The following is a 144179-nucleotide window of genomic DNA, read 5'->3' as shown; positions in this document are numbered from 1 at the left end:
TTTTCAAAATTCATCTGAGTTCATATGGTATTAGAGAAGCTGGACAAAGCTAAAGAAATAATCACAAAGGGACACAAATTAACTGAAAGAAGTAAATACGAGAAGAAATGAAAAATATACACATGAAAACACAGAGTCTGACTGTGGCATCCCAAGTAAATACTCAGATGAGCACAGAACACAAATCCTCTTTAGCCTGAAGGACTTGAGTCTAACCATTCTTGGAGCACTTGTCATACATACAATATATGGTTTGTTAAATGGAAACAAGCACAGGAAGCTAATTTGTTCTGTAAACAGTCAGGCCCCAAGAGAGAAACTGCCTATTGAAACACTTTTATGATACTTTAGCTTACTCCTCCTTCCGAATAAGCACACACACGCTACTTAAATAGTTCAGCTAGTCCAACTATCACACTGTTGTGCCATACCCCACAAGTGTAACTGTGGGAGATGACACAGGAGGTGCTGAAGCTGCCAGTAACACATCCAGACTGAAAATCATACTCCTTTACACTCACTGGATCTTTCAGGATGCATCCCAACAGCCCTAGCCTAGGCCCTTGTTAAATGCAGCTGCAAGGTTTCTCATAAAAAGCCCCCATAGAAGAAAGGTGTGCAGTGGGTTAATTTGGAAATTTAATTGAGTTAAGACCCAGGAAAATCCAACAGCCCTCCTCCAAACCCACCACTCCCCACCCCTTCGAAAAACCCCACAGCAACACGCAGAGGCATGGGCCGCAGCTTCGGAAGCGCTGAAAAACGCGGCTCAGCCTGCGGCAGAGCTCAGAAACAAGCCCAGTCTCAGCTTAACATCTTACTGCACGTTGGCAGAGCTGGTGATGGTGTGCCAGCCCTAGCTTGAAAAAGCGAAGTGAAACAGCACAAAAATCACACCGAAAGTGTTCTGAGTACCTGGCACGCTCCCTGTTCTCCAAACGGTAAGGTTCATTTGGCTTCTGCTCTTCTTGCAATCACAACAGAAATACGGCGTTCCAAGTCCTCAGAGCTCTTGGAAGCTCTCTCCATCACCACCATCTATGAGCCCAAATAGAACTGTGTCTTTATAGTACAAAAGGAGGAAAGCAAAATACAGAGAAATAAACCTGAGCATGGGCCATCCGAGGGAAATACCAGACAGCACCCTAGCCACCAGGCTGACATTGGCACTCCTTGGCATTGCCATGGCACCTGTACTTGCCGTGAGGGAGAAAGGGCAACCAGTTTGGTAAGGGGGTCATGTCCTACTAGCAATTGCAAAATCATACCTGAATTCTCCGTGACCTACTAGTATTCTGGATTTACTGGCTTCTTGAAGGGCAGAGTGACCTCCCAGCAACGTTCTGTTCTGGGAGAGCAGAAGGAACTACCTGAGTCAAACTGCTTTCTCAGCCTGGCGTTCCCCTGAAACCTGCAAAGGCATCAACTCCTGTACAACTCCTCAGGAGAGCAGACACAAGGACACACACTGTTGTAGCTAGACACAGCCTGGGGAACTGGGTCCCATAGAGAGGCTTCACTAAAAAAAATCAGGGGGAAAAAATAATCAGCAATTTGCACAGCATTCTGTAATAGGGAGTTTAACGGCATCATTTTCTAGGGGAGGCAGAATAATTTTGGAGTGGAGGACATTCCTTTACTGGCAACCAGTTACCAGTTCCAGCTCTACCCACACACTCCAGCACTACAAGAAATCCATAAACCTTTACATAGAAAAAACCTCAGGCAACTAACTCTACAGTTCCATTTCAAATGATTGTTTAAGATAGGAGGGGCGGAAGGGGAACACTGTAGTTAAAGGAATGGTACAAATCAGGGTAATATAAAGCATCCTCTTGAGCAGCTCTGCTGCATGTGGGTACAATTCCTTGTTAATAAAGGAAAGAGAGAAAGAGAGATTTGTGAAGGGAGCTGTAGGTCCAATTGCTAAAGTGAAGAGACTCAAAACTTCTACAGAATCTGATAGGCATCATTACTAGGAAATATACCTAAAAACTGTTTACACAAAAGCATATAATTTCAGTTAAAGAACCAGATAAAATTGGCAATGCTCATTAGTTAGATCTGAATGCAGACTGATTAAATTTGATCTGGCATTACAAGAGATAATGGAAGCACTGATGTTCCATCTACATAAAAATTGCTTCTGGCCAAACTTTCTTTTGTTTCCTTTAAAATACATAAAACATCAAAGAGAACAGCTAAATCTGATGACACAGCAGGACTATTTTTTACTACAGTAAACTGCCTTAACCTTAAATATTTTAATTAAGAAGTTGCTGTCTTGGTTGGCTCCTATTTTAATACTTTTTCATTTAAGTTTTGTCACCTTCTTCCTGCGAATCGTATCTGTTCTTTGGCTCTTCAAACTTTCTCACCATTATTTCTCTTCTACCTCAGCTACAAAGACTTAAAGCCTACTCCATACATTTGCACATAAATGCAACCATCCTGACTCTGTTAATACCTCCTTCTATGAAGTACAGCCTCCTCAATTCCAGCAACAAGTATAATGCTTCTGTGTTGTCATTCTTGCAGAATAATTCAAGAAGGCACCATTTACCTCACTCTTCAGGCTTCTGTGCTACTTGCTTCCTACCACTCCAAAACCGAAATCATCTAGGAACTCTGCTCATCCACCATTCACTTTCTTCATTAAACCATGCTCCTCCTATCATCACAGTTTCATAAGCATTGTCACAAACGACAACTTTCTGCCCTGATTCCTCACGTGAAACATTTATCCCATATCTTTTTACCTGTTTGGGACCCACATGGTCCTGTGCAACAAGGACAGCACAGCCTATGCAATCAAGGAACACTGGCCGAGAAGAGCTTCTGGCTCCTTCAATCTTCAGCTACCCAGGGAGGGTACTGATGAGGTCTGTACAAACTAGACAGTAGAAGCAACTCTGTCCTGAACATTGCAGGACATGCTGCAAGACTTCAGTTTCTTTTTGTTCACTTTTTCCTCCATCCTCATACTGAATACCGTTGCTTACCTGTCAAAGTATTTTTCATGTAGTTTGTAAAGCAGCATTATGTTTAGATTGAAAACGAAACCACAATAACATATGATAAAAGAGGCAGCAATCCCAACCCCCGCTCCATAAAAAAAACCACCAAAACATTCAAGATTTCAAATTGATTTACAATTTTGGCCAGTATTGCCTGGATTATCTTTATTCAATGCTGTACATACTTAGAATACAAAACATCATGTTTTTTCTATTGAATTTCATCGCTTTACATTTCTGCCAGCAGTACTTTGATTATACTGACCCGTATTCAATAGCACCTTAGAAATGGTGGAATTTCAAGTTTAAAAAAGAGGAAAAGCTGATGATTGTCAAAACCAGGAAAATACTAAGAACGTGTATCAAATCTTCTGAATTGCATGTTAAAAAAATTACTAAAAGTGAGAAATTCATTATTCAGTATCAGTTGAGACGCTTGCTAATGTACTTTTTACAATCAAGTACTTAGATGAAGTGTTTCACTGCCAACTACAAAAATATGAAAATCACCATATTAATGCTTGTGCAGTTGCTCAGAGCAGTTGAGAGGCAATTCACTAGAACAAGGCTTACTTACCTAAGAAAAATTGTTATCTGGTTATTCACAAAAGATAGGTCAAGTATAATCAGTACAAAACATCAATATTTCTACCCTATATGGAATCTATAACTAGATGATTAAAAAAATAATAATAATAATCACATGTTACCAGGCAAGAGATCCCTGTGCATAGAACCCCATGTAAACAAAGCCGATGACAGTAAAATGTCTCCATAGTACAAAGCGAATGCTGATTCCAAAAGGATAAATAACTAAAATTCACATCTTATATTTTTCAATATATACCCTGTTAAATCATTTCCATCCTCAGTTTAGCTGGCTAGCTGCTTCATCCTTTAACTGGAAATGTGGCACAATCTCATCCACTTCAATTGCAATACCCTTTCAGATCTTGCCTTGAGAAAACGAAGGCTCAAGATGTTCCCCTTAATAGGAATAGCTTATATGTGTTACAATGTGCTTTACCTCAAGGTTAGAAGCACGAAGGTTCTTACTGCCAGTGGGAAGCACTGCTGCTGTAAACTGAACAGCTACTTGATTTGTTTTGAACATCAAGCACGAAGATAGCTAGTTGCATTTTTCAAATGAATGATGTCCCTGATTCTTTCCATTGTGTACTAAAGGAAAATCTTTGCATCACAGTAAAAAAAACCCACTTTTTTTTGCATCTGTACAGTTGTGTTCGTGGCTAGAGAGCATTTCGCCATCAGCCTTAGCCCAAGATACAATTTCAAAGTATTATATTCCTCTTATTTCTTCACTGCCATTAACTTCAACTACTTTGAATAAATCTTAATATAATTTCCTTACAAAACTTAAAGCAACACACTTAAGATGCAAATAGAAACTTGATTATAATAATGCTTACTAAAAACAAGATTAAATGCAAGTTCATTTGAAAAAACATGCATAAATGTACATACACATGAAAACATCATGAATTCAACAATGAAATATAATTCACAGCTTAACGAGTTCACACAAACATTTAGCAGAATTTTTTCTCCAGCTTAAAAAAATTAATTATCTTTTAAGCTGTTCAGCACATTAATCATAACCTCTGTAATACATAAAGAATGCCAAGATTATCTACAGTCACATACACTTTGAAATTAGGAGATACATGTATTGACTTGAGGTTTGTTCCGTTTGTGTAGAAGGTTTGTAAGGACTCTCCAGTAGTTACATTCCACCACTATAAAAAATAACACACTTTCAGTTAGTTGAGGGAAGCTTAGGATACATTCTATAAACAGGCTTAGCATGACAAGCCCAGTTGACGGCCTTCCCAAAGAGAATTAAAAATACAAGCAATCTTAAGTAGAAAATGTTTAGGACCAGTTACCAGAGGTGTAAGATTCCCAGATAAAAACAAACTTCAAAAAGATTGAAGCTGTTCAATTTCAAGATAGCATACAAAATAGTAAATTCAGGTACTGTCCCTTACCGCATTACAAAGTGCAATCAATAGACGTAAACTGTAACATGTCCAAAATTGAAAAGACTATGTATTTTTATATAACCAAATGAACACATGAAACACATAGCCAATTGAAACTATACCTGGATCAAGAAAAACTTAGCTGGACTCACAAGATCAGTCACATATTTGAAACCATTTGCCGTTTTTTTAGCAGGACACTTTTTTTTCAGTGAGATTAGATTTTTTTTTAATTTTTTTTTTTAGAAAATACAGTAAGTACTAATAACAAAGATATGAAGAAACCTTTGACCATCAGTTTACTCCATGAACACAGACTGAAATTTCTCATTTATCAGAAAAACTGTAAGCCAATGCAAAACTGAACGAAACGCAATCCAGCACAAAGCTGTTACCTGATTATTCCAACATGAAGTCTGCCCTCTATTCTTGCAACATTTAAGTGCAGTAGCAAAATATCAAAACAGATTACCTTCAGCTTTGATCATCTATAAAAGCAGGTAGTGTTACTGCTTTTTAGCTTACTCATCTCATGAAATATGTAACATTACAGGTAATGTCTGCATAATACATGTTTGCAACTACACAGCTACAATGTTCATATTAAAAACACCTTTCCTAAAGTGTCTGTTATTTGATGAAGACCTGGGGGGGGGGAAGTGGGGCTGGGACACAATGCCAAAATCAAAAAAAACCCACATCACAAAATCCAAAAACTGATCTTAACTAACTCTTGAATCTTTGTTGTTGGATACGTGATCAGGTGCTGGGCCAGTGGATACCACTCACACAGCAAGTTGAACAGTACATAGCCAGATGCACCCCATCTATGAATGACTCATTTGTTTAAAGGTAACTTCCATGTAACTCTACAATCCAAACTGCGTACAGTTTTTAGAGGTCCACTTCCGAAATGTTTTACATTTTCACTGACTGGCATGTCCCTACAAAAAGGGTACATGTCTGTGTTTTCATCCACATCATACAAATGTAGATCTTGCAAGAAAAGCAGAAGTACAACACTTCGAGAAGACATGGTGATTGAATCTATTCCCAATAACTGGAAAAAGGCAAACACCATACCCATTTTCACAAAGGGCAAAGATGATGCTGGGAACTACAGGACAGTAATTTTCACTCCACTGTCCGGGATTATTACAGAACAATTCTTCTGGAAGCCATTTCAAGTCATGTGACAGACAAGAAGGTGATCGTGAACAACTAGCACATATTTACCAAAGGTAAATCATGTTGAACCACACAGCTGACTTCCACTGGCAATAATGGTGGCTCTGCAAACAGCATGGCAGAAGCAGTGAGTGTGATTAACTCTGACTTTAGCCAAGCCTTCAACACATTCTCTTATACTGTTCCTGTAGTCAAATCGGAGAGATAAAGACCGGATAGGTGGAATACAAGGTAGATGACAGAGTGAACTGCTAGATTCAAAAACTAGCAGTCAGCAGTCCAGGCACTGTGTTGAGCCCTACCCTAGTACAAGAAATACACTGAGAAACTGAAGCAAGTCCAGCATATGGTCATTGAGATGGCTGGACACCTAAAACAGATGTCACAGAAGAAAGAGAGAGCAATGAATTTGTTTAGCCTTTAGAAGAGAAGGCGGCTAAATGCTGCTCAACTACCAAAAAGAGGGTTACAGACGACAGTCAGACTCTCCTCTCAAGGCCCTGAGGCACCCCTGTTGGAGCAGGGGACAAAACTTGATGGGGGACAGCCCTAAACAGTTTTACCTAACCGTGCAAACTACTTCTAGCAAGGGGCTGGACTAGATGAGTTCCAGAATCTGCCAACATCCTAAACCATTCTATGACTCTAAGAAGCATCACAACACCATACTGCATAACCACAAGACAAAATGGGAAGGAAGCTAGAAACAAGATGCATGTCTTGTTCTTTAATATGAAAAGAAAGATGTTTTTGATCTCCTATGTCAGAAGATGTTTTCAATGCTAAATCAGAAAATTCAACAATCTTTGTTAAATGGTTACTAACTGACTTCAAAGGATTCGTCTGGTAGCACATTCAACGGCTGAACACTGACCAACGATCACCTAGCCTACAGTACTCTGTGAGATGAGAAGTCCACAACCTGTCATTTCACATACAAAGTTTCTAACAGGTATTAGCTATTACACGAGGGAAAAAAATAAACTCCTGAAATTTACAATTATGAAGAACCCATCCACAGGCTGAAAGACCAACAACCTCTTCCCCTTCCCCAAAAATATATCTGCCCAGTAGATATATGAACCAATGAGATTGATGAAAAGACTGATTTCCTCAGTTTCAACATGCCCTCTTCCAAAGATTACTTATATAATGTCTTTCAGGGTAGAAAATTATCACCTGGAATTCCTTCCGAATCTCTCTTTACAAAAAAATTTAACACTTAGTATCTTTAAAAAAAAAAAAAAAAAAGAAAAGAAAAAAAAGAAAGCCTGACAGATCATTTTTCTGCTCATTATAAAGAACACAACTGCTGCTGAAATTCAGTGGATATTAAGGCAGACAAAAATTATTGGGATCTTTCATATTAAAGTTGTTAATGAAAGACATTGCTAATAAAAATGGAATATAAGGAGTTCAAAAACAAACTCCAAGTCTGAAGCCTGAATTCTTAAGAAACCTTTTTCAGGGGGCTTTCAGATTTGAGAAGAAAGAAGTGAAAAGTGCTAGACATCCATGAAAATGGAGCAGCTTTGTGTTACGTAAAATGTTTCAGGTCTTTCTTTGAATTGGTCTGCATTTTCCTTTAGAATTATGAGAGTATTGCCATTTAATTAGGTATGTTAGGATATTTTATTATTTCAAGGCTTACCTTAAGATAGCCTCCAGATGAAACAAGCATTTTACTGTCAGGAGAAAATGAGAGGTCTGTTACCCAACCACCATGTGTTGGTTCTCCCTCATCCACAGTAACAGGGGAGCATAAGTGAAGTAATGCACCTGTTAAAATGTCCCAAATCTAAAAAGAGAGGGAAGATTATTATATAAGTAAACTTAAAGGGGGAAAAAAAACCACTCTCAAGTAAGGAAGGCTCAAATATATTTTTCTATATTAGAGAAAAAAAACATTGTAAATAAGCATTCTACTTGAAGTGACAGAATAATACAAAAAATTAATTCTCCTCTTAGAACTGTATCATACAAGGAGAATTTAATCACACATGCAATTCACAGTAGAATTACTAGTAAATCATGTGAATCAGTTCTGCAGCATTCATGGAACATAAATCTATCAATACGGTTACTAACTACTGTCTCATGTGGCAAACTGCTATTTTCAACTTCCCGATGTTCACTACAACGCTAAGAAATTAGACATGCAGAACACAAAATATGAGACTTTTTCTCTCTGTGAACTATCAATTGAATTATAAAATAAACAGCAAAGTAAAAGCAGTACCCTTATTTCTCCTTTGTCATCTCCAGTGGCCAATAATTTGCTATTAGGAGAGAAAGTACAGCACCGCACACAGGCTTCGTGACCTTTCAGCTCATGAAGAACAGATGAACTTTCAAAGCTCCATATCTAAATGTAAAACATTACAGAAGAGTGAAAGATAAGTTCAAAAACTATTATGACTTCTTTCTAAAAAGGCACCAGCACGCGTGCACATTTATAGACGTATTATACTGTAGTCTGTTTTTCTTTTCATCTGAGTCACACAGGAATGCATTTGCTACAAGTTACTGAACCAACTGCAAGTATATATTTTTTTTCCTTAGGAGATACTCTTTAATGAAACCAATTCATTTACAAGGAAGTTTAAAACTGTTCATAGAAATATGATTCAATCAATTAATTTAAAGCTATTTTTAAAAAAATCTAATGGGATGCTTTAAAAATCTAATGGGGCAGCACCAAAATATTAAACAGTTCACTTCTTTTTGCACCTTGCTTCTGAACAGGAATACCAGAACCTCTGGACAGCACTTTCACCAGAAGTTTCAGAAATTTTTCTTAGCTTAGGTTTCCAAGTTAAGATTGTTAGGCTATTAACAAATCAATACAGACAACTAAACAAAGTGTTCTGCACAAACTTGTGCATTAAATGTGTATTTTATTTATACAGTCACCAGGACAGTCTCCAGTTATATCCAAAAATCAATGGTGAATGACTTTAACAGCTTTAGAAACATGTTCACAGATGCAGGAAATTTAATACTAGAAATACAACATGATAATACACATAATCACTAGTTAACTCAGAATAAAAAAAAATAGCATACATTCCAGGACAAATAAGGCATTGTTTTTATCTTTGCACAAAACGTAACCTACCTTTGCAGTTTTGTCAGCAGAAGTAGATGAAAATTTACTACCATCAGGTGAAACAGCACAGGAAAGAACAGTACCTTCATGGCAAGCAAAATCTTTTTCTGTGTTTCCAGTGGTGATACTCCAAACCTACCAAATACACAGGAAAAACAGGTTACTTTTGTAACACTGTGAATAAAACTGTGAAAAGGTTAAAACACCCGTGTCTTACACAACAATATATAAAACTCAGCTACATAGTTCTAATATGGCCAACATTTTGTTATACTTAGTCATACAGTTAAAATACAACAAGAGTGTAAAACTTACTAGGAACAGAATAATCAAATGTGACTTAAAAGTCAGCTTATGCTTTAGGATCAATTCAATAAAATGTGCGCCAACAAAAAGTGCAGGAAATAGCAAATGTTAGAAGAGACAGTAAAATGTATTTTATGCGATTTATCAATTCACAGCCTTTTATTTACCTTAACGGTTCCATCAAATGACCAAGAAAGAAGTTTTGAATTTTCCAGAATTCTGAAATCCTTGATTGCTTCCTTGTGCCCTCTTAGAAACACACATTCATTCAACTGCCAATTCCATACCTAATCATAAAGTTGGAATACTTTTAAAGAAAAGAATTTAATGGCAAACACAAGAAGAATAAATTAACTGGTTGATTTTTAAATCACAGGAGTAGTAAAAAGTTCTTATGGAGGTGTCAACTAATTAAAAGGTTAAATATTGAAGATATCCATAGTAGAGATACTGGAGATTGAGGATGTCATAGTATTTAATAGTCAACCTATGACAGAGTTCCCTATAATACACACATTATCTGATTTTCAAAGTGAATGTGATGCTTAAAATTCACTGGTAATTTGAAAAGAAAACCAGTAATTTTCTAGGCATCCCAGAAGTTTTGGGTTTTAAACCTTTGATTATTGCAACAAATAGACTTCCGTCATCTGATAGACCTCATGTTTTCCATAGTTAAATTAACTTTCTTTTATATTTTGAAGCATATTTTTAATCAAATGCCATTTTGCTTTGGATTTTTATAACAAAATTACACTTCTATTATTAATTCAACCATTCCCTGAAAACTGAAGTAGTGTCATTTCATTTTACAGAAGCTATTAAGCATCGATTTAAATGACAATAACTTAATAGTTTTCAAATTAATAGATTTTCAGCATCAAAGAAAGAACAGAAAGTGAGGTGTTCAGATGAGAATCCTGGAGCTTTAACTGAGGCGCTGTCCACTAGAGGGAGCCGAGGACCCAGAAAAGCTACCCACTTTAGACCTGAAGGAAGGATCCAAAAGCCCATAAACTTGTGACTTGTCTAGACTGCTTACTTGACCACAGAGACAGCACTCACCCTGGTTTCAGACCGAAACAAACACCAAAGTGGGATGCTGCATAGGTTACGTGTGTATCAGCAGGTAGGTAGAACACTGATGCTGGAACAGATTTGCTGAGCAAAACTGGGCTGAAGACCAGCACCCATACGTGTTTTGGAGGTTTTATTTCAAACCAGTTCAAGTTTGGTTGTGTGGACTGAATGCTCATTAGTAGCTGGAGCATGTGCTCTCCTTAGCCATCCTGTCAGCATGCCTGCAACTGCTCTGTAGTGCAAACTAAAGCACAGTAAGCATAAATGACCAGGACGTTCACTTGAAAAGAGCATCCCTGAGGTGAGCTAAAATGTTAATACAGACACACCTGAATCCTTCCCCAGAGCCAGTCTTCCTTGCTGAGAGGCAGAACTTACTAATTTGAGACTACATTAGTGCAGCCATTCTGTTTTCAGCTAGCATCTGTATTCAGCACTGTACTGGACTAGTTGGACACATCAGGCTGCTCAGAGATTGGTCTTTTTACCTCATTTCAGACAATTTACTTACATTTCAGACAATGTAAGCAAGCCCACCTACCACATATTGCCAGTTCTGGGTCACATCTTGAACCTTCCCTTATGCAATCAGAACTGTTATCTTCTTTGAAAATTAATGTTCCTTTCACCCATCTTTAAGGACTTGTTGCTTTTCTATCATCCACAGTATTAAAAACAGAAATTGTGTAATATTCATTATCATGTAAGTTATACATAGAGTCTACACCTCCTACAGTCCCTTGGCCCAAGATGGAGCAATAGAGAATACAGTAGTCATTTACTGAGTTTATGCTATCCATAGTATAAAAGATTATTTAGAATAAATCCTATCTTACAACGTAGTATTTTTCAATATCTTCCAAACCTGTATAACTGAATCATGAGCACTTGAAATGAGAGTCTGACAATCAGATGTAAATCGACAATGCTGCACACATGTCCTGTAGGTCTTCTGCGACTTCAGGACTTTCCCATCCAACAACTGTAATACCTTTAAAACAAAGAATCAAATAATATTTTTTTTTACATAATTGAGAAAAAGGAAGAAAAGAACGCGCAAATTCTTTTTGAAATAACACAAGATTGTAAATACATAACTCTCAGTCAACGGACTGGAAAAACCAAAAATTCGTATGAACTTAGTCCTTGGTAAAATGAAATTCAGAGATACATTATTTGCTCTACCCTTAAATTACTGTCATTTAGGCATCCCTAACAAATGTAAAAACTTTAAAGTACTATGTTGAAGTATATTATTGTAAAAAGTCATTCAAATGACAGGGTGTTTAAGATTTAATAATTTAATTTAGGATTAATAATTTAATTTAGAATTTAATACCTTTATTGTTCCATTCTCCTGTCCAAAAGCTGCAAATTTAAGATCTTCACTTAAGCAACAGCAGGAAATGGGGGATTCTTGAGCCGCTGTCTGCATAATAACACTGTCTGTATTTCCACTGATAAGCTGCAAGATAGTAAATTAATGAAGTTATTACTACATTTTAAAATTTAAACTTAAATTACAATACCTAATTTTATTTTATTTATTTATTTATTGTAAAAATGCAATACCTAATAAAGCTAAGAATGTTAAAGAGAAGACTGTACAAGTTTCAAACTTCAAATGGTAAAGATCAGTTATTTTCATAAACCAATTACTTTGAAGGTCAGTATAATGACCTTCATTGAATGCTCCCTGAACAGGACAGGTTTGCAGAAGGAAACTAATCTTGGTGTTAGAAGGCTTTTTACAGTTTGTCTGACTACAGGAAACAGTAATTCAAAATGCTGCTACCAAATTTCAAAAGCCACAGAGTGAGCTCCATGTTCAAATTTACCTTGCTCGCTAGATTATACAGCTCATACCAAATGGAGCACAAAATATTTTAAGTGCATCCTCTAAGCATGATCTTAAACTTATTAGCACACAGAATATACCAAATCTCAACTCAGTATCACCCTCAAATCAATTCCTCAGGGGAAAAACTAAAATCTCTAGAACAAAATTATTTACAAAGTTTAAGTTTAGAAAGATACAGTGTGAAGTGTTTAAAAATTAACATAGTGCACATCAAAAGGTGACCAGGACCCCAATTCTGAGATACTACAAATTAGAAAGGGTATAACAGCACAGCTGCAAGAAAAACTACATTTAGAGATGTGATAGCAGAGATATACTGTTAAATTACAGTACACATGCGTAATTACAATTTGTCTTTTCAGTCAATTTCTCTTCTTGCTTTCTAAGTCTTTGATTACTACCAGAGAGTCTTTTCACATGACTGCACATCTACAGGATGTCAGAGTATTGTATTTACAACAAAAAATCTAAGCACTAGGAAATGGTTCAAGTAAAGTTACCACAGAAATAGCAATCACAGATAAATAGATCAGGTCTACTGATTCAAATGAGAACCAGGCTACACCATTACACAGTAGTCACTACAGATTTTACAACTCAGGAAGATTTAAGAGTAGCTGTTACTCTAAACTGCTCCCCACACATAAACAGGCATAACTCCATTTGCTGTGGTTTCTCTCCTCTCCTCACTACAACAGATGCAGCTTATTTTTTCTCACATATTTGTTCACATAGATTTTATTTCAACAATGACCACTTTCTGTTGGCTCAAAGTCTGAAATCTTTTTATCGCCAAGGCCCCACTGAAGACACTTCAGCTATTACCACATCCACATTCACCACTATTCAAATACCACCACTATTCCACTTAAGGTTTTTTAATAGGACTTTTAGGTAAGGTAAGAAATGGCTAACTTGTTGACAGGACAGATAAAAGAAGTAGCAGCCTAGGAAAAGCTGAGCATCTCTAGGACTAGAAATAAAGGCAATGGCCACGCTGATTAGCCAGGATTACATAATTTATGTGTTTGCCTTTGGCCACATCAGGAGAAAGGACATGACCCTACATAAAAAGATTATCTGCACAGTGTCCTTCAGTGCAGGGCAGCAGAATCTATTGCAACACTCATCTACCTATACATCCAGGAATAAGAATTCACTGTTTTCACAGCCCAGAACAAAGTCATTCCTATTCGGATGCTGCTTTAGGCTGAATTAGGCTGAACACCTGAAATCGCTACCTCACGCCCAGAGATATGGCACTGCCTGTTTTGTGGGTTAACATGCAACGGGTTTGTGTAAGGAGCATGCTGCAACAAATAGGAAAGTGTTTCCACTTTTAAACAGTTACAGTCAAGTAGAAGCATAATCTGAATGATTTTGCTATCATGAAACAGAAACATATTCTGGCTATTGGGGTACTTACTATTTGGTGGAGGGGTCCAGAGTAATAAGTGTATCCACTATCAGTATTTTCTTTCTATAAAAGACCCCACGCTCTCCTAAGGCTATAGACAAACCTAGGTTCACACCTTTCATTCCCCCAGTTTGAGATGATTCCTTTAGTTATTACACAGGAGTTCCAATGCATTATGTACATGCGCTGTGTAACACCTGGTCTATACACGCTGCACACACTACACATTGTTGTGCACATCTAAGCCACCGAGAGCCCACAGACTCCCCAGTCATGAAGAGAAAGCAGTTTTGTTCCTCTATCCAGCTTCACTTTTAACATACGTGGAAATTTCCCAAAAAAATTGACGGTTTGCTTACTAGGCAGAGTTTCTAGATATAAACATGTTATCATACATTAAGAGTCATCTGCTACACATTTGACTGTCGAAAACCATGGATAAGCAGCTCTTTCAGTGCTTCCTCTGCTTCCTACTGAGATTTGTTGATAACATTCAAAAGTACTAACAGATTGACAAATACAGCTTACTTGTAAATGCTTCTGATTGTAAATTGCTAAAATCATCACTTCAGCATTGTGAAATACAACATCTAGTTCACTTTTTAGTACAGCATCAGAAGACTTGCACACCTTCTTTGTTTCCCAAATCTGTTGAAAAACACAGTATTTAATTAGTTTTATTAAAGGACATGATATAAAATTTGCTGAGTATGAGTACCTGTAAACCAAAGTCTTACAAACTTGCAAGTAACACTGGTTTTTTTAAAATCAGTGAAAATTATGCTTCTGCTATTTTTATTTACTAGGGAAGATTGTACAATTACTACAGTGATTCCATCAGATGAAACAGAACTAACTTCTTCCAGGCTGCCTAGTAGACTCCCCTGTGTTTAGAGTTGTAGCTATAAAATCCAGAATTTTCTAATCCAAAGAAAAGTGTTAAAATTGAATTACAAAAAATAACAAGTACAGATTTCTATACTTCAATTGCTTTCAATATTTCAAGAATATGTTAACTTGGGAGAAAAAGAAAGGTTACTTTGGTAAACTATAGTTTTACTTTCACAGGTTTTAATGAGGCAGTACAATTATAGAAATCTATCCGAAGTACTGACACACAAATATCTCTAAAAATGAAATTAATATCAAGCCCGCTAGAATCCACGAATAACTTCACAATTCCTGATTCAGAAAAAATCTAAAACAAAATAGAAGGTTACAATTACTCTTTAACAGCTACCAGACTTTAAAAAATCACATACGGTACAACTAGATAAACAGTAAATAAAGTCAAAAAATCCAGGTCATTTTACTGTATACCTGAATAATTTTACAATTTTATAACAACTTTTTAAATTTATATTGGCTATAAATATATGTAACTACTAGATACATAATATAGCTATATTATATATATAATTTTAGAATAAGGAGTTCCTTAAATGAGTAATTTCATATTATATATATATACATACAATTTTTTTAAAAAAGAAAGATGTCACCTTACACGTACTGTCTGGTCATCAGACGATGTCAGAAATAAAGATCCATCCGGCGAAAATGTCACACAGTGGACCCAGCTCATGTGTCCCCTGCAATATGCCACTTTTGATAAAGAATTAATATTCCATAACTACAACAAAAATTCCAAAGAAAAACTCAAATGGATTTTGATTGCATTTACAGGGAAAATAGTACAAAACAAAAAAAGCAGTATACTTAAATTATTATTTCTTCTAGTATTTTCTTACTTCTCATTCTGAAAACTGATGTAACAAGAACTGTGCCTGCTTATCACATTTCGATGGTCAGGGAAAGTGAATCAGCAGCCTCTTTGACTGCTACAATTTTAAAAGACAAAGGGGAGGGGGGGAAATATCACTCACAGTATAAAAAAAAACAAAACAGAGTTCTTCCATCAATAGTTGCAAAACCAAAAAAAACCCACCACCAAAAAAAAAAAAAACCCACAACCAAACCACTCCCAAACTGATACTTTACAGGCTTACTCTATCCATGCTAGTCCCAAAGTTATTCTAGCAGTTTCATGCCTTTTTAGTGAGTTGCCACATTCTGCAGCAGCATATAGAAGGAAGAGAGGGTTTGGTTTGTTTGGAGTTAAGCAATGCTCCTGAGAATAACAAAAGTAACTTTAAATAAATTTAATAGAATAGTCTCTTTATATAAATGTGAGTTCTGTTGACCAAAATAAATATGTAACTTTAAAATGTTATTCCCAAATGGTATTTTACATTTCAGAAGCAAACGAAAATTAAACAGAATGAAGCACATTGAAAGCCTGCTAAAATAGCTACATTTGTTTTACCTCTGCACACAAGAAACTATTAAGACAAATGTTATATTTTATATTGCAAGTAGTCTTCCCTGGTATACTGTAGCAAAAACAATCACTTACTTCAACAGAACAGTGAGACAACGCGACTGCTACTAACTCATCACCAGGACAAAAGTCACAGTATTGGATGGTACTGTGATGACTTACGATGACTTGTGTTAACAAATCACATGTTTTAACATCAAAAAGCTGTGAACACATAATTTACCATAGTTAGCACCCAGTTTGAATGACCTCACTATAGACATATAGCTTATATGCTCAACAATGCACATTCTTGAATTCTGAAAGCACTTCCCTCAGTCAAGAAGTTTGTCACCCACATATTTTTACTTTACACACACTTGAAACCATGCATCTTTTATCTGAAACACCTTAATGTCCTCAAATTTTAATCATAATTTCTACCTACATTTTAATATGCTACCCCCAGAAAATTACTGAAGTGAGGTACTTACCAGAAGTTTATTTTTAGCTACCACCAAAATCATGTCACCATTCCTGGACCAAGAACAACATTTTACCAAAACCTCCACATCATCTGCTTGCTCATCTGCATTTTTGAAGAAATCTTTTACGTCAATACTTTTCACTTCATTTCCTGAGCGTGTTTCCCAAAGCTGCAATAGAAAGTAAAGGAAATACACAAAACCTCTTTTTACTAAGTGGATACAGAATACAACAGGAGAGTCCTAATTCCAAATTACTTCTAGGAAAGACAACAGGTCAAGGGTACAATACCAAAAAGCCTTTGCTACTTTCCCTGCTCAAGAAATAGCATCAGAATATTCACAAGCCTGGATGGCTTAGACAAAAAGAAAAAAAAAAAGAAAAAAAAACAGCCACCCAAACTAAAAAAAAAAAAAAACCAACAAAAATAAAAGATTAAGCTATAGCAGAACCCTTTCCCTGGGTTTTTCCCTCATATCATTGCTGTCTTAACTTCTATTTAACAGAAGTATAAAATCAAAAATAATATCTGCTCTTCAACTTTATTAAAAGTACACTCACCATGAGAAATCTGGTATACATCTGCTTTGCACCTTAATTCACTGAGGGACCTGTCAAAAATCTATGGAATATCTCTGTTCCCTCCACCAGTTTTCCTTCTGAACTTGCATAGTTCTATTGCAATCAAAGGCAATAAGAATAATGCATTCTGAGGAAGAACATAAACCTCTCAATTCTCTTCTAGTGCATACAGGAAAAACAGCACATAGAAACCGCTTTTAATTTTTATGTCTAGTGATGATTCATTTTCAGAGATGACAGAACTTTAATTAACCTAAAAACTTACTACTCTTTTCTTAAACAAGTTTCACCACCTCTCCTCAGGTTTTTTTAACATTAGTGGGAGGAAAAAAAAAAGATGGTGAAAAGGACTCAAAATGAGGCTAGCTAGAATTAATTTGCAACTACAGGCATCCAAGGTGTTTTTTTTTCCTGGTACTAGACAAGCCATTTCAAAACCTTGCATTAAAAACTGGACCAATAATCAACTGCTTCGGGACTTAATCCATTAAAGTTGATCATGCAGACACAAAGTCTTCTTATACATATTTTAAATTATACTTAAAAAAAATAATCATTATCATCATCAAAACAAACAGTCGATTTAAAAATACACTGTGTACCTTTACTGTTCCATCTGTTGAGCAGCTAGCAACATATTCATCCTTTGGTGAAAATCTACAGTGACTGACGGAATTTTCATGACCTATCATCGTATTTCTACAATACTCTTTGTTCAAATCCCAAAGCTGCATGAGAAATAAATATGTAAGTACCATCATATTAATGAACTATTCTAAGACAGATTGTTCATGATCTTTCAAAATCATGCACTGGCAACCACAATCTCAAATTTCTTTTTCTTAGTTTTACCCACATGCTCAGGGACTTGATGCTATGCCCCAAGCTACACCACAATTTACCTCCATCTGCCAATGTGCATGAAAACTATTAACATCAGAATTACACAGAACTACTTAAACTTTCTGTACAGTGCAGACAAGGCCCTTGGTTACTGAAAGTTACTGTTTCCTCAGACTGAGGAAGAAACTTCCTCTTGCTTTTTTCCCTTCCAACTCTGAAGTTCAGAATTATGTAGCTTGCACATAATAACAAAAACAAAATCTCAGGTTAACCTTGGACAGCCTAAACATCATCCTTGCCACATCCATACTAACAAAGTTAAAAGAACATTCCATATGGTTTTTTGTTTAGGGCTCCCCCTCCCCACCCCTCTCATCACACACAGTTTTCCAGGCCTACAGCCCACACTTCCTTTCTCTGTTTCCCAATTTCTTCCCTTTCTCCTACATACATATATTTAAAAAAAAAAAACAAAACACCACCATCTATTTGACTGTTCAAGTGAGAGCTCAAAACAAGAACAGTCACTTGGACAGTGTCCTCAGGGGGGAAAAAAAAAAAAAATCAAGCCCTTTTGATTACTGTGCATACTTCAGCTCTGTTATTCATTACTCATGAAAGTGTTCAACTGTCTTAGGTCTTGATCACTTCTTTTACTGTAAATGTGGGTATTTTAAACAAGTCCCTTCTAAATCTACCTGTTCCAAGGTGTCAGTTTCAGACAGCAAATACGTCTCCTGAGACATCCAGGAGGTCAGCACAAAAACCTTTTCTTTCCACCTTGACGTCAGGTTGTATCTGTATTTTACCTTCAATTTACACAAACTGAAGCTCTTGCAAGAACTCTTCCAATGAGACTTCATGTTGCAATTAAAACACCTCACATCGTACTAGCTACAGCTGGAATTGATAGTTGTCCCTCCCACTAACAATTTCACTCCTTGCTGTCTACTCCCAACAGTTCTCTTGCACTAGAACTGGGCAACTGAGTCACTACAGGGAACTGAACAAGCAGAAAACCAATCCCACCAAACAGAAATTTTTGCAGTTGACTCCTTGAATGATACCACTGCAGAGTAAGATCAGCACATACACTGCAACAAAAACAAGAACATACAGCCAGGGCATCTTCAGTGCCAGTTAACTATATGATTTACCTAGCTGCACTGTGCAATTGCACTCTTATTTGCCACAGTCTAGGTCTTACTTGATCTGGTTTCCCCCCTCCCTCAAGATGCAGACTTCAGTTGCCCAGTTTCTGCTCTTTCTGTGTATACATACCGCCGCCCAGTCTGAACAGTGCCAGCGGGTTAACCTGACAAACCTCTTGCTTTGATTACTGTTCCTATGTTGGCTTCCACCTTCGTTTCTTTACTATGCCTGAACAATTTAATCAAAAAATGCATCTGCTACACTTCCATAATGCTACCCTTTTTCCCCCCAATCTTTCAGCATCCAGTTTTTTACATTATTAACGTTTTCAATCCTAAATTTCTGCCTTAATTTTTCTTATGCTGTTCCCCTCCCAACCTCTGAAAGTCTTGCCAAAGCCCTCATTTTCATGCCCTACCAATAGAGGACTTGCCCATTCTCCTTTGCTGAGCATAAACACTCATGTACTGCCTTGATGAAATCTGATTACAGAAATGTAGTTGGTACTCTTAATTTGTTGCCGTCTCTCTTATACCAGGCCCAATAAAAACCCTGTAATTTGTGCTGTTTAAATACATTTATACATCAACAATTATTCTGTTATGACAAGCAGCATGAGAATAATCTCAACCTTTTCCACTTACTTTGATGAAACTGTCATTTGAGCAGGTAGCTAAAAGATACTGACCACTTCTGTTATTGAACTGGCAGCAGTTGACCTGCTCTGAGTGTTCTTCGTATACACGCCTACACTGGCCTGTTCTTGAGTTCCAGATCTAGAGAGAATTGAAGGATGAAAACTTTTAAATATATTTAAAGCAATTCATTTAAAAAAAAATATCTGTAAACTATGCTGAAATACAGATAAAGTCCTAAAACACTCTTAATAACACCTCTATGATTCAGATTAGAATCTGATAAATACTGGAATTTCACCAAGGTTTTGCTACAATACTGAGGAATTAAAAATTCCAAGTCAGTCACATGTAACAGAAAAATAACATGAAAAAAAGAATTACGGATACACTCATGGAGAAGTGTATTATGGAGAAGACTGGACTCACACGTTACATTCTACTTAAAAAGAATCATCTCACATTACAAGTAAAATAAGTGGTAATTCTGTAATCATGATGTTAACATTAAGCATCTTTTATGTTATATAACAAGTGGGGCTCTTCTGTTTGTTAAGTAGTGAATTATCCACACAAGATTTACAACAGTTCAAGAAAATTTAGTCTTAACAATCTGCTCTGCCTGAGTTGGTTGAAACTGAAATTAGAATCATAAATTTGAAAAAAAAATTGTCTACTTTCCATTTCCTTACCTTCACTTTTTTATCAGCTGAACAAGTTGCTACAAATTCACCATCTGCAGAGAAAGCGCAACAAAGTATTTCATCATCGTGGGCACTGATCTCCAGAAGTCTCTCGCCACTTTCCGCTTTAAACACCTAAAACAAGAAATAATAAAATCTTGTAACTTGCATATAATTTTAAATCACAAATATGGGGGTTTTTTCCTCTCGAACAGCTCTCTATATAACCTTTTCATGAAATCGGGTTTATTTTTGAAAGCATTTATAATTTCAGGTAAATTAAAATAATAATTATAAAAATATTCAATTGGAGCTCCAAATTTGTAAGGATAGTAGAAATTGTTAGGGAGAGAAACAGTGAAAACTGGCTTTAAAAAAGATTTGTTTGCAACATGTGTCTCAATTATTTTTTCCACCATTACTCTTTAAGCCTAAATCCATGTCCTTTCCCAGTATTTTTTTTAACAGTAACTACAAAACACTGTATCCATTAAAAAAAACTATTCTTACAACAACAAATTCTAGGTTTGGCTTTTTTTTTTTCATTTTATTTACATATATATATAAAAATAAATAAAACAAACATATACATTATATCCTTCTGTGGAAAGTAAGAATTTCAGCAGCAACTGATGATTTGAGGAACAAAAAGTAAAGAAGAAGTAGTGAAAAAATAGGATAACACAAGTCTCAGTCCTGAGCTAGTCATAGGCAACAAAAGGACAGTTGGGAAAAAGTGTCATATTTATCAATTTCCCAAAATGCTGGGGTTTAACTGTAATGGTGGTGGGAGGAAAAGAAAAAAAAAAATAATCAGGTCTCCCCTTATATTCTTAATTATTAACACAAATCACAAGGCATTTTTTACAGCAGCAATAGGACTTCCCCACTTTTTCCTTTACTTTTTCATTGGTATTTCTGTTTGATGACAATTAAATGGTTGGTATTTGCTCAAAAATAGAACACAAATACCGAAGCAACAGGAAATCTACATTTACAGTAAATTCTATAGAATATCTGTTCTTAATCTAGCAATTATTATTTTTTATTTTACAGAAAGATTAGAAGCAGCCTTGAAACTGAAAAGCTTAGGCCACTATTAGAAAAAACATGAATAAAATTAAACAATGAAAAAGGAATTATTGTTAATTTTCCTATTACTTTTTCAACAAAAGTTCAGTTGAAATGCAATTGCAATCCAGAGATTTTAATTTTTTGGGTGGAAATGAAGAGAAAAATAAGCAATCTGCATTCTCAATAATGAAGCCATTAAGTACAGAAGCCCAGCACAGTAACGTCAGCACAGCATAAAATGAGTACATCCACCAGCCACCTCCTATAGTTGATGTCATGATCATAATATTATAGAAGCCAGCAAACAAAATAAATAAATAAAACCACAGTAACAACACATTAAGTAGCCAAATGAACAGCAACTAAGCACCACTAATGTTATTACTTTAGTACTCAACTTATCAAGCATCCAAAACAACACCAAAGGCTTGCAGAAAAGTTGTTCTTTTCCCTTACCTTTGGCTGTCTGGAATATGGATACTTTAGCAGGTTACTGGCTGGCTGATTGCTAGTTTTCTTGAGAGCTGGCTGGCTCCCCTCCAGGCAGACTGCTGGCAAATTTATATTAGTCACTTCCCTCTCTGTCTCACCTAATCCACTTCAGGCCCATTTCCAATCCAACACTATCTTCAGCTTCAGGGGTTCATTTTTCTCCCCAGATTTATTACTATTGCATAAGACAATTTACTAAATAAACACCAAAGTAGAATAATGTCCATTATCATCCCATAGAAATACTAAAACGTCTTACCGTTTCTCATTCTGTAGGTCCACAGTGAATAGAAATAACATTTTTGCAAGCAAATATTAAATGTGCTGGGGTACATTACTTAGGCTGCAAACTTTTCTGTATCATTAAAAGGCATCTCACATTCATGTATTACAGCAGTAAGGATAGAAGCCCTGAAACCACACAGTTCAGCTTTTGAACTAGAAGATGATGCTTACTACTCTAAACATGCAATTTGATGTTTATGTAATAATACTGGAGACAAATTATTGAAAAGGATGTATGTTTTAGATCCCTAATATCTCCACATAACAGGGAACAAAAAAAAAAAAAAAGAAAAAAAAGGCAACAAGACTGTTAACAAATGTTATCAAAATGGTAAACAGCATCTGTTTTCACTCATGCATAGGTATCTTACCTGAAGTGTTTTATCAGCTCCACATGATGCTATTCTTTGTTTATCCTTAGAAAAGCAGGCATGGTAAACCGCATCTCTATGTGGACGAACAACCAGGCGGTAAAGGTTTTTCAAGGATTTTTTATTTCTACAGGGTAAGACAGCTGATTTTAGAGGAGCAGGATTTCCTAGTGCCTTTTTACTATTCAAAATCCTCTATAAAAAGATAACACTTTTTCACACATCTTGAAGAGCAAGCTTTATAACAAACCATCCAACCAACCCACTATACCTTACCTCTCGCTCTTCATGCTGAAGTAGTAAGGGAAACATGAATTCCAACACCCACTCAAGAGTTTTTATTGCCCTCTAATAATAACAGCTTAGAGATCAAGAAACATAGCATGTGCATGAGAAACTAACATGCTACTTTATAGGCAAAGCTGTTGCACAGCAAGACACAGTCTCCCTAATGACATTTCATGATCTGCTTTTTTACAAATACAAATGTCTTCCTGAGAATTCTCGTTCTCCTGCAGGATCCTTTTCTAGCTTATTCAAAAACATCTGTAAATTTTTAGTAAATTTATTCAATTTTCACAGCAAAAACTCAATTCTTATCACTATATATTTGAATAAAATCTATGACTATCACTGCATTTCAATCAGAGATTAAGTACAGAATCTAACACACCTTATATGACTCCTGACTCACTTTAACAACAAATTAGAATTGGTAGCAACCATAATCATCCTGTTTAGCCTAATCATAATACAGAAAGCTGTCACTGTAGTAAGATATTTCTGGTGTTGAACAGATTGTTACAAGATTAATTTTTTTCTAAAGTCAAATGAATCAATGTACTTCAAGTTTTTATCATTAACTGTTTTCAACCTTCAGGCTCAGCATTCAAATAACGGGTAAAACATCTCAAAACAAAGTAGCTGCACTGTAGAATGAAAGCAATTTTTCACTGCAAAATACTGACTCATCTAAGCCAACATTTTTTTCTTTTGCTTATTTTAATAAAGGTAAAATTGCTGGTCAAAAGAGCAGTGTATTCACCTACACATCCTAAAACCCACTTTTAGAACCTTACCCTAGGATGGGAGACATCTGTCTCTAGTTCTGCTGATTTTAGTCATGTTCTTCAGCCTAAGTCTCCCACATCCAAAGTGAAAGCCCTGAACTACCTGGAAACAGACTCTTCTGAATTATGCCAGCTTCCAAGAGTTTTTGTTAGAATCTGTCAGCTATGCAAAATGAAACAACCAAATATTGAAAGAGAAGACCTAAATTAAAGTATGCCTGGATTAACCTGCCTGGTTATTCCATAATTACTTGACACAGGGTCATTCTGTTTTGTAACCACCAAGGACTGCAGACACCAGAAGAGCAACATCAAACAGAAGAATCTAACAGAGCCAGTCACATGGTCAGATAACTACTGGACTATGCTGGAAAAATGTTTAGATATGTATACTTTTTCCTTAAACAATTTCCAAAATATGAAAACAAAAAAAAAATATTTAAATAGAAGAAATGTGAAGACTGGGTAGAGATTACAAAGCATTTTGCTATTGTCCATCTCTCTAATTTCAAAAACTTTGCAAGTTAGCACAAATGCTCTCCTTTTTACAGTGTACATTTTACTAGAAAACCTAAAAACATACTGTAACATACCCAATACTTGCACTAGCTTTTTAAAAAAAATATTTAGAGAAGGTTCAAAGTATCTTACATTCATCTTTGTACAGTTATTTAAAAGTAAAAACCATTGAGTACAGAAGTAAATCTACTGCTCTATTTATTTCCATGTAATTATTACTAATTTGTGGCCTTACATATCCAGAGCTCCCCTCCTCCCACAAGTTCTTGAAAATTATTTCACCTTCTTTCCCCAGAAAAAACACAGCAGTTCTTAAAGGTCTTTATATTAGCCATATATTGTATTTAGTTGTACATTAAATCATTTTCTTGGATCAAGAGATCAGCATATCAGTAGATGAACTGCAGCTACTTACGTCCATTCCAAATAAAATGTTCCTGTTTCTCTTTGAGCATGTAGCTTGGCTTGTTGATACACCTCTGATGTCTCTGGTTGGCAAAGACCCAGCTGTATAATGTCAGGAAATGGCTGTCGTCCAAGAAGGTGCCCATTTAAAGACAGAAATTCCTGGAAGTTCTCACGTATTGTGCTATCCTGTGTACAAAGCAGACAGTATTTCATAACATAGAAAGTGGATTTATTTCCTAAGTGCCCTTTGCTTTTTTGATTTTCTATACAGCTAATATTCTTACAAAAGCACTTAGTTTATTTTTTTTTTAGTTCTATTAGCAAGTATGCATGATAGACTGAAATATTTCATTATCCTATTCAAGAAAGCATATTATCCTTATTTTTCAAATAAAAGATAATGGCAACAGTGATTTATTCAATAAGCAGTCAATGTGCAATATCAGAAAGACTATTCCAAGCCACCAACAAAATTCCGTACCTCCTGAAAAGCAGAGTACTATACGTACCCACCATTAGGTATTGTTGCTCACCTCAGTTACCGAGTTCTACAGTCGATTACTTTGGCACATACTGAAGTTACAACTAAAACTGAAAACTAAGTTTTCTTCATTTTTTCCTTCTCCAGGTTAAAGTTTAACTTAGTACTGGGTTTAAGTTTCAGGTTTTTAAGCTTTCTATTTATCTCCCATATATACACACATCCAACAAAATGCAATTACAAAACAGAAAAATATGTTTGGAACAGACCGATCATTTACCTTTTAGCATCATACCTTTTGATCCAGGACTGAACTATACTCTACATATTCATGAATCAGATGAGCAGGTCCTACCAATTCTGTTTTAGCTTTAATCCAATCTAAAGAAAACATAAGATCACGAAGTTCCTACAAAAAATAAAAATATAAGTTCAGAGTGTAAGTTTCACAACAATCTACTTAAGGGGAAAAAGAAAAGCACAGGAAATATATTAGGTATTTAATACGCTTCAGTGCAATTGTCTGTAGATAAAAACTTAGGCAATTTCCTGTTTGCTGCATCTTACTCAATAAGGTATGAAAATTCTGGATATAGAAGGCCAAGCTTGCTATTTTAATGCAAAAGACCACTCTTTGATACAGCTAGTCGGAGAAGGGATAGGAATACAAACCAAACCTTGACTTCTGTAGCACACAAGACCTGGTTTAAGATACAACTCTGAAAAAGCTTCTTCTGGTCCAGTCTAGCAAAGATCATTCTGCTAATAGCGATCTGCTGTTCTTCCTAACAGTTGCTGAATTTGAATGAAAGCAAAAAATCTGTTATAGTTACATGTAATTAAAATGAGAAGGCTACTTAAAAGGCAATCAGAAACTGCAAACAGAATTATTAGAATAGAATATTTCTGTTGGAAGGGACTTACAATTACCATCTAGCCAAACTGCCTGACCTATTCTAGTCTGACCAAAAGCTAAAGCATGTTAAGGGCATTGTTGAAATGCCTCTTGAACACTGACAGGCTTGGGGATCAACCACCAAACTGTTCCAGTGCTTGACAACCCTCTCGGTAAAGAAACACTTCCTCATGTCCAGTCTAAACCTCCCTTGACACAGCCTTGCTCCATTCCCACATATCCTATCACTGGATGCCAGGGAGAAGAGATCAGCACCTCCCTCTCCACTTCCCTTCTCAGGAAGCTGTAGGGGGCAATGAGGTCGGTTGCCCCTCAGCCTCCTTTTCTCTGAACTAACGAAATAGAAAGTCCTTACTGCTCCTCACAGAACATTCCTTCCAGCCTTTCCACCAGCTTTGTTGCCCTCCTCTGGACACAGTCAAGGTACCTTAACATCCTTCTTAAATTGTGGGGCCCAGAGCTGCACATAGCCCTTGAGGTGAGGCTGCACCGACACTCAATATAGCAGGATAATCGCCTCTTGTGACTGGCTGGTTATACTGTGGTTGATGCACCCCAGGATGCCATTTGCCCTCCAGGCTGCCAGGGCACACTGCTGACCCACATTGAGCCTGCTGTTGGCCAGCACCCCTAAATGAGCCCTTTCGGCAGGGCTGCTCTCCAGCCACTCCTCTCACAATTTATACTTGTGCCTGGCATTACTCCATCCCAGGTGCAGAATCTGGCATTTGGATGTGCTAAGTTTCATCCCATTAATCACTCTCCAATGCTCTCCAATCTATCTAGATCCTTCTGCAAGGCCTCTTGCCCCTTAAGAGGTTCAAAAGCACCTCCCAGTTTGGTATCATCAGCAACCTTGTCAATGGTGTGTTCAACTCCTGCATCTAGATCACTGATAAATATGTTGAAAAGGACTGGCCCCAGAACTGAACCCTGAGGAACACTGCTGGTGACCAGTCACCAGCCAGATGTAGTCCCATTCACAACAATCCTCTAAGCCCTGCTGTTTACCCAGTTCTTCACCCTGAACACCATGTGCCTGCTCATCTTGCAGATGGACAACTGGTCCAGAAGGACGCTGTGAGGGACAGTATTAAAATCCAGAAAAAATACATCCAACCGCCTTCCCTTCATCCACTAGACAGGTGACCTTATCATAGGAGGATAGCTAAGTAGTTACACAGGACTTTCCCTCTGTGAATGCACGCTGACTGTGCCCGATGACTGCATTATTCTTTAAACTCTTTTCAATAGTATGCAGTATAATCTTCTCCGTAATTTTTTCAGGAACTGAGGTTAGACTAACAGATCTGTAGTTCCCTGGGTCTTCCTCAGGCCCTTTGTGGACTGGAATAATCCTGGCTAGCTTCCAGTCAGCAGGGAACTCCCCAGACTCGCAAGACCTTTAGTAGCTGATCGAGAGAGGTCCCACCATAACATCTGCTAGTTCCCTAGTACTCTGGGATGAATCCTATCAGGCCCTATGGACTTGTGAACATTCAGCTGATACTGCTGGCTCCTTAGAATTTTACTATCCGCAAATGGAAAGTCACTGCTACCACGCTTGTGGTCCTTCAACTCAGGGGGCCGGGTAGTCCAAAGTCTGTCAGTATTATTAAAGACTGAGGCAAAAAAAGCATTTTTTCTTCATCCCTATTAGTCAGATGACCATTTTCAAGTATTAGTCCAATTTTTTCTTTAGACCAACTCTTGCTATTAACATATTTTAAAAAAGCCGTTCTTGTTAAAAAAAGTACTGGCTGGGATCAGAAAAACCACTTAGAGACAACACTTCACAGGCTCAAAGTATATTCCAATTTAAAATCAGTAAATACCGCAAGGATTAAAAGATTATCATGGTTAAACAAAGAAAAAGAATACCTCACATATTTGTTAGCTTTCCAATAAATAGAAATCATGCCTAAGTAATGAGAAATAAGCAATACAAAGAGCATAAACTCTAAGAAGCATAGAGTCATGAGACAGGCTAAAGAAACTCTAAGAAGCTTATTCTACACAATATAGAGAAGATATGTTTCATTTTTCCAATAGGTTGAAATTAAAGAGACTGAGATAATAAAGTAAACATGATCCAAAAAACCCTAGATTTATAGGAACCTTCATAATTAATGCGGACTACAAATTGTGAATATACAAAGTGTATTTTATATGACTAGTCAGATGAATCATCTCAAAAGAGGTTCAACTGAAAAAGTTTGAGTGCACATGAAATAAAGCAATCAGCAACCAGGACCAAATGCTATTCAGGGCAAGAACTCTATAGATGTTCAAGTGAAACTACTAAAGTATTAGTCTTCCTGCATGATCTGCATCTTATACTAGCTCAGTATCTAAAGAACAGCAATTTTTTAAAGGCACCAAGGCAATCTTGGAAACAAGAGATCTGCCCATCTAACTCTTTCTGGATATTTTGTGGCTGTTGAAATCTGGTAATACAAAGAATGAACCTTTACACACAAATCAGTATGACATAAGAGGAAAAACCTCACAACTTCTTTGAAAAAAGTATCTAATTAATCACATTCTCTGAAGAAATCAATTTACTTCTACTATCATACCATAAAGCAAGCCTGGGTTTTCAAAAAGCTTTAGAGAATATTTCTTATCAAAGCTTCTTAAAAAGGAGAAGAAAAACACAAGCTATTATGATACAAAATAAGAAATCTTCTCAAGAATTGGCTGGAAACAAGAAACACAGGGTAGAAATAAAGTCTTTTTCTTAACAGACAGTGATTATCAGTGGAGCCTCTAAAGGACTCTGTATTGAATGTTCACCTGTCTGGACAAAAGCCTGAGCGAAGAGAGGTTCAGGTGGGGAAAAAGCCTGAGGGGAAAGGCAGTGGTAATGGTGGGCAAGGAGGGAAACGGGTGACACAAGTCATAACTCACCTTCTGCATGTTGGCACCAGCCATGTGATACGCTAGAAAGTTATACCAGTACATGCAATCCTCTTGAGATGAAACAGGCATGTTAAGTTTGTAATGTTTCTTGTACTGATTTACTATGTTTTTATGTAGCTCCTGCAATGTGAATCAAAACACACTTTCAGTTAACGCTATACCAAGGTACGGGCTGGTTTCAGTATCAAGGAATTAGAATTATTATTATTATATTGTATGTAGTCTTAAGGAATACTATTACTATTATTTCTCAATCATAATACATCAACAAATGAAATAAGGAAAGCTTACCTTCCAAAATTGTGCATTTAACCTAACTTATTGATTAAGACTTCTCCAGAAACATTTTCTGGATATTAAAAGACAGAAAAGCAAGCTGTTAACCTTCCTTCTTAGACTGAGAACAGCTATCAGATCACTCTCCACATTAAATGTGTGTAGCTAACAAAAAAAGACCCTTACATATGTAGATCTAAAGCAAGTCTAAAAACTTGCCTTTTCTTTTTATCTATGCTTTCTGTCCTGTCCTTCAGAACTGATAAATTTATTTGGCCCAACTTACAGGTCCTCTCCCTGCAAGTATTGCCCTAAATTGAAAAAAAAGGAGTAAAAAGCACTCCTCTGTATTAAAGAAAACACATCCTGTTCTGGTAGAATTTTGATGGCTTTGGAATCATCAATGGAACATTCCGTCTCCTGCTGGAAACATCTTTGACAAAGAAATAATAGATATAGAGTCTTCTCTCAGGTTAGCTTCTTAGCTCCAAGTGGAAGCATCATGAAGTCACTCCATAGTTTCAAGTTGAAAATAAACGGGTTTAATTTTAACTTTTATTGTTATATATATAAATATATAATTAATTTAATAAATTAAATAAATGTAAGAAGAAAAATACTAAGTTTAACTACATTATGAACCTATTCTATGAAGGTTCTGTGGACAACGTTTAACAAAGGAACATTTTCTGAAGAATGCCCAGCTTCAGAGAACGAAGTTAGAAGTAAGTTGATTAGTCAATATCCTACCTGAAGCTGGTTGCGATTCTTCTCTGTGAGAAAGTCAAGTTGAAGATCATGTAAATAATAATGGAATGATTTCCCATTACGATCACAAAACAATAGCGATTTGTTAACAAATTCCTGTAGTATATCTTCAACTTCTTCAGTTTCCATATCCCAAAGAATACAAAGAACCTAAAAAAGCACATTAAAAGAGAAAAGAATCAGAACTAAAGGATAACATGACTTGTATGAACATCATAAAAGGCTACCAATTAACTGACAACAACACACATTTTAACAAATAGACATATTACAAACATTACAAATGGTCATATTACAAATGGTAATAAATTAATTTTATTAATAACACAAATTCTTCCATACCAAACTACAGGACAGATAACTTGTATTATCTCATCTTTTGTCTATTTTTGCTGATTTATGCTGATCATACCTTTATCTTAAAGGAGACAAATTTCACACAACAGCTTTTAAGCCTTCAGAGAGCTTAATTACAATCTAATTAAATAATTGAATATGGAATGCATATTAAACATTATGAATACATTTATTCAGTTACAATTTTTTACTTTCAATACTGACAATAAGTCATGATACAATAATGGACCCAATCTAGCAATTACTATTAAGGTACGTACAGCATAAGTTATATGCAAAAATTATAAATTTTATGAATTCTTTAAAGTTATTGTTTGTATCTCACTAAAAATGACAAGATTTCTGCATTGCTGTTATTACCTTAGTAGGTACTTTAACATCTTTTGGGAGGATAGAGAGGTCTTTATAGTAGTCTTTGTAATTGTCATTCAGTTGCTCAACACTTATGGACATTGCTTCATCAAGAGCTTCATAATCATAAGAAGAAGATTTTCTTATTCTTTTGAACTGCTTATTCTGCAGCTGTTTGAGATAGTATTCCCAACGATTAGGGAAGTCTCGTAATAATGCACCTATTAAGGATATCACAAGAGGAGAACCTGAAGGAAAAGATTAATTTAATCTTAGAGGTTTTCAAGGAACACAATCCAATAATTTAGTCAAGTGGTTTAATACATCAGGTAATTTTCCCAATACATTGATTAAATTTTTGAGGTGTAGCAAACCGACAAACAGAACATGTCATCCATGTAGACACCAGCAAACTCACCAAATTTAAGTGTAATAGGGGGGTGGGCAAAAGACACAATTAAGAAAACTACTCAAAAATCAACATGAGACACTTCAATTTCGTTTAAAAAAAACAAAAAGCATTTAACAAACACTTGTGTTTTACTTAATCTGTACAGTATTAAAGAATGTTCCCTCCTCTATTTGTAAGTCAAAACCTAGAAGAAAAAAAATCCATTCAGTGGTAAACGGTATGTTAAAGAGTGGCAAGCATACCTTTGCATTCCCTTACAAGGCAGTTAGCTTGCTCTGGCAGTTCTGATATTTTCATATTCACAAATAAAGATAAAATCTCCAATCCTTTCTCATGTGCTAGTCCACTTTCCACATGAACCTCATATTTATTGCCTAGACACAGAAACATTGGAAAAATGTAAAAGAACATTAAAAAACCTACGGAAATTGTGAGTATTTTCCAAGTAAAATTTTGAGCAAAGGACTGCGTTCATTGTTTTTTGTGTGTAGTATTTTATATGCTTAGTACCGAGAAGAGTATAAATTCTACTTTAGCAGAATCAAGCTTGCATTAGAGAGACAAAAAAATTAGACTATGACCTAATAATTACAACTGCACTATGGGCATGTCATAGTAGTGACTGCTCAATAGTGTCGAGATAATCAGTCTAACAGCAGCAGTGTCACAAAGATTAATTTATCCTTTTAAGGATCTCTTCAATGTAGACATACAATTTTCAAGATAACATGTAACATTTATTGCACAAAGAATATAACATCTTACAGAGCAGAATTCTAAAACTTCGCCATTTGTGCACAAGCTGATAGACATAGATTCGATCAGATTCTTTTTGAAAGTTCGCAAGAACAAAATACATACATATGCAGACACAATCTGTGGTGCAGGAAAGGAAACTGTTCCTTACCAGACACAGCATCTGTTATGCTCCTGTCCCTGCTGGTGATAAGAACCTGACATTGATTATCAAATGCTTTTAATACCCAGGAATCCCAAATGTCATCCAGGATCAAAAGAGATCTAGCGCAAAAAGAAATATTGTAGATTTCAGATCAACTATTAGTGCTAAAATACAGCATTTAATTTTAATAATGAAGTAACAGTTTCAGAATTTACAATGTATCACTACATAATTTTTATATTAATACGCAAAATATTTTAAGATGGCATTAAACACTATGCAAGAAAGCTGAATGCAAGTATCTCAAAAAATCAAGGTTTTACGATTTATTATTTTATAGCTATAACTGAAATGAAAACAATAGTTTTGAGAAATATTTCCATTAGTAGATGCCAAGAAAAATAGAAATATTTACTGTTTTCCAAGTCATCAGATATCATAAATGAAGAAAAAAGTTGTCCAGGATTAGATAACAACTCTGCTTGACACAGGCCAGTGATGAGCTTTGTGGGAGAAACCATTTCAGTTTCCTTTCAATTCAAGAGTTTTCAGGTTTGTTCTTTCATCTTCAGAAAGCTCTATGAGACTAATCCTCTAGTGAAGGAATTGTCTTGGATGATGAGGCTCTTTTTACATATACAACATTTTTGTACCTACATATTTGAAACTTAAGGCTAGTCACATTTGCAGGTGACTACATGGAATCTCACCAGAGTAACGTATAGTAGACTTGCCCACACCTGCCTATTTCTGACAAAGAAGTTACTGCAAACTGTTTTTAAAAGGTTGGTTCCAAGGGAGCAAGAAGTCGAAAAGACTGGCTGGCAAACGGATTTATAAAAAGAAATAACAGTTATTTGTGTGTTTTGTGGAGGAAACAAAGTTCCTGAAACGCAATCCTACAAACAGATTACATTTGCTGACTTTTATTTTTTTTTAAAGGGATGGAATTTTCAGCTACACTAGTCATTGGTTAAATTGCCCAATTAACACTGAAGCATGACAAGAGTCTCCCGTTTTTCTTCAGCTAGATGACGCTTATGCCATCACTGCCTATAAATAAGGATTTTGTCCTTCATAAATATGTGCATACACATCATACCACATTTTCAATGTTTTATGTAAGTCTTAGATACCCATATCTCATTTTTATACAATTCCTCTATTAACACCCTTTTGATAAATGCGAGGGTTTTCAAGAATACTATCATAGCCATATATTACTAATTTTATGGTACTTTCACACTTGAAAATATGCTGGGCAGCATAAATAACAGCTTGATTTTATGTTTCTAATTAATCTGAGAATTTCAAAGTCCTCCTAATCTTTTGATGCCAGTGACTTTCTTCCTCAACCACACACACAGATTTTAAGCTCTAATTAGAATTATTAAAAAATTAAACAAAAACAATAAACCCAAAACACTCTGAAAACAATCACAGGAGACTTAATTCTGAAATATTTCTTTAAAGAATACCATAGTTTCAATTTCTTAATTTCAACAAAATAAATAATGCTATTTTGCTCAGAAAGTTTCCATTCAACTAATATTTTAATCACAAGAAACGTACTGGATTCACAATTTGAATCCTTTGACTAATACTTTATTCCCAAGAGATATAGTGGGTTGACTATTTGCATCCAGAAATAGATGAAGTGACTTTCTGTCACCAAAGAGAAGTTCAGTGCACAGCAAGCTCCCCCACAAGCTGCAGATCTTGTGAAGCTTTGTTTTCAATACACTTGCACCCTACACACCTCACTCCCTAGTACGTTCCCCTTTACCTCCTCCCATGCTCACTATGATTTCTGAGATAACCCATCATCATCAAGACTTTCAGTTTGTTTTTATGACATTCTCACATATACCTAACGGCAGGATGCAGCACAGGCTGTGTAGCATGTTCCCAGCTCACGTGTCCACGCTGCACAGTTAGCAAGACAACAAAATGTCTCCCTTCAATTAATTCTGTGTACCCCTTTTCACCACTGAAGGCACCTACTTGGATTTCTTTTCTTTATCCAACTGACAATTTTCATGAACTTACACAATTTTCAAGGATATGATTCCTACAGTTCCTACCTTTACAGCAATTTTGGCAATACACTCAAAGGGTTTAGGATAGAGGAGAAGGGAAAGAGTAAACGGGACTAAGATGAACGCTGTGAGAAAAGTTTTATAATCAATTCTTGTCCCTGCAATCCCTGCACTTGAGGTACAATCATTCTCTGCAATACTCCTAACATCTGTTACTTTGTCTTGAAACACATTAATGAACATTCCCAGGTGAATAGCATCCTACATGAGATAGCTGGCACCACAGCTGCATTGAAATGCCCTCCAATAAAACCAAGTGCCTAACTGTTTCCAAAGCTGTAGTTTTCTCTGTAGTTTTCTCTTTTCCCCTCAGTTTCCACAGAATACAGATGCTCTTTTGACAAAACACAGAAAGTACCTCTTAAATGAGTCACTTTGTGCAGTACAAACAATATAGCACAGCATAGTGTATCAACCATGTTAGGTTGTCATGTTACTTGACTGTAGAGTAGCTGCCAACTTCTGCAACAGCTCATTGCCATAGGGACACATACACCCTAAAAGAAAGTAACACAGTTCTCCACTCAGAAGGAACTGTGATGTTTTGCATAAATTGAACATCCAAATTTTTCTGTATTGAAGAGATTTGTTTTGTTTGTTAATGAATAAAAAATAACAAGAATTGTATCAATGGAGACAACCAATTAACATACTTCAGGGAAACCTGTACTTTCAGTTTAAAGTGTCTTGTTTGCACTTTTCATATAAGACTTCCACAAAAAATAAAAAATTTCTTGTGGAAGATCTGGCAGCGTTTTTCAAATCTTTTCCTCCTGAGAATATTTTTTTTCTTGTACAAAAATTCCAGTATTCTTCTACTCTATGTCATCTATAAAGATAACAAGGTTGGAATATTATTCCTGATACATTTCACTCACATGCAGGCTTGTTTAGTTTAGTACAGATCTTCCCAGAGAGTAATGAAATCCTCAACTAATAACTACAGCTATTGCTCAAAGATGAAAAAAGTTGTGCAGCGACTGAGACACTGCTTGATTAAATCAAGTCACTTCTCCTGAAGTTTGAAAGCAACTGGTTTCTTGGCAACCAATTACTGATCATATCATGAAAACATGCTTTCATTTTGATAAATCTAGACCAAATCCTTTAAAATGATATCGCCTGTTCCGGAAAGAAAAAAATTTTCTGCAGTGATACACACCCTTTTACTGCTGTATGATCCTTACACATCAGCAAAGCGTTCTATGTACATGAAGAGAACATTGAAAGTTAGAGCAATTCTTATTTCCAACTGTTTGTTCCCAACTTCCATTATTAAACAACTAATATTTTTTCAAGCAAATGTGACTCCAGCACAGCTGGTTAACATATTTCACTAGCAGAAGCCTTATTAGCCTACGAAATATATACATATCCAGGACAAGACTACAATGTGTCCCTTAAGTTACTCCATTAAAAAAATACATCTAAACAGGAACAGACTTACACTACATGGGTTACACATCTGCCTCTAACATCAATTTATCCTTCGGGTTTTGTACGCTTATCTGGACCTACTTATACTTTTATCAGCAAGTCAGTAATTTAGAAAATTCTAAATCTAGAAAATTTAGAAAATTCTAAAAGTATTGTTAGCTTCACCTTGAACAACACTTCCTAATTATCTACAGTAAAACAGAAAAAAGAGGAAGCAAGAAGTGAAAGAGTTAGGAAGCAGGTTTACAAAAAAAAAAACACAAACAACAAACCACAAACTACACGCCACAGACACATGTAACCACAACACAGACACCACAATGATTAGACCGAAGTTAGCTGGCAAAGTTTTATCAGTTAAAAAAAAACAGTGTTCCATTTTACTGACATTACCTGGAATATTTACGTAGCATCAGCAAACGAAGACGATCTTTAGCCTCCTCAATGTTAAGTGGTGGCCTTTGTGAGAGGGTAGAGTCATGCTCTAATCTACTACAGAGATTCTGAAGTTTTATTAGGAGCCCTGCTTTGTCCTGTTTTCCAACAGAGATCCAGTGAACTCCTCCTGGAAAGTAATCTAACAAAAAAAGCAATATTAATCATGCCATACATTTAAAATCAGAAATCAACTAGCACTTTACGACAGCAATCAATAACTCAATTTCAATTAAAATATAAAACTGTAAAGTCTGTTGCAAGCCAGCCTTGCAACTGTACCGTTAACACCGAGGGATGGTTCTAGATCACTACTTTTTTATTTTTAAAGGAACAGGCTCTGTAGGGCAAGTTCCAATGAAGAATTCGCACTGCCACTGACACTGTCGTCCCTCCTCCCTACATGCCTTCCTACCTGTCCCTCACCAACCCCTTCTGCATCCATCTTCTTGCTAGTCTGACTTAGCATTTACTTTTTCAACTTTGCACTACTGTAAGAGTTCAGAGTTTAGGATGTGAAAATTATCTCAAATCAGTGAACAAGAAGGCATCTAGAAAAGTCAGCTGTAGCAGAGGATGCTGTAGTCACTATCTCTAGATCACATTTTCTAATGTCCAAGTCCTGCTTTCTCCATCAAGTGTCCTATGCAGGAGGAAAAAAAATAATAATCATTAAATGGTTTCATTTATCTTAGAATCGTTTAGGTTGGAAAAGACGTTTAAGATCATTGAGTCCAACCATTAACCTGGCACTGCCAAGTCCACTCCTAAACCATGTCCCTAAGTGCCACATCCACACATCTTTTAAGTATTTCCAGGGATGATGACTCAACCACTTCCCTGAGCAGCCTGTTCCAATGCTTGACAGCACTTTCAGTGAGGAAATTTTTCCCAGTGTTCAATCTAAACCTCCTGCGGTACAACCTGAGGCCATTTCCTCTTATCCTATTGCTTGTTACTTGGGAAATGAGACTAACACCCACCTCACTATAACCTCCTTTCAGGTGGGTGAGAGCTCTAAGGTCTCCCCTCAGCCCCTTTTTCTCCTGTTTCCCTCAGCTGCCCATTGAAGGCCTTGCTCTCTAGACCCTTCCCCAGCTCCATTGCCCATCTCTGGACACGCTCCAGCACCTCAGTGTCCTTCTTGCAGTGAGGGGCCCAAAACTGAACACTGGATTTGAGACGCTGCCTCACCAGAGCCACGTACAGGGGGACCATCCCTTCCCTTTTCCTGCTGGCCACACTGCTTCTGATCTGATACAAGTCAAGATATTGTTGGCCTTCTTGGCCACCTGGGCACACTGCTGGCTCACGTTCAGCCGGCTGCCGACCAGCACACCCAGGTCCTTTTCTGCCAGGCAGCTTTCCAGTCACTCTTCCCAAGACTGTATCACGGCATGGGCTTGTTGTGACCCAAGTGCAGGACACGGCACTTCTTGCTGACCCTCTTACAACTGACCTTGGCCTAGATCCAGTCCAGATCCCTCTGTAGGGCCTTCCTTCCCTCAAGCAGATCAACATCCCACCTCCAACTTGGTGTAGTCTGCAAACTTACTGAGGGTGCACTCAATCTCCTCATCCAGATCATTAATAAAGACACTAAACAGAGTATGTTTATGAGAGCCCTGAGGAACACCACCTGTGATGGGCCACCAGCTGGATGGAACTCCACTTACCACCACTCTCTGGGCTCGGCTGTCCAGCCAGTTTTTGACCCAGCAAAGAGTACGCTTGTCCAGGCCACGAGCAGCCAGTTTCTCCGGGAGAATGTTGTGGGAAATGGTGTCAAAAGCTTTATTAAATTCTAGGTAGACAACATCCACAGCCTTTCCCTCATCCACTAAGCAGGTCACCTTGTCATAGAAGGAGATCCAGTTAGTCAAGCAGGACCTGCCTTTCATAAACCCATGCTGACTGATCACCTGATTGTCCTGCACGTGCCACGTGATGGTATTCAGGATCATCTGCTCCATAACTCCCAGCACTGAGGTCAGACTGATAGGCCTGTAGTTCCCCAGATCCTCCTTCAGGCCCTCCTGGTAGACGGGCATCACATTTGCTAACTTCCAGTCAACTGGGACCTCCCAGATTAGCCAGACTGCTGATAAATGGTTGAAAGCGGCTCAGTGAGCACTTCTGCCAGCTCCCTTGGTACCCTTGGGTGGATCCCATCTGGCCCTATAGACTTGTGTGTGTGTCTAAGTGGTGTGTCTAATCCATTTCCCATTGGATTATGGGGGCTTCATTCTGCTCCTTGCCCCCATCTTCCACTGCAGGGGGCTGGGTAACAAGAGAAAACTGGTCTTACTGGTAAAGGTGGCATTAAGTTCCTCAGCCTTTTCCTCATCCTGTGTCAGTACGTTTCCTCCTCCTCCTCCTCTTTGTTGCTAATGTATTTATACAAACATTTTTAATTCTCTTTTACAGCAGTAGCCAGGTTAAGTTCTAGTTGGGCTTTGGCCCTTCGAATTTTCTCCCTGCATAACCTCACAACTTCCTTATAGTCCTCCAGAGTTGCCTGCCCCTTCTTCCAAAGGTCATAAACTCTCCTGTTTTTATGGAGTTCCAGCCAAAGCTCTCCGTTCAGCCAGGCCGACCCTCTTCCCCACCGGCTTGTCTTTTGGCACATGGGGATGGCCTGCTCCTACCCCTGTAAGATTTCCTTCTTAAAGACTGCCTGGCCTTCCTGAGCTCCTCTGCCCTTCAGGGCTGCCTCCCAAGGGACTCTCTCAACCAGTCTCCTGAACAGGCCGGGCTCTGCCCTCCCAAAGTCCAACCCAGCATTTCTTCTGCCTCCCCCTCCTCACTTCTCCGAGAATCAAAACCTCTATCATTTTGTGATCACTATGCCCAAGATGGCCTCCAGCCATCACACCACCCATAAGTCCTTCTGTGTTCACAAACAGGCCCAGTGGGGCACCTTCCCCCGCCGGCTCCCTCACCAGCTGTGCCAGGAAGTTACCTTCCACACACTCCAGGAACCTCATAGTCTGTTTCCTCTCTGCTGCACTGTATTTCCAGAGACATCTGCTAAATTGAAGACACCCCCCCATGAGAACAAGGTCTCTCCCAGCTGCTTATAGAATATTTCATCTGCCTCTTCATCCTGGTTGGGCGGTCTGTAACAGACTTCCACCATGATATCAGCCTTGTTGGCCTTCGCTCTGATTCTTACCCATAAATACTCAACCCTATCATCACCCTCATTAAGCTCAGACAATCATAGCACAGTCCCTAACGTACAGGGCTAATCCACCGCCTCTCCTTCCTTGCCTATCCCTTCTGAGGAGTTTAGAGCCATCCATTGCAGCACTTACTTGTGCAAGTCATCCCACCATGCTTCCATGATGGCAACTATGTTTCACACTTGTGTCATTGTTGCAGGCTGTGCAATGGCTTCCAGCTGCTCCTGTTTATTGCCCGTGCTCCATGCATTGCTGTAGGTGTGCTTCATTTGGGCTGTTGACCCCACCACCTTTTGCGAGGAGAAGCCCTAAATCCTACATGACCATTCTCAGGCGCTTCCATGGTTTCTAACACACCAATAGCCCTTCTGTCTTTGCTGCCACATAGATCTCCATTCCCTACCTCCAGTGAGATGGCACATTGAAGGACCTCGCTAGCACATGACCTGCTTTAAGCTAGTGGATACTACTGTAATCACTCCACAAATGCCTGCCATCATTAAAATACATGCAAAAGTTAAAGCAAGATTTTTTAAACTCGCATAGCAAGGAGAAGAGTCTGAGGACTTAACAAGCAATGCCCAAAAGGAATATAAACTAGATATGATTTTTTTCTGTTAGTGCAAAATAACTTCAAGTTAATTAAGGATGCACCTCCTCTCATAAACCAAAGCAGATTCCAAGGTGAAAAGCTATTCACAATCTTTTTCCATAAATTAATAAAATACTTAGTGGTCCTAGAGCATTCAATGGTTATGATAAACTGTAAGTCACAAGTAAGTATTTCAGAGGCAACTATGAAATTTATAAACCTAAATCCCAAATTACTTTCAAGATGACATAAGACACTTTACCATGTATGTCCAATATGCATATACCTGTAGTAATTTTTATTAAAATACAGATGTTTTTCTAAAAGTACCTTCCAAGAGTTGATGATCCCTTAAAGCTTCTGCTGTTAGAACTGTCTTCCCACAGCCTGCCATTCCATAAACTGTGACCCATCCTGGATCACTTCCCAAGCAGCACAGTTTCTGTTTAATAGCATCTACCAGTTCTGGCCGAGTGACAAACACAACTGGTCTCTGTGGTACACCTCCTTCGCAGAGAACTGTCTTAACTAAAGTTAAAACCAAGAAACACACAAAAAAAGTAGTCATTTCTAAATGTGATGCCTCATCAAAATAAACCAAACAAGTCCCCACCCCAAATAACTAGTGGGCTCCCCCCAACCTCATGTCCTGCACAACTGCTCTAAAAAGTACTAGACTCACACCACCAAACAGTGAAAAAATATTGCTTTTTAGAAATAAATTACTTAACAGGTAACTAGCCTCCCACATACAATACTGTTCCAATTAAGAACCACATAGGAGGCAAGCTAGTTACATCAGTCCCTAAAAGTGAGAAGATAATTAACAGCTCAAGTAGAAACTACGGCAAACACAGGAGCTCAACATTACTATACGCAACAATCAAGTCACTTTCTCAGCCAGAAGCTATAACCACATGGATGCAGCAGAAAAAGAAAAAAAAAAGCATGCTGTGTAAGGCTTTTACTTTGTAGTTACAGCACAGTATTGTGGTTTAAGCAAGACTTCCTTTGATTTGAACTAAGATGGCATGACTTGTAATAGGGCAGGTAAAACATAGCAGGAAAGGAAACGTGCACTTTACCTGTCCACTGCTGGCCACAAAGCAGCCGTATTATATTGATAACTTTGAAAATTTGAATTTTGAAAATTTGAAAATTCCACATGCCTATGACACTTCTTAAAACATAGAGTGCCAGTAAATATGGCAGTCAGTCATATGCAGTTAGAAGGTTCTTCCCATTAGAAAACACCCATTTATTTAATGTCACTCAAAGATGATACTGATGACAATGTAGGTAAAAGCATCTTATGTAGCGTAACTGAAAGCTCTGGTGAAGAGAATTAAGCAACCTGATTTTATCAGCTATTGGAATGTAGTCTGAGAGATTACAGATTACTCTTCAAGATAAACGTCAGAATTTTGGAGGCTACAACTCTTTATGTTAGATTCAACTTCTTTAATATATACAAATAAGTCTTTCACGTACAACAAAAATGTTACAATTTAGAGAAAACTGTGAAAGCTTCAGGTTTCCCATCTTTTAAAACAAACATTACTTATGAACATTTTTAAAGATGACCTACAAAACTTGTAACTGTTGTAACTCTCCTGCCATAATAAATATATGAAATATAGGAATACCGACTACTACACTACCAAAACAAGTGAATACACCAGTATTCCTTTTTCATTGGAACAAGTATTACAGATAGTCACTTGGGAATAAAAAAGGCAACTTGTCTTTTCTTTCAGGCACAGGGATTTCTGTATTTACACTGACCGTGTGAAGTCATTCCATCCATTGAACTCTTCCTGTTACCAGAAGAGACAGCAGGGATGCCATCCTGAAGAAGCGCAGCAAGATCTCTGTACCCTTCATGAAGTAGTGCATTATAAAAGGATCTATATGAATTATTATCTTTTGTAAGAATAATGTTTATTAGCATAGCTGCTCGCTCCTTCTGTGTACTCTAGAAAAAAATATTAAAAGGTATGTTATACAAAACTGAGACCTTTAGAAAGCATCTAATTATCACTCTGTCAATTAGACTGTTTACAGTTACAGAAACAGCCTTCAACTTGACCAAGCCCTTATCTCAACCTTATGAAGTGCAATAAAAACTGCATGCTAATCATTCACTTAAGAATTTGCTGAATCCAGGAATGAGATATACAGAAATTACTACTTTTAAAAACGATGGAAAAATATGCAAGTAGACTAGGAAGATAAATAACAGAGACAATTCTACCTGTTGTTTCACTCTCTCCTCCTCCTGTAATGTTAGTACTTCATCAGAAATCATATGATCCATAATATAAGAAGTCTTGATGTCTTTTTCCAATGCTTGGCGATTCATAAGTAAATATTTTTTACTCTTGGCATCCATATTTCTTCAGTGTGAAAAGAAAAGGGGGGGGGGGGGGAGTAAAGTCAGAACCAGAACATAACTTACAAGGAAAAAAGTTTTAAAATAGCTTATGAATCCTAGTTTTAGTCAGAAAAAGTAACAGAGCAGGTGCATTAGTGTGAATTAATGGAAAACACAGTGATTCTTCAGGCAAGCTCACACTATAAACTGTAGAAAGATAAAAAATGTAAGGTTTTTTCACTTCCTCTCTTGAGAAAGAGACTGTTAAATTAATTTAGTTATACCATTTATGATTCAGTAGTCTAGCTTGGCTGGACAGTACAGCAGCATCAAGAAAACACTAGGGAAATCTAATATGCCTTTTCAGCAGAGTAAAAAAAAAAGCATATTGATAGTAAAGTTGTAACAGGCCACAAGCATTCCACAAGTGAATACGAAGAGTATTCTTGAGATATTGTTTAGATGCCACATACTATTACATTTAATAAAACCATCCAGCTAGGCATTATTATAATTAATCTGACTACAGTATTTCTTGGATTGCTCCACCTGGAGGCATATAAAGCAGGTATAAAAAGAATTTCAATCTTTAACAATTAATTAGACTCATTAAAACTTTTGTGCTCACTACATGAAGTTTTCATTAAAAAAGCAGATATGTACTGCTAATTCTGGAAAAGAAAAAACCAAGTAGTCCTTTTCCACATTTCTATGATTTTATGTTTACGAACACTTGCAGAACTAAAGAATCACTGCGCAAGCTTCTCATGCACTAGGAACTTGGTAAACGTCTCTATGAAAAGGTCTTCACCCCACCCACTAACTACATCACTCAAATTTTTTAAGTTCTTGGATCACACGACTGGGACTGGGATGAGAACGTGAACCGGTCTCACGGCTGACAGTACTGGGCAGAAATACAACAGAAAATAAAACCCCCGTGCACCAAATAGCTCGAGATAAACTCGACGTTGCCTCCAAGTTCAGGACTCCATACAAGCACGCTCGGATCTTCTCACCTGAGGGAAGCTGGAGCCCCCCGGAATGCCAACAACCGAGCTATGCCTCCTCGTGTCCGACACACGACCACCAACCCGCGTTCTCCCTCGGTCATTAAACCAACTGCAGAAGGTGGAAACTCCTGCCTGCTGCATACACGTTTTCCATACCCACCACCTGCCCCCGACAGCCCCAGACGATCAAAGCGCTCTCTCCGGTCGCACTCCTGCGCAAGGACCGAAGGCTCCAACGGGGACCGCGCGCCCCTCCGGGAGCGGCTCCGCAGCGGCGCGCGGGAGCGCTCCCCCCTCCCCCCGCGGCGGCCGGGTGCGCGCGGGACACGGCGGGGGCGGGGGCTGGGGCCGGGGGCCGCGCCGAGCGCCTCTTCCGCCGCACTCACCGAATTTCGTATTTCCACTGACACTCAGGCGGTTAGGGAAGTCTGCCACCCTACCTTTTGCCCCACCGCACCGCTTCGGAAAGGGGACGTCAGCCGAAAAAATGTCCAGGTTTAAAAAAAAAAATAAATCGATCCACACGCGAAGCAAATACAAAAGGAAAGCGCCCCCGCCCCGCCAGCACACAGCACAAAGGGTTACCTCACACCTGGGCGCGCCTCGCCGGAGCCGCCGCGACCAGCCGCAGGGAGAACGAAACAGAAACCGGAGCTCTCAGAGGAGCCGCCCACCACCAACCCCCACCCCCGGGCGCGGCCCGGCCCCAGCCCGTTCCCCCCGAGGCAGGGGGCCAGGCCGCCACCGCCGGAGCCGCGGGCTGGAGTCAGCCCCAGCGGCGCCGCGGCCAAACCGCCCAGGCTGGGCCCTTCCCAGTCCGTCCCACCCGCCTCCCTCTCGCTGCTCACCCGGCGGGCAGCGCGGGGCCGTCGGGAGCCGCCGGCAACAAGTTCTCGCCCAGCCCCGAGGAGGAGTCGCCACCCCGCACGGAGGAGGCAGCGCGCTGCAGCGCTTCCTGCCTCGGGGCCCAGGGGTGGGAGCGGGCCCGGCCCGCCCCGCTGGCCTCGGCCCGCCCCGCCGGCCTCCCCGGCGGCAGCTCGGCCCCGGCCAGCCCCGCGCGGAACAAAGCCCGGCGTCCCCGCGCCGGCGCAGAGCCGCGGGCCCGGCAGTGCCCACCGCAGCCGCTCCACTGCCTCAGCGGGCGCGCGCCTGACGTGGCGCCTCGCGGGCGGAGGGGGCGGCCGCGGCCGCAGCGGGCGAGGGAGCAGCGCTGGCCCGGGCCGGAGGCGGGGCCCCGGGGCGGGCGGACGCGGCAGCGGCGGGGCAGGCTGGTCCTCCCCGCCTGGCAGCCGAGGCTGGAGGCAGCGCCGAGGGTAGGGAGGGCTCGCCGGCGGGGTGCCCGGCTGCGAGGGAGGGAGAAGGGCGGCCGCGGGAGCGGTGGAAAGGGGAGCGGAGCCGCGGCCGGGTGGTGCCCCGCAGGCCTGCGCCGAGGGTGGGCGAGGGGCTCCTGGGCAGGGGGGTTCCTAGGAGCCCCGAGGGCGCAGGGGACGCGGCAGTGCCCTGGAGGGGAGGAGCAGACGGTCACTTTCGGTCCCCCGGGCCGAGCGCGGACAGGGCTGAGGCGGCGGCCGCGGTGAGGGGGTCCGGCAGGGTATGGGAGGGCTGCGGTGAGGGGGTCCGGCAGGGTATGGGGGGGCTGCGGTGAGGGGGTCGGGCAGGGTATGGGGGGGCTGCGGTGAGGGGGTCCGGCAGGGTATGGGGGGGCTGCGGTGAGGGGGTCGGGCAGGGTATGGGGGGGCTGCGGTGAGGGGGTCCGGCAGGGTATGGGAGGGCTGCGGTGAGGGGGTCGGGCAGGGTATGGGGGGGCTGCGGTGAGGGGGTCCGGCAGGGTATGGGAGGGCTGCGGTGAGGGGGTCCGGCAGGGTATGGGGGGGCTGCGGTGAGGGGGTCCGGCAGGGTATGGGGGGGCTGCGGTGAGGGGGTCCGGCAGGGTATGGGGGGGCTGCGGTGAGGGGGTCCGGCAGGGTATGGGGGGGCTGCGGTGAGGGGGTCGGGCAGGGTATGGGGGGGCTGCGGTGAGGGGGTCGGGCAGGGTATGGGGGGGCTGCGGTGAGGGGGTCGGGCAGGGTATGGGGGGGCTGCGGTGAGGGGGTCGGGCAGGGTATGGGGGGGCTGCGGTGAGGGGGTCCGGCAGGGTATGGGAGGGCTGCGGTGAGGGGGTCCGGCAGGGTATGGGGGGGCTGCGGTGAGGGGGTCGGGCAGGGTATGGGGGGGCTGCGGTGAGGGGGTCGGGCAGGGTATGGGGGGGCTGCGGTGAGGGGGTCGGGCAGGGTATGGGGGGGCTGCGGTGAGGGGGTCCGGCAGGGTATGGGGGGGCTGCGGTGAGGGGGTCCGGCAGGGTATGGGGGGGCTGCGGTGAGGGGGTCCGGCAGGGTATGGGGGGGCTGCGGTGAGGGGGTCCGGCAGGGTATGGGGGGGCTGCGGTGAGGGGGTCCGGCAGGGTATGGGGGGGCTGCGGTGAGGGGGTCGGGCAGGGTATGGGGGGGCTGCGGTGAGGGGGTCGGGCAGGGTATGGGAGGGCTGCGGTGAGGGGGTCGGGCAGGGTATGGGGGGGCTGCGGTGAGGGGGTCCGGCAGGGTATGGGGGGGCTGCGGTGAGGGGGTCCGGCAGGGTATGGGGGGGCTGCGGTGAGGGGGTCCGGCAGGGTATGGGGGGGCTGCGGTGAGGGGGTCCGGCAGGGTATGGGGGGGCTGCGGTGAGGGGGTCGGGCAGGGTATGGGGGAGCTGCGGTGAGGGGGTCGGGCAGGGTATGGGGGAGCTGCGGTGAGGGGGTCGGGCAGGGTATGGGGGAGCTGCGGTGAGGGGGTCGGGCAGGGTATGGGGGAGCTGCGGTGAGGGGGTCCGGCAGGGTATGGGGGGGCTGCGGTGAGGGTGTCCGGCGGGGGGGGGGGGCTGCTCTCCGAAGCTGCCCTGTTCAAGTCGAGTTGCTGTTCCTCTATTAAACGCTTTCCCTGACTACTATTCATCTCGCTCTCTTGTTTTATAATTTTAACTAGACGATACGTACTCTGCCTCCCAAAGTGTTTTAAGTTACAAAATACCATTTTTGCTAATTTTAAAATTTTTTTGGAGAACAAGAATTGGTTTTTTATCCTACGTACTTCAACCTCGGAGTGTGCTTTCTGGTACTGTGACTTCCAGACAGCGCTAAGCTTCGTGTTTCTCTGACAAACTAGGTTTTAAATAATGTAGGTGACTGTGTAAGTATCTCTAATACTTAATTACTTAGACATTTGACTACGTGGCAACACTGCCGAAAGAAGCAGAGGATTTTTGTCTCAAATAGTGCTAAACCAAATCCACCAGGGATCCAGTCTATTTTGATCAATACGGTGGAAAGATTTTAGGCTTGAAAATACCACTCTTACTTCCACTTGGATGGTTAGAGTATGAGCTTTTGTACTGTTCAGAACTGGGGATTCATATTGCCTGAATCTATTTGGACCTTGGTTTTAGTAAAGAGGAAATTACACCTTTATCTAGATGCATTATTTCATTATTCTTAGTATTTTTTCTGGTAATGGCTTTGTGTTAACTGATGTCTATGGCTTTACAGATTACATGAAATCATTGCAACAGAACTGTTTCTAAATTAAAGCTTGATTTGCAGTTCCATTTTTAAAAAATGAAAAAATTAATTTTCTTCTTTAATGTGGAGTAATTGAAAAAAAAAACAGAATAGTGAAATTGCTGATGAAATTGTGACAGTAATCAGCTATAAAAAGAAATACCGTGCTTTTAGTCCCTGTGATTTCAAATATATCTTCAAAATGGCTTATTGTACAACCAATGAAGGATTTCTGGAAAGGTGAAATTAGCTAAAGTTTGAAGTGTCGGTTCAGTTTGAGACAATATGAAAGCAGTGCTCTATAGTACAGAAAAAAATTCACAAAGTCTTATGAAAGTATTATACTTTACAAAAGTTCACGTAACTGGAAAACTACATAGTAAACACTGAAGGAAACATTTTTGGGGGTGTATTTATGTAGCAAAATGGGCAAAAAATTATATTTGGTGATGTTTGTAAGTAAGCAGTCCTTTTTTGGTCTTGTTTTTTTTCCTAGCATACTCTTGCTTCTGCTTTTTAAAAACACAAAATGTCTGAAGTTAAGCAAAGGAAAAAAGGTGTTTCTTTGTCCAAGACCAATGAAGGTTCACAGAAGGCTGAGAAACACAGTAATTGTGGGAAGCTGGCAAGTCCCAGGACCAGCAATAATCGGAGCTCCTTTTGGATGGACTCGCGGACAAGCTTAAGCATAATTTCTCTTGCTGTTTGCCTGATGCTGACCTGGTAGGTAACCCTCTAAAGTGCACTTTAATTATTTTTTTAAATATTCTATACTGTATTCAATCACTGGCAATATGATTAGTTACATTTGAATACAGTGGGTTAAGTGACTATAGAAAACTGTTAAAGCTAGAAGGATCAAGAAAAGAATAGCAGTATTCACAAGTGTGGAAACATGGGTATACAGTGAGGGATTACAGAAGCTCGATCTGTTCTGTTATGTTGAAAGTTTAAAAGGTGCCTTGCTCATGAATTGTAAATACCTGCTTTGGAGACTACATCTAACTGTGAAGAGCAACTTAATCTGACAATAAAGGGTAACAAGGCTTCTTTGGCAGGTAATAAATAATTCAACACTGGCAGTGAAGCTTTTCTGTAAATAATTTGCTCAGCAGTGTGGTAAATTGTTCATCAGGTGGAGTCTTCAAGTAAAGGTCAGATACCTTTGTGAAAGATGTTTTACAGTATCTTAGCAGCATCAGGACCTTAATTCCTTCAGAAACTGAGCTTCATGCAGAAACGATACGATGAAATTCTCAGAGCTCTAGTGCAAGAAATTGGTCCAGATAATTACACTCTATAGAGATCTATCTGAAAACAAAGGTAGAGTTTGTTCTTATTTTTACATCACCTAGATTTCACTATCTAAGTCTTTGAGAAGCAGAACAACATAATAGAACAAAATCATTAGCAATGCTTCTGCACTCTGTTTTATGTATTTCTGTTTTGCATTTATCTCTAGCAAGCATTTCAGTTTTTATTGCCTAACTTAGTCTGTATAGAATATTGTAGATCTTTTGAAACTTTTAATTGCTATTCAATATACTAATAAATGTCAATTTAAGAAAGCACAAGTATTTTAAACTCTGTTGTTCTCAATAAAATTGTTCTTACTGAGAGGACCCCTGCACAGCCTACAGTAAACCTTGTTTTGGGATTAATAAACATCCAGCAAAATTCAAGCAGTTTTGCTTGGTTGTGTCATTTCCTTTTTAACTGGACAAAGTGCTTACAGTTCAGAAACCTCCCAGGTTCATAGTAAATGAATCTAGAATGTATGTAAAGTACAGGACTGAGACCTCTACTGTCTGTTAAAGCTAGCATTGTTGTAATAGTAACTACGCAAACTTTGCCACAATTCACCAAAGGTTTCTGGATGGTTACAATTAAACAACATCAGAGATAACCAGCCTTTCTAAATCCAAAGGCTTTTATGCATGATTTTGTGATGCTTTGCAAGAAAGTCCAAATTATTTTGGGGGTTTTTTTCCCCACCAGTTAAATAATACTTTATCAATAAAATATATTGTGAGGCAGTACATTATAAGCGTGTAATGGCCTCCCCATATCAGCAGTCTTATCAGATATTTTTCCTTTTTGAGTGGTGTACAATGTAAAAAAGAAGTACATCTATGGACATTTCCTTATTTTTCTGCCTCTGTTGGAAGGTAACTCAAGTATGAAGACAAATCAACTTCATTAAATCCCAACATTTTTCCCCCTCATATTGATCTAACAAATCCTGTGAACATAAATCCCTGCAGTAACAGATTGATGTGAATCAGGTCCTAGAACCCTTAATATATGCTAATTATGTAGTTACATTTACTATATATTTACTTGCAATTTGCAGGTTCCTATTTCAGCAGTCAGGTCAATTTGCTGATATGGAAAAAAAGTACAAGTTCTTACAGCAAGAAGCTGTAAAATTCCTGGATGTGGAAAACAAAGTTAACTTAATTTCTGAAAAGGTAATTATTAACATCTTAATTGGATAGCCTCTGGTGAACATTTGCTGCTGTTTTACTTTGTTGTCATTTAGTTAAATTGAACTGATTTTTAAAATAAGTTTTCATAATGTGTTCTACTGGTGTGTGAATAGGCCTTTGGTGAATATTTCATATCAATCCATACTATTCTTCAAGTATGTGAATATAGTGGTTCTGTCTGTGTTATTTTTAGATGCTGAACTATTTCCAAAAGCTTATTTTATGTACATACTTCATTTTGCCAGTACAGTTCTGTGTCTAATTCTAATATACATTGATTTGAGGAAAATTTACAGGCGTTTTTACATAGTAGAACTGTTCAAATAATATGAAGACATAAGGAAGTAATAGTAATATTTATTCATTGCTATTTTATTCTTAACTGTGTGACATTATCAAGTAAAAAACTTGGGCCTGGCTGCCAAATTGTCCCTTATATCTTACAGATAATGATGAGAGAATAGCATGGCTTATGCCAGTGATGTTGGAGCACTGATCTCAATGATATCATTTATACATGATTTAATTTGGGTATTTATATACTGCACTTCAGATTGCAAGATGTTGCATAGGATTTACATAGTGTGATATATTAAAAAACCAAACAAAACCACCATGAAAAATAAGGAGTTGACAGCAAATAAAATAGCATGTATTCTATAGAAATTCAACAACAAACATACCTTTTTCCGTGACTTTTTCATGCTAGGTTTATCAACAGTATCTTAACTATAGGAGTTTGTAACAAGTAAAGTGATTTCTAAGGGACTTTAATGTCTGGTAAATAAATGCAAATGGTTTTGTTTCGTTAAGTAGACATGGACATTGTTTTGTGTTATAAATGCAGCTTGAGTCTTCTGAAAGTATCCTACAAGAAGCTGCCTCATCCATCTTTGTGATGACTGAGTTTGAGCAGGAAGTGTCTTCTCTTCATAACATCATAAATGACATTCAGAACAATGAACAGACTCTCTCTATAAAGATGCAGAACATTAATGAGAAGTTAAAAAATGTTACAAATTCCTGGAGAAGAAGCTTGGATGAAATGAACACAAACACTAGCGATTTAAAATCTGAAGCAAAGTTCATACATACAGAAGTTACTTCCCAAATTAATGAAGTTGACCAAAGAGTTAAATCCCTTTCAGAAAGAGTAAGAGATTTGGAAGACAGTACAGCCAGAAATATTAAAACACTAAAAAGGCAAGAAGATGATGAATTCTCTAGAGTTGAACAAAAGTTGGACTTGCATGCAAAGGCAGTTGAAAAGCTAGAAGAAGAACAGACTAGTCTGGTAGCCAAGGACACAGACCTGAATCACAAACTTGCAAACTATGAACCTAAAGTTGAGGAGTGCAAGACCCATTTGCCAACAATTGAAAATGCTATTCACTCTATTCTTAGATTATCAAGTGAATTGTTAAGTAAGGAGAAAAAGATAGAGGACTTGGCAACACAGCTATATACTGTGGAAAATAATATGCTGAAAACTGTTTCTGATACAATGGTGATGCAAAAAGTTCTTGAAGGCATACAGTACAATAGCAGCATAATGAAAATGCAAAATGAAATAGTGGTTTTAGACAAAGCAGTGCATGACATAAAAGTATCTTCAAAATCAAAAGAAACAAATTTAGAAAGCTGTAACTTAGGAAATGACCAGAACGGGGATAAGTGAATTTGGATGTAGAAATTGTTCTACATCTCTTTCTACATGCTCTTTCATTGTTGAAAGAGCACTTTTATTATAAATAATGTGACTCTTAACACATGTGAAGGATGCCTGAAATGCTGTCATTAATTTATTTGAACAGGCATTGGATCAGACTGAAAGGCAGACTTAAAATAAAGAGGCTAGAGAGCAAGAAATACTGCATTGAAGGAGGAGTTATTTTCTTAAATCTAGGATTATTTTCAGCTTATTTATTAAGTTCATTTTTATTAAAAAGGAATTTGAAGCGAAGTATTTAGATTTAAGGGGGAAAAAGTCAAAACTGGAGACATCAGATTACAATTTATATTTAATTTTCACTACTTAGTTTTTCATATTGTTACTTAGTGTATTATATTCCATGGACTTGTAGCTCAGTGAAGAATTCAGTTTGTATTGCTAGGTAGATGTAGATTTGCCTTGCTTTTAATGCATTATATACCATAATGTTTTTGTGCTTATGGTACACACATGGCTCAAGGTCAAGAGTTGTTACTGGGATTTATGTATTTTATTATGTGCAGGAAAGCACCAAGTACATTTCTAACATCTGAAGCTTAGGTACAACAGCGTTACAGAGAACACTAGTGAAGTACCCCTTACCAAGAACCTTGTCTCGTACTGGTATTTATAAGCAGGGGATTACATAGCAGCTGGTATTACCTTTTACTTCTTTGACCCCATGCAAATAGCCTGCTTAGACCTTATTTCTGGCTTTTTCAAACTTCTTAAAATCACTGGCATAGTTTTTGTTCTGCCATTGAATGCGTCAGACTACATATAGCCTGATGTTCTTATTAACAGATATTCTTGTTAGATTCTTCTTCCATCACATAATTTGCAAGTTCAGCATGATCAGTCACTGTATTAGTTTGGGAATATTTTTCTTTTTTTTGTGGCTTTGCTTGTTTTGGTGCTGTTAGAAACAATTTTAACCTTTTCTTCTATAGAGTGTTCTCCGTTAGGCATTACATGACAGGTATGGTATTGCTTTGCATTTCAAAGGGGGGGGGGGGGGGGGGGGAGGAAACCAAACCCAGAACTTAACAGTGTCACTGACATTGTTTCCCAAAGCTGGGTGAACCAAGAGCTGCAAAAGCAAGTTAATGAAAGCCACGGAGTTATCTGCTTGGGGCAGGGACTATCTAATTCACCCATAGAACTAAATAGATACCCCATAGGCCTGATAGCTGTTCATTGAAACTGGATATCAGGACCACCATAAAGTTGTGTCAACAGACTTATGTCTTGTTAATTTCCTATTTCTGAAGTTAATAAAGGAGATTGCTTAGTAGACACTATGAACACACAACACTTAAAACTTAAGCCTGATAAAGTTAATTTATTCTGGTTTTGTATATTCATTTATCTTGAACTCTCGTGAAATCTTCATGAAACGGTCCATTCAAGAGACTATTACATTTCTCAGTGTTATAAAGTCTACCAGTTTCATATATTTATTACTTCTGTATAGATTTGTATGTTTACAGTCATATTCAATAAAAATATATTGTAGTGGGCTGCCCTGACCTGGTGCATGATCTAATTCAAAATAGACTGCTCTTCCAGAACGGGTATGGAATAAATAATTCAATGTTGCATTAAAAAATACTATTCTGTATGGAATTTTTTTTTAAATACTTTCCACAAGTGTATTTCAGTGTGTTTCCACTTTGTACATTTTTGGGGAAGGGTGGCTAAGTTACTAGTAGTATGCTCCCCAATTTCAAATCTTTCATCAACCTCAACCCTATTGAAAACTGAATATACGCTAGATTGAACAGGAAATGCTGATCCTTAGAGGGCATTAACTAAGAAACCAGTACAACTTTCTACAACCTAAATGTTGGTATTTTGTTCTTAAGCAGACAGTTCTGTGCTAGTGAGGACTGACCAACACCAATCAAAAAGTTAAAAATACTTGTGTCTTTGGTGAATTTTTTACTACTAGTGTCAAGAAAATTATTAGTATGAAACTAATTATAGCCTCAGAATATGTTTCAGCTTGCCTGTTTGGTGGATATTTTGGTCTTAAAGTTCTACACTGATGTATTTGGGACTGCAGAAGATAGTGTCACTCAGGTATTTTCCCTTCTTTTGATGCAAGTTGTTAAGCTAGAAATCTTGTCAAATATTTTTATTTGTATCCCTCTAGTGTGAAAAGACTTGGAACTTAATGGAACAGCTGGAAGATCTTCAAATAATTTCTCACATTAAACATCTGCAAGAAGATATTTATACAATGAAAACATGGTGTAGCAGCATAATTAAAAAACAAGAAGAATTGCAAAACAATTTAACAACCCTTTTTCATGCAGTTTCAAGTGTTGAACAGAATGCAGCTTCTGTAGCAAAAAACATAACCTTGACGATTGTGACAGTAAAAACTGACATAAGGCGCATTTCAGGCCTGGTCTCAGAAATGACTGCACTGACAGATTCTTTGCAAACACTAGAAGATAAAGTAGAAAAAGGTGAAAAGGCAACAGTAAAAAATATAGGTGACCTGCTTACCAGTAGCATCGATCGAAGCACAAAACTACAAAACTTGGCATCCAGTAACGCAAGAAAAATCGAGCAAATTAAGACATCATTATCAGAGTTAAGGAGTGATTTCAACAAGCATTCAGATAGACTTTTGAATCTTGAAGGTGACAGAGCAAAAGTTCTAAAGACTGTTACATTTGCAAATGACTTAAAACCCAAGATGTACAAAATTAAAAAGGATTTTGTCACCTTGGAGCCATTAATAAATGACCTAACACTGAGAATAGGAAGATTAGTGGAGGATGTATTAAGACGGGAGAAGGAGATTGCTTTACTGAATGAGAAACTGGCCAATTTAACAAGTTCAAACTGAGATCAAAGATGTGAAAGATGAAATAACCAAGATTTCAGACATGAATTTATCACTGTGAAATGCCACTGCCTAAGGAATGGTAGTGTTTGAGGAGTATTAACTCCATCATATGCAGTACTGAACCAGACAATATGTAAAGGCTTCTTTTAGAAGCACACGAAAACTTAACAAGGTTTTTCCTCTTTTGAGAAGGACAGAAAAAGTCATACTGATTTCAAGGGACAAGCTACAAATGTGCGCAAAACCCATGTCTCTGTGCATGTATTTGTCTTTCTGAAGGATGACAGATGCTGTATTTAATAAATTGCTTTTTTGTACAATAAAACAATGTTAAAGCATAAAATGTTCTTACTTTTAGAGCTTGCTTTCATGAAGAAAGCAGGACCCAAGACTGACAGATCTTCAGCTTTCGTTTCCTGCACCAAAGGAATAAAATTGTTTCCAGATAGTTAAGCAAGGGTTAGTAAAACTGCAGTAGCAATTTAATATGTCTCAATATATTCACTCTATGATTTTTGTACACTATAGCACTTTCCTTTTTGTTTTTAAATAAGCAGTATTTAGAGGTAAATGCAGTGAAGCAAGCAGTGCCCAGAAACCTTGCTGATGCCTTGCAAAAAGTTTGTCACACATTTAGATGGAATAATTTTTATAAGGTTTTATGTGAAGTTTTGTAATTTTAAATCGTAATTAGCATGCACCAGTGTTATGTCTTTGAAACACAGAACTCTATATGGGGACAATGCTTTGAAAGACCTACTAAACCCTACTGATTGCTTTCTCCCAGTGTCACGGTATCTGTTCAGGAATCCTAATTGGTTTCTTAGTCTGTAGAATACTAGAGCGAGCAGCAGAATTAGCAAAGAGAAGCTACTTATGTCCAAAAAGGTTAGACTGATATGAGCCACGGGCAGTATTTCTGTGGCAAAGAGCAAGAGTTTAAGACATTTGGAAATGCAGCAGACTGAAGTAACAAAATAATGGGAATGAGTTTAGTAGAGGGAAAAGGGAGGAAAGTACATTAAAAAGGAATAAAAATCGCTATTAAAAATAATTAGAGATACAGCAATACAGAAAACCCCTATAAATGAAACTATATAAAGAAGTCTAAGAACACAGTAAAGCCTTTACAACTTCTCAGTTGTTGAGTTGGTCATACCTGAACATGCTGCAGCTACTAGACTCTTGATTGTATGGAAGATACAACTATTCCTCTCCCTCACTATTCTCATCGTCATTCAGCGCTCTGCCTTTTGGCCTGCTTCAGGTTGCTGGTTTTCCATACCTTGCTCGCTTCATCGCCCCCCGTCAACCTCAAATGCTTTTGTTTCATCAGCTTTTCCTCTTTTTGGTATACGTCCATTCCTACCTCCCAATTTTCTTTTACCCTTTTCTAGTCCATCTGACAGACAGCAAGAATAAACCTGCGGAAAGACAAGTTTTCCTGGAAAGCATCCAGAGACACTACTTACCAGCCAGTGTCCCTTTGCTCTTTCACACTTAAGCAAGCCCTGAAAATAACCAAATTGCATTTGAAGGAGACAGAAAAATTAAAGAATATCCAGAACTATCAGCCATACTAAAGCATGTGTTGTGTATCATACCTGAGTATATATATATATATATATATATACACACACACACCCACTTACATACCCCGTTTAAGAGTTTGGGTGTTACATAATACATATATCTCATTTGTATATTAAACCTGATACTCACTAACTCACCAGTCCTGGGGTGTGGGGGTTTTTGTGTGCAACCTCATGTTAGCCCTGTTGAAGGAGAGCACTTGGTGCAACAGACATGGCTACCCAAACACTGATACGGCGGTGTTAGAAACCTACCCTATGTCTCTCACTATGGCCCAGATGATGCAGTTAACGGCTACCAGTGGATTAATTGCATCTCATGGGCTACAGTAATTTATTTTTTTTTTCACTTTTATGAATGAATCATTTGTGGTCAGTAGCCAGTAAAAAAAAAATCTGGAGGCAGAACTGGAGAACCAGTAAAGCACTATCTACACAAGTGAATTGGAAAACATATTCCAACTGCACAGCCTTTCTGGATGGAAAGGGCACACACTCTCTTTGGAACAGGAGACGGAAAGTAAGCCAGGAAAAACAACTGTTGATTTCACTTTCAATCCCTAGATGAATAACCTCCAAATTTTAGAGCACATCTATCAGTGGAAACCGAGCACACAGTCCTGTTGATGGTCTCCATGAGAAGTTAAACATACAAAAACCATTACAGAACCATTAATTCCACTTTGGCTATAGATGTATGCAGACCACCCACCCTTCCTTCCCAGGAAGGGCAGGTCCAAAGCATTATGATCCTTTCAGAAATGTTGTTGCTACAAGCAAGAGAGAAAAGGTTTGTCACTGAGCTCCTTTACTTGAAAAAAATAATTAAAAAAAAATATCTGTGCCTGAAGTTGTCCTCAGAAGTAAGGTGAGTGATCAGTAGTTCTCCCACAATCTGCACAGGTACTACAAATCTCCATTTGCCCCTCAAGCACACACCTCACTGCACTAAAAAAAAAAAAAAAAAGTTTTAGAGTGGCTTTGTAATTACACTGGTCTAAGGACAGAGGCAAAGCTCTTTCTACAGCAGAAAAGATGCAGCACAGAGTGAGGTATCCATCATAAATTTAAAGCAGACTACTAACCTCACCTCCTTGGTTTACTACTGTGTAGTGAAGAGTATCCGCTCAGTAAAACTACATTCCCTTACTTCATTACTTGGTTCATTTCTAGGTGCATTCAATCATACTCTCTACAATTTTATTAAGTGATTAAGAGATTCAGGTAATAATGAAAATTGCAGCTATGCTATTTAAAACACACAATCCCATGCAGCCCAACCTGTAATGATAGTCAGGGTATCTTTGCTTTTAACTTAGTACACAGGTATAGAACTAGCCCATTATATTCTTGCCATGTACTATATTCTTGGGAAACAGATTCTTGGGGGAGGAATCAAAAAAAAACCAGCAGTAGCATTACATGATCAATGCTGAAAAATGAATGAGCAAAGTAATTCCAACACATTAAATCTACTTTTAGACACCAGAATATGAGCTCAACCAAGAGTCTTCTGGAGCAACATCCTTCTCCCACATCACTTGGAGTTACATAAAACATATTCTGTAACAAGGCCATGTAGCTACAAAGGTCAGCTATTCAAGGTACTCCATATTTGCTATAAAAAAAGCAGGATTTTTATTGTTTTCACTGTGAACTACATCATTTCTATGTAGAAATGTAAATGAATTACAACTATTTGTATTATTACAGCCCGCTTTAAAATGATATGCAACAAACATTTCAGCAAGTATCAGAACATTTGATCTGCAGTACAACCTGATACAAACACAGGGTATGAATGGAGCTGTTATTTATTATATAGACAGTAGGCTTTAAACCAGAAAGCCGATCTCGGCTCCAGTTAATAGCATGAAAGGATGTTTCTCCTTCATAAAACAATATACACAAGCAGCATATACATAATCCATGTTTTACAAAGCACTTTGGGAGTTTAGTGACTTGTCTGGAGTTATCAGAGTTCAAAATGGAGTGCTCCTTTTCAATACAGGGCTTTCCTTCCAATGAAAGCACAAGTCCATCAAAAGCACCACTGCTCCCCTGCCCCATCTTCTCAACTTTCAGAAAACGTATACCACATATTACATTTAAAGCAGCTACCAATGCCAAAGTTGACCTTTTCTATGCAGTTTAATACAAAAGTTTTCCCACTGAAGCTTATTTAAAGTACCAGTGAGTGGCTCTTTAAGCAACAGCATTCTGTATGTTAACCTCATTTATCTCAATCATCCAAACAAGCCTATGGCTAGAAGCCTATGGCTGAACGTCAACAAAGTCAGCAGCTGCAAGGCAATTCTCTTCCCCTCTTGGGTTTCCCACTGAAACACAACACTAGAAGTAGCGCTGAGGATATTTTCCCTTTCTCTGTTACAGAAGAAAAGGGGAACAGCTAGCTGCCCCTTGTATTCTTAGCTCAGATTTACCTGTGATAAAATTATCTGAGCGTCTTTAAAAAGTTTCAGGTCTACCCTTGAGCAATGAGAACATGGATTTAAGATTCCCTTATTACTGCACATATTTAAAACTGCATGTAAGTGACCCAATTCTAGAGAAAAATTGTGCGATTTTGCTCCACATATAGAACGACACAAAACAGTCTTGATAAATTTAGTGACTACCTCACTGCATGAACCAAGTGTGTCTCACTTTTCTGACAGCCTTAAAATTTGACAAAGATGCTCCACTTTCCCAGGACTAGAAGGAACTTGAGATGTTTTCCAGCAAACAGAGTCTACCAAGTTAAAAGATGCTTTTAAAGAAACTATGATACTCAGTACACAAAAGCAGCACTTTTTTTTCCCAACAAGCTGAACCACATACAAAAGTTAACTTCAAAAGCTGATTTAATGTCAATGGTCTTAATACAAGGTCAAGTCATAGTTAATGCTCCTCTGCAAGGAAACTCTTAGGAGCATTTAATGGTTTCTTAAGTAATTTCTAAGTTTCCCAGTCACAACAGGGCAACAAGATCTATGTACTTGTATCACGAAATATGTTCAATTCAACACCAAAGTACTTGTACAGATGTTTTAGACTTAGAGAGTTTGACTTCGCTGTATAATGCAGTTAGATACCAACCACTCTTAAGAATTTGTTTACTGTCATGGTAACAGAACATAGAGCAGTTTTAGATTAGGTTTTACTCCGCATTTTGAAAGGCAGCAATCCAAAGTAAGGCTCAGTTTGCTTATTTAGCATAACCATCCAAAATGTGAAGTTGGAGGGTTTTCCCAGGGGTAAAGAAGCTCAATGCTATGTAAAATGGTAGCAGGAATATCAGACTCCAGTAAGATGCAGCAGTCAGTATATTTATGCTACTCCAATAGCATCTGCTTCAATTGCTCTTTTGACTCTGAAGGACACAAGTAAAGAGGAAGGAGCAGTGCAACGTACGTGAATGCCAAGCTAAGTTCAATATCAGCTCATGTGCTGAAAGGCAGCATACCCAAACACTTTTGCACAGAAGACGCTTAAGCTCCAGTTCTACTAAGATATCCATACTGGATACAGTGAACCCTTTATATATACTATTAGGCAGTTTCTGGATTTTTGTCAGAGCTGGTTCTTGAACGGGCAAAACACAGAAGGCAGCATGCTCATCTTTCTGAAAGACTGGGAAAAAACAGATTAATTGCCTTATAACATTGTGTGGGTATCTCCTCTTGCATGCCTAGGAGCCTGTATTTCTTCACACCAAGTAACACCCAAAAAAATTGGTATGACTTCTTGCACCACAGAAGTGAATGGTTCAGCCAAAACTTGGCATTAAACTAACTGGGGGGGGGGGGGAGGGGAGGCACGTGCAGAACCAAACTACAGGAGTACCAAGAGCAGGGAAAAAGCTGGTAAGTTTGTCAAACTCAACACTATAAGGCAAGCCATTTTTATTTTACTGTAAAGCTGTAGTAAGCTTTTAGTGGTTGGCTATCTTTGAGAATTTTTATTAAGATCAGCATTTCTTTTGTTAAGGTAGCAGCTACTGTTTAATGCCACAGTACAACCAAAACAACTGAGTTCTTTGGTGTGGTTCAAAGCCCACAGAAGCAGAAATTGGTCAAGTGTAAGATATGTTGGGATGACCACCCCAAAGCAGAAACAGCTCTATTATGTGTAAAGTTCCTTTTACGTCTACAGAGAACACTGGTATTGTGACTAGGACACCCCATCAGACTGCAGTCTCATCTCAGCCATTCAGCTCTTCTACAGTAACAGCTTATTATAGGCAAATAAAATAGTGGACTCAAGGTGCACAGAACCGCAGTTAAGTTTCTGCAGTTCTGCAAGGACAGGTTCTTGGCACTTCTCTGTAAACAGTGAAAGCCTATTTTAGTTCCAATTGTTTCACAATTCTCTAGCTCCTAAAGTGTAGAATAGGTTAATTTTTTAATTTTTAATATTTTTGGGGGGGGAGAGGGGAGAATAGTTGAGGTATTTGCTGCTATGAAATGAAGCTTACGTATGCAGTAGTAAACAGACACTAAGCACTCTGTTTCTCATTTATTTCAGGCAATGACAGTGGTAGAATTTAAACCCTCCTGCGGAATGAGGGCACAGCCAATAATGACATCATATAGAGTTTGTTTTCTACATAGTCAAATATATAAAAGTTTCATGAAACTCATCACTGGGACAGCCAGCACAGTCAGTCCATGAGTTGTCTATTCAGTTAGACCAAGCTTCTTCTTCAGAGATTCTGGCATTTCAGGTGGAGGTGGACGAGGCAGTCTGAAATAAACCTTCACAGAATCGTAGATGAACCACTGTAGTGCAGTCAGCGTACCAATCATAATGATACGGGCAAACAGACCCTTCCATACACCTGTAGAGCAGAACATAAAGCATAAGTAGTGTAAGAAGCCAGGAGAAAAACCAACAAATCCTCCCCCAAACACAGAACAGAAAAAACACTTGATCCAAAATACATGAAAGTAAGGACGTACCTTTGAATCCAAGCCTCTTAAGAACCTGTGAAGCAGAACTGCCCTTTTCTTTGTTCAACACAGACACCACAGAGTCAGCAGGATGGGAAACAATTGCACAGAACACACCAGCTGAAAGAATAATTTGACATTAGTTCTGTGGTGTTTTAGCTGTACCATTACTCTGTACACTAAGTACAATCAGCTGAAACCACACTTTCTGATAAACTGCTAATAAATTGCACAGAATCTACATCAAGCCTCCTGGTATCCTAAAAGGACAGCAAGAACATACTTATAATGTGACATGAATATCTGAAAACACTCCAGTTCTGCTCTTGCAGCACCTCTTCTGCTAAAACAGTGTCTTTGGATATTGAAAAGCCCCTTTCCATCTAGATTTCTTTCCTCTTCCTTCAACCTTCCCCAGCCTAGCAAAGATTCAAGTTTTTTTTCCACTTATATCAGCTGCAGTTTCCAACCTTGGACATTAACATTGGTAATACATAGGAACAATTAAGAGTATCGTCCTGCTACAGACCCATTTTCTACTTAGCGATTGAATATAGTTTTTTCCCCTGCACATTTTGAAGTTACAAGTAAATTCTGCCATTCTAGTTACATCTATTTGATATTCTGAAAAGGGACAGGCTTCTAGGGTCAGGGAGGTCCACTAATAAAAGTGTAGGATTAAAGACTGCTTACCAATATAGCCTGCAACAAATGTGACTACCAGCTGTTCTCCTTTTGTACATTCACTTCGTGGCTTGGGAACAACGTACTTGTAGAGGGCTTCAACAGTACGTTCAAAGCAAGCAAATTTCATCATTGTATATGGAATCTGTCTCATCCATAGCGGAGCAACACCTTTATAGAAACTTAACCAGAGAAGGGACAAACTCAGTTTCATTTTCTCCAGTGTTTAAGGTGCATTTTTAACTTGGGGGGGGGGGGGAAAAAAAGCTAGCTTATTGTTGCTACTGAGATTATAACTTCTAAATACTGTAAGGCCCAAGTGACTCAACAGCTACAGCACAGAAATGTGTTTTATTAGTTCCCAAGTACTAACTTAAAAACCGCAACACAAATTAGAACGTACCCGACCCCTACGCTGCACAGCTGTTTTTGTGATCACTTTTCAGATTACAATGCATTGCAGTAATGCAGCACTGCTACTACAAGTGCAGCAAGGCTCATGTCTGCATACCAGCCAAGTCCCGATAGTGATAAATGACTCGTATATTTACAGCCACTTCTATCAGAACAGAAAGCTAACATGCAGTTATGTTACTCTTACATGCCAATGACTCAAGCATCTTTGACTGTACAACCAAAAAGTTGCTGAGTATCTCTGACTGGAACTGCTAGAAACTGAAGTTATCCAGCAGAACTCAGCACAAAGATACTCACAAAGATGGATCTAAGGAGCATGTGAAATTAACTGCCAGTTCAGCACAGATTCCCTGAAGTATGTTAAGTTGTTATAATGAAATACAAAGGTCAAAAAATACAAAAAAGCAAAAGCCACAATTAGTTTTAGCAACAGTTCTTCATAAGGAAAAACTACTCAACAAAGGACCTGAATAAAAATTAAAATCAAGAGATACTCACGCCCAGATGCCTTCTTCTCCAAACATTTTAGGTACAGCCTGCCGCAGGGTGTTAGCATATCCAGGCTGTGTCTGAATACGAACTTTAGCAGCTTCCATTGGAGCCAGAGCAATGTCAGCAAAAAACTCTGCACTGGCAGATGCGGCTAAATATAGCGAAGTACGCCACAAATATGCGTTCTCCTGAATTGAATTTAAACACACATTTTTATTAATAAATCTTGCTTTTGTGATTACTCTGCATTACTCATACTATTATGTTGCAGATATATAGCTTCGTGTAAACCACTAGGCTTACCTCTCCCAGCATGTTGCCATACAGAATTTTGAAAACTTCATAGAAACCAAATTTACAAAGCCCCTGCATGGAATATCCAATAAAGGTTGGAGCCCATCCCTTAGCCAAGCCACGAACGCCATCTTCTTTGACTGTCACTGAAAATCCATTGAAGATGCTCTTGTATTTTTGTGGATCAACCTAAACAGAATAGGCAGTTAATTGCTTGACATAGCTTAGTATTTTCCCTTGTCACACCCCCATCTGAAATACAGAAATCTTAAAATTCCTCATACAGCTGGCTTCCTAAGGTTCCCTGGACAAACAACGTACTCACCACAAGCTTACATGAATGTAACTGTTATCATTACTTGCTAGTCTCAAACCCTTATTTTAACAGCCAGTACGCTACTCAATACTCGGGAACCACCAAACTGTCTTAATTTTGCTTTGCATTTATTCTCTGGATCAACAATATGACTTTCTTTAATGAAAAGATTTACTGAAATCACAATCTTAACGCTGTCAGTAGTATACTGCTATAATTATGTTTAGATCAGAGTCTTTAAAAATTTGTTAGCTTCTGTCAGCAATCTTATCCACTCTGCACATCACACCTATGTACACTCCAATGTCACCACAAACCAAGCCTGATGAGTCACCTGATCCTTAATAAGAAAAGGTTATTTGTCCACTGTTAGCTTGGTCCCTCCACACAGTCAGACTAAGATGGGAGCAAAGCAGATCAAAGAGCACTCAAGAACTTCTACACTTGTACTCTGACTTCACAGTAAAGGCTACATATAAATTACTTCCTGCACACAAAACTGAGTGAGATTTCATTAATAACTTATCAGAAATTTAAAAAAGACCAACTTGAGTAATTCTGTTTCATGTGAAAGGAAATCCTTCAACAGAAATTCTTAAAACAGGTCATTCTGACAAATTTCAAGTCACATCACAATGGCATTTTTCGTATTTGACAACATCCAACATCTCCTCAGAGGATAAGGAGGAAGATTATCAAATTAGCAGTCAACCAAAGCTTTCAAAAAGAGCTACGAGACATGCATGCCAACTTGCAGTGACTGATATTTTGTCTTGCAGTCTGGCAACAAACTACTTGAAAACTAGTTCACCTAAACATGTCAATTTTAAGAGAGTCATGATTTCCGAAATTTGATATTCAATCAGGCACTGTAAAATGAGACTACGTTCATGTCAGAATCACGCTTAATCATCACCTATGTAGAAAGTGACCCCTTTTTAAAAAGACACGAGAGGGCAGGCAACAAGTTTCTTCCTGGAGAATCTAGGAAGAATTACTAACACTCTCTGTACTGTATCTGTAAAGATATAAATGCTGACAGGTTTGACAAGGTCGAACCTGGATTTTACATGAACCTTCCTCTTGCACCTTCTTTAGTACTAGAGAAGAAGTGGAAGTATCACCAGCCTTACTACGTAAGCAGCCCAGGACTGGTAGCACAAGCTAAGCATACCCACCAAGCAGCTGAAGCCTGGGGGGTATGCGGCCTTGTGTAGTGCTTAGGCCTTCTGCCCATTAACCCAATCTGCAGTCAGATTAAGAACTGTTCAAGATGCTACATCGTCTTTAACCATGATTAATGTCCTTCTCAGGAAACTCAGCCTGAGGAATCAGTATGATCTTGGACTTTGAAGTCCACCACAGCAGAAGAGTGCATTTAAGCTGCATTTCTAGAAATGGAACTCACAGCTACAGCTATTCCCTCCTAGTAGACATATGGAATTCCTAACCAGTTAGCCTGGTCTCGATGCAAATTTTGTAGAAAGCAACATTTTGCCCTCATTCGATGCAGCCTGTTTGTCTGATGTGTTACAGAATTACTAGTTTGAGACCAGAAGTGTTCTCAAGCATGTGAAAAAGCCCCTCTTGTAAAGAATGCTAAACACAGGCTTTCCACAACACATTTTTAAAAGAATATCACATGCAGTACTCCAAATGTGACTAGCAGGGCCAACCAATTCATAGTTCCCTCCTAATTCCAGTAGTTGCACAATTACAAAATCACCACTTTATATAAATAATCAGTTGACAGCCTATGCAACAAGGAAGTCATTAACTACTCTTATTTCCAGGAATTTTTAAGTGTGCTTTAATTTTCTCTATTCCTAAGGCACAGATTTGCCTGAAGAAATCCACTAGGCTGTCACTAGATGATTTTAATGTGGAAGCTGGTATTGCAAATTAAGTGCAATGTGATGACACTCCTTTCAGTTCAATCAAGAACCACTTCAAGGAAACTAGCCATGAGCACTGATGGCCTTACCAATACCACATAAAGTTTTACCCATTCTTTTCAAAGTGACATCATTAATAAGTATCCAATCGGTAAGCCGTGCATTGATATCCACAATGTTAATGGATCAAATTGTACATGCATGTCACTCCAGGCTAAAACCCATAGATCTTCAAAACAACAAAGACATTATTTCCTTTCTCTAAAAGCACACGAATAGTGCTGGACAACCCACCAGCCAGCAAAGACTAACATGGTGGTGGGTACCTTTTAACAAATATAGTCAGTTAAACGTGCCTTAATAGTAATAAAAAATAGTTTGTCCAGATTATCCTAAATGCCTCTGCTTTTCTTGAAAGTGGTGCAGTAGGCTTGATAAAGCAGCATTCAAGTTTACTCACTTCCTGTCATCCAGAAGAGACTGCATCCCTACTGTAAACTCTTTAACATGCTGGCTACACAGAGAAACAGTTTAGGAAACGTTTAAGTTAATACAAACCTGCATACGACATTTCACTAAATCCAGAGGTACAACAGCAGTATGTGTCAGGCCACAACTTAGGACCCCACCAACGCCACAGAGAGCATAAAACTTGAGCGAGCCATATTCACAACTGTATTCTGCAGCAAAAAATAAAGACACACCATGCTTTTACATGCAGTGTTGGACAATGAGGTCCAGGGGGTAGTTTATGCCTCCATTTCATTAGTAGATTAAATACACCACACTAAACATGCTTTGTCAGTGTCACCACATACCAACATGCAGAACAAACCTGCATTCTGCATTTAACCAGGTCTAGAGGAACCAGTGCTGTATGTGTTGTTCCACAGCTAATAATCCCACCAAGGCCACAAAGCATAAAGAATCTGCCTGAGCCATATGCACAGCTGTAGTCTAATTAATTGGGGAAAAAAATGCATACATATATGATCAATCACAAATGGTAATAAAGATCAGGAAAGAAACAAAATCGACTGAGTGCTACCTTCTCAAAAGTATTAAACTGAAATAATCCCCGTACTATGTTATTCAATCGTGTGTTATACTCAAAAATAATTGTTTTGCTTTAAATTAACACATTTTGGTCTGACAAGATTTGATTCTAAGCCTTCAAAATTGAGTTTGTTCCTTTAAAGAAAGCAATAACAGTCAAGTTTTAGCTCACAGCACACAAACCACAGAAATTAAAACCAGAAGCTGCTAGCAGAAATTATGACAGAGTTGCAACATCCAACATTTTCTTATATCAAGGAATTAAGCAAGAATAGCATTTCTCTATATTCTGGAGACAAAGTTTTTTGGTTAAATATTCTGAGAGTGCAACTTCTGTATTTAGTAGAAACCATACAGATCTATGAGGTCAGTATCAGATTTTTCTTTATGCAGATCTATTTTCAGATATTTTTCAGTCTCTTCACATAGATTTTATTTTCTTCCAAATACAGAATCTCACATTTATACAACATGTTTAATGAAATTGCAGAATATTACTAAATTAATCATCACATTCAAAGCTCATAAACAAGGTTCATTAAAGAATCCTTCAGATCACTTTTAATCAAAGGATACTTCACTTGCACTGTTCCATACAGTACTGTGTATAAAAGCATGTAGTCTTGAAAGACGAAGTTACTAGTTTTCACAAGTTCCAATAGAGCAAAATCACTGGAACTGAAAAACAAGAATCAGTTTCCCCTTTTTTTTTTTTTGAAGAGGCTACAGAGGATATGATTACATTAAACATTCAGGTTTACAATTACAGTAAGAAACAAGCATAATGTGGCAGCACAGTTCTGCTACTATGCTTAGCATTTAAAATATATAAGCAAAACTGAATAAGCATATAGAGAACAAGAGACTATGTAGAAAATATTCCCCAGAGTAGGAAGGGTTAATATCTACGTTCTTTTGCTATTAGATCTAGTGGTGTTACTTCAATACAATGAAACAGACATTAAAGTGTTACACCAACTCAGTAAGAACTATACCAGAAAAACACTAATAAAAAAGACAACAGAACCCTATCTTATTCAGAGCTTCTTTGCCCTGTCTTTTTGGTTCTGAAATAAATTCCTTTATAAATGTCAACAAAAAATTAGTTACATTCAACAGAGCATCAGTTAAGCCTGCTAGTGTTATCCAGCTCGTAACTTTGTTATTGTAAAGGAACTTCTTCCCCAAAACATTCCAGATTTTACGTTACATTTCACATTCACGTGTCTCACCTTAGTCCTCAAAATTAATCATCAAGACAATAAAAATGTTGGGTTTTCCTTATTCTAAAATAACAAATACCAAATCATAGATACTGTATTAAGCTTAAACTTAAAGCAAGAGATCAGTTAACAGTCAGAATAATGCATAATGTATTTTTTTTTAATTGAGATACTGCTTAAGGGTGTAAGTATACTGGTCTTAAACTTACATGTACCTCTAAAATGGTCTGGATATGCTAGCAGATTTGCCAACAGCAGTAATATTCTGTCTACAACTTGCCAGAACAACTGGTTAAACAAACACAAACAGGCTTGCTATGCAGGTGTGATCAGAGAACAGGCTCTGGGTCTGTATTAAGGGGCAGCTCTGTCTAACTGTATCTTTGGGTCTGCAGCACACCAGTCCTGCAGTAGTTACCATGCTGACCAGATACCAGAAGTGTTTGTTCACACTTTGTCACAACAATTTATTGTTAGAAGTCATACTCCTCAAATGACAAAGACATTTGTAGAAGCTACAGAAAAGCAGAACTTTATCCGCTTTATTACAATGCTATTCAGACTGACCTGTCAGCTAGGTATTTGAAAGCAGTAATTAAGAAAAGCAAGCCAATATCAATTAGGCTTGAGCTCTTTACAGGTACTTAAGTTCATAGTGGTATAGCAGTATTAGAAAAAAAAAGGTATAGTAGATCCCAAACTTTCTATTTCAGAGAAGTCAAATCTCCTGAAAATTGTTACCTGAAAAGAGAATCAGCTAAACACATAATACAGAAGGCAAGAAAGTTACTCTAACATACACAGACACTAACTTAAAATACCTTGAAGCTACTCAAATGTAAATATACAGTACAAAACCATGTCTACTCTGTTAAGACAGCTACATCAGAACCATGTTATTTCTCTGCTTCTGATCTGACACATTTACAAGGACAAATTCCAAGAGCAGATCATAAAATGCTTTGTCTCCAAGCTGCATTATGACTGATGCCCTGAGCTGAACTCAACAGGTCTTGTGGTTTGTGCTGACTTTGTGTGACCTTGCATAAGCTCAGTTATCTTCTGCAACATGTTATTCTCCCAACACAAAGGCTAGAGAAACAACTGGTATGCGAAATAATGAATGCAGCAGAAAAGTCTGCAAAGACGAAGAAACTCTGGTCACCTTTGACCGCATCTGCCTAAAAACAGGATGAAGATTAAGCATAACGCTTCTAAGAAATAAGTGCGCCTACTGAATATAATTAGTATACCAATGCGCGACTTAGGGCCTTAGCTAGCTAGCAACAAGATTACTATACTGAAAGCCAGAAGTACTTTCTTGAAACTTCATAAAATCCAACACCAAGTTTTCTCTTTCACCTATTGCATGAAAGGTCATTCAAGAGCACTAACATGCTTCTTCTAAAGTACCGTGATTATTTAAGTATCTTAATGAAAGCACTTTATTTTTTAAAAATACAGAGATGCTTGTTAAGTTATTAACAGCTTGGAAGAATTAGAATATTAACATCTACCTCCGCTATTAGAAGTATCACCAAGGTCTGACCTTTGGAAGTCACAAAAGTGATCAGGAAACGTACAGGAAGTACTTGCATTGAAGTCTAAAATACATCACTATCTTCGACAGCAAAGCTACCTGGTGTATGCCCTGCAACTACAAAGGAAGGGGGGGGAGGGGAACCAAACCCCAAAACAGAACTGCTGCAGGCACCTCTAATGCATGTGGATGTTCAGCTGTGAATAAAAGGAAAAAAAAAAAAAAAAAAAAAACAAAAACATGAAAGAAAACAAGAATGGGAGAGATGGTCTTTCAAACCCATCCAGATTCACATGCTGCTCTTTTCCACCGAAGAAAGAAGCACCGGCCTACAGCCTCAGTCCCCGAGGCTGCAGGCCCAGCAGAGCCAGAAAAAGCACTCTCATCCCCAAGACAGTCTCCATCGGGGATCTCTGTAATTACTCGGAACTAGAACCTTCTCGTGTCCTTTCCCGGTAACACCGCGTCCCTGCTGCCACTCAGCACACACCGCACGGGGAGCGGAAGAGGCTGCCAGCGCCTCCCCTGCCCGTGCCCTTCCTCGTCCTCCAAGCGGGCGCGTAGGCCCAGCACCGGCTCTCCCTCAGCCCGACCGAGCCCAGCCGAGCGCTAGCCCTCCCTCCGCCGCCCCGACAGGCACAGGCCCGCGGGAGCGGGGACAGCACGGGGACCGGTGCCCGCACCGCCCGCAGGCCCGGCTGGCGCCGCGACCCTCCCTCCGCTCTCACCTTCAGCGGCGGCCGCGGCCGCCAAGCTCCGCCGCGTGGTAGGCGCCTCCGCCGGCTCCGCGCGCTTCCTCACCCCATCCTGGGCCGGCTGGAAGTGCGGCGCGTAGAAGGGGTTGAGCCGAGCGAGCGGCGCGATGGACGAGAACATGGCGACCTGAGGCGGGCGAGAAGAGCAGAGCGGCGTGGGTCTGGGAGGCCCGCCAGGGGCCCGGACCTGGCCCCGCACCCGCCGGGCGGCCCGTCGCCCCCGGGGCGAGCAGCGGGTCCCGCCGGGCGGGCGGGCGGCCCCACGCCGCCCCAACTCACCTCCTAAGATGGCGGCAGCTCGGCGCGGAGGCTGACCGCGGGCCCGGCTCCGTCACTTTGTCCTTCGCCGGCGCACGGGGCGGAGCCGCAGCCCAAGAAGCTGCGGGGCGATTGGCGGAGGCGCGCTGCCAACCCGCGCGGCGGCGCACGCGCGGCCGAGCCCAACGCCCTCCCGCCCCGCGCCGGGGGAGGGGGCGGTACCGCCCGTCCCCGGGGGCGGGCAGGCGGGTCCCGGCGGGCGGAGGCCCGGGCAGCGGGGCGAGCGCGCCGCCTGCGTCTCGCGGCTGCCCGTCGGCCGGCCGCCCTCCGGAGGTCGGGCTGGCGCCGCCGCTGCGGCCGGCCCGAGACACGCGGTGGCTGGTGGCTGACGGGCCGCCGGCAGGGAGCCGTGTCTTCTCGGGCGGCCGGGGCGCCCCCCCGCGGCAGCCCTGTGCCTGAGCTTCCCCTCCCACAGCCCGCCCGCGGGCGCAGCCGCCTTACAGTCCAGGGCGGTGCCACACGGAGACAACCCCCGACTCCCGCTCTGCGGGCACGGCCCCGCGCACGGCACCGGCGGGCCAGCCTCGATGCTGCTCTGCGGCAGCTCCAACCGCACCCGGCGTTTAGGATTAGTTTAAAGAAGCCCTCGCCATCGCCCCCGCTTCCAGTTCTGTTACTCGCACCGCGCAGCGCCGTCTAACCGCAGCCCAGCCGAGCCGCGAGAGGCGGCTCCCTCGGCAGAAGGCGCCGCTCACCGGCGCGGTCGGGGGGACCGCCGGCAGCCGCCGTTGGCCTTTGCAGGGCAGCCTTGCCGGGCACCTCGGCACAGCCGATGCTTCAGCAGCCGCAACGGCTTGCAGAAGAAGTGCTAGTTACCGGTGTGTTAAAAGTAGAATGATACTTAACACAGCACGCATGCTTGGCCTTAGCTACCTTCAGCTATTCCTTTTCTAACACAGCACGATTTCACTCATTTTAGTGGATTTACATAGTACAAAACTGGCGCAGCACAGTTCAGCTCTCCAGTTACTGAAGAGTGAAGAATGCCCAAGTTTTCACCATCTTGATCACGTCCCTTCCGTTTATAGTGCTCTTAACACGTCTGCACAGAATACAGCAAAGCAGGAGGCACGCACTGAATATCCCAGCCACTACACTTCTGGGCACAGCCATAATGCAACTGATGGCACATCTACACCCCCACACTGGAGAAACACCCCTTCGGTCAGCTCAGCGGCTCCTGACAAACTTCCCTGGAGGACAAACTGCTACACCAACCTTCAGACTTGGCTCTGCTTGCTCTATTTCACAACAGTTGATCCAGGCAGACTGTCACCAAGAGGCAAAAATGACACAAGCCTAATAGCACACTCACAGAAGTCTAGGTTGGCCAAGTTCCTCTTGAGTAAACTAGACTCCAGCTGCTGAGTAGGAAAAATGCATTCTTTAAATACTTACATTCAGCAACCCAGCCGAGAGCCTGAAGTGCTGTTCCCTTCACAGCTACTTGGCAGCAATCAGTACAGGCCAGAACTGTTCGTGTTGCCATTACTTGTCCTACTCTACTCACCTGCACCTAAATGACTTGTTTTTCTCTAAAAGCCAAACACTAATACTTGTTTTTAATTATGTAACCTCTAAACACGACTGAGGCTTGGGCTCTTATCTTGAAGTTACATGTAAATGATTGCAATTCTTGCAGACTTCTAATTTTTAATGCATCTAAAACCTCTGCGCCTTCCAGTTATGAAGAATGAACACACGACTTTTTAATATATTTATATACATATTATGGCAATTTGTGTGCACAACTAGTGCTGACACTTAAGAGGTAGTCTGTGGAACAATCAGTTTCTTTGATTTCAGCTGACAACTAACAGCTGTACTATTAACAAGTACTATTCAACAGCAGTCTTAACATATTCCCATGAAAATACAGAGATAATCTATGTTCCTGCTGAATGCACGTCATTTTATATAGCAAATATCTTCAGCTTTTCCCAGATGTGAAAGAATAAAGTAGCAATAGCCTGTAATTCAAACCATGTAGATTGATCCAATTTCTGACACACACTGAAGGTAGTAATGAAGACTTGAAAGACATCACCTTTTGGTGTCCACCTCTGTCAAGATTCCCAGTAAGAAGAGCTACTGTAAATTAAATCCATCTTTTTCATCAGTAGCATTTCAAATTTTGGGAGTTTAGTAGGAAAACGTCAGTTTGGCAACTCCAAAGTTTTCCTAATTACATCTATCCTTCCATTATTAACACCCACCACCCAGCCTCTCCATTCCCAGCCCAGCAGCATACAATCAAAAAAATTGTAAATTAGTTCCTGTCTTACAGTAACTTTTCACAGTTCTAACACTTTGGTGACACCTTTAAGCAAAATCAAAGCTCTTACAAGCTTGTACACCAGGTGACTTACTATTTTCAAAAATACACAATGAGATAGTGAGATAACCATCCACACCTTTGATGAGCAGGTTAGCACAACAGCATCTGCTTACGTACTCACTCACTGTAGCACCACCAGAACTACCAGACCATGATTCTAGGGAATCAGTAACAGATCACTTCAAGCTCTAAGTAGGTTTCACAGCCAAAGGGAAGCCTTAACACTGCAGCATCTCCCTTTAACAGGATCCAAACTAACTAGGTTGAACAACAGCAGTCACCTCCTAAGAACACTGGAAGAAGAACACTCCTATTCTTATTAGCCACTGCCTCATCTGATAATCTCTTTTAGCCTAAATTCTCCCCAGACACTACATTTTTTCCCTCATAAAACATATTTTTTCCCCTAAATAACAGATAAAGAAGGCAACACAGATAGAATTTTTAACCACAAATTACCAATGCTGACAAAGAATTTCAAAGTGAGGCAGGACAGAAAACATGAAGAATTAATTCTTTTCAATCTATACATAGTACTTGTAAGTGTATATGCCAATTTAGGACTATTTTGCAAGTTCCATCAATCTGTGAACCCTATGCTGTATGAACACATGCATGTATGTATACATATGTCACAGTTTGCTCTTGCACTGGTGCAAAGCAGCCTGGTATGCTCCCTGAGGAAAAAGAAAAGCAGAATTCATAGGGAAGCTTTAGACAAAGATAGGAAGACTTACCAAACATACAGTTAAAGCTATATTAACACAACAAAGGGTATGCTGAAGCACCAAAGTTTGTAAACATAAGATTTAAAATTATACATCGCAACCCACCCCTGTATCTGTTTTGATCAGATGAAGTTTGAAAAATTTTAAAAAAGCTTTTCAGCCCAATATGCAACTTCAGCCATCACAAAGCAAGTCAAATACACCACACACAAGACATGCCACACAAGCTTCATTTGCAAGTATCCATTCTTTCTGCTGAGCAGCCTCCTTCGGACACACTACTAAAGGCATTCTTTTTGTACTCAGCTTTACTGATATAACTCTGCACCAAACTTGTTAACATTTTTTTTTTAAAGACACTGTGTCCACAGAACCATCTGAGAAGGTAACTAGCAGGAACTGAAGATTTTAATACCATGATTGTCCTAAGCTGTGCCACAAGAAGCAAGCAAAAACACATAGAAGCAGCCTAGGAGAGACCCGAAAGCATTATGTAGGGCAGTACTGAGCGTACTGCTAACAAGCAAACTTGGAGAAGAAAAGATTCCTTCACACTTTCTCCTACTTAAATACAAATCAAGGTTTCAAAAGACACACAGAGTTTAAGAATTCCCTCGAGAGCTGCTTGTCTCAGATACCAAGTGAACTCTCACAACCTCACCATGGATCAGGTGCTACAAAATTAAGTCTCAACACTTTGATTTGCAGCCTGACACCAGACTCCTCAGACTGGATGCATGTTAAAAGATTAACACACAATTTAGAGGGAACTGCACAAACTCTGCATTAGCTCTAATTCAAACAAGGCAATTCAAGATCTGCCATGTTTTCAGCACATCATTCTAAGCAGCAACCAAAACCAAGAAACATTTGTCATGCCTATTAACTTACACAGGCTTTTTTTCCATACTTTTTTTATCCCTTGCTCTAAGAGGGACTTAAGCAATATCTACTATGTTAGAATTCAACAGATTTTTGCAGCTGGGATTTGGATACCAATACCAGTCCATTTAACTGCTCTATTTTGTGATTGGTTCTGAAAGTTTAACCTGGCTCTGTCTAGAAGCCAAGATAAACTAATGGAACAAAAGCCAGATTATTTATAAAAAAACCAAAGAAAAACACACACCCCACAACATGCAGCTCCTATTGCTTCAGCACTTTGCTACAAAGACTACAGTATACTCCAGTGTAACTTATACAGCAGTATTTAGAAGGTTTTAAGCACATGTAACTATTCAGCTAGTAGCACCATTACTACATGTGTTACTCTTACAACATTAAAGCTTTAGAAATGCAGGTAAATTCATATTCGGGGCTGGTGAAGGAAGAGAGGGAATAAAGAAGGAACAGATTATTCTCAGGGCTATCTCACACCATTAAATGCCTCAGGTATAAGCAGCTCATTCATGTCTTGAAGATGCATTATCTTCCAACTACAACTAAGCTACATGTAAGTTACTTTGACAAATGTATAAAAGTCTTTACCTTCTGTGAAGTAACACTGAAGTTGACAGGGTTCTCCAGAAACAGTGCATAAATGAAAGAATGATGACATTTAATTGCATTGCAGTTCAGTTTGGGGTTTGGTTGGTTGGGTTTGGGGTTTTTTTTTGGTTTGTCTTTTTTAATGACGCTAATAGTATCCCTGAAGGAGATCAACTGAAAATATTTCATGTAACTAGAAGAGAAAGACATATTTCATGTTAAAACATATAGCAAAGAGAGGTAAAAAATAACTTCAAGTGAAAAGGAAGTTCCTTAAGCATTGGAAACCAAATGAAGACTAGCTTCTCCCCCCACCCAAATTAAAGGTCTAACACAGGCTAAAGGATTATGGTGCAAAACTACTATTATAGTGTAAGTACGATGAATATTCCTCACATGAAGTGTTGACACAAACCACTCTGGTTTCACAATTGGATTTTTTTTATTTTAAGATGGAAGATTGTAGCAGCAACAAACACCACCACTGATACATCAGTTGTCTTGCTTTTGCTGCTTTTCAGCAATGCATTTATTTTGATAAGGAAAATCCACACACTTTAAAATCATTTTTATTTTTCTGTATTTTGACACTAAAAGTGAATGTATTGTGTTACAATTTTCTATAGGATTGACACAAGTTTAGCTATTTGGATTACTCAAAAAAGCAGATTAAAAGGAAAAAAAACATTAATCTTAACAGAGAAAAAAACTATTGCTTTGCTACAAATTACCATGTTTGTCCCAAAGTTCACAGAAAGTAAAGCTTCCTCATAGCTATAGTCTATACAATAATTGTACCTAGAGTAAAAAGATGCTGAATATTAACTAATGTTCTCAGCTTTTTGTAAGTAGCACTTTAAGAATAAGTAGTATGATTTATTGCGATTTTGTACCAAGCAATAAGACTGAACATCTGTAGGCTGCAGGTTTAAGCACACCAAAGTGTATACATTCGCTTTAAAAAAATTGTTGCTTATCGCTCTTCACTGGTAGTAAAGTCAGCTGCCTGCTCAACTAAGTTACACAATAGTGTTTCAGCATGCTTCCACTGAGAAAAATATTCAACTGCATAAAAGTAGTATATCTCACCTTAGAAGATGAAACTGTAGCAGAAAATGCAGCAATGCCCTCTTCATACAAGAATAAAACTTCATATGGAATTTTCACACTTTGAGAATACTTCTCTACATGAATATTCAAAGATAATCACATAAAGCTGTGTTGGAAAGACCTCGTTTTTAAAGAAAAAAAAGATGACAGCTAAAGTCAGAATTTAGACTATTTCAGATAACAACCTTGACCCAAAAAAGTATTTTAGTAGCAAATTATATTGATGCAATTTTTATTTTCCACGCATATTACTAATAAATAAGTTCCTCTAAGACATCTCTTGCCAATTAAGATTTGTATTCAGCTCCTACAACACTAAGCACTAAAATGAAGGGATACATGTAAACGATGTTACGCTTAAACAGAGTTACTAATGATACTAAGACTTTTACAGAAATGCAAACAGGTTTACAGTTACATTTACTAAAAAGTTACAGTAACCTACAGAAAAGGTTTGTCATTGTACTCTCCCTACATCCTAAGATACCCAATTCTGTTACACTGTTACTGAAAAAAATGCATACAAAGATGCATTTCCCTTTGTCACGTGTTAAAATCCTCCTCCACAATAATCTATAGAGACAAGTACAACTTCTTTTCTGTACAAAGGAAAAGCTTTAAAAACACAGCTTCACATTTTACTACATTTTTGCCCTTCTCAGCTTCCAAGTTCTTGCAAAAACAAATATACAGTTTCTCAAAAATGAATTTAAAGGATGTCCACATTAAAAAAATAAAGCCTACAAAAAGTTTGAAGATCTAAAAAAACGTTATTCCTATGGCAAAGTGATCTCCTACTAGTCCAAAGTCCACAAAGTTACTGATGTCCATTTAATATTACCTTTCTTCATTTATCCAATTTATCAGGTTCCAATCACATTATTTGTAAGAAGTCCTTGAGCCGATGAGAGGGCAGAAGAGTTCTCTACAATTAGAAACAGGAGATCAAATTGGGTGTGCCTTTCAGAAAGATACTCATTTGGCACCACCCCGAGAGACCATATTCAGGTATTCAGAGAAAGGATTTCCTTGATTAGTTTCCATAGACTGATAAACCAAAACCAAGAAGACTGAAATAACAACAAAAAGAAGAACTTTTATCCACAGGGGAATGGAGCGTTCTTTTTTTGTTGGTGGTTTCTCCGACTTGATGTCAGTTGAGGTACCATATTTTGGAGCATACTTAGAGAAACTTTCCTCCATTCTGAAGTCACTGTGCTCTATAGGTCGGCTAGCAGCTCCCTTGATTGGTCTGCGGCAGCTAGCACTGTTAGTAAAAAAAAAAAAAGTTGAAATATTCCATATTTGGAAGAGCAATCTAAGGTACACAGGAAAGCTTTAGTGTAAAGAACTACAAGTTCTTTCTACTGAATGTAGTCCCTGAAATATCCATCTCAAAACTCCAACATGTCTATCTTTACTAGTTGTAAAGTTAATCATTCAGTATTCAAACAATCATTTAAAAAAAAAACACCTCAAGTGTCACTTCACCCTACCCACATAATCAATGGATCGTAACTGGCAATAGAACTCTACGGAAGTGTCTCTCTCTATTTTCATCTTTAATAACTTATGCAGCCCCACTGGGATTTCTAAACCTAAGATTGTTCCTGGCCATTAACTTATCTACTGATGGCTAAGTCAATACACAGAGCCAGGAGGCAAAGTAGTAAGGGTTTGCCAAGTAAGTAGACATTGCCAAGTCCCTACATACGAAGAGTACACATGCATGATTTTTATTAAAAAAACTGGTATAGATTTAAAAAGACTGATAGACCTCAAAACAAGACAGAACAAAGCTGAGTGGTGAGCAGATACACCACAGTAGTAGTAACCGGTACCATATGTTTTCCTTAGGGTAAAATTTTATGCAATTGCAGTTTAAATTGAAGCTATAATTAACATGCTGGAAACACTAGAGTTAATCTCAACTTTTTCTCATATTCTTTAAACAGGACAAAGTTTTGTGAATCACTTAACTATCCAGAAGATTGTTTCAATTTTTGTTTAAATACCAAGTTGCAAAGGAAAAATGTAATAGCCCTTCCTAGCTGCCATCCTTATTCATGCTTAGAGTGCTCTTTGACCACAACAGGATTGCTACTTAAAATTAAAAAAATAGGGTATCTGAAAATTCTTTCCTTAATTTAACAGCAAGCCTAAAGCAGTTACATCTAGCCAAAAACTTAAATATTATGAGCCATTAGAGAAGTCCCTTCCATTTAACTTCCAGCATCCAGAAATTCAGTAATGATTCCTACTATATTACCACCCTGTTCTCCCATCCCCAATTTAAATAAAGAGGAGACTCTTTTGGTATCAATCCTATGTACCCAGAACAGAAGAGCTAGGCGGTCATCTCAACTGTCTTGGGCCAGAGTGCAAAAATTTTTCCTCAGAAATCTACCAATATAAATATATTCTTCAGCCTAAATAGGTTTCTCAGTTGTTGTAAACAAGCCCCCATAAACCTTAGAAATACCTAATTCCTGTAGGTGTTGATACTTCATAAGGGAACATTTCCTTAAGAATATCTCTTTCTACTCTTCCTTCTTCTGTATGAGTTCTCTCCAGCACCTAGGAAATGAAAAACAGTTATAGGCCTAACAGACCACAACACAACAATCTCCTGCACAGATTCTCAGTGACCACAACCACGTGCAATTTGTAAGAATGAGTAAGTCACCCAGTGACATTCAAGAAGCTTACTTCTTGGGTTTTAGAAGTTAGTTTAACCTTTCTTAGTGGCAGCTGTCTGGTCACTTTTGGTGTCTTAAAGCACTCCGTGCTCTCCGCAGTTTCCTTTAAGATAAACAATATGCTGCATAAATACACCCGCCAGCCAATGATGCAGATGATCAAAAGAACTTAACCATCACCTCCATCATGGCTGTGTTGAGTAGATCACAGGATTGGTTGTGGCCAACATGATTAAAAAAGCATCGACGTGGGCAATCTGTCTCTTCTTGCTGTAATAAACAATGCTGCGGTACAGTAATATACTAACTGAAAAAAACTTAAGCAGTTTAAAATAAACTAAGTCTACATTTCAGTCACATTATAAAAAAAAAATAAAGCAAGCTATTTCATAAGCCCCAGACCCACTAGTAGAACAGGCTTCACAAGTATTAATACAAGTTTTATCTAAAGTAACTACACAAAGAAATGAACTCCACTTAAATTCAGCCAAGTAATGTAAAATTCAACAATATTACAGTACTATATTAATACAATTACATTATACTTGCAAGTGCTTTAGTTTTCCAAGAGAGACTTAATTTGACAGCTTGAATAGGTTAACAGAAAAAGAATTATTTTTTTTCCTGGTAAAGATGCTTTTAAAATTCAGGTTTTGGTCTAAAGTAATCCTACTATTTGATAACCTAAATTAAGGAACATTGTGGTTTTTCAGGATAGGCTGATTTACAAGATCAAAGGTAGACAACCCAGTTCAGTTCTACATTTGAGTTATTCAAAGAATTTAAAAGAAAGAAAAAAAAAATCTACATTTTGCTTAGAAAAACAGCAGCACAAGGAGAAATAACACACCAAAACATATCTGGCTTAGGCAAAAAAGAAAACAGCAGGACTTCCACTCTCCCACCACCACTGCCAAATCTGAAAGGGGCAGATAAAATTAAGTTTATATTCTCTCCTCTATGCCATGTGACAACACTATTTTTACTAGTGCCACCTGGGCAATGACATCCTCCATCCCTTCTTACTAAGGGGTAAGCACATACACACAAGAATCTTGTTCACAGAGAGTAAGCAAGAGCAATCTAAGTTTTTATTTATTTACTTCAGCTGTCATCAAGGGTTTCTTTGGTGTTCTTCTGGGCATTTCTGAGAGTTCACTGATTGACAGTGTAGGAGCTGCATGCTTGAAATTTCCAGGCACCCTATTGACAACCTGCCGAGATTCAAAATTGTTCAAACTCAGAATCAGCCAAAATACAAAAAAATAAGGGGGTGGGGGGAAAGGTGGCAGAAGCAAACAACAAAACCTTTATGTGCATTGCATATATGCATGTTAGGAGTTAACTCAAGAAGGTTATCTAACAGATACTCTGAAATAAGCACAGCAAACACATTGCTTATCATTCCAAGTAGTTTCTTTTAAGCCATTTAGAAACATAAAAGCTATTTAGCTCACAAGAAAAGCCAACCTTAAAAGCAGATATTCTGCACGTACTTAAAAAAAATCTAAACTTTTAAAGCGGTTCTTTCAACCCTCCCCACAAACAGATATCAGATGGGACCCAGATGTCTACTCAGTCCCATCTCAAAGTGAACAGCATTAGGTACTTATACAGATAAAGAATATGTGGTTTCAAAGACTACCAAATAGTCTTACTTTCCTTAAAAGTCTATCTGTTCACAACAGAATGATTCTGTCAGTAAAGGTATATTACAGAAGAATACCACTTGCATGATTTATTAAACATATTTACTAAGCATATTTACTAGGGTCTCGTTGCTTGCAGTCAATATAGTTTCAGCTATGGGAGTACTCTCTGATATTACAGCATCATCTACAGGCAACTGTGCTGTAGCATCCACCTGTTTGTTTAAAACAAACAAAAGAAAACAATTGAATAAAATAGCCACTGGGACCCTAACAGTGAGAAAAAAAGCTTGTCTATTATAATAAGCCTCTCATCACCCTTTTCCTTGGTGTTCTTCTTGACACTCTTGTAGACTCCCTAGAAAATGCCTGCAGAGGTCCACTTTTTGAAGATCCACTTGTCCAGACAGTCTCAGTAACTCCATCTTGAGAAAAGGTCTATTCAAGCATCAAACACATTATCAAATAAATGAAAGCCAGCTCTCAATATTGGATACCCACAACCAAAAGCCAGAATAGCATGCATACTCCAGAAGCAGTGTGTCCACAATCAAAAAAAAAAAAAAAAATAGTGCATCCTAATATATTCAGTAATGAATAGCTAGCTAGATTATTAGTGTTGACCACAATACTTACGTTAGAGCACGTTATTGTTCAAATACAGAATTGACTAAATAATGCCCAACAGTAAAAAGTGGTGATTCGTTCACTTCAGAGTGAGCTAACTAATGCTACAAGTAGTTACATCAAGTCATGGACAGCAGATATAATTTCCAGCCCATTACATTACCTGCCTACACACACACAAAAAAAAATTAATCTATGAGCATAAGCAGAAAGCATCACCTTGGCCTCTACCCAGACAGGGGGCTATTCTCTCAAGCGGTGATGGTAATAGTTTAGGCAGAGCCACCTATATTTCAACAGAAACTAATCTCCAGCCACAGGGGACAGCAGGAAATATTTTATAATCTTAAGAATTTCACAGAGATGAAACTCACAATTTTCACGTAAGTTTAAATGACCAAGCATGGCACAGATCTTTACAAATCTAAGTAGCAACATGAAATGCCAAACTTAAAGGCTGACCACTCCCTACGCCTTATTGCAAGTTTTGTGCTCACAGAAAAAAATCCTCCTCAAAACTAACTTCAAACATAGACCAGGAGAGAAAGGGAGGTAGAGGCCTGGTTCTTCTAGATTATATTTAAGATTTTCCTTTTCACTTGGTTAAGTTTAAAAGTAAAAATTACTGCTTTGTTAATACTGAAAACTTTGCACATTAACACTTCATGCATTGATGCATTACCAAGTTTTTGGAGGTCATGCTCAGTGTCAATGAAGTTATACAGACTAGCGCAACTGTGTCAGTGACAGGTCTAACAGCAGAAATAACTTCACTGGGACAGTATTAGCCCTGAAACGTGTTAAGAGAGCAGGCTGGAAAGTGGCGCGGGGCAGGGAGGGGGGGGCGGTGAGAAGTCTAACAACGCCCTTATCCACTCCCCACTTGTATCTTAAAGATACTCCCGTGAAACTAGAAGCTGAGCAGCTTCACAATTCTTAACATCAGTTCTGTATTACAGCCACTGACATATCCAGCAGAGGGAGCACAAGTGTTTTGCTTTACATCAAAGCCACTGAAATACTTTGAAAACCACATGATATGTATTTCTACACAGACTAAGACCAAACAGATTCAGATGTTTTGTATAGAATTGCAGATTTCAGCTTAAGTCTCCAATATTCATTTCAATTCAAACGGCATTCTAATGAAGGATCTCCCAACACCAGACACCAGCCTCCCTATTAAGAAAAGTTTAACCTGCAACCTTCCCACCTCACTCTCGTACACTTTCTCTTTGAGAGGGGTTTTTCTTCAGCTTAGAGAATAACACAAATTTCAGAGTGGTTCCACTCAAACAAGCTGTAAGGCAATGCTCTCACCCTACTAATGGAGGGCTCCCCTGCCCCAGGCTGTTTGACTAGGAACTAGTTCTAATAAAAAGTTAGAAGTACTTCAATAACAGCCTCTCTCCTTAGTTCTTCAGATGTTTGTCAGTCATGTGTTTTAAGTACCAAGTTTCAAGTTTTTTCTTGCATGAAGTCTAAAAAAAAAACCAACCCAGTCTACTGCATTAGACCCATCCAGACCTCAGCAGAGTATACTCAACAGACAAAATTAAAAAATAAAGTTGTCTACAGTTACAGTTATCCTCATTGTCAATTAAGCAGGCTCTGTCTGCTTATCCCAGATACCTGAACTAAAAAAGCCCTATTAGAATGTAATACTCATGTTTAGGTACACTAGCATTCTATATAAGCCAATAAAGGTACGACAGTGTGGGGTACCTAAGTACTAGTCTGCACGTGCTTTTAACTGTCACATTACCCACAAGCAGTGAAGCTATAGATTGAGTCTACCTCAGCTATCACCTACCAAATTTATTTTGAAATTTGTATGCCTGCAGCTGCAACACTGCATGCTTTTATTTTTAAGAAGCCCAGCTATCCAGGTAGTCAAAAAACCGCAGGGAGGCATAGCAGAACATCACTACACAAAGTCTGACTTTATGTTGTTCAGCCTCTCTCTCTCTGTCCAGTGCCATTCACCATGGGGCCTTAGGCTCAGTTTTGAACTGTAACTGTATGTTCACCTACCTGAATGGAAGGGGACATTAAAATTAGGGTTGTTTTCCAACTTCTCCAGTTCTCCACTATTAGGAGGCGATTAAACACAAACAGCAGAGCTCAAATTCATCTAGCCCTCCGCTGCTAACTGACTGGTAAGACCCGTAAGCCTGCTCAACCTCCCCACCCAATTCCTTTTGTGCCAGCCTGCTTAAAGACTATTTGCATTCTCTCTTTAAGAAAACAGCAACGTCCATCCATGCGAAATGACAATCTTTTCAGTTGTGTACATCTGGACTAAGACTAGTGGTGCACAGGACCCAGAAATGACTAGCAAGTCTGCTCACACCACGATACCAACCAATTCAGTCCCACCACTCCTCAGAGCCACCACAGTCTTTGAGCCAACGCCACGCAGTGCACAACAATTGCATGTAATTTTGCAGAATGAGTACGGTCACTTGACACATTAGCTGCAAACTTAAGATTCCAATTTCACAGGAAGAAGAAAAGAAAAAATACATCTTCCCAATCTTACACTTTTATTCTCAGCAAAATATATGACTACACACATTTGCTGGCCAAAAACACTGAGTTCTCCTTGGCTTCAAGCAGCTGCAAATTTTTGTTGGGAATGGGTGGGGTTGGTTTGGGGGTTGGTTTGTTGGGTGGGGTGTTTTTTGTTGGTTTTTTGTTTGTGGTTTTGTTTTTGTTTTGTTGTTGTTTTTTTTTTTTAACACAGCAGTCAGGAGTTGAAAGGTTTAACAAGCTAGGTTAGAATTCCTGAAGAATTTGGCATCATTTTGAAATCCGATAATTTTTTGATTAATCAGGCAATATTCCTTTGATTAACTACTGGTAATTAAAATATTTAAGTCACAAAATATTGCGTATGCACTGCAGATGTAAAAGACTGCAAGACAAAACACAGTAATGACCTAATGCTATTACAATTAAATTGGGATGATAAAAATATGAGTAAGCACTCATCACTTGAAAATGCCACAAAAATACATTGCTGTATCTCTTCCTTTTTATTCTGTAAATGGGTTCCTGAAGACTAGGAAGCTTTGCTTGTTGATAGCTGAATTAAATACCTCTGTTACACTGAGGCTGGCAGGGATTTCTGGGTGAATAGCAATTTAGAAAAAATTAATCCTTAAAATACAAGAACCTCAAGCTTCAGATGCCCATTATAAAGACCATCATGAGCAAAAGTCACATGACTAGATTAAGGAGTATTTTGTGTGTTGAACTACATATGTATTTTGATTTGTAGAAGTGAAGTCCATTCAGCTTGTTCTCTGAAAATCCAAATATCAAGAAGCAGAACTAGTTACATATCTCCATAACTGTTGTATTGCCCAAACTCACATAGCAGCGTGTTACCTGCTCTACGCATAAAACATGCTTTTGCTATGCATGTGTCTTACATCCACACACATACAATCTCAGTCGGAAATACTGGCATTTACCATAAATCAGTGAGTGGGGAAAGTCACTGAGCTGCTAACGTACATCAAGCTACTAACAGGTCAGATTTTGAGTCACTGAACAGTTTCTGTGCAAGTCCTTTATTGTAGCACACAACCACTGCTTACTGGTGAGACAAATAACACTGTAAAGATCCTAAGTCACCTAAGCTGGAGAACAGGGTATTTAGTGACGCTGCCACATCACAAGGACAGATGAGCTACCAACTAACAAATCCAGTATTCAGCCCGCAGTTTGAAAGCCTGAGGTGCTTCAGAAAACCCCTCTTTCACCAAGACAACAGAACTAATACTATTTTAAGTAAAGGGTAAGTGGTACACACAGCAAAATTTAAACTTGCTATTTTTCTTCTTAGGAGAAGCTTTCCATCAAATTAACATCTACTCTAGTACAGCTGCTACAAGCATAGCTGAGGAAAAAAAATAATATAGATAACTAGTGCATGTGTGTATGCAAATACATTTCTGTATATGACCATATTTTTATACATATATAGAAGTACATTACCTTCTGTATTACGTTTAAATGACTATGTTTAAGTGATTAAACATATGTATTTAAAATGCATACATGTATCTATAGCTATCAAACAAGACAGAAATATGTATGTATATGTATTTAAAACATTTCTAAAATAAACCAACCAAAAAAATAATAATCAAAACACCCAAAACTTTTTCAAACTTTTTTTTTTTAAAAACTGCTTCTTTTATTAAATCAAGTTGTTTACAAACAACCAACCGGATGACATCAGCCCATCTGACTTAAAAACCTGTGAGGTTTCCAAAACCAAACATGTTAAGGCTGCCTATTACTTTTCTCTAAGAGATGCTACAGCAGCTGGCAAGTCAGACAAACAGCCTTTAGCAGACCATAACTTTGAAAGTTATCAGACAGGCTAAACACAGCAGCTATAGTTAATTCAAAAGATTTTCATGCTGTATTAGAATGGGCTTTCTGAAAGAACTTCTAAGAAACAGCACAGCCCACTTAGCTGAATGTGATTATGTTAAAAGTAGTAAGGTGTTTAGTGAGCATATCACCTGCAGTTAGTAGCTATTCCAGATGCCACTAAATTAAACATACCTGGTTGTGTTCAACAACTCTTCTTTGTTTGAGTGCTACTGGAGTCTTCGTCCTGGCTTTCAATGGTTCTCTCTTCTCAAGCCTCAGTTCAGTCTTTGGCTCTGTAACCAGTTTTAATATAACTAGTTTCTGTAATACTACTGGTTGTTGTAACTAGTTTAAACCAATTGTATTTTAATAAAAATTCATTTTAAGAGGCAACATAACTCTGTTATTACTTACCATTTCCTTAAAAAGTTGTGAGACAGTTTCTTCACTGAATGTAGAAGAACAAAGACTTTTGAAGAACAACTTTAAAAACTGTTTTAAAACACTGACCCAAGTATTTCAGTTTTGTCCTAAAAGTCCTACACTTCAGAAAAGCTTTGACCAATCCAACAGTTCCGTTTAGGAACTTGTATCAAGCTGCAATTACTTCAACCAAAGTACCATTATACTATTGATTGTAGTAAGGGTATTGAAGCTTTTCAACATTGTTTAGGCTGTTATGTTTTATCTTCTTTAAAATAGGTCCTCTTATATACAACTCCTTTTTGATGAAGAAGGGTGAGCGGCTAGCAATCATTTTACCAGTAAGAGGATGTATTATGGTCACCCCCTCTTCTAAAATTCTAATAGCATTATACCAACTTAGAGTACATTTATAGAAACCTGTTCGGTTTTGGGGGGCGTTTGTTATTTATAGAAACCTGTTCGGTTTGGGGGGGGGGGCTGTTGGTTTCGGGGGGTGGATGGGTGTGTTTGACTTTTTGGTTTTTGGCAGGGGCAGAGTGTATGTTTACCCACCCACCCCCCCTCTTAACAGTACAGTAATTAGAAGAAGCACATGTAAGCGTAAGGAGATAGCTGTCAGTTGTGACTGGGCTCTTGACTGTCTTAAAAATAAATAAGAATTCTCTAACGCCCCTTTTCCCCTTGACAGTGCAAGAGATTAAAGCTCAGAAACAAGTCCAAATATGCAAGGGAGAACCATCAAGTTCTTAGTTCTAGTTTAACCCTTTCTGTCCTATCTCCATGGATGTTCCTGTAAAAACAGAAAAGTAAACCACCCCCAAAACCAAACCACGCAAAATAAGCATCTTCTGACTTTCCATTCAAGACACTCTTTAAAGCCTACAGTTTTTACTTTCTGTAAGCTGTATGGTGTGGTTTAGGTTCCATTTCCCCCACCCCTATACTTTTTCAATATAAGTTTGATATCAAAACTGCAAAAACTGCACCCAATACTAATCTATCAACCAGCCTAAAGTAAATCCGTAAGGAACAGAGCATAAAAGGGATTGAGTAATACACGATAGACATTAAGCAAAAAACTACAGAAGTTTAATAATACACAAACATTCATACACCTTCCTATAGTAAATAACTACTGTGAGCACCATAAGACAAAACTGCACTGAAACATAAAAACGCAAAGAACACTAGAACACTTAATATGGAATTCTACCTATGAGATTTCCAGGCTCCAGTCTGGGCAAAGTGGACTAAAGAGAACAGTTTAGTAGCAAAGAGTTTCTTTTTCCAGAACAAGCACCTGGATCGCTGTACTAGCACTGCATGATCAATGTGGGACATGAAGGGTTTGAGACAATAACAGATTTGATTGGAATGTGCTAGTTTGAATTTATAGCTGTTATTGCTGTTTAGGTGTTAAGGGGCAGGTTTCTGTGCTTATCATGGGGCTTGCTTGCCTTACTGTGTATTAGTCTAGTGCTTGTTAGTGGCTGCTGCTTGCTTTCGCTGCTTGCTGTATTATCATCTTACTGTGCTGTGCCCGGGAACATTCTGATAACAGCAACGGTGATGTGCTGGGGCTGCCAGGTGGCCAGGGCATCGCTGCTGTTCCTGTGCTGCTGTACTGGACAGGCTGGAACTCCAGTGTGTACTCAAGTCAAAGGGACTATGACCTGTGGATGAGTTCACGTGGGAGTAGGACACCCCAAAGCCCCTGCAGCCGTGACTAAGTCCATGCCTGAGCAGGTATATCTCAGAGTGTCTGTGGCCATGGTTATGGCTGTGCTGCAGCAGGTATGCCTCTGAAGGAATTTTGGCCCAAGGACAAGTCCGTATTGGAGAAGGTACACCTCAAAGCATCTGTGGCTGTGGATGAGTCAGTGCTGCAGTAGGTACACCCTGAAGCATCAGTGGCTGTGCATAAGGTCATGCTGGAGCACCTCAAACTGTGTGGCCATGGATAAGCCCATGACAGAGCAGGTATAGCCCTGAAGGGATTGTGGCCAAGGATAAGGCCACGCTGGAGCTGATTTACTTCTGAAAGGACTATGGCTGTGGGTAAGGCCACATTGGAGCAGGTCTACGGTGATGGCCCATGGATAAGGCCATGTTGGAACAGGTGCACCTTGAAGTGACTATGGCTGTGGAGGAGTCTGTGCTGCAGCAGGTATACCCCCGCAGAGACTGTGGCTCATAGCTGAGGCTCCACTTGGATTTATCCACAGACTGCAACCTGCTCCAAGCCAAAGCAGGGGCAAGGGGAAGAGTTCATTGCAATGTTAAACCCTATGGGGTAGTCCGAGGGGTCCAGGGGTGGAGCCTGTAATGGATATACCTTTAAATTGTTGTAACCCATGATTTGAGTTTCATGTTATAGGAATGACTGTAGCAGCAACCACCTGAACCACTAGAGGACAAGCCTTACAAGAAGCAGTGCAAGTGCAACAGTGACCTGACTTGAGCTGGCTTTGATGCCCCATAACCCCATACAACCTCTATTCTCCTGAGCGACCGCCATAAGAGATCACATTTATGGAATAAATGAACTCAATGGACATTTTGTGGACATTTTATAGACATTTTTATAGGGGTGGTGCATAGACTAGGGGAATGATGTTTGTGTATTGTATCAAAGGATGGGAAGGGTGATAGTGGTTAATGAGGTTGTATTGAAAAATGTGTGGCATGACGTAAATGGTATGGAATAAGGGGTGGATACTGTCCTGATTTCAGCTGGGATAGAGTTAATTTTCTTCTTAGTAGTTAGTACAGTGCTCTGTTTTGGCTCTGATGTGAGAACAATGTTGATAGGACACTGATGTTTCTAGTATAAACATCACCCAGCAACAACCAAGTCAGGATTTTTCAGTTTCTCAGGCCCTGCTAGCCAGAGGGCTGGAGAGGCACAGGAAATTGGGAGGGGACACAGCCAGGACAGGCGACCCAAGATAGCCAAAGAGGTATTCCATACCATATGACATCATGCTAATTATATAAACTGGGGGAAGAAGAAGGAAGGGGGGTACATTTGGTATCATGGCATTTGTCTTCCTGAGTAACGGTTACGTGTGATGGAGCCATGCTTTCCTAGGAACGGCCAAACACCTGCCTGCCCATGGGAATAGCAAATGAATTCCTTGCTTTGCTTGAATGTACGGCTCCTGCTTTACCTATTAAATTGTTCTTATCTCATCCCTTGAGTTTACATTCTTTTCCGATCCTCCTCATCCCGGGTTGGGGGTGTGTGTGTGTGTGTGGAGTGAGCAAGCAGCTGGCTGCATGGTGCTTGGCTGCTGGCCGGGGTTAAACCATGACAATGACTCACATGGTCTACAGCAGTATCTCAAAGCCTAACCTAAAAGCAAGATCATGCCCTCTTTAGATATTTCTTCTGCAACCACTACTGATACATGGTTTGAATAGTTGACATGCAAGTTCCACTTAAGTCTTACCTTCTTCGTTGTCACTGTACTGGTCAGAATCATTACTTCCATTCTGTCTGGTGTTCTCAGGAGCTGAAGAAATCTCTGGGAAAGGCACGGGTGCCTTTAGTTCTGGACCTTGCTCCATCAGTTTCAACAGCTTTTTCTCATAAAGTTTCCTAGTAGTAGCTATAACAAGGAGGGATATATGCTAAAGACATAGTTTTCATCTTTCCTGACATAATTGCTAGAACTTGGCTGTTATATATTCCTTGGGAATCTCTAAACTTGTGGGTTGTTTTTTTTATTTTTAATTAGTCTGTATGGTCTAAAGCATATACCTCTAGGTATATAATTATCTACAGCTTCTAACTTTTTGGTTTAAGAGAATTCTTAAAATAAACTTAGACCTGTTACCACACTGAAAATTACAAGCATTTATCTACAGAAAGGGAACTTGCTTCTTTAGATGTTCCGTTTCATATGCTGCAAAACACGAGTTGTTACGCCTTCACAAAAAATTTAGTGAGGCTGATATTGCAAGGGCAACAGTTTCCATGCAGATCCCACTGTTAAGCCTCTTACTCCCTTCACCTTGGGATTAACATCCCTTCTCTCTTAGTTTAACCTTTGCCCTGTTGGCAAGTTCAGTCCAATAAGCATCAGAGGCAGTGCAAGAAAGCAGCAACTACAAAACTTCCTGTTCGCTGCATCTGGCCGTCAGGTTGGCTCACTTGATCAAAGACAGCTGTTAAAAGCTCAAAGGCATCAAGTCTAGCACACACTTCCATGTCAGGACTGTGTTGGCAAAAACATGTAGAGGTGACTGAGCTGTTATCTGCAGAGAAGTCTAACCTCAGAAGATTTCAGATAAGAGGAAGCCACTCTTAAAAAAAAGAAGTGGCAGACTCAAAAGAAACAGAATCCAATCCCTCTGAGGCTTTTACTTAGACAAAATTTGAACATCTTTCCAGTGGACTGCATAGGTACTCGAATTTTTCAGAAGACTTGAGCAGTATCCAAGAGGAATAGGTTGAATGGGAAGGCATACAGAAACAGCTAACAGAAGAGACTATGCATAAGACTGAATATACACAGGACTCCAGGCTCCATCACTGACACTTCCATCCACATGGGATTTCAAAAGCGTTCCACAGAAGGCTCAGCACACTAAGGCAACCATCTTTTTTTGAAGAGTTGTGAAATGGAAGTCCCCTGCCATTAGGACAGTGCACAATCTGAAAGGCAAGGCGCTTTGATCCCGCTTCACAGGTGAGTGCCCAAGCCAGGAGATTAAGCTGGGTTCAGGACTTCTCCTGACATAAGTTAACATGCAAGAGAACACTACACTCAAGGAGCCAGAAAAAAAAAAAAAAAAAAAAAGCAAAGGAAAACATTACTGCACAATGCAGTCAGTAGGGAATGCTCTAGGGAAGGGGAAGTTCCATGCTCTCATTCTGCTCTCAATGCTATTAGGTTATTATGTAAGATGTATTTCCTATGTAAGCAGGCCCCAGATCTCAACCCTAGTATCAGAAGACATACTTACCCCAGCACTAATTACGCAGTTTCAGAACAGAAGTTGGAACATCTCCAGCTGGCCAAGTACACCAGAGGAACAAACAGTGGACTTGCCTACACTGCAATCCTTCAAGCCTTCTCAATATAACTACTTCAATGAAAACAAAGCGGGAAGTAGGACTGTAATAGTATTGGTACTAAACTTTGTATCAAAGAAGCTTAAGAGTGCTCAGAACTGAGGTTTAGTGAAAAATTTTTTGAACAGGTAAGTATTTGCTAGTTCAGTTGACCTACCTACAATCGGGCCAGGATTTAGTCCATACTTCACAAGTTGCTCTTGAAGATCTTCATTACTCATCTCTGTTACATCTAGGTCATCCTTCTCCTCTGGCCTGGGTTTGTCAGTTTTCTTTGTGGCTTTCTGTTAAGTGTGGGAGGGAGAAACAGCATTTTCAGTTAATAAAACATCTTTTTCTTCTAAGGGAACAGGAAGATAGCAGAATCCTAAAAATACAAACCCACAAAAAGTAATTATACTCCCCCTCTACACCATTAAAGCCTACGTGAAACCATTCAAACATTTACACCTACTAAACAAACATGGACGGTTCTCCTACTTATATAAGGAAATACCCATTACAACCCTCCTATAAAGAGAAAAAAAACCCAAACAAAACCTACTCATTCTAATCCTGTTTTTTAATATGAAATTCAAGTATATAACAGGATAGGACTTCTTTCCTATGACTGGAGAAGCAAGTTTCTAGCAGTTTCACCATCACTACACTAGGTTACAAATATTTATGTTCCATTGGGATTTCTTCTCATTACTCTCCTACCTAGTAGGTCAACACTTCTTCCTCTAATGATAAAAGAAAGTTCTTCAGTATCTACATGCTCTCAAGTAAATTCTCAAAATCCCCATTCCACTTACCCTGATAATCTCTGTAAGATTACCCAATGTTACAGAGTGAGTGCAAGAAAGGCAAAACCATAAACAATCTCCAATTTTCAAAATCCTGCCTGTCTGCTTAGGCCTCTGCTACTGTAGCTCTAACGAATCCCAAACCCAACTCTGGCAACACTACTTGAACAGTTGGCAACACACCACCACCACATACAGATGGTTATCAAAATAATCTGCCAAGATGCTACTCCTAAATTAGCAGTTTCCACTATATCCTAACAGAGTGATCATAACATTTGTTCAACTTGGGAAGCCTCTGTTACTACAATAGGCATTTCAAGCTCCAAGATCTGCAAGAGAGTGAGGAGCTAAGACAGTAAAAAAATATGCTTAGGATCTGCTTGCTCTCAACTAAGAGAGATACTGATAATGCTTTGAAATAAGTTGTATTTGTATCTCTAAGTTGTAGAATATAAACAGATACAACTTCTAAACTTAAAATTTTGTTCAACTTAGCTGCCCAGAAGACCTGTCTGGGTTTTCTGGTACTTATCCAAGACTAAAATTCCAAATACAAATGTTGTAACACTCAGTCACAATTAACAGTTTTCTTCTTGCTGTATTTAAGTAAGGTATCACTAAAAAACTGTAAGATGACTGACATAAGTCAAAAGTATCTAGCTAGCCATTAATGCCAATTCAATATTGGTTTGCATGCAAGCTTGGTCTGGCCTCAAGTCTCTCAATATTTTAAAGCTGAACAAGGACTGTTTGAGGATTTCCCAAATGTAACTGACCCCCTAATTATATCAGATTTTCCTCTAACTCCTGGATTGTGAAAATCCCAGCATGATGACTTAAAATCAGCTGCTAAAAAGCAACAGAATTGCAAGAGCTCATGCTATTTCTTAATTCTAATAAACAGACTCCAAGCAGTCTGAAGAAAGAACAGGGTCACTGAAGTGGCAGATTTGACTAATGACAGATAACTCTACCAATCATTCCATTCCTTTATCACATAAAAATCTAATTAGTTTTTGAAGCAACTGAGCCCACTTCTGTAGTGCACAAAAAACAACCAGCCTACAGCTATAGGAGACATGTTTACTTTCAAATGCATTGGTCATAACACTGTTTCAAGTATCATGTTAACAAGAATTTCATATTTAGTGATTTTTTTTTTCTTGAACGACTGAACTATCCAACCAGTGGAAGGAAGTTCTAAAACACATGCTGTGTTTTCTTGTTGGGATCTGTACTGACAGCTCTGGCGTTTGCACACATCAGCAAGCAGATTAATTAAGATGCTACTTCCATATTTCAGAACAACTACCCTGGTACAGGAAATCAGCATTCCAATGGCACTTTCAAGAAACTGGAAACCTAATTTAACATGTCTCTACCTTGGCATCACTTTCAAACCATAGAAGAGACTATAACAATATACACTGGAAGAACTACATCATATTCTACTAGACATGTTACAGAAATCTTAGCCACAAGAAATCTAACTGCAACTAATGAGTAATACAGTCCTCTAACACAAGTAAACTCAAATCTCGTAATATCTTTATGGAGCTTTTTTCCTTCCAAGTACCATTTAACTTTTTCCTACAGGATTACCACACACTGAGACCATCAGAATAGTCAGCTTCAGAGCAGAAGAGGGGCAGGGAGGGGATGAAAAATTGAAGATAATGTGTTCTTCAGTAATATGGCCAGATGCATTTATTACCCTGTGTTCTGTGAGGTCTTCAACTTCTACTTTTTAATAGCTATTGTCCTTAAAGCAGAAGCAAAATGACTTCACTTGTACAAGTAGAAAGCTGTCATTTAACGACTCACTGGTCCAATAAGATCAGTCCCTAGAAGCACCAGGCAGAATAGAAGAATTTCTCTCATCCTTTGGCTGTGGTATGACAGCATTAAACTCAGCAATGACATTACCTGTAATTACTACTGCTGTGCATCATCACAGCTTATCCATAGGACTACCCCCGAGACAGATCAAAAGAGCTAGCTTTAAAATTATCATTTCAAATTAAAACAAAACAAAAAAACCAAACAAACAAAAACCCACCCACATTTTCCTGGTCTGGTGACCATAAGTGAAGTTTAAGTTGTCTTACTGTGGTACAGAGGTAAAGTGTTTAAAATGAAATTGCAGCAAACACTAGGATTTACTGAAGTAAGGTGGTGCAGCTGACCACTTTGCACATAATGTAAATATTCCTGCAACATTATACCTAGACCAGTAAAACATTACCTGAAGTTTTTCTAATTTCATCCAGTGCTAGCAGCATTAAAAAAAATTTCTAGTCGTTGCCATTTTCTAAAACACAGAAGATGGAAGAAGATCTGCATACTTCACTTAACAGATTTGTTCACACCAAAGAGATGGCAATTTGGTAGTGGTATCTGTCAGGCTCAGCTTCAGAGTAACTAGGACCCAACCCTTCTAAAAAGTACTGAAGTTAATTATAAGCATGGGGCTCCCACACAGCATTCTCAGTTCCAGGGCCACAGGAAAACACTAGCATAGAAGTTGTTCACCATCTCAGTGTCACCTCTTGATAGCAAAAAGCTTTCACCTTCTCTCACTAATGAGAGGAACAGAAAATGCAAGCGATGAGAAGCTATCCCTTACATTATCTTTGGCATTTCCGATGAATAGAAATCCAACAGACATAGACCAGTTTATCAGAAAAACTTTATGGGTACCTCTACTAGTTCTAGCACTACTCTGCCAAAGACAAATCCAAGTAACATCTTGAAGAAGCCATTAAATAATGTAACAGACAACTATGGGACATCATCAAAAGAAGCATTTTCAAATCCCAAGTTAAATGGCACCTACATTAGGATACTGAAGGACTTTAATCCTAAACAGGTGCAGCTTCATCACCAGAAGCAGAACGGCTCAGGGCTTCTTTACTATTTCTCTGAATGAGGTTAAGACAGGCTTTTGTACAGTGTCCTCTCTGGTAACAAACAACTGTATTTCTCTCAGGGAAGGGAAAGATAAGGAACTGCACATGCCAAGTCTCAACAATAGACTTATACTGTGAAATACAGAGGTCTCCATTCCCCTTGTACTTTTTATTCTATCACACACAAACATTTCCTGCAGTAGGATATTATTTTTTTTAAACCAAGTCCTACTGAAATTTTTAACCTGAAATGCCTGGAGATAGTATTTACCAAGAGCTACAGGACAGACAAAAAACAATGGAAAGGAAATTATGCATCAGTAATTCAGAGATACTGATAACACACAAGTTTTAGAATTCTCTACATGTTAACCTTAGTTGTTAAGTGCCAGACTTAGAATTTCCAAGCCTATGTATGGTAACAGTCCAAAATTGTAAGAGTAGGGACTACTCAACCCTTCCATGCCCCTTCTCTCCTCAGACACGAAATTCTGTGTTACCCAGTGAAGGAAACGTACCCACTCTGAAAGAAGATGAATGCTGCATAGTAAAGAGTTGCTTCCAGAGAATCTAAGTGAAAGAGTGAAAACTGAAAACAAAAAACAAATCAAGAAACCAAACTAACAGATGGTATCATGGCTCACAGTCAACTGAATGCTGATCTGAAGATGTGGCTTGTTTATGTGTCCCTGCTGAACAATTGACATGCACTGCTAGACAAAAATTACTTCAACAGGATTATATTATTTAAATAACCGCTGTTACACCAGCACTCTAACAAGCAGATTTCCCTGGCTGGTAAGTCTAGAACTGCAGAAAGTCTGAAGGTGTAGAACAACATGGCAGGACTTCTCACTGCAGTGGGAATTACTCACCTCACCCCTACTGCTCACAGCTCAGACATCAGATGAGTGCCATTTAAAAGGCCACAAAGTTGTTAATCTATATTCTAGGTCACATATGTAAGGCACATAATAATTAAGAGATGCAGCCACACAGGGAACATTGAATAGACTCTCTTCCTTCACCAGGTAGCATATATACTTTACATTCTCTCACCCACGCAAGCATGCACTTTCACCTTCCACGTTCCTAGTCTTCGTGAACTTCCTTTTACACTAGGGAAGGGGGTTGAAACCATACAGTTACCTCTGCTACAGATATTATCATTACCACACCATTCTGACCACAAAGAGCTGAAGCTAGCTCTTGGCTTGCTTGATTTTTTTGTTGGTTTTGGAGGTTTTTTGCTGTTGATTAAAACAAAAAAACACATCTTTACCTGATAGGCCTCTTCTATAACCTTTCAAACAGGCTCCTCAGGCCCAGATGCCCTCCTCATACCTTCATTAACAAAAGTAAGGAGGAGACATCTAACTGATCTTTTTCAACCCATGACTTTAAAAGTCAAAAATATCAGAGTGTTTCAGAAGAGATTCTTCCAGGGCATTAAATGCACCAATAAGCCAAGTCATAAAAACCTACACATTCTATCTAAGCTCTGCACAGCCCTTACTTGGCAACAGTGTCAAGATGGTATTTTTGGTATGTGCTTTAAAACAATACTCCTAAAGAGGCAAAAACACCATTTCATTGTTATTTCTCCTTTGAGCTATCTGTCCTGACATTCAGCCCATAACTAACCAGGACCAGGAGCATTCAGATGCAGATGGTTCCCTCCCCACAGCAAAAAGGTGTCTTGCATACCAACCACTGTCCCAACATACCACTATGCTAAACAGGCTTAGGAAAAAACAAAAGTTGCTCAAAAATATTACTGGAGCTGGAGAAGCTGACTCCTCCAAACAATATTGTCAGATTGAGGCCCAAACAAGCATGATTAAGTGTTTCCTCTCCTGGTAAGAGTCGATGGGCAAAGTGAGCCTTCTGCGTGCACCCCACCCCACAAAAAAAAAGTATTCATCTAAAGAAGTGCCCATATTTAAAATTACACTTTTAAATATATCACAATAAAGACCTTTCAAAAAAAATTGGCTAACATTTAATTTTACTTTTAGTGAATTTAATGTATTTGACAGCCTTTGAAGTCACCTTCTACAAACCGGACTGCATTTTACACAATTGGAGGGGGGTTGCTGCACTGCATTACAAAGTGTGAAAATGCTGAGTTTCACCGAGGGGAAGTAAGATCTTACTAGAGTAAGAGTCCAATTCATAACTTTGGGTGCCAGGAAAAAAAAATGCTAACTGCCTAGAGTTTGTTTTCAGGCCTTGAAACCATCATGCTTTGGGACAGCAATGCAGTCAAAATAAAACCCCGTAAGTTCTGATCTGCTCATACATACATGTCAATCATCTGTATCAGAATAAAAACCCCTATCAAAATAAACCCACATGAATATAAAAGAAACAGAAACAGCATCAGCATCACTATGTATGCACGACACTTGTCTCACAATATCTGAACTTCACATCACTAGCATATTAAGATTTTTATTTGTTCTGAGAAAGGTATAGGTCAGATGTAGTATTGATAAAGCTGTGCTGGAAAAGTGATGGATTTAGAAGACTTAATTTGTGGTAGACCTAAAACTGGTGTATCATCTCATTGCTGCATAGCTTTTATCAACACAAAACGTGCACCTAAATGCATTAGCAAATGTCCAGAACTTAGAAAACAAGAACACTAAAGTGACAGCATAAACAGTTTAAAATAACAAATTACTACAGCGACATCAAAACATTGTCAATATCGAGAGACCTGGTTTAGCTTTACCATCTTTGAATAGCCCTGTTGCGGTCATTGGAGAGTACTCCTCTGAACTTGTCTCTCACACCCATTTGAAGGTAAACAGCCCTCGCCCCGCCTCTTCAGCACCCGTAAGCCTGCGGGCGGATCGAGGTAGGTAGAGGTTCAAACAGCAGCAACCGCCGCTTCCCCCTCACACCGAGACCCGCGGCGCCCCGCGCGCCCCCTGGCGGCCACTCCGGCCGGCAGCCCCGCCCCTCACCCGGGCACCGGCGGGCTCGGGGAGGGGGGTGTATGGCGCTTGGCACTTACAGCGCAGTGCGAGCGGACCCAGAGCGGGGGAGGGGGCTCAGCGACCGGCAAATCCCTCCAGTGCCTGACAAGACAGGCCCACCCTTATTCAGGCCAATATAGTAACCCGATTACAATATTTTTTTCACACTAAAAGCGATATAAACAATATATTTCGTACATCTTTGAGAGTCTATGCCCATCAAGTAAGGACAGACTGCTTTCCGACTGTGATCCCAACCTTTCAGACAACTTGAGCAACAGAAAGGGATTGTAAACTGAAGTCGTTTGGGCTTCTGCAGGCAGACACAAAGTTAAGCACTTGCAACCCCTTCGTTGGTATTACCACTGAGTAAGCACAAACTTAAGAGACTGCACCTCTCACTTGTGTCGCTCTTTATTCAAAAGTACCCATTTCTGTGCTCGTAGAATTATTCTGGCCCTCTCCGACGCCTCTCCCTCTACACATTCATTCATTTCATCCCGACAGGGAGAGCAACTCTTCACTACCAGACCAGTTTGCTTGGTTGGTTTTTTGCTTGTTGGTTTGTGGGTTGTTTTTTGGTTTTTTAAAGGATTGTAGATTATTAAGCTATATCCAAAGCAGTATCAAAAAATAAAGAACAGCAGAAAGCACAGTGGGACAGAACCTTCCAAAAGGCAAACCTATGTTAAGTGCTCTTTCAAGTGTTTTTGCAAGTTAATACTAGCCTTGACTGAGTCACCTGAAGAGACTTTTGCAATTTTCAAGTTAAGCAGTATTCAAATTTTTAGTGATACAGGAAACACTGAATAGTACAGCCCAAAGTTTTTAATCCCACAGAAGATACCTTTGTCATACAGTCAAGTATTTTGGGGCTCTAGAAACACTGCATAGCTGAATCCCTGTAAGTTTGAAACAGTTGGTTTCCCATCCCCCCCTCAACGTACACAAACCAATACTACAACTTCCAAGACATGCAATATACATAAAAATTGAACTAATAAAGCATTGCAATTCTGTTACTCAGGTATCAACCTAATAACAGAAAAGGGCCATGTTATTATACCAGTACATTTTAGAGTACTTTTATTTCTTTATGCACCCAGTGCAAATTGCTTCCTGGTCCTTTTAAATATACACTTAAAAGCAATACCTAAGATAAAATAACAAAGTTATAACAGAGAAGTAAGACAGAGAGGTTGCTGAATCCACCTTTGTTTCCAGAGCCTACAAGGTGACTTAGAAGAAATAAGTGATTCCTTTATTATATTCCTCCTTTCTGTTTAGCCTTGCAGTCCCAGCTTCTTCCCTTTTGCCCCTTACTTCTCATTTCTTCTCTTTCATAGGTCTGAGTGCTTTCCCTCCTGTCCTTCCCTTAATCTTACAATTTCCCTTTGTTTCCATACCAGAATCCCACTCTGCTGGATGTAAACTTCCTCTCCCTTCCAACCGTTTTGGGGCAAGTTACTCTTGAGAAGTGTGTCCTACTCTTGGAAGGACAGCTGACCAGGGAAGCACCCTTATGCCAGAAGGCATTAACAGGGACAACAGCTACTCAAAATACAAGCAGTTTCAGAACTACCTAAGCTGTGCTAAATAGACAACGAGCAGACATCAACCATCTTTTTTTCCTTTTTTTTTTTTTTTTTGGGGGGGGGAAGCGCACAACAGACCCAAATTCAAGCAACTGTCACTAGACTATCTGCTGAAGTTTTGGAAGTTATGAGGATACAGTGCTCTAACATTAGCACACGAAATTAGCAGAAATAGCACAGAGCCTTCCAGACAACGTTAACGAAGTGTAGGAGTACCACCCATTCTGCAAACAAAGTCACCCATAACTGTTTATGCTTAAGCACTGCAGAAGGGAAAAGAAAAATCAGATCTACAAACTTCAGCAGTTATGTGACTTTCCTTCTCCTTCAAGTGTGAAAGGTCAGATTCAAGCTCGTCCTATTCTACTCAAAAGCACCTCACGAATGCTACAAGGCAGACCATTACCTGTAAGTCAAAGTAGTATACAATTCACTGTAAGTTTTGTCCAGTTAATGACAGTTAAGTGTTTGAAGCAGACAGATGTTAAAAAGAGGTAAATAATTTGGTCAGAAATCTCTTCCTCTTTCAGTCACATTTTTCAGTTTCTTAATTCAAGAACCATTTGTTGGGGTTTTTTAAAAGGTTTAAAGTATGAAAGACCTTCAAAGGAGTCCCTTTCTCTGCAACCTTTTTACAAATTAGCTTTGAAAGACAGTATTTGAGATACTACATGTATTTAATTGTATCACATACATTACAACTCCAGTAGTTGGCAATCGTTATTCAAGCCTTTTATGTGAAAACAGACAGCTCTGAATTACAATCATGTTAGAATTACGAATTAAGATTGCTTTCTCAATATATGCAAATTTACAGACTGCTTATTAAAAAATTAAAAGGGAAATCACATTTTCCGCAAAGGGAAAAATTACAAATGGCACCAACTCCCCTCCTCTTTCCTTACATGATAGAAGGAAGTTTAAGCAGCAGCGGCACTCTGTATGAAAAAATACGCTTACACGTGTAAGAGAGACAGCTACATTAAGCAGACTCTCTTCACACTAAACAGTCCGCTTCATTAGACAAAATAATCAAGCTGTTCCCTCACAGCTTCATCCTTTCAGCTGGAGATATTTACAGAGAGTACCGCTGCTTCAGTACAACCGAGACAGCTGACGGGAGTCGTCTTTCTTAAGTAACCTGCAGCCTCGTGCAGAGTTTCTCCTGCTTTATTCCTCCAACACCAAAGTATTTCACTTACAAGACCGCCCGCCAAATGGCAGTAAAGGCTTTCCAGTTTACGGGGGGGGGGGCGCGGGGGTGTTGTGTCGCGCTCCCCGCGCGACCGAACCGCCCGCCCCCGGCTTGGAGGAGCGCCCCGCCGCCCCGACACCGCCGCCCCCGAGAAGCGCACACGAGGGGGCGACCCGGCGGCTGCCCCGGTCCCGACCCCGCGCGTCCCAGTTCGCCTCCCGGTGCCGTGCGGACGCCTGGCAGCGCGCCCCGGCCCTGCCGCCCCAGCCGGTAGGGACCGTCCCCGCCAGGCACGGTCGCGCCCTCAGCCAAGCCGGGCCGCGCCTCAAGTAAGGCGAGGGGGAGCCGCAGGCGGGAGGACGAGCGAGGAGCCGCAGCGCCTCACGCCGGCCCCCGAGCCGCGGGCGGCAGGTGGGGGCGGACAGACCCGTTCGGGCGGGAAAGCGGGCCCGAAGCCGCCGGGAAGCCGAAAGAGCGCGGGCGGGGGCCGGGATCCCGGCGCGCCAGCGGGGTGGCGGTACTCACCCGCCCGACGGCAGCGCCGCGGTTCCTGGCGCCGAGAGGCGTGAGCTCCCGCTCCTCGTCGCTGGAGAAATCGGGCTGCGCGGCGGCGGGCGGGTTGCGGGCGGTAAGGTGCTGCAGGTAGAGCTGCACATACACGTCCTTGCGCTGCTCGCCGCCCGGCAGGCTCACATTGTTAGCGATCAGCTCGCTCTTCAGCTTCTCCTTGGTCAGCACCGACGGATCCGCCAAGAACTCGGACATCGCCGCCGCCCTCCCAGGAGAGGCACCAACAAAGCGCGGGGAGAAGGGGCGGGGGGGGAGGGAGGAGAGCTCGCCTGTCCCGCGCTAAGGACCCAGCTCCACCGCGGGCGGGAGCGCACACCGAGCGCTTCTCCCAGCCAGCAACAAACCGCGCCCCGATTGGCAGAGGGGAGAACAAAGCGGCCCTACCATTGGTTGTCGGGCAGAAAAGGGGAGAGGCGCGCGGGACGCACCAGCGTTAGTGCTTTGCGCGAGGGATAGTAACGCAGTTTAAATTCGGCTCAGGCGGGAGAGGCGAAGGGGGTGGTGCTCGCGCGGGGCGGGGCGGGGCGGGGGCCGGCGGGAGCACGGAGGGGGTTCTCCCTCAGCTTCAGGCGGCGGCTGCTACCAGCGCTTGAGGTGGGCGCCTCACAACAGCGCAGCTCCCTTTAACGCTGCCGCGGGCTCTCCCGGGGGTCTCGCCCTTTCCAGCGACAGGCCGTTCTCCCCCGACGGGACAAAGGGGTGGGAGCGCCCCGCTGGGCTGGCGGTCCAGGCCCGGCCTCGCGCCTTTCGTGAGGAGCAGGGGAGGCGGTGAAGGAGATCCCTGTAAGCTGCTGTGATCCCTGTGACCTGCGGTGACATCTGCTACCGGCTCTGCCCCCGCCGCGGCTCCTGGGGCACCGGCTTCCCCGGCGCAATCCGCCCGCCCAGCTCGCCGCTGCCCTGCGGCTTTGTGCAGCGGCGGCCCCGCCGGCACCCGGGGCAGCTGTCAGCCGGGGGAGCGGAACCTGCCGCCGTCGCTCGCCAAGTGCTTAACCTCACGCAGTACGTTAGCTACCAGGCCTCAGGAGAAATCCGGCTAACCGGTAGCGAACCTGTTAGCATAACTATTCTTTTGAAAACTCACGTGAAGGTGCTGAGGGTTATTTTTGTGGAAGGTAGTTTCGAGGCACATCAGGGACTTGCACTGATGCTTCCAACTGAGGAATTGGCGTGGTGAAACAAAGTAATTAATACAACGGAGAAGCTTAGCTCAGGGAACTTTATTTACCTTGTAGTGCAAGTAGTGATATGAGGTAGCCATCATCTGCAGTTCATTATAATTTATTTCTGAAAGTATTCGGTTCTTGGTGTTGTATATATTTAACATGTTCAGTTTGTTAGACAATGAGGATGAAAGATGGGTAGAAACTTCTTCCATTGATAGCATACACATACAAAGCCAATATTCATATACCAATGTGGATTGACCACTATCACTTACTTTTAAGGCTGAATAAAACAAATTATTCTATTTTTTTTTCTCAGCATACCTTACCCAAAGTTTTTCCTGGAATATGGTATCACATGACAAGTGTTTCAGAAATGATTAAAAGAAAATTTAATTCCTCTCCCAATTTGATAGTAACAATTTAAATTATAGATAGTATGTTTCACCTTGAAAAGCCTCTAGATGCCTTGTAAAATTTTTCCCTCACTTTTAAGAATTTACATCTTATTCAGCTATGAAACCATTTGCAGACTGATACAGCATAGTTCAGAAAGGCAGCAGCAGAGAGATTCTTCAGCTATCATACTGAACTAAAAAAGGAACAACCTCAATTGATATCAAGTCTAAAATGTTTTAAAGCAGGGAATGTTTAAAATGTTTAAAGGGGGGAACTGGGCCTGGGAAATTTTAACCAAAGTTAACAGTGGAAATACGATCTAAAAAATTGGTACAGACATCATCTAATATCCCCACAGACAATAGTAGTACTATAGGCCTGAAGCTTGTTTTCTGACAACACTTCTTACAGGAGTACAGCTGACATTTGCAATTCATGGTACTTGTTGCATTAAACGGGGTGGAGTAATTTGGCGGAAAATAAACCCCCTTGCCTTCTAACTCTCCTCATCGAGGTGGGAGGTTAGACATGGCTAGGTTTAAATTCTGAGTGATATCCAATTTACCATTATCAGTCCAGTTGCGTTTAATATGTATATGAAAATACCATGGTTCTGGATACACTAATAGCAGTCTGTACCACCAGTCCAGTCGTGCTCGTGAACTAGCATGACCACACTCTAGGGTTCGGTCACGTTCAATGAGAAACTGCAACAACTCTACTTAAACAGTGCAGTTTTATTTGTGCAACAGATATACAGGTTTTTGGATTGCCGGTGATAGTGACTGTCTGCAAGAAAGCACGTGCGGATAAAATGTTATTAAGTATAAAACACACAGAAAAGTTACAAACAATACAGCCTGGCTATAAATGTCAAAGGGTAACTCTCTAATAGGTCTTTCTAAGTTTCCCAAAGAAATGCTTAGTTTAAGTCTCACCCAAGGCGTCCCAAGGAGGGGAGAAGAAAGGCTCAACCCATCAGCCAATCCCAGGAGTCAGTCTCAGTGGTGTCTTCCCCCCTTCTCCCCTCATTCAATCACTTTTTATACTTTTCTTTGCTCTCAGGTGGAGCTTGAGTGACTCTAGCCATACATTCCTTTACTATGATTGGTGCAAAGTTCTCTCGCTTTCACTTAAAGATATAGTTCATTTTAAATTTACTACGCATGCTCCCTGAGCGGGGGATTCATCCTCTTTGGGGGGGCCATTTGAGTAGGAGGTCACAATCTCCCACTACCACAACTATTTTACCCTAGTCAGAAGGCTCCTTATTTACATTCTTGTTGAGCTCATCTATATCTGTGCTAACCCTCCCTTCCTGAAGTGCTGAGTGGGCTGAGCTCCCGACCTTCTCTCATAGATAATGAGGCTCCTGATTGTGTCTTCACCACAGTCGTTGGCCCAGCAACAGTCATCTTCTCATGGCAGCTGCTATGCAGCTTATCAGCTGTGTGGTACCATCAGGTTCCCAATCCTGCAGGGAGTACAGCAGAGCCTGGCCACAATGTCTCCACTCCTCTCCACCCTCCACTATTCCTCCAGGATAGCAAGTTGGGTTGCTTAGGGAACTGTGGTGATCTAGATTCCGTGCATGCCAACCATCCTGAAGGTGATAGCTGTATTTTACTCTAAAAAGCTTTCTGTAATACTACACTTCTATTAGGACCCAATTTTTCTCTAATTCCTCCCCTCAAGGTGATTTTCCCACAGTACTGTTCAAAATATGCAATACAGTTGGTGCTTTTCTTATGAATGACCCTTAGGAATGGAAGGAACAAACTCTTGAGACTGAAGTCAGTTTACACCTTTCAATCTAAGAACACTGATGGTAAGTCTGGTTTTAATGCATTAAGTGCAGTAAAAAAATGCAACAGCAATATGGTATGAAGTACCAAATCACTACAGTTATACTCTCAGTTCAGCTTTGGTCACAAAAAATGGATGGGTTAACTGGCTTTATCTTGGATCTGTATTTTTTGCCTTTTTGCTGTCAGGCAAAACTGGCATACAAGGATAAAGACAGCAGAAACTCAGCATCGTATGTTTGGGCTACTTGTTCAAAATCCAGTACAGTGGTTGTGGAGCCGCACCCTCAGATTAACATTACAGTTCATATTTACAGTCCTTTTATGTTTTGAAAGTTATTTACCCAACTGTAGAGATATGTATTATCTTCTGTGAATGATTTTTCTCCATTACATTGTTACACTGATATAACTCCCTTGCACGGACACTGGATTCTTTTATTGTCTCACATTTAGCTGCTTTCAAAGTGACAAAAGCTAAAAAAGCATCAATAAGACTTTAGTGTGACTGTTTCAGAGAAGTAGGCTTCTCTGGGAAGCCAAGTCCACAAAAAATCCTTGGCACAAAACTGTCCTTTATTTCCTGGTTCTACACTTTCCATTGTTGCTCCTTGGGACAAACAGGCATTCTCCAGGCAAGATAAAGACAGGGGCATTATACGAGATTATACAAGATTAATATAAGAAGGCACCAAAATGTGCACATACATAATGATTAGTACTGAAACCTGCAACTATCACCACAATTAGACCTGAATACAGCAGAGAATCTGCAACTTTATTGTTTGGGTTTTTTTGAAGGAAAGAAAGCTTGCATTTTGTAGCATAAGGCATCAGTCAAGGGGGATAAGGGAATGAGTTTATTATGAACAAACTCAAAACACCTTTCTAATGTTTTTACAGAAAACAAACACCCCAAAACAACAGTGGTCCATATACCTATTAGACCAGTTGTGTCTTAAAGGTTGAAGGTCAAAACTGTTGTTTTGCTGTGCCTTCTGTGAAGTAAGATCAAGTTCTGTATTTTAAAGACCAGAATACCCGCTCCACCTGAGAAGTAGTGACATTTTAGCTCTTGTCAGTATAGATGGTGACAAAAGTGAAGTTTAGGAAAAAAGTGCAAATGGTATGAGACTATGGCCATTTTCAGTGGTTGAAAAACTGCTGTAAGCTTGCCTAAAAATGTAAAGTATGCTGAAAGCAGAAGCCAGAAATCCTTCCTTTGTAGGACCCTCCCAAACGTCTGGAATTTGTTAGCTTTCCTGAGCGTGAGAAAGAGATTTTCAGTCATACAGTCATCTTTGACATGAAAACACTTAATGCCTTCTGAACTATCTCAAATTTCTAGCTCTGAGTTACCCCAAGTTTATGATTCTTAACCTCTAACACCACCCATAAAAATGAGATGTTTTATTTTGCACTGCACTGAAAAAATGAATTTTCTGTATCTGTGTTTTAAAAAAAGTATCCTAAATTCTTTGGAGGGTTGGGATAACATGTAATCCGTGATGAAGCATGGATGTACAGTTTGCATTTGCATGTAACATTTGCCTCATGATACATAATAACATTGTGAAGGCTATAAATCCATGAATGGCAAAGGCATTTAAGGAAGTGTTAGTGACATGTCCTTGTCTTAGACTGAGCTGATAGGGATAGCTTCTTAGCTAAAGGAAATGTAAAAAACCTATATGAAGTATTAACTCAGTGTTGATGCACAGTGGCTTTCACAATGAAAATAATACTTCCTCTGGGAAAGGCGATAGAAACTGGAAAGCATTACTATAAATAAGCAGTTGACTAATCATTATGGCACAGTGTAACTGTACTTTCTAGAACCGTTCATTTCTTCTCCATGTTCTTGATTAATTTAGAAAAAATTGGTGGCTTTTTAATAACCCTAGCTTTCTTATCAGAAACATCTTTTTTTAAGTATACTCCAAATAGAAATGGCACAGTGGTAAGAAAAAAATGTGCCTTACTCTAATGGAGCACATTGCTCTAGAGCAATTCTCTTACAGAAGAAGTTGTATGTCCTCCTGAACTTGCCAGTGGATGTAGTTTCACTAGCGGGACAGGCCAGATGACTGCTCACTGGCATCCGCGGGGGAGCGCTGCTGTATCCGTGTTTCCTGACTTGGTAAGCAGAGGGGTTGTTGCCCTTGTTGTGAATACAGGGGTGCCCAGCACTGTGGGTGGTCTGTACGACCATCCCCAGGCAGGGAAAGGAATGTGTACAACTAAGTGGTAGAACTGTTTTAACGCTTCTTACTGCTGACACTGTTGATAGGCAAAGGCCTGTACCAACAAAGATTGAAAACTGAAGTATCAGCTCCTACTGAAGTACACTGACAGAAATGAAATGAACAGGACAATTTACAGGGCAGTTTCCCACACTGAATCATTTCCAAACAAGAATTATTTGGATATCTATTTCCATCATATACAGAGATAGTGCAGAAGCTGTATTCACCATATGTAAGCTATTACCTTAGCTCCAAGATTTTTGAACCTTATGTGGGTTTAAATTTTTGCCTATATTTAGCTAGTATCAATTTTGTAAGAGAAAACATCTGTTAAAAGATCACTGAGGTTACAAAATGAAGTATTTCGAAGCCAGAAAGAGACAAAAGCCCAGAAGCACACGTACTGTAGAAATGCTGGTGAAAGACAAATACTCAGCAGTGTACTTCGGTGATTAACGGAGTCAACTCGACAAAAGAGCTGTGAGAGTAAAGAGAATTATTATCCCCATTTTACCAATAGGAAATCGAGAGGGAGAATTTGCACATAGCTAAGGTGCATCTGATTCTTTCATTTAGTTTTGAAATGTCACTAGATTATTTTTATTTAGGGACAGTTGGCTCTCCCTCCAAAGAACAACTGACAAAAAATTTAACGGAGCCATTGGTTGCTGTTGAGAAGGATTATTCTGCCTTCCATCCTGTCCCAGACCCTGCACTCCTGACACTCTCCTTGTGTTAGATCTAGTAGTTGTGCCACCAGATCTGCATGCTGAGCCAGCAGCTGCTGCTGCACAGTGTGATCCAAGTGGGACAGGGGAAACATGCAGGCAGGGATGGACAGGGCAGAACAAGACTGTTTTGTGACAGACTGCACTCATGTTACGTTAGGTATATTAGTGTGAAGCCACACCCTGAAAACTGAAAACTTCAGCTCCTATTAATAGATCTTCTGTGTTGTCATTAGATGTTGCAAGCCAGAGATGCTGTCTGGCAACGATCTGGAATGCTTAGAGCAATGCACCTGCTTTGGCAGCTGTACAGGAGTGCAAGCAGAGTGCCACCGCTTATTACATCCAGCTCTCTGATGGATGATGAGACAGTGGCATAAGATATTTTGGGGGGCCAGGGAAACATCTGATAGATTATGAATCAGATTATGCATTAAAAAAAATAATAAAAGGACTAACCACATAAATGGAAGTCCAGTCAGCATAGCATGTGAGGTAGTCCTCCTCTTCTGTTTAGATCTGGTAAAATCTGAATCAGCTGAAATACTGTGACCAGTTCTGGGCACTTAAAAATGCAGCTCATTTGGAAAGACTCCAGAGGCGAGCGATACAAATTACCAGAGGCCCAGCAAACACAGTCTATTACTCTAGAACAGCTATGGAGAGGCGTAACAAATTCCAAATATGTAAGAAGTACCTATAAAAGGGGAAGGGAATAAACTGTTCTTCAGTGTAATAGCACGAGGGCTGGACTTAAGTTATGGCAAAAGAGGCATGAAGGTTAAACTACATATAGTTGCGTCTGTAGTAAGGGGTAGCAAAGCAGTGGAACAGAGGACTTAAGGAAGACGCAGAATTCTGTATTTGAAAGGTTTTAAGGGTATCTGGAATAAATATTAGCCTGTAAACCCGGAAGTATTTATCTTTAAAAACCCACATAATTTGATGACTCTGCTGAGTCTGGTTCTAAGACTTCTGTATTCTCTTCCTTTCCTGCCATGGTTTACAACACAATTCTAACAAACTTAGAATTAATTGTATCTCGGGTGTATTTTTCTCTGTCCCTCAAACTCAGGCCCTTGACAAACTACTGTATCCCTCCTAATTAAATTTCATTAAGTGTCAAACTTTTCAGTCCATCCAAATCACTAAAGCATTACCTCTAGACTCACCATCTCATACCTAGATCAAAATCAAGCGCCTTCTGAGCGCTTCTGCCTCTGGCACCTCAGCAGCCTCTGGCACCTCAGCACGTGGAAATGGCTGCTCCGAGAAAACTTCTGCCCCACAGACTAAGCCCACCACCCCCCAGGCTCGCCCCAGGCTCCCTCCCCTCACGCCCCATCAGGGTTTTGTTTGCCTTCAGGGTTCTTAACATCTGCCTGAGCTCTTGCCCTGCCCGGCCCGCCTGCCTCCCGGGCTGCACTTCCACGCCTCGTGGGAACTTGTGTATTGAAAACAGATCTCCCTGCCATGCTTTCGACCTCTGTCTCATGTACAATTTAAAGTTACACTTTCCATACCTCTGACTTTATCTCATTATTTCCATACTGCCTGTTGTCTTACAAACTCAAAGTAGATCTTTGACACGTTCTTGCTTTTGGTGTTTCAGCATGATGCTAGAAAGCCCTGCACACACAATCACCACACGCAAAGGCACGTCTATTTTGTGCAATGGCATCTTTGCCGTTACACGGACACGGCACTAACCCTGCGCCACCACCCCCGCTCCGCCCCGCTCAGCGCACGCCCGTGTCCCGCGGGGGCCGCCACTGCCCCGGGCCCCGGCTCCGCCAAGGCGGGCGGCGACCCCCGGCCCCTCCGCCTGCCCCGCTGCAGGCAGCCGCGGTGCCCACGGCCGGGACGGAGGACAGCGTCCTCCATTCCGTTCCCCTCGATGCGCTGCCTCGCCCCAGCGCTTCTCCCAAGCCGCGGCTGTCGAAAGCGAGAGGCTTTCCTGGCACCTGTTCCTCGTGTTTCTCTCGGCAGGCTGCCTCGTGGCTGACACCGCTGAGACGGCCCTCCTCTATAGTTCTGTTTTCCCTCTCAGGCTCAAGCAAGAAGAGGAGAGCCTAAACTTTAGGGAAAAAAAATAATAACATCCCGCCGTGTCTTCCGAGGTGAAGCCTGTGAAAGCGGATAGGAAAAAGGAGATGACCCCGACGTGATTCGAACACGCAGCCTTCTGATCTGGAGTCAGACGCGCTACCGTTGCGCCACGAGGTCCTGCTGAGTACTGGCACCCAGAGCATTAGAACTCGCCCACAATGGGCCGCCGTCCTCCGCCCCGCAGGTACGGAGCTGGAGCTGGGGCAGGGGCGGAAGACGACCCTTCTCACCCGCAATGGCAACAGCATCGATTCAGTCGCGCCCCCCGCGCCGGCCCCTCTCCTCCGCCACTGCTTCGCTTCCCGCCTTCCCACGCAGTTACGTTAACCCTCCCCACTCCCGCCCCACTGCTGGCCCCAGGCTGCAGGGCCTCCCGCCACCCCGGTGGTGCCGAGCTGGCTCCCGCCACATTGGCGCTGTATGCAGGCTCGTGGGTACCGGTTCCCGCTGCTCGGAGATAGCTCCGTCCGCCCTTCTGCCGAAACCCCTCCGGTGCCATCACCCATCGGCAGGGACCGGTGTGTGGGCATGTGGGCTTGTGCATAAGAGGTGTGTCGCGAAGAGCTCCAATAAGGCAGTTCCTCGTTAGTATAGTGGTGAGTATCCCCGCCTGTCACGCGGGAGACCGGGGTTCGATTCCCCGACGGGGAGGCCGTACGTTTTCTTGGGCCGCGTCCATTTTGGCGCGCGGGCCAGCGCCGCTCCCGCCGAGGAATTCGGGGAAACAAAAAAAAAAAATACATGCGCGCGAGCGCACCTCTCCCCGTCGGGGAATCGAACCCCGGTCTCCCGCGTGACAGGCGGGGATACTCACCACTATACTAACGAGGAGCCGCGGGGCTCTCCGGCCCCGTCGCAGCCGCTCCGCGGGGAGGGGGGTCCGCCCCGGCTCTGCGCAGAGCCCCAGGGTGGCGCTCGGGGGGCACCGCGGCCCCCGATACCGCCCGCCATCGCCGTGAGCTGTGCGCCGCCGCCCCCGCAGCGGAGGGGGCTGTGCCGGGCGCTGCGGGGTCCCGGCGGGGGACGGGGGGTCGGGGGGAGGAGAAAGGCTGCCCCGTGGCTGGTGTCCGCGTTTTAGCGCACCTTTCGTGCCGGCGCGGGGGGTGTGGGTGTGTCTGTGTCCCTGTGTCCCACCCGTGGGCTCTCCTCTTCCCTCCCGCCCCACGACGGAGCCGTCTGGGGACCTGCGCGCGCGGCCCCCCGAGCAGTGCAGCGCCAGGGAAGCGCCCGGCTGCAGGCGGTGCGGGGCCGGGCGGCAGCTCGGGTGTCTGGGCGGTTTTGCATCTCGTTCACGCAGACAGTTTCTTTTTACGGGAACCTGAGAAGCCCTACCGTCAGCAGTCCTTGGAGTGAAGGGGCTCCAGCACCTGCTTCTGACCTACCTAAAAAGGGAACGAGAGAAATGGAAACCAATTCCTTTGAGATTTGAGCGTAAAAGGCAGAAGGACACGCACTGACCATATGGCTTGATACTGGCTCAGTCAGCAGTAGCATGGTTGTGAGTTTGAATCACGGTGACATTAGACAGGAAACTATTTAATTTGCTGGGTTGTTAGATGCAATGCCATATAATAAACAAGCGAGTGGAACAACCAGTGTTCTTTTTTGATGTCTCTGCTACTGCTCGTTTTCTCTTTGGACAAAAAGACCCCAGCTTAGGTTTTTCAGACAAGCATAGCTAAAGAACAAACAGCTGTCTGTATGTAAACATCTAAATATAAGTGACCTGTAAATGAAGCATTTTTAAACACTGGCCTAGTCGTTTAAGGATTTGAATATAAACTTGTTTCTCAGTGGATGCAACAGATTCAAATTTTGTCCTGACAAGTGAAAAATAACAACTGAAGCCTCATAATAATTTCATTACTTTAGAGGCAGTGTAATGAGATGGCCTGGTAGGGCTGTGATCAGGTGATAGGCTTTAAACCACCCACAGCTGGATCAGGACCAGTGTTGCTAGGCCGGTCTAAACCTGCCGTGCAGGTTCAAATTTTATTCAAAAGCTGTTGATGGTTAACTTCAAGTTAGGAGACTTTCTGGTGGATCAAACATTGCCTGTTTGCATTTCGAGGGACCACTCGCACTTCTTGTATTACCACCTGTTTGCATTTTGAGGGACACTCGAACTCTCGGTTCCTGCTGTTCCCTGATCCCTGCCGTCAGGTAGCTGAGGTGTGACCACCTGTATAAGCAGTGGTGCTTGCTGCAGTCAGACCTTCCTTAGCTGCTGCTCTTTGCCTCAGAGCTGGTTTTGCCTCGGGTTCCTGCACAGACCTCTCCTTGGGCTGTCTTCTCTTGGAACAAGACTTCCACTGTCTCCATAACATCTCATGCAAATTCTTGGCATTGCTAAGCACTTTCAGAATACCGGAGCTAGGCTCACAACAAGTTGTGCAGCCATTTTGTTGTACTCTTCGGTTTGTTCATGAGCGGCAAAAGCAGATCTGGCTGGGAGTTCTGGACACGCTGGAGATATGGGAAAAGCCTATGGTGCAACAGACTCTTGAAGCACCATTTGGAATGGCTCAGTACGTTGCTATGGGTGTTTTTATTAGAGAGCAGCTAGTTCAGTAACAAGAGTTCTTGGTCATACCTCAACTCACCGCTGTGCTTCTGCACACCCACTCCCGTTTTAGGACAGCTACTTCTGACTGCACCAGCCATCTCATACATTCTCCACACTTTCTTCCAAGCAGGGCAACGCTGAACCAAGAGTGCCAGTCAATATGCCGGCACATACTCTTGCACAGCCTCCTCCCACTCCCCATTTGGCAGGGAAAGTGAGCATACCTACTAAAAATACTTGCTATGGCCTGAGCTGGTGATGGCAGTTCTTAACCCTAAAGAAAGGCTGACCAACTGTCCTGCTATGGCGAAAACGATGATCACCTTTGTTTTCTCAGTGAAAACTCTATGTACTTCTGAAGCTAGTCTTTTAAAGATATCCTTGTGTATCCCAAGTAGAATATGACTTATGCAAAGCTGTTTAAGAAGGGGAGCAAGAAGAGACACTGAGGTATGAGTCAGCACAACAAAAGTGCTGTTTTGAAGTGGATGGAGTATTCAAAGGCTGCAATGACTTGCAGTTACAGAACAAATGCATTCCCTGTTGATTGTCACAGGGACATGTAAACACAAAGCAGAACAGGCACTAGGAACTAGTATCAATGTTCCAAAGTCTGTGAAGCACCTGCCTTCTTCTCAGAATCTGCATACAGCTATGCCACGTGTCTGGTCCTAACAATCTTGTTCCATGCTTTCCTTATCATTGCACCAGCTTTGTGTTCAGCACCCACTAGAGATTTGCTCCCTGGAGCAACAGCTGTATGCAAGAGGCCTTTTATGACCATAAGCAGGCATTGGGCAGGGATCTAGCACTGGAAGCTAGCAGCTTACTTAGCTGAACCTCTGCTTGCAACTTAGCCAGCTGAGTTTGGAATATCATCATGGATGCGAGATTCCACAATCTCTTTGCCACAACAGCTTGTCTGTCCTCACTGTGAAGAATTCCTACCCACCCCACCAGACACCTCCCCACCCTGACCCTTACATCTGCTTGGAATTTGCCATGTTGTAACTTGATCAGTTGCCTTTTGTCATTTTGCTGTGCACCTCCAAGAGGAGTCTGGCTCCATTCTCTCTATTCCCTCCCACTGGGTAGCTGAAGGCAACAGTTAGGTTGTCCTGTAGGCGTCTCTTCAGGCTGAACAAACCCATCTTCAGCAGCGTCTCCTTGTCTGTCACGTGCTCCAGCTCCCTGTTCTTTTGGTGACCCTCCATCGGACTCATTCTAGTTTGTTGATATCTTTCTTGTATTGCAGTGCCCCAGGCTGTGCACAGGTAGCCTCACAAGTGCCAGATGGGAGTGAGGGCAGTAGTCACTTCCTTTGATCTGCTGGCTATGCTGTTACTAATGCAGCCCAGTATAGGATTAGCTTTCATTGCTATGAGAGCAATTGCTCACTCAAGTCCATCCTTGTTGTTCACTGGGACCCCCCAGGACCTTTTCTGCAAAGCTGCTGTTTACCCAGTTAGCTCCTGGCTGTTGTATGGGTTTATTATATCCAAGGTGCAGGACTTTACATTTGCCTTTGTTGAATTGGAAGACATTCGTGTTGGCCCATTTCTTCAGCCTGTCAAAGTCCTGCTGAATGACAGCCCTGGACTTGAGCGTATCATTTGCTCCCCTCAATTTGATGTCATCCACCTGTGTCACCTGCTGATATTTACTTGCCTTAACAAGGAACGTATATTGTTACTGGCACACTGAGGTTCAGCACAGCTGATACCATCCTTGGCAGTGTGATCTGGGATGGATCCATGCTATGGCAGCTGCTCCTACTTCTCCTGCCATGTAGAACTACCCGTGCTTCTAGCACTATGGTTGCCTAAGTGCAATGCTGAGACTGTGGTTTCCTTTTGCAGATCTCAGATGCAAACTGTGAAGTGCAGCAGTGCTACTTTGGAGGCACTGTCTGGTCCCCCAGGCAGAAGGCTTGGCTGAACAAAATATCCTCACAGTGCAGCTGTGCAGGCATCCCGGAGTCCATAAGCAGTGGATGTGACACAGTGCAATGCAGGATACCAGCAACATGGTCGTGGGTGCTACAAAGTCAAGATACTGTCTCTAATTTTAAGTAGCCACTTAAAATTTGGCCATGTAATAGTGTCTTGAACTAGATCAAGCCTTTTACATGGGGCATCTCTCAGTATAAACTCTTTGTTGAACCATACTCTGAAAATTATGCCTTCTATTAAATATTGTAAGCTTTCTTTTTAACATAAACAACTGTATGGATGACTGTATTTTATTTGATACTGTGATTACTTTCAGTTTTCTTGAGATAGCTTTTGGTTAGCTTCATATATATGCATATTTACAAATATATCTAATTCAGATTAGTCAAGGTGAATACCGAGTGACACCTGCTCAGTGTCACCTCCAAAACACTACAGCCTTCTGAAGAACTGCCCTGATACTGAAGAGTAATATGGGGTTTTGAAACTAGAGTTGATGAAAGAAGCTAGGAAAACAAATCAGTTGTCATTTGGTTTAGATTTGTTGTACAGAGGTCTATTTAGAAAAAAGTTAGAGGTTCAAACTGATGAAAAGTAAAAAAGCTGCAGAAGTGGTTTTGCCTTTTCAGCGTTTTATGGAGTGATCTGGAAAGTGTCAGCAGGGGGAATGGGCTAAGTCTAAGATGAAATGTTGTCAGGGCAGCTCCTTGCACCAGCAGTTCCCTCCAGCTGTAGTTGCCACAATGAGCTGGGTGGCCGGAAAGAAATGAGGACAGTTCTCAGGACCAGCAGTTGCTGACAGGTAAGTTCTGTGAGCAGTTAGTTAGGCACTCATCTCCTTGCCAGACTGTAAAATGGCACAAGTCAGTGCCATTCAGCCCAATGACTGTAATTTTATATTCAGTGGGGGGAATAAAAGAGTGTTCTATAGCTGCAGAAATTAATGCTTCTAAATCGGTGTACAAACATAAAACTTAGATGAGAAGTGGAGCTCTTCACTGGTGTGTGGTCTTTAGGATGCCCTGATCCAGAAGAGCAGCTGCAAATTGAATACATTTGATTCTGATTAATCTTCATAGTTATCTAGTACTCTTATTGCTGCCCATTCACACACATCCAATGCTTCATCTGCTCTATGTGTTCTGTTTTCCATTTAATTTTTGCCTGTACCCTCACCTTGTGAAGTTCGCAGCACGGGACTTGAGCTTTTCAGTAAGAATGTATGAATTATCAGATGGCGTATTAATTTACAGTACTTCTTTCTGTATTTTTTGGCCTTGTACAATTTCTGTCTGGTGTAATGGATTTGTTGTGCAAACTGTATGACTCAGTGATGTCTTTTTGTGCTAATGTATTTTGATCAAGGCTAAACTGAAGTTTTAGAAGTCATTAGAAAAATCAATTTACCTCACTTGAGGGAATGAGTGAACAGTCATCCCATGTACAATCAATGGCTGAAGAGCTGAATTCAAGGTAAAGGGGACTATGAGATTGTATGTCAGTGCCTGGAGGATTACTGGGAGGAAGGACTTAAGGGGCTTTCCCCTATTAGCATGCCTATTATAGTTTATACAGTACTAAATGCAGACACACAGCTGGGCAGCTTCCTCTCCGTGTTGCATCATGTGAACTGTCTAATAAATGGAGCCTTTTAAAAACTTGTTGGAGGAATCTCAGGGCCTGAAAATTTATGTCCTGAGAACTGCAAAATAAGATAGACAAGAAGTGCCCATGCAGAACTGCATTTTCTGTTTAAGTAAAAAGCACTCTGAAAGAAAAGCTGAATAGTTGAATCTAGCCATTTCTATTCCTATGGTATGGTTTGAATCCAATGGATACTCCCAATAAGAATAGACTCCTCAGAGGGAATCTGCATTCTAATCACTTTTGCCCTCAAAAGGGGTTGCCAAGGAAATGTACTGATGAAATACCGTAAAAAATTGGAAAATTAAAACCAAGAAAAGTGGAGGCTGGCTGGTTTTAATTAATAATTTCAACTTCAGAAGAGTAAAAACCCTGAGAGATGTCCTGCTTAGAAATCAGAGGATAGGACTCAGTAATTAAAAGGAAGAAGATCGATCAAGTTTGTATGCAGAATGCATCTCTTTTGGTGTATGAGATGTATTGTTTCAGAGTAGTCTCAAAAGAATGTTTATGCAGTAAAGCCTTTAGAGATGTATCAGGACACTCCAAAACCCGAATAGATTGTGTACTAATGTAAGTATTCCTGTGTAATGCCATTCGGGGTACTAGAATATGCCTACCATATGGCTACAACAATAGTCAAAACTTTCTAGCTGTGATGAAAGACTGCAGTGGACCAAAACAATTCCACTGTTGGTCTGACTTGGTCTGAAATATGGCATTTCTTACAATCTTGAAATTGTCAATAATTCGCTTCAAAATAGACCAGTTATGTAGTGTCTAAGAAGGAAATTTCTACAGACAAAAATGAAAAAAATCAAATACTGTCATATGCAGCTATAATATAACTATCAGGTCTGACTCTTACATATCAGTTCTAGGAATAAAAAACTGTCATTCAAAAAGCAAAAAGGAATTATGAACCTAATAAAGCAAAACATAGACATAGGAAAAGCATAGGATAGCAAAAACCACAGAAAAATAATACAGGAAAAGCACCATAGGCTGAAGTTAGGTATCCAAAACAAAGACGTCATGAGGTAAAGGCATCACAGAAAGCAATTAATTATACTGCAAAGAGCATGGGGAGTTTTTTAAAGGTATTGGCTTTACAAAATTGTAAATGAGGGAATATGCAATGAATTTAACTTCATCTTAGAAAGCTGATTATCACAAAAATGCATTCCAATGCTCACCCAATATAGTTATTACAGACAAGTACAGGACAAGTGAATACTATGGGGAAACTGGCCATCAAAACCAAAGATGAGCATAGAGAGGAGGTGTTACTAAAACCGAAACCTCTGTCCTTGCTTAAGGTATTAAATTAGAAATACACAAAGATCCTGCAGGAGACTTGAAAAAAAGTTGTATGCTCCCACATCAGAATTCACTAATGTCCCAAACCTTGAACAGTGCTTGCTGTGCTCTAAAGTTGACAGATTGTATTGCTGTAGTACTGAAAAATCAGTGGGTTAAAAAAAAAAAAAAAGTCAGTGTGCTGAGCCAAGAATGAATAGAATTCAGTTCAGTTTTTGTCTAGTAGTTAACACAAGAGAAACTGACCTCACCTTGAAAACACCATCAGAACATGTCATGGAAATATAAAGGGAAATTTATTTATGTTTTGCCACTTTTATAAAGATTTTGAGAAATTTCAGCATGACAAACAGATATACGTCACTGAAATTGACTCACAAAAAATATTGAGGACTAAGAAAATCCAGAGTTTAGAAAACACTGTAGTTGAAAGAAAAAGCAGCATTGTGAGCAGATATTGAAACATCATAGTGCATCATGAAGGTGCATTTCGTCTGTGAAGGTATTTGGTATTAAGTAAAAAGCATAACAAATGACGGTTTGGAATCTTCTAAATGCCATCTGAGCTTATATGAATGGAGCTTGTATGAACTATATAATATCTGTTAGCAATCTTTCTCTAAGAGTTCAACTAGAGAAGACATTCAGAGCTTGATGAATGTTTTGGAAAAAAAGTATGATAAATGTTATAAACTCAAAAGTGCTAAGAATAGTCTCAGCAAAAGACAAAGTTGACAACTCATTTATTTTAACAATCAAGCACTAGGTCATAGCTACAAGCACTCTAGTGATTTGTAGTGCTGGCTTCACTGTGCGTTCCTGGCCCTCTGGTCACCACATACTTCACTGCATTTACTATTTCATTGCATTGTGCATGGGGAACAGAAGAGTAGCTCCTTTTCTGGACAAAACTATTGCTTGAGGGGGTCATAGTTTCCTCGCTTCTCCTTTCCTTAGGATACAAGGGCTACATGGCATGGAAACCACATTCTTCTTTTCCTTACTCAGGGGTGTGCTCCAATGATTGCAGTAATCCATGTGCACAAGGAGACCCTGGGAAATCACAAGTGGTCCTCATGACTGATAAAAACCATTAAGGCTTAATTCTCATTTCAGTAGTTGTTTTTTATCCTTGTCATGTGTTGTTCTATTGCTCTTACTTCAGGCTTCTCCACTCTGCAGTCTTTCTGTCCTCCTTTTCACTATTCTCACCAACCCCTACCCCCGTCCTCCCTTTTGTTTTACTCTTTCTGCTTAACAAGAAGTGCAATGCCCCATGTCTTGTCCCATGGGACTGCAAAATTGCAACTTGAAGGCTGGAGGAAACGTCTTGTTCTGTTCAGCCATGCCAGGAGAAGATCCTGGGATTGGCTTCTTTTTTGACACAATTTTCAGTCGCTGGTTGAGAAATGGAAGGGAAGCGGATAGGCTTTTAGATTTAGCAGATGAAAGAAGGAAGATGGTATAAAATAAAACATTAAAAAGCCCTTACAGAAATTAATTGCCATTTCCAATGTTATTCGTAATAGAGAAAAGCAAATGTGCACATTCACCAGAGATTGTTCAAGATGTGATGGATGGTTAACCATCTTGCTCAGTTGTAAAAGCCTGACACTTAAAAAAAGACACAGAAATGAATCACAGTGCACTTTAAAGTTGAAACAAGAGATGAATATTTAAAGTCAGTTGAATAGCCAAAGCTACAAATGAAGAACTGTTGAGAATGATGTGCTCAGAGCACAGCTGCTTGAAGTAAGAGCTTAACACTACTCAGTATCTGCAATACATTGCCTGACAATCACCAAATTACTCTTAATCCTAGTAAAATCAAAGAAAAAGCAGCAAGAGGAAAAAAAATACCGGATGCATTGCTAGGCAGAGTCAGATTCAGAGAACACAGGACATTTTACAGCTTTCTCACAGCTGATAGGGATGGGAGATGGTGATCTGCAATCACTGGTTTGGGGATGTCAGTTCAAAGAGATGAGAAAAAGGCTGGGGAACTGGTGTGGGTTAAAATGTGAAGGGAGACATTGTCAAAGTGACAATAAACAATGAAAGTAAGGGGTTATTAAAGTGAAGGGCAATGCAAAATAATTCGTCTATTCCTGGGAAAAAAACATATAAGCAAGGGTTTTTTTTTCAATTATATCAACGTTCCTCATTGTGTGTGATTGGAATGTGGGGATTTTTACTTCAAAAAGCACAAACACTGTGCTTCAGAACAATAATCTTTATTTCTTTGTTGTCTGCTATTTTGCAGGATAATGATCTTTCCATGCTTTTTTTTTTTTTTGCAGACACCGGAGAATTTCTAGTTCGTAATTGCATTGGCTCCCTCTGGTGGCATTCTGAAATGCTCTGCTTCATAGTCCAGTAAAATTACTGATTCAAAATTAGTTCGATAGCAGAAATTTGAGGTTACTATTTGATGTAATTGTTATATTAAAAATAGGAAAAAGAAATAACCATATCTCTTAAATCCTATTCATCTTACACAAAATCAGCTCATAAAATGAAATTCTAGCAATCTGGGTCAAAATGGCTGGCAAAAACATCATTCATTTCCCCTCCCTCACATTCTCTGAACTGAATTAATCAATAGCATTTTGCTAGTATGTGTTTGGAAAGGAGAGGAGTTACAACAATGTCTTAACTATGGGACTGGCTTGTTTCACTTGGCAGCAAAAATCAATCAAGCTCTTACAGAAAGTTTAATAGGAGAATTTTCGTTTTGAAATTAAGGCGCTTGGCAGCTGTTGCCACTGGCATCCTGAGAGTTCTTGCCAGAGCTGAACCAGATGTGCAGTTAATGCCTGTTTTTGTCCATTTGTTATTAATAATGAATATAGAAAAGTCAGAAAAGAAAAAAGTAAAGAAGAGTAGGAAATGGGGAAGCAGTTAGATCATTTCCCTTTTTTGTGCATGTGGGAAGGACCCACATTTTGGGAATTTTGCGAAAGATTAAATTAGCCAGTTTGCCTAGAGTTAGGTAACTCTGCAGTTGCTCAGTGTAGCCAGGCTGACTGAAAGGAACAAAATTATTATAGTTGTATCATTACTCCGTCCCAGTCCCCTGTCTCTGCAGTGTAAGTCCTAATTAACAAATGTGGTTTCCCAAATGAGTGAATGCTCCTGCCCCTTCTTTTACTTAATAATAACTGAGAGTTCAAGGACTATTGCTTGGAACCAGAGATGGAGAGTATTTATTCATCAGTTTGACTCTGCTTTATGAACATTCTTGGGTTGATACACTGATACACTTTTAATTATAGCAGTTCAGAAACTATGGAAAGAAGAGAGGAAATAGCTAAGTTTTTCTGTGGATTAACTACTGATACTGGAAGAAATTGTGTAAACTCTTTAAATCCATGTTTAATGGATGAGGGGGCCACAAACTGACGTAGTTTAAGAAAATTAAGAAAAAGAGAAATGCTAAAGATATATTTTAGAACCATTTTTTTTCTAAATGGCATGAAGGCTAAACCTTTTGAAAGGACTTCAGTGCTAAATACAAATAATATTTTGCATATCTGACAAAATTCAGCAGAAGATATTAAATTTTTGCCCAGTCTGACATGGGCAAAGCCTTCATCCTACAAACTCTTCTGCTTAAGCAAAAGAATTTAAACAAACTTATTAGATAACTTGCTAATGAATTTATTACTCTACTGAATCTGAAATTTGAGCTTTTCCAAATTTTTTCAGACAGTTTATTTGGGTTTTCAAAAAACCCCACAACCAACAATACTATGAGTAAGAGCTGTACATTTGTGAAGAGTGTATACATATATGTCTACCACAAAATGAATAAATTCTATGATTCACTTACTAGTATATTTAAGCAAAATAGTTTGGTATTCTTAAGGCCTATTTACATAATTCTGCACACCTGCAAGTTCTTGGAATATTTCTTTAACCTGTAACACACACACCATCAGATAAGCAATATATTGCATGTGTCAGCATGTTATTCTAAAATATTTAATACGAACTTTAGTATTAGTAAATCTTGTTTCTTCAGATGAGGAAGTCCTGTGTTATTCAGCAACTTTTTTCCCTGACATTTCCACAATGTTCATTTGTTTTACATCTACAAAACCCAGCAGTTTTGGACGATGACCTTTTCTTTTTAAAATCAATTGAACCAGTAGTAAGTTACCAAATTTTAAATAAAGCTAGCTTCTGAGCCAAGAAAGAATATAAGAAATTTCAGCCATGTTTAAAAGGCAAAAATGGCTGAAACTGTGCATTAAGAATGGAAAGTCATTCATAACTTCATCATATGATTAAAAGCTGAGCTTGACTATTTATAGCTAAGCACTGGCAACAGCAACATGTGCTGATGAGAGAGCCTAACTGTTAGTACATTCCTAGATTAGTCGCATGTTAATGAGGCCTGTACAGTGCAAGAAAAGGGATGACAAATGAAGATACATTTAGAAGCCAAAAAACATGTTTAAATTGCTTATATACATAAAATAGTAAAATTGGGGGAGAAGGAATTACGTAGGTAAAAATGTCACTATTTGTAAAGCAACTCTGCTTCCTATAGATACTTAAAAATGTACTCATAAAACTTTGAATATTTACTTCTAACCAGTAATTATATTACTGGGTTTAGTAGTAGTTAATTACTATTAATGAATAACCCCCTTGTTAAAGAAATAATGATTAATGCATTTAGAGTGTATATATTTCTGAAGGTGCTTTTTTAAACAAAGGAGAGAAAGCAATCGCTTTGCAGAAGGGCTCTGTTCCAATACAGTGCTGAAACCAAGCTTTTTAGTTTCACTTCTGTCTTAATCTGGGTTATATTAAGGACAACATCAGGATAACTGGCAAGCACCAAGGCATTAGACTGTTGTGGGTGTGTCAATCCTTAAACCTGGCTACGGAATAATTTTTACAGTGCCCATCATCTGTTACAGTTCCCTAGAAGATTTCAAAGCTGATGGGATGTAGCTTTGCAAGACTATTTAGATCAGTCTGGGAATCTGACCAAAACATATGTATTCAGGGCAGAAGATATATTAGAAGACAGATGCACTAATCGACCAATCTTCTGGTCATCACTTCCATTTAGAAAAAAATCCTTAGGATGCATGGGAGAGAGTTCCTAATGTCTGACCAATCCTGTAGCATAACATCACATTTTCATAGGATGAAAGATTAAAATACCAAAATGAAACAGTTTTTTTTAGGTAAATGAATTGTGGATATCCTATTACAACATACATTCTTATGATATGCTACCTCCTGTAACTGCAGAGTGTAGCAATGTTTTCCCTATATTTGGAAGTGAAAGAACAACTGTACTCAAAAATGGTCACTACAGGGCCAATTAATACTATCCCTGTTCTCTTAACCAGAGACACGCTTGTGTGTAAGGTTTAGATCTAGATCTGAGTTTGCCTACAATTTAGGGAGGGACAGAAGAGCATTGCAGTTCTGCAGACCGGATGCAGAACTTCAGCTGAGATATTTGGGAGAAGGATGTTGTGAATAGATACATATCTCAGATTCAAATACCTTTGTGTTTCAGGATGCATTTAGAATTTGGGTGTTGCCTTGTGCTAGTTCCACATTTAAACTTCCTCTGTGGTAAAACAATTACTTGGTTTGAGATTTTGCTGAGTGAAATAAAGAGAATTCATAGCTTTTGAAAAGACAGAGTAGTGAAAGCTATGTTTATAGAGAGGAAAAAACACACAGAACTCATTGAAAGAGGTTATTAAATTTGGAAGGTCACGACTACAGTTTCTGCAGCCCATAAGCCACATTTCCTTCATGTGTTCAAATGATACAGCCAAGAGACAGTCGTTGTGCAGTGTGCTCTCTCCCTTTGCCAGGTCACTTTCTGAAAGGGAAAACAGCATGAAGTTACACATCAAGAACGGCAGTTCCATGGCTGGATACGGTACAAAGAAAGGATGGGGATAGGTGGCGGTATCGGGGCGTCCAACAACAGCAGGCATACCATGCACATTGTCAAAAGTTCACTGGTCAGAGATTTCAGCAGGTCGACAGGCTTTTGCACCTACATTCATCTTCTCACCCTGCATGCACATAACAGCAACACCCGAATTGCAATCACTTATCTCCTAGCTCCTAACTGCAATACTTAATGAGAATACTGTGAACACGCCCTCCCTATGTAGCCAGTTGTATGGGTTTTGGCTGGGATAGAGTCAATTTTCTTCATAGTAGCTACTATGGGCTATGTTTTGGATTTGTGCTGGAAACGGTGTTCATAATACAGAGGTGGTTTAGTTACTGCTGAGCAGTGCTTACACACTCAAGGCCTTTTCTGCTTCTCACATCACCGAGCAGGTAGGCTAGGGGTGCACAAAAAGTTGGGAGGGGACACAGCTGGGACAGCTGACCCCAAGTAACCAAAGGGATATTCCATACTGTATGATGTCATGCTTAGCAATATAAATGCTGGGGGAAGAAGAAGGAAGGGGAGGGGGGGAAACGCACGGACGGACGGGGGGACACATTGAGAGTGATGGCAGTTGTCTTGCCAAGAAGCCATTACATGCTATTGTCATGGTTTAACCCCAACTGGCCACTAAGCACCACAGAGCCTCTCACTCACTGCCCCCCCAGAAGGATGAGGGAGAGAATCAGAAAAGTGAGAAAACTCATGCATGGAGATAAAGACAGTTTAATGGGACAGAAAAGGAAGAAAATAACAATAATGATAAAAGAATTAGAATATAGAAAACAAGTGATGCACAATGCAACTGCTCACCACTTGCTGACCAATGCCCAGCCAGTTCCCAAACAGCACCCCCCAGACAGCTTTACCCCTGGTTTATATACTGAGCATGACATCGTGTGGTATGGAATATCCCTTTGATCGGTTGGGGTCAGCTGTCCTGGCTGAGTCCCCTCCCAACTTCTTGTGCCCCTCCAGCCTTCTCACTGGCAGGGCCCGAGAAACTGAAAAGTCCTTGATTTAGTATAAACATGACCCAGCAACCGCTAAAACATCAGTGTGTTATTGACATGATTCTCATACTAGGATCAAGGATCCTCTAGGATCAAGGTAGATTTTCCACCCGACTTCCTCATGTCCTCTTTGTGGTCCTGCAGGTAAAACCACAGGGTGGCCTGTGGTGTGTACCCATTGTATCCTCTCTCTTGAGCAGAGGAATGCTTACTCCCAATAGCTGAGACACTGCTCCATATAGGTGGGGAGTAGGACCTCTCCTCTTTGAGTTGCTGCACCAGTTTGTCCACAGCTGAGATGTAGGCCCGTAGGGAGGAAGAAAGGCTTTGTACTGTTGGAGTTGGCCAGCCAATTCATCCACCGTTAGTCCCTCTCAATCTTTCCAGGTCATTAATGCCAATAAAGTTGGCATATGATGATGGTGTGCTCCGTACAAACTTCTGCCACATAGGTCATATACACTTGACTTTATGTGGGTCTTTGGACAACTATTCATTGTCCAGGTCATCATAAATCACCTCTGGCATGGCTAACTCTCTCAGGTACTAGACACCTCTCTTCATGGTGGTCCACTTGCCTGGGTGACTTGTAACATCTTCCTTGAAGGGATACCTTTCCTTCACACCTGACAGAAGCTGCTGCCAGAGGCTGAGCTTGTGCCCCTTTTCCAATCGCTTTGTCAATGCCTCCTTCCCTAGAAAGGGTTCCCAGCTGCTTGGCTTCCCTACCTTCTAATTCCAGGCTACTGGCCTCATTATCCCAGCATTGGAGCAGCCAGGTAACAATGTGCTAGCCTGGATGATGGCTGAAATCTTTCTGCATATCTGGCAGCTCACTTATGGATAGAGATCAGGTGGTTCTTTCATGGGCTCTGCCTCTTTTTTCCTCCTCTTCTTGTCATGGCCTTACTTCTTCACCCCTTACGAAACAAGCTGACCTTTGTATGTATTTCTTCTTGTGTATAGGGGTGACTGATGCTGGCATTGGTTGGTTCTGTGCTTCAGCTGCAATGCCTGTTGCAGGAGCTGAAGTAGCTGCAGTGTCTGTCACAGGGTTTGGAGTAGCTGTAGTACCATCAAGGTTGGAGTAGCTGCAGTGCATGTCATTTTGTTAGTAGATCCAAAGACCTTATTTTCCCCTTGAGGGTACTTAACAGTGTTGAACAGGGCTTGGTAGCCATGGGCTAGGCCTCAGCACATTGCAGTGATCTGTGTCTCTCTGGAATTGCCAGGGTTACAGCATACTTTTCCAAACATTTTACTGTTTTTTCCAGATTCTGCACTTGTCACCGAAATCTCGGAATGAAGAACTTATCAACACCAGTGTGATGTAGATAAGCAGACACTTCTTTATTAACGGCCAGGTCAACGCACACCAAGTTTCAAAACCATACACCATATATAGAACTTATTAATGCATATTCATTAAGTATTCATGCATAATCATAGTATTTCCCCAAAATCATTAACATACTCTCCTCCCATATCCGATTCTGCGCAGTAAAGGTTAGAAAGGTCCAGAAATGGGTCTGGGGTACGATTTGGGTAGGTGGTACGTGAGTCGGTGGTGGCCATCTCCCCCTGCCGGAATTACCTTTTACTAAAGTTCACGGTTTCTTGGCAGGTAACTACAAGTTGTTCCAGTTGACTCTCCCCAGTTCCCATTAGTTCTATATTCTGACATTTCAATACACTTTCTACATACAGAAGACTAGTCAAATACAAAGAAATGTGTAAAATCCCAAATTTGTTACCTAAGTTTTAAACAATGATTCTAGCCCATTCTTCTGGCCTTGGTACAGGGCTGTACAAAGGATTTCATAGCAGCTTTTGCTGTGCAACTACAAGTTTCATTAAAATATATTTCTTATTCCAAATGATTTTATAAAATCAAATAAAGTCAATTAATTCTAACTTATTAGCAGATCTGTAACACACTTGTTCAGGGATGAAGTTCCAAGACATTGAAGGTGCCCGCTGTCCTAAATACTTGCCCATACTACCCCCCACACCCTGACACTCATAACTATCTGGCCTTGGGGCAGATCCCTTGGTGGTATTAAATAGTTGTTTAACCTTAAACAAGACCTGGAACATGTTCAGAAGATACAGCAATAAGATCATGCTGGTTTGAAAATCCCAAGGATATTCAAAATCTCAAGAGCTATTGTAATTAGCCTGGAGGAGAAAGGAGATGTCTCTTTCATGGATTGGGTCTCTGAGGAGAAAAGGTAAAAGGTTTAATTATTATTAGTTTCCAATAGATGGCTCCCGAAGTACAGAGATGACAGCAGTGCTGAGTACAAGTACCAGATTAATTTCATGATGAGCAATTCTATTATATCATAAGCCAGTGTTACAAAATACAACAACCTTAGCCCAGTTCCCATGGGTGATAAACAGCACAACAGGGAACATGAACTGCAAGTAAAGTGTTACATAACGCAACTTCAAGAACAAGCACACCAACTCTGAGAGCAAATAAATCAACATTGTGACCAGCAACTATTAAGCTAATATAATGAATGCTTATAATGGATCTGTTCTAATGAATTCTAGTCAGATTTGTCATATCGCAAGCTGTTGTGCCCCATGTTGAGTGCCAAAAAAGGACTGTGTGGTTTAACCCCAGCTGGCAGCTAAGCACCACATAGCCTCTCACTCACTTCCCCGATCCACAGTTGGATGGAGGAGAAGATCAGAAGAGAAAAAGTGAGAAAACTCATGCATGGAGATAAAGACAGTTTAATGGGACAGAAAAGGAAGAAAATAACAATAATGATAAAAGAATTAGAATACAGAAAACAAGTGATGCACAATGCAACTGCTCACCACTTGCTGACCAATGCCCAGCCAGTTCCCAAACAGCACCCCCCAGACAGCTTTACCCCTGGTTTATATACTGAGCATGACATCGTATGGTATGGAATATCCCTTTGATCAGTTGGGGTCAGCTGTCCTGGCTGAGTCCCCTCCCAACTTCTTGTGCCCCTCCAGCCTTCTCACTGGCAGGGCCCGAGAAACTGAAAAGTCCTTGATTTAGTATAAACATGACCCAGCAACCGCTAAAACATCAGTGTGTTATCAACATGATTCTCATACTAAATCTAAAACACAGCACTATAGCAGCTACTAGGAAGAAAATTAACTATCCCAGCTGAAACCAGGACAGTGATGGAGCCCTGCTTTCCTGGAGATGGATGAACATCTGCCTGCCAATTGGAAGCAGTGAATGAATTCCTTGTTTTGTTTAGGTTGCACGAGTAGCTTTTGCTTTACCTATTAAACTTTCTTTATCTCAACCCATGTGTATTCTCACTTTTACTCGTCTGATTCTCTCCCCACGCCGCTCTGGAGGAGTGAGTGAGTGGCTCATGTTGCTTATTGCTGTCTGGGGTTAAACCTAGACACAAGAGAGACAGGGGCAGCATTTCAGTGTTAGGCTAGCAGAGTGTTATTCTGGGCTGCCTACAGTGTCCAAGGTCAGGTGGGATAAAGGTAAGCTTGTTTTACTGAGAAATTGTTATTTCTACTTGTTTCATATCCCCCTCCTTGTCCCAGGAAGTTAATTCCTAAAGTTTTTCATTATTTCAGCAACACAGAAATATTATCTACCTTGACCCATTTTTTTCTTTCTTTAAATGTGTCTACAGGAAGATGGTCATGCACAAAAGCTTTATATTCTTGGTGTATTATTACTAAGGAGATGGTTACACTGGGAATGAAGATTGGTTTATATTGAAATATGTTTCATTAGGTAATTTAATTGATAGATTTGGTGCTACCACAAGGCAACTCCCAAGAAGAGGGAATATTTTAACTGAATATACTATGTATAAACACCTTCCAAGCCTGTATGGTAATTGCTCATCATTATGTCTGAAGCAATGGTCTTTTGGCAGGAACTTAATGACTGTTATTCCATTGGGTAAACTAAGGCTCTGGTATTCACTTACTGAGTTATTGTCTTAATTCTTTGTGTCTGGATGATCACAGAGAATGTTATTAATAATAGATTGGAAATGAATAAGAGGGTCTATTCATCAAAGACCTTATCCAAAGGACATATGAACTCTGGCTTGCTGGACTGATTGTTTTATGCAAGTGATAGTGTCATTTGTATAGCAGATGCCTAACAGGAGTCACTGAAGAGTCACTGAATCCCATTGTTCTCTGAGAGATGTACGCATCTTACTATCTTTGCAAACTGTAAAAATGAATTTATAGAGTACAAATACATTTTCAAAGATGAGACCTCTTTTCATAGATGAGACTGCTTTCAAGCAACTAAAGATGTGATATGGCTTGATTTCATTGCATGACTATCCCTTGCTTTCTCAATGCAGATAAAGTGGAATAGAGAAAAAGTTTGCAGCAGAAGGTAAGAACATGAGAAGAAAGACTCTAAAAGGGCTCGGAATTATTGGTATTATGAAAAGTTCTTCTATCATGCACCTAGCTATGGTACCTAGATTTTTCTGAAGGGAATAGATTTCTTGTTGTCTTTTGAAGTGCCTTAAAATTGTTGACCTTTTATGTACTCACTGTATGCTTTTCTACAGCCTGCAATGGGGGAGGATTTTTTTGTTGGTCTTCAAACAGCATAATTTTCTCCTAGACATAGCCATTTATGATGAACTCGCAGGTGGAGTGCATCTTACAGAAGGAGAGGTTTGGAGGAAGGCATGGGAAAGTCAGACCATTGGTGTGCTGCAAGTGTTTCCCATTTACAATGTTTCTTTAAGAAGTCCTATAAACCGTTTCTCATTTTCTGGAGACCCAGCGTGTTAAACTCCAGGGTGGTATGTAATGGATTGCTCAGGGATGTAAACACGGGACATGGGGCATGTGCTGGGTATATTGGTCATTTTACAGAGGAAGAGCTGAGGTGCTGCTTTTGCCAGTGTTTGTTAGGGCCTAATTTCAATGCAGAGACAAGGAAGATAAGAGCTACAATGCAATGCTGTTGCATCTTTTTTTTTCCAGGACCTCAGTCCTGAAATACAGCTCATACAGAGATTGTTGACAAACTGCATTTACTTACATGAATGCAGAAGGTGAGAAAGGTTGTAGCACTATATTGACAGTGAAATTCAGGCACTAAGGTAAGACCTAACAAATAAGCAAACCTCATGCAAATATTTAACAGTTCTACAGTTCAGATTTAAGACCCTTTAATTTTAAGGGCTCCTCATGATATTATCTTGCAGAGTGCATGAACTCCTGGGACTGTACTCTGTCTTGTGAAGCCAGCAGCAAGTAGGAGAACAGTAAAGCAGTATTTGCTAACAGAAGAGCAGAGAAGTGTGGTGGGACTCAGATCACCAACAGTGTTGGATTTACAGCAGCATATGGCATGAATAGCAGTTGATTTTGTATTTGGAAATGGCCATGGAGAATTAAGATGAGAAGATGACAGTAAATACATTTTACTGCCATTCACAGTATTTGCAGTGGCTGAGGGCATATATGCTTCCATTGAACCTAAAACTTCCATCAAATGTGAAATTTGTATCCAAAGACTAAATGTGCAGAAGAACAGGAACTCAATCATTCAGTCAGCCAGATTGTGGATTCCATGGAAAAGCCATCCCTGCAATATATATCAGTAGCTGTATTTGATTGGATATAGATATATAAATGAGATAATATAGGTAAGAAGCTATGAGTGGATATTGTCCTTGCTGCACAAGGGCAGGTGGCTCCCTGGAGCTGGGGTGCCAGGGGCTCCCCGTGGAGGTTGGGATGTGGCAGGACAGGGCTTGGCAGCCTAGGCCTGTCCCACTGCCCCAGCCCGGAGCAGGGCAGCCAGGGGGGCACTGCCACATCCCCAGCCTTGGGCACTGTGTACCTCTGTGGGATGGGCTGAGGCCATGCTGGGGCATCAGCCAATGGATGTGGGTCAGGATCAGTCCTGGTGAGGAGCTCTGGTGTTAGACACATGCCTGGGATGGCTGGCCAGGACGTCTCCATGGCACTGTCTGGGGGCCTCTCTCCTGGTGGGAAGGCGCTGTGCTAGCTCTGTCTTGGGCCCCGAGCCCTCCTGCCAGATCACCGGACAGTGGGAGGATGCACTCGGGACCCTTTGAGATCTATTCAGTAAAGGCACTACAGAACAAGTGGGGGAACAGTGTCAGCAGGAAACAGAGTTTATCACAGGATTTATAACAATTAACAGGTAGGAACCATACCCTATGGCAGGGTCATGAACACTGTATAAGAGCTGCAGAGCAGGTGAGGAGACATTGTCAACTGGGCCCATTGCTCGAGTAATTAAATGTTATTAAACATAAAGCAAATTACATCTAGCAAGGTAAAGACATGCTTCCACGTCATGAGCATGTCTCTGTAACTTGTCCCTCCCTCTCTGCAGCTAATACATCTGAAATGGACGGTTTCTGTTAGCTCTGTTTCAGCCACTGAAGGGGAAAACACCAGGACTGAAAAGAAATAGCATCATTACATCTGCTTAAACTAGCACAGGGCTAGTCAATGGCTAATAGTAGGCAAAAAGTACAGAGAAATCAAGGACATCAGGATGGGGTCCAACACGCTAGTCAAACTATCCAGCCACTCCCCTTGGGTGAATACTGCTTGATCTGAATGATTATGTGATTTTCTGATGTAGATTCCTGGTCTTCAAGTACAACTGATGACATTCTTTTCATAGGAGAGAGAAACATTAAGAAAGGACTGATTTAAGAACATGATTGCAAGTTTCAATTATTTCTAAGCAGCACTATTGCAGAATATTGACTTGAAACAAGAGACTGAGGAGATCTGAGGCCTGAGTCTCAATAGTCAATGATGTGAATGAAATACACTCAACTTGTCATTAAATGTGAATACCATCATCAGGCAACAACCTGGTGTCTTATGCAAACACAATTTCAGACTAAAAGAAAGGCTTACATTGTCTGAAAAGTCTCAATTTTTTCCAGCTATATGAATCGCAAAAATAAAAGGTGTTATCTTTATTACAAACCATGACACCTTGAGGTCTCATAAGAAAATTATCTATGATTGAAATACTGGTTAAGAATATTTTGTGAAATTTATTCTCCTGCTAGCCGTTGATTTTTAATTGTATTGCCACAGTACTTCTGAAATGAAAATATTAGGGAGATAGTTCTCTGTAAATATGAATTTCAGCTCCCCAGATCTTCTGCATCATTGTCGTGACATACCTGGGAGAGGCTAAGCTGATGGTTAATGAGAAGAAAGAGGTGTATGAACCAGAGTATTGACAAAAATCATTGACAAATGGCCTCTAGTCAGAGCTCTTGAGGGGTCACGACAAAGTTGAAGTGTTAGTCCATGATACTGAAATAAACATCACAAGACTGAAGTGGTCAGAAAATACAGCATCTTGCTTGTTTCCTTAAGAATGAGCTCAGCATCTCCTCAAGTAATTTTACTGATTTCTCAGTCCTCGGTGCAGGACTCCACCTACTTACAATGCTATAAATCTGCAGAAAACCAGCTGCAAAATATGTCAACCCTCAGAAAAACAGCTGCATCATCCTGCCATGCCCCCTTGTACACGTAGCTCTTAGGAATCCCAAATATAATAATTAGATACGTATAATCTCCAAGTCTAAGCTCTTATTTCAGTCTCATGGCTTTTTTTCACAGCTTTCCCAGCATCATCTTTCCATCTTCATTTCCAGCCATGTCCTCAGATTGTGTTTCTAGAGTTGTAGAGTGAACAGAATGCATCCTCATTGAATTTGCATATCACAGCAGATCAAGGGGGCTGTTCAATACCCTTGAGGACTGGACTGCTGTTCTGACAGGCTGGAGGGATGGACCAACGGGAACCTTATGAACCTCAACAGGACAAGTGCAAAGTCCTACACCTGAGAAGGACCAAACACTGGCAACGATACAAGCTGGGGACTGGCAGGCTGGGAGGAGCTCACTGCAGAAGGACCTGAAGGTACTGACAGTCAGAAGGCTGAACATGAGCCAGTGATATGCCCTAACATCAGGGAAAGCATCCTGAGCTGTAGTAACAGGAGCACAGCTTGCAGACTGAATAAAGTCTTTATCTATCTCTACCAGCATTTGTTAGATCACACCTGGATAGTACATGTTTTGGGCTCCTCGAAACAAAAGACTTTGATAAACTTGAGCAAGTTCAGCAAAATGTCACCATGGCAGTCAGGCTGGAGGACCTGCCCTGTGAGTGGAAGCTGAAGGAATGGGGCTTGTTCAGCCTAGGGAAGAGATGACTTCAGGGGACCTAAGAGCAGCCTTCCCATACCTACAAGGAGGTGATTGAGGAGGTGGAGCCAGGATCTTCATAACAGTGGATTGTGGGAAGCCAGGAGACAAGGGATGTCCATTGAACTGAGAGAGGTTCAGACTGGATGTAAAGAAAGCCATTTTCCCTATGAAGACAGCCAAGAAGTAGGACAGGAGCCCAGGGAGGCTGCGCAGTCATCACCCTTGGAGGTTTTCAAGATCTGACTGAATAAACACCTGAGCAATGTGGTCTGATCTCATAGCTGACCCTTGATTGATCAAGAGGTTGGACTAGAGAACTTCTGAAGGTCCTTTCCAACCTGCATTATCCTCTGATCCTGTGAAATCATTCCTGAAAACTCTCCTCTTCCCTCCCCTCCATGGGTGACTTGAAGAGGGTTTAAGGCAGGCTACAAAAAGACGTGTGGCATAGGAAGAAACTAATGCTTTATTTCAGGAAATTACGTTAAAATCTTATGATTAGGTAAATGGAGGTGGAAATAGAAGAAACCACAGGAAGAAAACGCATGCGGCAAAGTATTTTGGAACAGAGTCTGTAAACAGTTATTCATGTGAGCAAGGACTAATAGACAGCCCTGATTAGTGTACAATTGCAATGGGACTTCATGCTGTACAAGATCAGAATAGTAAAGTGTTCCATTATGGCAATTATCTATCAAAGGGTGAAAGCACAATAGATGAAGTTGCTAAAATACTTCTGTGTTCATTAGCCTCATTATGTTGCAAATGTGTTATAGGGCACTACATGCTAATGCTGTTCCTGACAAACAGAAAATGTGAATGGAAATGATAGAAAGACGAAGTATAAGGAAACCAGTCTATGTTCAGCCATTATAAATCCAAGTACATATTCAGCCCACAAATGCTTACCAGTGGGTCTGTGGTCAACTTCCAAAACCTTTTCATCTGAGCCAAGTTATGAGGGGATTATGGTCATGCAGCATCTTTCTTGTGATATGATAGATCAATAACATTCTAGTTAGAGCCAGGACTGAACAATTTTGATTTCTAATTTAGGGAAACAAATAGCTCTTAATTTGACCTTGAAGATTATTGGAAGGCAAACAAATGATCAAGCATGGTCAAGCATTCTTTTAGGAAAAGCTCTTTCTAATTCAAGATTTGTAAACTGAAAGAGCCAAATAACTTGGATTGAACTGAACTGCAGCTTTTTAGCAAGGAAACTTAAAAATATGTCACCTATGTGCAAGGATATGGGTCCTTGTTTTCTATCAGAAATATGTCTTAAGGTTTTGCATTTAATTATGTTTTATATATTATATGCATTATGTAACATTTTATGAAAGTAATTACTTTTGGTTTGGTTCAGGAAATAAGCCTTTAACTCATCAGGTACCAGTGGATTCAGATATGTTTTAAGAATTTCATCACTGTCCTGTGCAGCTGAGTCAGGATTTCAATATTTACCCATGTGTCTCGGGACAACAGGAGGTACGTATAAAACCTTACCAGCATGGAACACATTCCCTCCATAGTGCTACTAGTTAACAAGCCAAAGGGAGAAAGGACTATTCCCCAGCAATTTCTCAAATCCTTCCAGGGAACTCCTTCCAAAGCTCTAGAGAGACCTTCAACACTTATATTCAGAAGATCTAAGGGTTCTAATTATAACCAGTTCTTCATCACCAACACGGATGAGGCAGAGAAAATGAGATCTCAGTGTGTTCCTTCTGTTTTTTATTCACCTGCAGTGAGTGTCAGAGAGATAAGTGGCTTCTATTGATTGCATATGGCGCCACTGTCTCAGGACACTAGGAAAAAGTTATATGAACAGTTGATTTGTGTAACCGATTTGTTCTAAATTTGGTGCTTATTTCTGGGTTAAAGTCTCAGAACACAGATCTGCATGTGCAGACTCTCTGGAGTTATTACATTTATGTCAGGAATCAAGCACAGCAGTTGGAGTGGAATAAAAGCACAACAGGATAAAAGTGCATAACAACAGGAAAAAATGAAGAGGTAAAAAGGAATCGGTTGGTTTTGAGGTTAGGGGAATGGGACTCTATGGCTAAACCCAGCTGGCCTGGAGGAAGAGAAAAATAAGAGAAATAAAAATACGTAGGAAAGAAGTATTGCCAATTAAGTTTTAATATGATTTGGGCAAGAAAGTAGCAATGTTTAATAGAATCTAATTAAGCTTGAGTGTATTAACTGGCAGGGGTAAAGATATGTAAGGAGGCAAGTTCTCAAATAACTAGCACATATATTTGCTGTTCTCAACAACGTATTTTCTTCAAGGATAATTTCAAAATCCAGCACTGTAATTCCAGCAGTCCTCCCATTTCCTCGACCAGGTTTTCTTCCCTTTTTTGTATCTCTGCATGCTTTAATAGCTTCAAAAATGTTGCAGAGGGGTAGTTAAACTGTTCAGTGGTTACACCTGCAGACAGTAGTTAGGAGAGATTTTCAAGCTGGGAGAAAGAAAACCAAATTTCTGAATAAAGAAAGAAAAAATAGTAACAGAGATCAAAGTATGCTTTGGGGCAGGCTGTTTTTTATGATTGCAGCAGGTGCAGCAAGTGATGTAGCTTTGCTGTGCAATGAGGGTAAAATAGGCTACTGTGCACAATCCCAGAGGGCCTTGGCATATGAGTGTCACCTAAGCAGCACACACTGACTTGCTATAACTTACAGGGATTGCAAGAAGACAGTCTTGTGACAAAACTGAGGATGATGGGGGTCAGAGAGGCTTATCAAATTCCCTTGAGCTTTTTCTAAAGAAATAATATCACCAAAGTGACTACTCCGGCCTTTAAACCAGCGCAGCTTCTGTGAGTAGGCTGAACCACTGGATAGTTTGGGACAGAAAATTTCTCCTGTCCTTTGCCTAGTGTTCAGCTGAGAAATTCCTCGTTAGTGAGTACTAACACTGGTGGCTTAAAATCCCAAACTCCTCATAATACATATTCTCTGTCCAGAATGTCCAAATGTGATTTTTCAGCCTTGGCCAGCTCATGCACTATTGAAGTTGCTCTGCTGCTGCTGTGGCGAGTGATGGAGCAGCACTGGCAATGAATCTGTGTGGTGATCTGAACCAGCCACTGGAGCAATGTGGTGGGACAGACAATCCTGGGCCAGGCCACAGAAGGATTCAGCTGTCTGTCTGTCTAACCCAGCCTCAACTGGGAGAAGGAGGTGGTGGAGCTTTGTGGATCTACTGTAATGACCTGTCTGTGGACCAGTGCTGGATGTCCCTTCTCTTCAGCTGTCATGGGGGTTGTGCGTTGCGATATGGAGATCTTGGTATGCTGCTTGTAGGCTCTGAAAGATTATGCACATTGAATAATGTATGTAATAGGTGTTGCATTTGATTAAGAAATCCTCATATGATATTGCCAAATTCCATTTTAATTGCATTTATTTTGAAATTAAAAACAGTTTAAAATGTTGGATGATTAGGATGCACTTAGAAGAGCAGACTCTTGAATATTATCCAAACAGAAAATGCTAGCACTTGGGACGTAGTCAGTTAGCTGCACAACTTGCAGTTATGAGATCAGAGCAGTTCAGAGAAATATTTCAGAGTTTATAAATCTATACTCCAATCACTGCTCTAGCAGCACTCTCTCTATGTTCACAGTCAGAGGAGCATATATGCCTAACCTACACTTTTTGAGCCAATACGATGCTAGTGCAGTTTCATATACTCTCAGCATTGGTGTCTATTGGAGCCAAGGGCTGCAGTGGCTTTGACTGTGCTCCCTGTTCTGTTCGGGGCTGGATAAAACTGGGGGGAATCAGGATCAGATATTCAGCTGCTCTTGATGCATTTTTCCCTACCTTATATTCATGATGTCAAGAATATAATCCACATAGTGGCCAGGTGGCATGAACATTAAACCTTTCAGGCGTCCTTTTAACTGAGACAAATAGCTTGTCACTGTTTTGCAAGAAACATGCTCAAAGAAGGCATACAAAGAAACCATTTTAGTTGAAACTGGAGAGGAAGATGCTATGAATTTGAAAGTTCACTTTTAAGGATCAAAATAGTATGATAAAAGTGTTTACAATGTAATTGTCCAAGCCAAAGCACATTCTTTGGGAAACAAGACAAAACACTGCTCTAGCTTATTACTCAGGACTGACTGTTACACGTTTTTAGTGTGACTGTAATGGATCCTTTGTCATTAGCAGCCACATGTGCAGAATATGAACACAGCAACCTGGGAGATAATTAACAGGAACAGAAAACAACATGACCAAAACCTGATCCCTCTCTCCTGTATTGTATCATCCCTTCTGGGAGGCATACGATGTGGTAATATCAACAAGTATTAAACTAGGGCTTAATCTCAAGCCTTAGGCTCTGCCACCTTCTGCACTGATCTATAAATCATCCTTTCTGCTTAGCAGAGCTTGCTTGGATATTAAGAGGATGTTTATATCTAAGCTTCAAAGTCAGCACTCACTGATAAAATTAACTAATCTACATCTCTCAAAGCTGAAGCTAGTTGTTTATTTTTAGATAGAACTATTTTTCATCTGAAGATGCTGATTTATCAAAACTGAAGTGTTTTATGGGAAGATGTTTTAGCAAAAATTGAATAGAGCTGTCTGCTGCAGAGGCACGTGTGAGAACCTGCCAGTTTGACTAAGCAAGGGGCAATGGCAAGTTGAGACCACGCAGTCCTGGAGCCAGGCATGTAGCTCCTTGAAAACTCAGCTTCTGTGTTCTCAGTTTTAAGTATCTTGCCTCAGGGCTGCCAAGAGCCAGCAACAGGGAAATTCTCAGTGTTCAGCCCTGAGCTGCCCAGCCATCCCAAACACTGGTGTAGCATGGCTTGGCGGATGTGAAGGAACTTTGTGGAAAGGTAAAACCACAAAAGGATCTGGACTTTTGAAAACCACGATTTTGGAATTTCTTTGATGTGATAACTTGAGTTTTTAGTCTGAAAAAGAAGAGGCTTTTCTACATTCTCTCAGCAGAAAAACTCCTGTCTCTAGACAATATTATCTGCAAATGTATGTATACAGCATTAGCTTCCCATTTCCTAAGTTGTTTCCACAGGGCTTCTTAAACCCTACTTGTTTCAAACATGGAAGTACAGGTTCTGAGACACACAGCAGCAGTCACGAAGCAAACATGCTAAGACAGCAGCGTGGTATGAACTAGCTAAATAGAAGTCCCACATTGCAGTTACACTGCTTTATGAAAGGAGTCTAAGAATGCATGCATTAATAGATGCCATTCTCAGGAATTTTGGGGTACATACACACCCCAGTCCCACTCTTTCCAGCTCTGGGTTGCTGCATTTAAAACTTGCATTTTCACCTCATTCTATTTGCCTTTGGACAAAGCACAAACTGAGAGCATCTGCTCTGTTCCCTTGAACAGTGACTCTAAAGATCTAGGGTCAGAAGCTATGAAGTAACTACTCTCAATCCCCTGAACAAGCTTGCTATTGAACTGACTGCTTTGTTCTTACCCAGGGAGAGAACTCATCCTTCTAATTTGCTTGGCAGCCAAGCCACAACCTACTCCTATTCAACATACTCTGAAACTATAAAACATTGGTTTGAATAGTGTTTTATAGTGAGGAGTTATATAAAAGAAGAGAGACACTGACAAAAGCAACCTAAGTATTTGTCTACATAATTGCACTAGTATAATTACACTGTTAAGATAATACTTGTATAACTTACCCAGGATGAGTGTCTTTTTTCTTTTTTTCCCCTGCAGCTTTGTATCTCTATTAAAGCAACATGATGATGTAAGTCTTGGCTAGACTACAATATTATGCCTGCTAGGACCTGAAACTTTCATTATTTAGGTACTCTAACTATTTAGGTAAAGAATGAAAATTTGATGCATCAGTGTCTCCTCTCAGATCTGTCCTCCTGTCTTTACAAGCATTTCCCATGGTGTTCAGCCTGATCTGCTTGCTGTCTTGGTGTCTATATTCAAGATGCTTCAGAACCTGGCCCTAATTTATCTAAAACATCCTATAAAGTGCAAGGAGGAAGACTGCAGTGAGTAACCTCAGGAGAGTAGCAACAAGTATCAAGAGGGGGCTGTTCACTTTCCTGAGGCTGCTGGCCATTGGTTTACTCTAACCTCATATTGCTTTCCCAGTCATCACACAGTCATACTGAAAAGTCTGCCATGATTATCAGACGTTCCTTGAAGTATGCTGGGAAATAACATATGGATTTTCTTTCTTGATTGGCCCAAATATGCTGGTTTGAACAGTGGCAAATTGGAAGGAATGTGAGAAAAATGTTTATGAAGAATTCTAATTCCTAGTACATGCTCCTGGCTTCTGATAATCTGAAGTTTATGAATGTCTAAAGAAAGAGTTTTTATGGTATCTGTGTTTCAAATGAGCAGTATTCCTATCTTTTTATCAAACTAGAAGCCTGACTGGAGAAGTGGAAGAGTATACAGGGATTCTTCACTTTTGGTCTATATTTTGCTTCTTTAATAGGAATCAAGTTTTCCATAGTCCATGTCAGGTTGTGAGGTTCTTTCTTCTCTCAACCAGGATTTTGGAAAGCTCGTATTCAGGAAATATTTTACTGTCCTTAAAGGTTAATTATATATGGAATTTAATACTGGCATAGCAGGAACTAGGATTAACCCCTTTGAAGTTCAAAGGTGAATTTTAGATTTTATAACTTCCCTTTCTATCTTTCTAGTAATTAAATGATTCATTTTCATACTGCCCATGATACTTTTACATCTGTGTAAGCGTTGCTTCTACTGGACTCTACAGCTGAAATACTGTCAGTTGTATTTCAATTCCTGTTTAAAACTGGGATAATGACACCACATTTCTGCATTTTCCTCAATAGTGAAAGATATTTGACTCCCAAATTATAAAACAGTTGGTCAAATTTTACTATTTCAGTATCACCTATAGTCCGTTTTATATCCTTGAATATAAATATGTTTTTAAAGAAAGCGATCACTGTGAATGTCATGTAACGATACATGAACTTAGTACTGGAGCTAAATCTAATGTGGCAGTATTTCCACAGCTGTGGGAGAAACATCTAAAAAGTTGAGGCAGAACTACCTTTTTTTGTTGTTTGAGTACATAAAGTTGAATAGTTCACAGTCAGTGGATGTCATCCATTTTGGGCTTGGACTCATTGGACTATATCCAAAAATAACTGACTTACTTTCCTCCACCTACTTGTATCTGCCAGCGGGGACAGAAAAGTCTGGCTGCTGAGTGCAGAACCTGAGCACTGTTAGCTTAAAACTAACTGGAATTTAAAACAGATGGTGACCTATGTTGACACTGACCCTCAGCACGCTCTCGTTACTTTTCTTGTCGCTCTTATGTGGTGGTTGTGATATGACCCAATGTACAGAAACGTTGCATTTCTTTATTTCGTGCTGTCCCCCCTGCCCATCACATGTTGCCTCTGGTTTTATACTGAATTTTTAATCTTTCTGGTTAGGGCTGGCACTGTCGGAACAGGCAGGAAGATGGGTATGAATGAAAATCAAGAGTTAATTAACGACACAATTAACACTTTTCCAAAATTTCAGTACGGCAAATGCACTATTTGATCTATCATTTTTAGTATAAAGCCTTTCTTTTATCTGATTACATGTTCAAAGCCTTGCGGCCCTGCTCCAGTGAGCGATGGCACCTGAGGTATGGTGGGAGCGTGCGGTCCCTGTGACAGGGCCTGCGACCTGCCAGCTAGAGGCTGCCGTGCTTTCAGCGCACGCAAACCCAGACTGGACCAGGGTGGGGGAAAAGCGAACCATCACAGCTATTAAGCTGCAGAGTTAGTCTAGCCCTAAGGCAATTTTGAGCGCTGCGCGCCTCTGCGCGAAAGCCTCTTTCAGGCCGGCGTTTTGGCGCGGCGCCGCAGAGCCTGTGCTGGGGCGGCGAGGACATCTTGCGGTCGGTGCGGGAAACTCGCCCTCCGCCAGGAGGCTGGGAGCCCTCGGCTCCTCCCGGGAGCGAGGCACCGGCCGGGCCCCGCCTGGCCGTTCCGACCCGCGGAATGCGCTCAGCCGCGTTTGGCAGAGCGGAGCGGCCCCCCCGACCCGCCACTGGTGTCCGTGCGGTGCAGCGGGGCCGGCAGGGAGGCGAGCTGGGAATCCCTGGCCCCAGCTGGGGCTGGGGAGCTGCGGGCACCCCAGGCTTCAGAAAAAACACGTTTCTAAGGTCGACGTTCGTTGGCAGGGATTTCTTCTCTCCTGGATATACACCTGGGAGCTGCAGCCATCAGCCTGAACAAAGTCACTCCATGCGTGGGGCATTTTGTGTCGACACGGAAGCATGCAGTCCTGCAGCTCGCACCAGGACACCAGGATAGAAACTCACCTTGAAAACGTATCAGAGGCAGAGGAGTGGGACAAAGTCTCTGAGGCCAGGTGCTGTTTGGCATTCCTTAATCACGGTGCGACTAGTGGGATTATAGCTATGAGCTCAGAGTGGGGCCTGCAGTGTGGTCACACCGACCTGAGCCAGGCTGGCCTTGCAGGGCACCGAGCCAGGCCAGGCCAAAAGGGGACCAGGGCGAAAGGGGACTGTCACAGCACTCTCCAAACTATCAAGCTGCAACAAGGCCTTTTACCATCTCATACCAACATACTCTTCAGGCCAGTCCCTTTGCTGCCTTCTCCTCCTCTCACCTCATCCTGGGCATGTGTTCTCTCTCTCCCTCAGCCACTCTCTCTTCATTGGCTCTCAACCTCTTACCAGAACCAGCCACAGCTGCACCTTATCTACATCGGCCAGCCCACCTCCTCTGAAGCCAGCCCACAGCTGTAGGTTATCAATGATAAGTAACCCAGCTTCATCCCTCTACAGGAGACCAGAGCAAAAGGGGACCAGGCCAAACGGGCCCATTCACATGCTGTAGAAGTCACTGGGTGCAGGAGGCAGCGGGGGTGCCCTGAGAGCAGTGCAGTTTGGTGGGCTGGCTGAGAAGGGCTGAGCAGCGAGCCCCTGGGGCTGCCTGCCTCCTGCGAAGTCCAGTCAGAGCTAATGGTGTTGCCAGTCCTGCATCCATCCTGCTTGCCCTCACACCGACACACATCAGACACTTGGAAGAGAAAGGCAATAATTTATCAGGGATGGGACTGTCCTGTGTCTGCCTGGGATGTCCTCTGCAGAAAGCGGTTTGCAGGTGCCGTTACTACTCATGTCAGACATGCCGAACATGTGCTGCACAAACATTGCACAGGGACCAGAACAGTACACTCATACTATGGGAAATCACTGAGATTTCTACTCACAGCTTTCCTTTTGGACCATGTGCAACACTGTGCCACCCATTCTGTCTACCCAGACACATGGAAATCCCAAACAAATACAGCAAATCCTCAAAATCCACTGGGTAATTATGTCCAGAGGGAAGAGGAGAATCTGGGGAAACACAGGTGTCTGTCAGTTTTAGTCAGGGCTACAGAAGGATGGAGGAAAAAAGCAAAATGGAGAGCAGTGAAAAGCATGCTGGGCATTTCTGAGAACAGGTAATAAAAGCCCTGCTCTGTGTATTAAAAGGTATTAGCTAAACCTGCACTTAACTGTCTGTATGCTTTCTCCCCATTCTTCTTAAGCCCGTTTGGCTCAAGGAGTATCTGCATTGTGTTTCTGCAAAGTCTACTATAATGACGCTGATTTTTATCGATTTTACATCTAGTTCTAAGAATAGGTTGAGAACGATCAGCTGCCACATTTTGACACTATAGTGTAGAAGTAGTGATGCTTCCGCTGACTGAACTTGGTAAAGTCTGCTTTGTATGGATCTGACAAAAACAAACATGGAAAAAATGTAGAGCCTTGTGTTTTAGCTCAATTTAAGTCTGTATATGGGGTAAGCAGATGGACACGTGACTGTTTTAATCACGGCAATCAAACATTTATTTTGATATATCAGCTCACTATAATAGAGATAAATCTGTTGGAATGATGCTACATTAGGTCATTTGTTGTCCAAAGGTATTTCATTTAAACTTCTACGCCACAATCCTGTTTTAAGTTCTTTGCTGCAAATCCCACAGTGGATGGTCAGACATCCAATGTGCTGCACACACCTTTCATTTCAGTGAGTACTACCATCTAAACAATTCCTTCCACTCCCCTGTGGCACCATCTGTATTATCATGATGTAAACACCTGACCATCTAGTTTTCATATTCTTATAGAATACCTAATGCAATGAGTTCCCTACCTCTGGCACTACCTCAGCAGGGCAGAAATAATAACAGTAACACCAGTACTATACTTACTGGCCATGAATTTTGCTGACATGATTTGGCCATAGCAGCATGTCCAGCTCCTATTGCGTTGTGCAGCTGAAAATTGTGGACAGAAACTGGAAGTCAGTCTTCTGATGGAGATTTCTGCTTTCTAAGAGGCCACCTCGAAATCTTCATCCTTGCAGCTTAAAAGAACTTGAACATTTATTTAGAATTCTGTACAGATGCAGCTTAGCTGCTGAAGAAGTAGGAGCTATTATTAATATGTCTTCAAAAATATGCACAATAATACCAATGAAAAGAAATTTTCTGGTCAGCCCACTTCCGCGCAGGATTCAGTTTCAGTAAATAGAACTGGCCTAAGGGAGACAAACAACTTTTGCCTCTGATACCGGTATGCATACAGGAACATGAGCAATTTTGTTTTGTAACTGCATTTTCTTCCATTTCTTGTTTCATTTTTTTTAATATTATACCCATTTGCTACTGTTAGAACTCCTCATATGACATGGAAAGGCAACATTTTCTTGGTTTGTCTTTGACCTTTGAATATTAAGTTTTGAGTTGAGTTTTTAAAATTAGAATAGTTTTGCTTATTTTGCAGATGGAAGGACTATCCTACTAACAAGCCTGTTGGCCTTATTTCAGTTCTAGTCCTCTATGTTTACCATTCAGCAGGCTCCCCAAGACCATGTGTGTTTTTCTCCATGATCAGAAACAATTTAAATTCCAGGACTATTTTTAGTTTCTTTTTCCAATTTCTGTATTTTAAATTTTTTTTCTCAGTCTGCACAGTTTGCTTCTAGAGTGGATTATATACATTTCTCTCCTCAAGAGTGAGATATTGTGTATTTCGTTATGAGACAAAATAAGAGTAATCTGCAGGTGATATTTTACCAAGGCAAGAATGGCAACCATAGAAGCTGGAAAAGCAAATGTGAAACCAAAGTGCAACAAAAGTTCTTCCAGTTGCAGAGAACAGTAGCTTCTCTAATAGTCTCTTATTGTCCAACTTACTAATATACAGAGCATATCTATCAATATCCACATATTTAACATGTCTAATAACATTTGCAACAGAAATTTTGTTTTGCACAATCATGCCCCAAATGTATCTTTAGGTATATCCTATATCCGTCCCACTAAGTTTGGGAATGGCTTTCTTTGTACATCGTGCATTTAAACTAAAAGGAACACTTGAAATTTGACAGTTCTGTCTCAGATTTTGCATAACAGATCCTGTGTATTTTGTAATATATTTGGCCTAGGATTCAAAACTAGACAGCAGTCGAATGTCTGCAGTGTACAATTGTATGTAGTTTGAGTCTATGTGCTTTCACAGGAAAAATGGTGTTTCATACTATACTGCTAGTCCCCTACAGGTAGGGAAATAGTTACACTGGTTTAGCTCACCTGTAACATGACTTCCATTATATCCATCCTATAGCTATCACAACTTTCCACTGTAACAGCACAAGAGTCTAAAGCACGAAGTGGTATCGGTGCGTGGCAGACACAGCTGTTGCAGTTCTTTCAGAAGCATTGCCTGGGGCTGTCTGCTTTGCCCATCCAATGTGGGAGCTGCTGTAGCCATTGCATTAGTGGGCTCGGCGTAGTTCAGAATATGGTACGTTATAGCTTCCCAGCTGACATAGTTCATAGCCTGATATCAATTTGCACAGTTTTAGTTAAATGATAGGAATAGTTTAAGCTGCTATACTGGAGTCTGGAGTACAATAGCTAACAGCCATTGTACAGCTGCTTCTGTTGCCTCACCTGTGGGCAAGAATCTTCCAGAAAACTATGGGACAGAGATCTGCGAGAATGGAACTTCCCATATATTGCAAATCAGAGCCCTTTGGCATATTTGAACCTGCATGATGATTTTTCAGAAAATGGTTGCCACCACTGCTGGTTGCAGAGTCTGCCTACCTGAGTACTGGTGGCTGGAGCAGACCACTGACCAGGCTCTTCTCATCCATCGGTGGTGTTAATGATGTGTCATCAGAACTGTCTGAGACTGTTTTGTAACAAGCCACTGCACTTTAATACATTTTTTTTTATTTCTCTGTATTAAAAAAATTGATTTTCGGAATCAAAGCTTGTAGGCTATTCCCCCATAATGTAAATGAATCCTTTGGTATTCCTTTTTAGATGAATCCAGCAGTTGTGATAATGACATTTTTGAAAGTGGCTGCTGCCTAATGCTGTGTAATTATTTTTAATAACGATTGATCCATAAAATAAAATTAATACCGTTCTTAATACACATCCTAACTAGAAGCAGTGATGATGTGTGTGCAGAGCATGCATATCAAGAAGTGTCTGAGTCTTGTTTCATGGGGCATATCAAGCCCCTGGCTGGTGCAAAAGTAAGTATTCTTCTTTGACAGCACTGGAATTTCAGCTGGTTATCAGTGGCAGAGAATTCAATGATCCAAACAAGAGCCAGACTCCAAAGCATACTATAGAAAATAAAAAGTAGAACAGTATTATGTGTGGATATTTTACTTTTATCCTAAAGAGTGATTGAAAGGAAGTCACAAGGAACTGAAATAGTGCGGGAAATCCTCTGTAGCCAGGGATGTTCTCTGCAATAAAGCAAAATGCAGTTCTGGATAGTTTTTCATGTGTAGGATCTTAGGCCAGTATAACAGTCCAAAA

General features: G+C 40.5%; 5 protein-coding genes and 1 long non-coding RNA gene across 26 annotated transcripts; 2 read left to right on the top strand and 4 right to left on the bottom strand.

The window, feature by feature from the left end:
* Positions 1-3144: 3144 nt before the first annotated feature.
* On the bottom strand, positions 3145-44411 carry APAF1 (apoptotic peptidase activating factor 1). 9 transcript variants are annotated; one of them, XM_080394142.1, is made up of 27 exons: positions 44269-44407; positions 42288-42429; positions 41819-42008; positions 40364-40561; positions 36215-36398; positions 32292-32404; positions 31627-31758; positions 30982-31220; positions 30247-30414; positions 29209-29340; positions 25678-25791; positions 24909-25087; positions 22905-23031; positions 20692-20817; positions 20009-20140; positions 17972-18097; positions 16796-16957; positions 16398-16526; positions 15489-15614; positions 14510-14629; positions 12043-12168; positions 11569-11694; positions 9791-9910; positions 9327-9452; positions 8448-8573; positions 7860-8006; positions 3145-4774 (listed from the first exon to the last, which is right to left on the bottom strand). In XM_080394142.1, exons 2-27 carry the CDS (start codon positions 42423-42425, stop codon positions 4631-4633), a joined length of 3750 nt encoding a protein of 1249 aa, XP_080250268.1. In that variant the 5' UTR covers positions 42426-42429; positions 44269-44407; the 3' UTR covers positions 3145-4630. The 9 variants fall into 9 exon arrangements, 5 of the variants coding, with proteins under 5 accessions (XP_080250268.1, XP_080250269.1, XP_080250270.1 ...); XM_080394143.1 differs by lacking the exon at positions 44269-44407 and adding an exon at positions 44006-44217; XR_013929241.1 differs by lacking the exons at positions 3145-4774; positions 7860-8006; positions 8448-8573; ... (1 more) ...; positions 9791-9910; positions 11569-11694 and having other exon boundaries at positions 15484-15614; positions 44269-44409.
* A 48-nt stretch (positions 44412-44459) lies between these two features.
* LOC308066643 (inhibitor of nuclear factor kappa-B kinase-interacting protein-like) lies at positions 44460-52717 on the top strand. 3 transcript variants are annotated; one of them, XM_080394167.1, is made up of 4 exons: positions 44460-44733; positions 47485-47711; positions 49342-49459; positions 50325-52717. In XM_080394167.1, the coding sequence occupies exons 2-4, from the start codon at positions 47518-47520 to the stop codon at positions 51153-51155; spliced, it is 1143 nt and encodes a 380-aa protein (XP_080250293.1). In that variant the 5' UTR covers positions 44460-44733; positions 47485-47517; the 3' UTR covers positions 51156-52717. The 3 variants fall into 3 exon arrangements, with proteins under 3 accessions (XP_080250293.1, XP_080250294.1, XP_080250295.1); XM_080394168.1 differs by lacking the exon at positions 44460-44733 and adding an exon at positions 44861-44993; XM_080394169.1 differs by lacking the exon at positions 44460-44733 and adding an exon at positions 46327-46608.
* LOC308066645 (inhibitor of nuclear factor kappa-B kinase-interacting protein-like) lies at positions 52693-54391 on the top strand. The gene is given in 3 exon segments (XM_080394173.1): positions 52693-52762; positions 53344-54035; positions 54037-54391. Coding segments are annotated over 2 exon segments (741 nt in total). The 5' UTR covers positions 52693-52762; positions 53344-53364; the 3' UTR covers positions 54107-54391.
* A 5754-nt stretch (positions 54392-60145) lies between these two features.
* SLC25A3 (solute carrier family 25 member 3) lies at positions 60146-69699 on the bottom strand. 3 transcript variants are annotated; one of them, XM_080394171.1, is made up of 8 exons: positions 69544-69699; positions 69238-69391; positions 65526-65647; positions 62489-62668; positions 62192-62373; positions 61286-61458; positions 60602-60712; positions 60146-60480 (listed from the first exon to the last, which is right to left on the bottom strand). In XM_080394171.1, exons 2-8 carry the CDS (start codon positions 69383-69385, stop codon positions 60320-60322), a joined length of 1077 nt encoding a protein of 358 aa, XP_080250297.1. In that variant the 5' UTR covers positions 69386-69391; positions 69544-69699; the 3' UTR covers positions 60146-60319. The 3 variants fall into 3 exon arrangements, with proteins under 3 accessions (XP_080250297.1, XP_080250296.1, XP_080250298.1); XM_080394170.1 differs by lacking the exon at positions 65526-65647 and adding an exon at positions 65249-65370 and having other exon boundaries at positions 69544-69698; XM_080394172.1 differs by lacking the exon at positions 69544-69699 and adding an exon at positions 65249-65370 and having other exon boundaries at positions 69238-69380.
* Positions 69700-74689: 4990 nt separating this feature from the next.
* Positions 74690-100589, bottom strand: TMPO (thymopoietin). Of its 9 annotated transcripts, none has more exons than XM_080394158.1 (11): positions 100119-100589; positions 90277-90403; positions 88492-88566; positions 84806-84906; positions 79913-80032; positions 79714-79809; positions 79049-79159; positions 78126-78215; positions 77956-78048; positions 77729-77823; positions 74690-76513 (listed from the first exon to the last, which is right to left on the bottom strand). In XM_080394158.1, exons 1-11 carry the CDS (start codon positions 100356-100358, stop codon positions 76222-76224), a joined length of 1440 nt encoding a protein of 479 aa, XP_080250284.1. In that variant the 5' UTR covers positions 100359-100589; the 3' UTR covers positions 74690-76221. The 9 variants fall into 9 exon arrangements, with proteins under 9 accessions (XP_080250284.1, XP_080250283.1, XP_080250287.1 ...); XM_080394157.1 differs by having other exon boundaries at positions 88492-88650; positions 100119-100578; XM_080394161.1 differs by lacking the exon at positions 79913-80032 and having other exon boundaries at positions 88492-88650; positions 100119-100580.
* Positions 84958-88485, bottom strand: LOC308066648. Its single transcript, XR_013929242.1, has 2 exons — positions 85495-88485; positions 84958-85456 (listed from the first exon to the last, which is right to left on the bottom strand). It is a non-coding gene; the product is annotated as an uncharacterized lncRNA (long non-coding RNA).
* Positions 100590-144179: the final 43590 nt, after the last annotated feature.

The sequence above is a fragment of the Falco punctatus genome (genome assembly GCF_963210335.1).
Source record: "Falco punctatus genome assembly, chromosome: 6".
In the NCBI taxonomy this organism is placed as follows: domain Eukaryota; kingdom Metazoa; phylum Chordata; class Aves; order Falconiformes; family Falconidae; genus Falco; species Falco punctatus.
The sequence above is the reverse complement of the archived record's forward strand: the minus strand, read 5'-3'. Positions and strand labels throughout refer to the sequence as shown.

Bases quoted from the DNA above. Each gene is read 5' to 3' on its own strand.
- LOC308066643 (XM_080394167.1), top strand. From the start codon at position 47,518: ATGTCTGAAGTTAAGCAAAGGAAAAAAGGTGTTTCTTTGTCCAAGACC. The intron at 47,712-49,341 runs GTAGGTAACCCT...TGCAATTTGCAG, and splicing joins GTTTGCCTGATGCTGACCTG to GTTCCTATTTCAGCAGTCAG. The intron at 49,460-50,324 runs GTAATTATTAAC...TTATAAATGCAG, and splicing joins TTAACTTAATTTCTGAAAAG to CTTGAGTCTTCTGAAAGTAT.
- TMPO (XM_080394157.1), bottom strand. From the start codon at position 100,358: ATGTCCGAGTTCTTGGCGGATCCGTCGGTGCTGACCAAGGAGAAGCTG. The intron at 90,404-100,118 runs GTGAGTACCGCC...CACACTTAACAG, and splicing joins GCGGCGCTGCCGTCGGGCGG to AAAGCCACAAAGAAAACTGA. The intron at 84,907-88,491 runs GTAAGACTTAAG...AACTGGTTACAG, and splicing joins GTACAGTGACAACGAAGAAG to AGCCAAAGACTGAACTGAGG.
- SLC25A3 (XM_080394171.1), bottom strand. From the start codon at position 69,385: ATGTTCTCGTCCATCGCGCCGCTCGCTCGGCTCAACCCCTTCTACGCG. The intron at 62,669-65,525 runs GTTTGTTCTGCA...TATTCTGTTTAG, and splicing joins TGGTTAAATGCAGAATGCAG to GTTGATCCACAAAAATACAA. The intron at 62,374-62,488 runs GTAAGCCTAGTG...AATTCAATTCAG, and splicing joins ATGGCAACATGCTGGGAGAG to GAGAACGCATATTTGTGGCG.
- APAF1 (XM_080394142.1), bottom strand. From the start codon at position 42,425: ATGGATGCCAAGAGTAAAAAATATTTACTTATGAATCGCCAAGCATTG. The intron at 11,695-12,042 runs GTATTAAATTCT...TTTGTTTTAAAG, and splicing joins AGGAGAATGGAACAATAAAG to GTATTACAGTTGTTGGATGG. The intron at 4,775-7,859 runs GTAAGCCTTGAA...TATTTTTTATAG, and splicing joins CATCTGGAGGCTATCTTAAG to TGGTGGAATGTAACTACTGG.